Source organism: Coregonus clupeaformis, chromosome 35 (assembly GCF_020615455.1).
Source record: "Coregonus clupeaformis isolate EN_2021a chromosome 35, ASM2061545v1, whole genome shotgun sequence".
In the NCBI taxonomy this organism is placed as follows: Eukaryota; Metazoa; Chordata; class Actinopteri; order Salmoniformes; family Salmonidae; genus Coregonus; species Coregonus clupeaformis.
This window is the reverse complement of record NC_059226.1, coordinates 13,630,972-13,757,961: the sequence shown is the minus strand read 5'-3', so window position 1 is coordinate 13,757,961 and position 126,990 is coordinate 13,630,972. Positions and strand designations below refer to the sequence as shown.

The 126,990-nt window shown below is 43.8% G+C and overlaps 2 protein-coding genes across 2 annotated transcripts in view; both read right to left on the bottom strand.

Annotated features, from left to right (window-relative positions):
• The window catches only part of LOC121550452 (serine-aspartate repeat-containing protein F), a 6,877-nt gene extending 6,860 nt beyond the window's left edge, over positions 1 to 17 (bottom strand). The window contains 1 exon segment of the mRNA XM_045210852.1: positions 1 to 17. This exon segment is cut by the window's left edge and continues 116 nt beyond it. The gene's annotated coding sequence lies outside the window, so the exon portion shown is untranslated.
• A 10,853-nt stretch (positions 18 to 10,870) lies between these two features.
• Positions 10,871 to 105,661, bottom strand: LOC123481198 (transient receptor potential cation channel subfamily M member 4-like). The gene is made up of 27 exons (XM_045211144.1): positions 105,641 to 105,661; positions 99,992 to 100,053; positions 99,671 to 99,848; positions 87,086 to 87,269; positions 74,807 to 74,976; positions 74,199 to 74,376; positions 73,307 to 73,371; positions 72,926 to 73,165; positions 72,046 to 72,148; positions 71,807 to 71,925; positions 71,169 to 71,486; positions 68,748 to 68,849; positions 64,722 to 64,850; positions 60,015 to 60,144; positions 59,557 to 59,702; positions 59,088 to 59,206; positions 52,196 to 52,303; positions 51,843 to 52,122; positions 26,685 to 26,800; positions 25,756 to 25,888; positions 24,631 to 24,805; positions 21,239 to 21,407; positions 13,450 to 13,631; positions 12,470 to 12,602; positions 12,083 to 12,155; positions 11,688 to 11,781; positions 10,871 to 11,488 (listed from the first exon to the last, which is right to left on the bottom strand). Exons 1-27 carry the CDS (start codon positions 105,659 to 105,661, stop codon positions 11,460 to 11,462), a joined length of 3,756 nt encoding a protein of 1,251 aa, XP_045067079.1. The 3' UTR covers positions 10,871 to 11,459.
• Between the last annotated feature and the right edge of the window lie 21,329 nt (positions 105,662 to 126,990).

The following is a 126,990-nucleotide window of genomic DNA, read 5'->3' as shown; positions in this document are numbered from 1 at the left end:
TAGGGGCAGGAGAAGAGAGAGACCAACCTGGGGGGGGTAAGATGAGAAGGAGGGGGGGGCAATTAGGCTGAGTGACAGGGGCAAATGCTGCACCGTTGACCATGCTTGCGCCGTCCAAAATGGAATGAACAGGGAAGAGCGGCAGATAGCGAGAGGGGGAGAGAGAGAAAGGGAGGGAGAGAGAGGGGCAGATATTGCTTGCTTTTTTTGCCGTCATCAAATGTTCAAGTTTAACTTTAGAGAGGACGGTGGGAGAAGGAGGCTCAGGCCAGGATGACCATATATCGTGAAAGAAGGGAGGTGGAAGGAGGAAGAGTTGAAATAGCAAAGGAGAGAGAGTGAGAGGGGTGATATCAGAACTATATCAGTGGAAGGAGTGAGTGGGAGAGTGGAAAGAGACTGTTGGTGAGACAAGCAAACAGGCAGGTGTTGAGAGAAGACATATCAGCTATCAATTGGGAACTATTTGCCAATGTCAATGCCTATGCCAATTCGTTTTGTACCAAATGTTCCACTCAGTTTTTACCCACCTTTTTTAAATATTCCCACTAACCCGCCACTCTCACAATTCCAACACCGTAGGAACAAGCAATGAGCCAGCCCTTGGTTACACACACACATTACCAAGCATTGCAGGCACAACCCATATAGCCTTTTCATTACCTTCCCTCAGAGTACACCCCCTCCCCGGTATCACTCCGCCCCGCCTGAACATGTAGCCCCCAAAATAGCCACTCTATTTAAAACCCTGCAATCCCAGAGTCAGTGTAATGTGACCTTCCCTAGCACTCTGGAGCTATGTCTGTCTGTCTGTCTGTCTGTCTCTCTCTCAATTCAATTTCAATTTCAATTTAAGGGCTTTATTGGCATGGGAAATGTATGTTAACATTGCCAAAGCAAGTGAAGTAGATAGTAAAGAAAAGTGAAATAAGCAATAAATATTAACAGTAAACATTACACTCACAAAAGTTCCTAAAGCATAAAGATGTTTCAAATGTCATATTATGTTTATATACAGTCTCTCTCTCTCTCTCTCTCTCCCTCTCTCTCTCTCCCCTCCCCCTCTCTCTCCCTCTCTCCCTCCCTCCCGACACTCTATACTACCCTCTCTCCCTCTTTTTCACTCTCTCTCTTTCTCTATCTCCCTCCTTTCATAATACTCTCGTCCACATCTCCAGCTGCTCCCCATGAGAGAGGTCAGCGAGAGCGAGAGGAGCCTCTGCAAACTATATCTGCAAAGCCTCCAAAATGAAGCCAAACCTAACCAATCAGGGACAAATTTACCGAAAGCTTTTGCACTTGTTGCACCTCCCTTTATTAAATATTTTGTTCAACATTCTATGTTATATTCAGATTGGAAAATAAAAGGTGCAAACTTTCTGCAATGATTACTGAATCTGGCCTTATGGTCCCCACTCCATTTCTCACTACTACCAGCCCACCACTACCAGCTCTTCTTCTGAACTTATAACGTGAGTGGGGCAGGTGTGGCTTTTTGACAATGATTGCAAGAGCAGCTGCTCACCGATTTGACGGCTCGTATCAAGGCTGCATGCGATTATTACTACTGTGTCTCTGCACATCCAATGGTAATGTCCGTGATAGCTATAATGCCGGGAGGCGTTTGCTGATTTGACAGCTCCAACGCAGTTACACCTCCGACATCGCCTTAATAAAAACAATGTTGTCGGTTATCGCAGGTTAAGCCAGAACTGATTGAATCTAGCCCTTAGTGGAGCATTTTTTTGTTGTTGTGTAAAACCAAAAAGCAACATTCAAACAATCTATGTTTGTCAGGTTGAATGTGTTTGTACTTGGTCATGTCATTATAGGGTAAGAGAAATTTGAATTGCACCTTAAAAATGTTAGTACATATTACATTGAGAACAGATTGTCCATCCACTCTATAACCCACAGGAACAAGAGTTCTAGACCAACATAGGAACAACAAAGTGTAACATAGAAGAGCAACAATGGTCCACATACAAAATGGCAGCGGTTCAAATAATCAAAGTTGAAAAACAACATTGAAAGGATGGCTGAATGAGCATCGAGTCCGTCTTTGGCCTTTCTTGACATTATTTGGGCCTGAGTGACAGTGATTGTAGGTGTGTGTGTGTGAGTGTGTTTAAAGCGCTAGCACACCCCTACCCCCGATCCACAAGAGGAACATTCGTCATCATCGATATGGATATGTGCGTGTGTGTATAGATTTCACTATTCTCCATCAGACATTGGTCAGCTAATGGAGAGAGAAGGGTCAGATCTGAAAGAGAAAACACAACAGAAACTGAAATTAGTACATAAAACCAAGTAATACAATTGACTGGGGATGAATAAAGTACATTTCAATTTTGACTGGAAAGGTCTTTCGGAGGTAGGAGGTAGGAGGCAACCTTACATAGAAATAGATCATATATGTAACCTATATCATATATACTGTATGTATTACAAATATCTGCATGCAACCTTACCTCTGAGAGTGGGTGGAGGACGTGTGGTCTTTATCAAGTTACTCTGAGAGAGAGCCTCCGTCATCCAGGAGAGGGCACTAGAACAGTACTCCAACTGGGAATGTGAGAGAGACGGAGAGAGAAAGAGAGAGCGAGAGAGAGAACCATGACTGATGTGGTCTGTTCAGTGCTGAGCAGGCAGATGCAACAGCTGCAGTCCAAATTCAGACACACACATACAGAGCCTCCGTCATCCAGGAGAGGGCACTAGAACAGTACTCCAACTGGGAATGTGAGAGAGAGTGGAGGGGGGAGAGAAGGAGGGAGAAGGACAGAAAGAGAGCGAGAGAGAGAGGGGGGTTGAGAGGGGGTGACGATGACGGATGGGCTCTGTACAGTGCTGAGCAGGCAGATACAACAGCAGCAGTCCAAATGCAGAGGGAGAAACCAGGGGCCCCCATCATGTGTGTACACACACACACACACACACACACACACACACACACACACACACACACACACACACACACACATACACAGTCTTGTATTACTAACCTTGTGGGGACACACAATTCAGTCACATTCAAAATCCTATTTTCTCTAACCCCTAACCCTAAACCTTTACCTTACCTTAACCTTAACCCGAAAACTTAACCTTAACTGTAAACCTAACCCTAGCTCCTAACCCTAACACTAACCCTAGCTCCTAACCCTAACCCTAATTCTAACCCTAACATTAATTCTAACCGTAACCCGAAATCCTCTAAACATAGCATTTGACCTTGTGGGGACTAACAAAATGGTCCCCACAAGTATAGTTAAACATGCCCACACACACACAAACACACACACACACATACTTACGAATACACACGTGCGTGCACAGACACACACACATACACACATACACTAAACCTGCATGAGGTCTGATACCAACAGGCTCAGAGAGAGTTTCTATCTACAAACCATCAGACTACTGAACACTCGAAATGGACCTGCTCTGATTCTCCGCATCTTAGCACAAATCACAACTGCTGCTACCAGACTCTTATTTTATTTGTACTCGTTCTTACTGTTGTTGCATTGTCAAGAAGGAGCCTGCAAGTAAGCATTTCGTTGGATGATGTGTGCCATGCGTATACCGTACATACGACTAACAAAACTTGAAAGTTGAACCATACCGTCTATTAAAGACCACTGAAACTTCAGGCACGTTTGTCTCATTGCCACTGGGCAGATGAAGCAGGCGTTTGCAGCCTGTGTGTGCAGTGTGTGTGTGTGAGATGCGAGCAGCATTCTAAGCCTGTGGTCGTGGACCCAGATCTCTGCCGTCTGCTTTAAGACACTATCCATCCTTCATACACGACCACAACACAGGACCACAACACAGGTTAGAGGTCAATTCACTTCTCAGTCAATTCAGGAAGTGAATTGAAGTTCGAAGGTGAGAGATGGAGAGATGTCTCACTTGACGGAGGTACGTTTGAGTCTCTCTGAGTCTCTCTCTCTCTCTCGTTTGTTCTGGGCAAACAGTATATTCTCCTTCTGGATGGCCTCCCATGTGTTCAGTCTACTGGCCTGCCTACCATGGATCTCCAGAACTGAAGGAGGGACAGAAGAGGAGGGGAAGAGAGGGAAGAACAAAGAAATTGTGAAGAAGAGAAAATGTGAAAAATGGAAGTGGACTTCTAAAATACTTGGAAGTTCAATACTTTAAGTGAATTATCTGATCATTGGTCTTCCTCCAGGGCCGGTGTTATAGGTGGCCCTTAGGGGGGCGTGGCCCGTCCCTACCGCATATCCTTGCCTGTCCAAACAATATATTAAAATATTAATAATGTATTTGACAGAGACACGCAAAGACAGAAAGGTGCATCAATCTCAGATAAAGCATCTGAGTGAGCGAAACAGCGCCCCTCTGTCTCAGTAAGTGTAGTCCATGTATCTGATGCTGTCTGGCCAAAAAGAGTATGACATGTCATACTCTCATACTCTTTTTGGCCAGACAGCATCAGATATATGGGCTATATTCAGACAGAGGGGCGCTCGCTCTGATGCTTTCTCCGGTGAGATAGTTCCAGCCACTTGCGAATTGAAGGAAAGTTGGCGGGTGCACAGTGCACTGTTCAGATGCTGGACATTTTTGGGGATGAACCTGCGAAGTTAACCTACCTTTTTAATTGATTTGTTTGACAATCTGATGAAAACATTGTGACTGGTTGTGTTCATGCCACATTAAAATGTAATACATGTTTACAGTTAAATTACATGTCTTTACTATAAACCCCATACATTTTTTAAAATAAATACATAGGAGGTCCGGTGAAAAAACGTGCCACCCTATAGAAATCAAATGCCTGTCCAACTGATTCGTTCTGGCGCCGGCCCTGTTTTCCTCCCTCTGTCTCCCTTTCTCCCTCCCCTACTCACTCTCTCCCTCCCTCCCTTTCCACTCCCTCCCTCCATCTCCCTCCCTCTCTCACCAAAGTGTTTGATCTTCATGGAGGGGATCTTGCGGATGTGTCTCTTGATGAAGAGGTGGAGGTGGGAGATGAGGATGAAGGGTGGTGCCAGACAGGGTCTGGAATGGTACTCCACGATCAGGTTGTAGCGCTGGAACTTCCAGTAGTTATCGCTGTGCTCCTGCACTTCGGAGAACGTGTGACTGGAGGAATGACAGAGAGAGAGAGACAGTGAAAAGGCTGAATATCAGGGAATAGGTGACTCTCGCTCATATAAAACAATATTGGTTTTATTATACTTTTTAGTTCATGACGTTTTGGGCCCCCTAGTCTTGACGCATACAAATCCAATGTCCAGAGTTTGATTCAAGTTGAAAAATGTTATATATTGTTTTATTTGTGGGAATAGCTGGGAATTCATTTTTAGATTAATTCCTGGTGATTTTAGTCTTTTATTTAATTTATTTTTGTTAATAAAGTCACCTAATGAACTCTCAGACCATGAGATACAAGATTCTCTGGTCGGATGAAACCAAGATTGAACTCTTTGGCCTGAATGCCAAGCGTCAAGTCTGGAGTAAACCTGGCACCATCCCTACGGTGAAGCATGGTGGTGGCAGCATCATGCTGTGGGGATGCTTTTCAGCAGCAGGGACTGGGGGACTAGTCATGATCAAGGGAAAGATGAACAGAGCAAAGTACAGAGAGATCCTTGATGAAATTCTGCTCCAAAGCGCTCAGGACCTCAGACTGGGGCGAAGGTTCACCTTCCAACAGGACAACGATCCTAAGCACACAGCCCAGACAACGCAGGAGTGGCTTCGGGACAAGTCTCTGAATGTCCTTGAGTGGCCCAGCCAGAGCCCGGAATTGAACCCGATCGAACATCTCTGGTGAAAATAGCTGTGCAGCAATGCTCCCCATCCAACCTGACAGAGCTTGAGAGGATCTGCACAGAATAATGGGAGAAGCTCCCCAAATACAGGTGTGCCAAGCTTGTAGCGTCATACCCAAGAAGACTCAAGGCTGTAATCGCTGCCAAAGGTGCTTCAGCAAAGTACTGAGTAAAGGGTCTGAATACTTATGTAAATGTGATATTTCTATAAATTAGCAAAAAATTCAAAAAAACAACAACTGTTATTGCTTTGTCATTATGGGGTATTGTGTGTAGATTGATGAGGAAAAAAATGATTTCATCCATTTTAGAATAAGGCTGTAACGTAACAAAATGTGGAAAAAGTCAAGGGGTCTGAATACTTTCCGAAGTCACTGTAGTTTCTGCTCTGACATGCACTGTCAACCGTGGGACCTTATATGGACAAATCAAATATGTATTTTGCAGTTATAAGGAAGGTGAAATCTTATAGTTAGTCATTTTATAATTTGATTATACTATATTTAGAAAGCATATAAGTAATTTCAAGCCTTATTCATACAGTTTTGTTGAATAGGAAATACGTCATATAAGATATTTCATATTTCCATATTATTTGTACTGTGTACAATGAAGGTTCTGGACTCCGGCTGGGTTACGATAACACCAATGGGAGGAACAGACTCACTTCTTGCCCAGCAACAGAGACTGATTGTTTATACTAGACATACAAGGAGGTGACTCCGCCTAATCGGAAGGTATATATATGCTTGTGTGAATTGTATTGAATGAATTGTGTGCTAAGCAGCTGTAGCATCCAGTTTGGGTGTAATAAATCTAGTCGAGCTTCCTTTGGTGTCCAACTGGTCCTAGATGACAGCGTCATTTGTGAGGTAGACGTCGTGTTGTTAGCATTGTCATTTGTGAGGTCTCTCCTAGATGACTATGGCAAATTGCATCTAAAAGGGTTTAGCCCCCTTATACTGTAGGTTAGACTAGGCACTAGTGTGTAACTAGGAGGGTTTATCCCCCTTATAGGTTAGACTAGGCACTAGTGTGTGCCTAGGAGGGTTTATCCCCCTTATAGGTTAGACTAGGCACTAGTGTGTGCCTAGGAGGATTTATCCCCCTTATAGGTTAGACTAGGCACTAGTGTGTGCCTAGGAGGGTTTAGCCCCCTTATAGGTTAGACTAGGCACTAGTGTGTGCCTAGGAGGGTTTATCCCCCTTATACACTACCAGTCAAAAGTTTTAGAACACCTACTCATTCAAAGGGGGGGGGGGGGTCAGTCAATATGAAAAATGTCAACAACTTTGAAAGTTTCCTCAAGCGCTGTCGCAAAACCCATCAAGTGCTATGATGAAACTGGCTCTCATGAGGACCGCCACAGGAATGGAAGACCCAGAGTTACCTCTGCTGCAGAGGATAAGTTCATTAGAGTTACCAGCCTCAGAAATTGCAGCCCAAATAAATGCTTCACAGAGTTCAAGTAACAGACACATCTCAACATCAACTGTTCAGAGGAGACTGTGTGAATCAGGCCTTCATGGTCGAATTGCTGCAGAGAAACCACTACTAAAGGACACCAATAAGAAGAGACTTGCTTGGGCCAAGAAACACAAGTAATGGACATTAGACCGGGGGACATTTGTCCTTTGGTCTGGAGTCCAAATTTGAGATTTTTGATTCCAACCGCCATGTCTTTGTGAGACACGGTGTGGGTGAACGGATGATCTCCCATGTGTATTTCCCACCGTAAAGCATGGAGGAGGTGGTGTTATGGTGTGGGGGTGCTTTGCTGGTGACACTGTCTGTGATTTATTTAGAATTCAAGGTACACTTAACCAGCATGGCTACCACAGCATTCTGCAGCGATACACCATCACATCTGGTTTGGGCTTAGTGGGACTATCATTTGTTTTTCAACAGGACAATGACCCAACAAACCTCCAGGCTGTGTAAGGGCTATTTTACCAAGAAGGAGAGTGATGGAGTGCTGCATCAGATGACCTGGCCTCCACAATCCCCCGATCTCAACCAAATTGAGATGGTTTGGGATGAGTCGGACCGCAGAGTGAAGGAAAAGCAGCCAACAAGTGCTCAACATACAGTGGGGAGAACAAGTATTTGATACACTGCCGATTTTGCAGGTTTTCCTACTTACAAAGCATGTAGAGGTCTGTCATTTTTATCATAGGTACACTTCAACTGTGAGAGACAGAATCTAAAATCCAGAAAATCACATTGTATGATTTTTAAGTAATTAATTTGCATTTTATTGCATGACATAAGTATTTGATACATCAGAAAAGCAGAACTTAATATTTGGTACAGAAACCTTTGTTTGCAATTACAGAGATCATACGTTTCCTGTAGGTCTGGGCCAGGTTTGCACACACTGCAGTAGGGATTTTGGCCCACTCCTTCAGGTTTCGGGGCTGTCGCTGGGCAATACAGACTTTCAGCTCCCTCCAAAGATTTTCTATTGGGTTCAGGTCTGGAGACTGGCTAGGCCACTCCAGGACCTTGAGATGCTTCTTACAGAGCCACTCCTTAGTTGCCCTGGCTGTGTGTTTCGGGTCGTTGTCATGCTGGAAGACCCAGCCACGACCAATCTTCAATGCTCTAACTGAGGGAAGGAGGTTGTTGGCCAAGATCTCGCGATACATGGCCCCATCCATCTTCCCCTCAATACAGTGCAGTCGTCCTGTCCCCTTTGCAGAAAAGCATACCCAAAGAATGATGTTTCCACCTCCATGCTTCACGGTTGGGATGGTGTTCTTGGGGTTGTACTCATCCTTCTTCTTCCTCCAAACACGGCGAGTGGAGTTTAGACCAAAAAGCTCTATTTTTGTCTCATCAGACAACATTACCTTCTCCCATTCCTCCTCTGGATCATCCAGATGGTCATTGGCTAACTTCAGACGGGCCTGGACATGCGCTGGCTTGAGCAGGGGGACCTTGCGTGCGCTGCAGGATTTTAATCCATGACGGCGTAGTGTGTTACTAATGGTTTTCTTTGAGACTGTGGTCCCAGCTCTCTTCAGGTCATTGACCAGGTCCTGCCGTGTAGTTCTGGGCTGATCCCTCACCTTTCTCATGATCATTGATGCCCCACGAGGTGAGATCTTGCATGGAGCCCCAGACCGAGGGTGATTGACCGTCATCTTGAACTTCTTCCATTTTCCAATAATTGCGCCAACAGTTGTTGCCTTCTCACCAAGCTGCTTGCCTATTGTCCTGTAGCCCATCCCAGCCTTGTGCAGGTCTACAATTTTATCCCTGATGTCCTTACACAGCTCTCTGGTCTTGGCCATTGTGGAGAGGTTGGAGTCTGTTTGATTGAGTGTGTGGACATGTGTCTTTTATACAGGTAACGAGTTCAAACAGGTGCAGTTAATACAGGTAATGGGTGGAGAACAGGAGGGTTTCTTAAAGAAAAACTAACAGGTCTGTGAGAGCCGGAATTCTTACTGGTTGGTAGGTGATCAAATAATTATGTCATGCAATAAAATGCAAATTAATTACTTAAAAATCATACAATGTGATTTTCTGGATTTTTGTTTTAGATTCCGTCTCTCACAGTTGAAGTGTACATATGATAAAAATTACAGACCTCTACATGCTTTGTAAGTAGGAAAACCTGCAAAATCGGCAGTGTATCAAATACTTGTTCTCCCCACTGTATGTGGAACTCCTTCAAGACTGTTGGAAAAGCATTCCAGGTGATGCTTATTGAGAGAATGCCAAGAGTGTGCAAAGCTGTCATCAAGGCAAAGGGTGGCTATTTGAAGAATCTGAAATATAAAATATATTTTGATTTGTTGAACACTTTTTTGCTTACTACATGATTCCATATGTGTTATTTCATAGTTTTGATGTCTTCACTATTATTCTACAATGTAGAAAATAGTAAAAATGAAGAGTGAATGAGTAGGTGTTCTAAAACATTTGACTGGTAGTGTATATCATTTGCTAACTTTGCCATGAAATGAGCAGCAGCAGTAAGCCTACAGATCCATCGCAAGACCGGCCCATTATATGGCACATTCCTCACTTGCTAGATTCAGCAATTAAAGGGCCAGATGCACAATTAAAGGATTACAATCAAAAATCTATGTGTTAGTTTTCTTCCAGACCAAAACAAATGTGTCTTCTGAAGTGGTTTAATCATTGACACGGAGTCAGCATTTCAATTTCGTTGTTTCTCTATGAACAATTGTAATTTTGAGAGTGAAAAACAAAACAAATCTAAAACCAGGAAAAACGAAACTGAAGGCCCCCCTTCGAGTTGTTTCTTAACCATTATTTTACCAGGTATATTGACAGAAAACAGTTATCTTGTACACTAAGAACCCGGGGAAGAGTTGCAGGGGAGAGGAGAAGAGAAGAATGTGCTTATTTGAAAGCTCGAAAAAAATGAGTAGCTCGCAAAAAGGTTGGAGACCCCTAGTGTATGCTACATAGAAATAATGACACTTAAATCCTCAATATTTTGTTAGTCTTATATTTATTTACCAAGGTGTAGATTACAACACACATTCCAGTGTTCAAACTTGTAACAAGGCTGCATGCGATTATTACTAATGCGACTCTGCACATCCAATGGCAATGTCCGCGATAGGTATAATGCCGGGAGCCATTTGCTGATTTGACAGCTCCAACGCAGTTACACCTCCGACATCGCCTAAATAAAAACAATGAAACTACTATGCAGTTGCCGGTTATCGCGGGTTAAGGCAGAACTGATTGAATCTAGCCCATAACCTTTTACTGCAGTGGGCTAAATCAGGGTCACACAAGAGTGATTATTGGTAGTCTTAAACATATCTACTTTGAAACAAAAGTATACACCTCACACACATGGTTATGGGCTTAAAAAAAGGAGACACCTGTACCATGTCAGATATAGAGTAGAAATGTATTCAATTTTGAGTTTGCAGTCCAATATTGCAGTTTATATACATCACAGAAGACTGAAATATAACAAAATTGTTTGACATAGAAACACCGGATTTTTATTGTATTTTTTTTACCTTGATTAATTATGAAATTATGAAAAATATTAATAACATTCCACCCATGAGGCCAAAGAGGTCGCTTTTGGTCATTGACTGCAGAAAACAGCTACTGGAGCGTATTTTCGAGTGCAAAACCAAAAAGCAACATACAAACAATGTGGGTTTTTGTGATTGTGTCAGGTTGAATGCGTTTGTACTTGCTAATGTCATTATGGGGGTAGAGTAATTTTAATTGTACCTTTTAAAAAGGACTGTACATATTACATTAAGAACAGATTGTCCTTCCATTCTATAACCCACAGGAACAAGATTTCTAGACCAACATAGGAACAACAAAGTGTAACATAGAAGAGCAACAATGGTCCACATACAAAATGGCAGCAGTTCAAATGATCAACGCTTAAAAACGACATTGAAAGGATGGCTGAATGAGCATCGAGTCCATGTTTGGCCTTTCTTGACCTTCTTTGGCCCTGAGTAACAGTGTTTGTAGGTGTGTGTGTGTGTGTGTGTGTGTGTGTGTTTAAAGCGATAACATACACCTACCCCTGATCCACAAGAGGAACATTTGTCATCATCAACATTGATGGACAGCTAAGAGGCGTGTGTGTGCACGTCTAGATTTCACTATTCTCCATCAGACATTGGTCAGCTAGTTGGAGAGAGAGGGGTCAGATCTGAAAGAGAAAACACAACAGAAACTGGAATTGGTACATAAAACCAAGTAATAAAATGTGCTGGGGATCAATAAAGTTAATGTACATTTTATATTAATTGACTGGAGAGGTAGGAGGCCACCTTGCATAGAAATTGATCATATATGTAACCTATATCATATATACTGTATGTATTACAAATATCTGTATGCAACCTTACCTCTGAGAGAGGGCGGAGGACGTGTGGTCTTTATCAAGTTACTCTGAGAGAGAGCCTCCGTCATCCAGGAGAGGGCACTAGAACAGTACTCCAACTGGGAATGTGAGAGAGACGGAGAGAGAAAGAGAGAGCGAGAGCGAGAACCATGACGGATGTGGTGTGTTCAGTGCTGAGCAGGCAGATGCAACAGCTGCAGTCCAAATTCAGACACACATACTGATGATTACACACTAACGAACACAGACCCCCACACACACCCACTAAACCATCCTGCCCATTTAGGACCACTGAAACTTCTGGCACGTGTGTCTGGTTGCCACTGGGCAGATAAAGCAGGGTGTTTGCAGCCTGTGTGTGAGCTGCGACCAGTGGCAGCGGCCCAGGCTGACACTGACCTTGGTCTCCAGCATTCTCAGCCTGCGGTCGTGGTCCCGGATCTCTGCCATCTGCTTTAATACACTGTCCACCCTTCCAACACGACCACAACACAGGACCACAACACAGGTTAGGGGTCAATTCACCTCTCAGTCAATTCAGGAAGTGAATTGATGTACGATTCATGAATTTAAAATGTTATTGACCCGATCCCTAACACAAGAAGTGAATTGAAGTTCGATTCATGAATTTAAAATGTTATTGGTCCGATCCCTAACACAGGAGGTCCCATCAGCTACAGCATTTCAACCATTCTATTCATAGGCCAGATAGAAGCCGAGCTGTTAACTGAAGCTGTTAAATGAATCTGGCATTTAGTCTAGGTGAGAGATGGAGAGATGTCTCACTTGACGGAGGTACGTTTGAGTCTCTCTGAGTCTCTCTCTCTCTCTCGTTTGTTCTGGGCAAACAGTATATTCTCCTTCTGGATGGCCTCCCATGTGTTCAGTCTACTGGCCTGCCTACCATGGATCTCCAGAACTGAAGGATGGATAGAGGAGGAGGGGAAAAGAGGGAAGAACAAAGAAATTGTGAAGAAGAGAAAATGTGAAAAATGGAAGTGGACTTCTAAAATACTTGGACGTTCAATACCTTAAGTGAATTATCTGATCATTGGTCTTCCTCCAGGGCCGGTGTTATAGGTGGCCCTTAGGGGGCGTGGCCCGTCCCTACCGCATATCCTTGCCCGTCCAAACAAAATATTAAAATATGAATAATTTATTTGACAGAGACACGCAAAGACAGAAAGGTGCATCAATCTCAGATAAAGCATCCGGGTGAGCGAAACAGCGCCCCTCTGTCTCAGTAAGTGTAGTCCATGTATCTGATGCTGTCTGGCCAAAAAGAGTATGACATGTCATACTCTCATACTCTTTTTGGCCAGACAGCATCAGATATATGGGCTATATTCAGACAGAGGGGCGCTCGCTCTGATGCTTTCTCCGGTGAGATAGTTCCAGCCACTTGCGAATTGAAGGAAAGTTGGTGGGTGCACATTGTACTGTTCAGATGCTGGAATAATTTTGGGAAGATAACCTACTTTTTGAAGTGATTTGTTTGACAACCAGATGAAAACATAACTGGTTGTGTTCATGCCACATTAAAAGGTAATACATTTTTACAGTTAAATTACATGTCATTACTATAAAACCAATGATTTTTATTTTTTATACATAGGATGTCCGGTGAAAAAACGTGCCACCCTATTGAAATCAAATGCCTGTCCAACTGATTCGTTCTGGCGCCGGCCCTGTTTTCCTCCCTCTGTCTCCCTTTCTCCCTCCCCTACTCACTCCCTCCCTTTCCTCTCCCTCCCTCCATCTCTCACCAAAGTGTTTGATCTTCATGGAGGGGATCTTGCGGATGTGTCTCTTGATGAAGATTTGGAGGTGGGAGATGAGGATGAAGGGTGGTGCCAGACAGGGTCTGGAATGGTACTCCACGATCAGGTTGTAGCGCTGGAACTTCCAGTAGTTGTCGCTGTGCTCCTGCACTTCAGAGAACGTGTGACTGGAGGAAAGACAGAGAGAGAGAGACAGTGAAAAGGCTGAATATCAGGGAATAGGTGACTCTCGCTCATATAAAACAATATTGGTTTTATTATACTTTTTAGTTCATGACGTTTTGGGCCCTAATGACACACATGAAAGCAGAGCCAGAAAAACATATGCCATTAGGACAACACTCAAATAAAACAAGGTGATTAAATTAAATTAAATCCAACAACACTATTGTGTTGCATTTTTCCTATTTTGTTGCCTTACAACCTCGAATTAAAATAGATTTTTGGGGGGTTTGTATCATTTGATTTACACAACATGGCTACCACTTTGAAGATGCAAAATATTTTTTATTGTGAAACAAACATAAATAAGACAAAAAAACAGAACTTGAGCGTGCATAACTATTCACCCACCCCAAAATAAATACAGTGGGGGAAAAAAGTATTTAGTCAGCCACCAATTGTGCAAGTTCTCCCGCTTAAAAAGATGAGAGAGGCCTGTAATTTTTATCATAGGTACATGTCAACTATGTCAAGGATTTTTTATGAATTTATTTGCAAATTATGGTGGAAAATAAGTATTTGGTCAATAACAAAAGTTTCTCAATACTTTGTTATACAGTGAGGGAAAAAATTATTTGATCCCCTGCTGATTTTGTACATTTGCCCACTGACAAAGACATGATCAGTCTATAATTTTAATGGTATGTTTATTTGAACAGTGAGAGACAGAATAACAACAAGAATATCCAGAAAAATGCATGTCAAATATGTTATAAATTGATTAGCATTTTAATGAGGGAAATAAAATATTTGACCCCTCTGCAAAACATGACTTAGTACTTGGTGGCAAAACCCTTGTTGGCAATCACAGAGGTCAGACGTTTCTTGTAGTTGGCCACCAGGTTTGCACACATCTCAGGAGGGATTTTGTCCCACTCCTCTTTGCAGATCTTCTCCAAGTCGTTAATGTTTCGAGCCTGACGTTTGGCAACTCGAACCTTCAGCTCCCTCCACAGATTTTCTATGGGATTAAGGTCTGGAGACTGGCTAGGCCACTCCGGGACCTTAATGTGCTTCTTCTTGAGCCACTCCTTTGTTGCCTTGGCCGTGTGTTTTGGGTCATTGTCATGCTGGAATACCCATCCACGACCCATTTTCAATGCCCTGGCTGAGGGAAGGAGGTTCTCACCCAAGATTTGACGGTACATGGCCCTGTCCATCGTCCCTTTGATGCGGTGAAGTTGTCCTGTCCCCTTAGCAGAAAAACACCCCCAAAGCATAATGTTTCCACCTCCATGTTTGACGGTGGGGATGGTGTTCTTGGGGTCATAAGCAGCATCCCTCCTCCTCCAAACACGGCGAGTTGAGTTGATGCCAAAGAGCTCCATTTTGGTCTCATCTGACCACAACCCTTTCACCCAGTTCTCCTCTGAATCATTCAGATGTTCATTGGCAAACTTCAGACGGGCCTGTATATGTGCTTTCTTGAGCAGGGGGACCTTGCGGGCGCTGCAGGATTTCAGTCCTTCACGGCGTAGTGTGTTACCAATTGTTTTCTTGGTGACTATGGTCCCAGCTGCCTTGCGATCATTGACAAGATCCTCCTGTGTAGTTCTGGACTGGTTCCTCACCGTTCTCATGATCACTGCAACTCCACAAGGTGAGATCTTGCATGGAGCCCCAGGCCGAGGGAGATAGACAGTATTTTGTGTTTCTTCCATTTGCGAAAAATCGCACCATCTGTTGTCACCTTCTCACCAAGCTGCTTGGCGATGGTCTTGTAGCCCATTCCAGCCTTGTGTAGGTCTACAATCTTGTCCCTGACATCCTTGGAGAGCTCTTTGGTCTTGGCCATGGTGGAGAGTTTGGAATCTGATTGATTGATTGCTTCTGTGGACAGGTGTCTTTTATACAAGTAACAAACTGAGATTAGGAGCACTCCCTTTAAGAGTGTGCTCCTAATCTCAGCTCGTTACCTGTATAAAAGACACGTGGGAGCCAGAAAGCTTTCTGATTGAGAGGGGGTCAAATACTTATTTCCCTCATTAAGATGCAAATCAATTTATTACATTTTTGCATTGTGTTTTTCTGGATTTTTTTGTTGTTATTCTGTCTCTCACTGTTCAAATAAACCTACTATTAAAATTATAGACTGACTTCATTGTCAGTGGGCAAACGTACAAAATCAGCAGGGGATCAAATACTTTATTCCCTCACTGTATACGCTTTGTTGGCAATGACACAGGTCAAACGTTTTCTGTAAGTCTTCACAAGGTTTTCACACACTGTTGCTGGTATTTTGGCCCATTCCTCCATGCAGATCTCCTCTAGAGCAGTGATGTTTTGGGGCTGTCGCTGGGCAACACAGACTTTCAACTCCCTCCAAAGATTTTCTATGGGGTTGAGATCTGGAGACTGGCTAGGCCACTCCAGGACCTTGAAATGCTTCTTACGAAGCCACTCCTTCGTTGCCCGGGCGGTGTGTTTGGGATCATTGTCATGCTGAAAGACCCAGCCATGTTTCATCTTCAATGCCCTTGCTGATGGAAGGAGGTTTTCACTCAAAATCTCAAGATACATGGCCCCATTCATTCTTTCCTTTACACGGATCAGTCGTCCTGGTCCCTTTGCAGAAAAACAGCCCAAAAGCATAATGTTTCCACCCCCATGCTTCACAGTAACCTCCCGAGTGGTGCAGTGGTCTAAGGCACTGCATCGCAGTGCTAGCTGTGCCACTAGAGATCCTGGTTCGAATCCAGGCTCTGCTGTAGCCTGCCGCAACCGGGAGACCAATGGGGCGGCGCACAATTGGCCCAGCGTCGTCCAGGGTAGGGGAGGGAATGGCCGGCAGGGAGGTAGCTCAGTTGGTAGAGCATGGTGTTTGCAACGCCAGGGTTGTGGGTTCGATTCCCACGGGGGGCCAGTATGAAAATAAAAAAGAATAATGTATGCACTAACTGTAAGTCGCTCTGGATAAGAGCGTCTGCTAAATGATGTAAAATGTAAAATGTATGGTGTTCTTTGGCTGCAACTCAGCATTTTTTGTCCTCCAAACACGACGAGTTGAGTTTTTACCAAAAAGTTATATTTTGGTTTCATCTGACCATATGACATTCTCCCAATCCTCTTCTGGATCATCCAAATGCACTCTAGCAAACTTCAGACGGGCCTGGACATGTACTGGCTTAAGCAGGGGGACACGTCTGGCACTGCAGGATTTGAGTCCCTGGCGGCGTAGTGTGTTACTGATGGTAGGCTTTGTTACTTTGGTCCCAGCTCTCTGCAGGTCATTCACTAGGTCCCCCCGTGTGGTTCTGGGATTTTTGCTCACCGTTCTTGTGATCATTTTGACCCCACGGGGTGAGATCTTGCGTGGAGCCCCAGATCGAGGGAGATTATCAGTGGTCTTGTATGTCTTCCATTTCCTAATAATTTGCTCCCACAGTTGATTTCTTCAAACCAAGCTGCTTACCTATTGCAGATTCAGTCTTCCCAGCCTGGTGCAGGTCTACAATTTTGTTTCTGGTGTCCTTTGACAGCTCTTTGGTCTTGGTCATAGTGGAGTTTGGAGTGTGACTGTTTGAGGTTGTGGACAGGTGTCTTTTATACTGATAACAAGTTCAAACAGGTGCCATTAATACAGGTAACGAGTGGAGGACAGAGGAGCCTCTTAAAGAAGAAGTTACAGGTCTGTGAGAGCCAGAAATCTTGCTTGTTTGTAGGTGACCAAATACTTATTTTCCACCATAATTTGCAAATAAATTCATAACAAATCCTACAATGTGATTTTCTGGATTTTTTTCTTCTCAATCTGTCTGTCATAGTTGACATGTACCTATGATGAAAATTACAGGCCTCTCTCATCTTTTTAAGTGGGAGAACTTGCACAATTGGTGGCTGACTAAATACTTTTTTCCCCACTGTACTTTGTAGAGCCACCTTTTGCAGCAATTACAGCTGCACGTCTCTTGGGGTCTCTATAAGCTTGGCACATCTAGCCACTGGGATTTTTGGCCATTCTTAAAGGCAAAACTGCTCCAGCTCCTTCAAGTTGGATGGGTTCCGCTGGTGTACAGCAATCTTTAAGTCATATCACAGATTCTCAATTGGATTGAGGTCTGGGCTTTGACTAGGCCTTTCCAAGACATTTAAATGTTTCCACTTAAACCACTCGAGTGTTGCTTTAGCACTATGCTTAGGGTCATTGTCCTGCTGGAAGATGAACCTCCGTACCAGTCTCAAATATCTGGAAGACTGAAACAGGTTTCCCTCAAGAACTTCCCTGTATTTAGCGCCATTCATCATTCCTTCAATTCTGACAAGTTTCCCAGTCCCTGCCGATGAAAACATCCCCACAGAATGATTCTGCCCCCACCATGCTTCACTGTGGGGATGGTGTTCTCGGGGTGAAGAGAGGTGTTGGGTTTGCGCAAGACATAGCGTTTTCCTTGATGGCCAAAAAGCTCAATTTTCGTCTCATCTTACCAGAGTACCTTCTTCCATATGTTTGGGGAGTCTCCCACATGCCTTTTGGCGAACACCAAACGTGTTTGCTAATTTTTTTCTTTAAGCAATGGCTTTTTCTGGCCACTCTTCCGTAAAGCCCAGCTCTGTGGAGTGTACGGCTTAAAGTGGTCATATGGACAGATACTCCAATCTCCGCTGTGGAGCTTTGCAGCTCCTTCAGGGTTATCTTTGGTCTGTATGTTGCCTCTCTGATTAATGCCCTCCTTACCTGGTCCGTGAATTTTGGTGGGCAGCCTTCTCTTGGGAGGCTTGTTGTGGTGCCATATTCTTTCCAATTTTTTATAATGGATTTAATGGTGCTCCGTGGGATGTTCAAAGTTTCTGATTTTTTTTAATAAACCAACCCTGTACTTCTCTACAACTTTGTCTCTGACCAGTTTGGAGAGCTCCTTGGTTTTCATGGTGCTGCTTGCTTGGTGGTGCCCCTTGCTTAGTGGTGTTGCAGACTCTGGGGCCTTTCAGAACAGGTGTATATATACTGAGATCATGTGACAGATCATGTGACACTTAGATTGCACACAGGTGGACTTTATTTAACTAATTATGTGACTTTTGAAGGTACAGTGGGGGAAAAAAGTATTTAGTCAGCCACCAACTGTGCAAGTTCTCCCACTTAAAAAGATGAGAGAGGCCTGTCATTTTCATCATAGGTACACGTCAACTATGACAGACAAATTGAGAAAAAAAATTCCAGAAAATCACATTGTAGGATTTTTAATGAATTTATTTGCAAATTATGGTGGAAAATAAGTATTTGGTCACCTACAAACAAGCAATATTTCTGTCTCTCACAGACCTGTAACTTCTTATTTAAGAGGCTCCTGTCCTCCACTCGTTACCTGTATTAATGGCACCTGTTTGAACTTGTTATCAGTATAAAAGACACCTGTCCACAACCTCAAACAGTCACACTCCAAACTCCACTATGGCCAAGACCAAAGAGCTGTCAAAGGACACCAGAAACAAAATTGTAGACCTGCACCAGGCTGGGAAGACTGAATCTGCAATAGGTAAGCAGCTTGGTTTGAAGAAATCAACTGTGGGAGCAATTATTAGGAAATGGAAGACATACAAGACCACTGATAATCTCCCTTGATCTGGGGCTCCACGCAAGATCTCACCCTGTGGGGTCAAAATGATCACAAGAACGGTGAGCAAAAATCCCAGAACCACACGGGGGGACCTAGTGAATGACCTGCAGAGAGCTGGGACCAAAGTTACAAAGCCTACCATCAGTAACACACTACGCCGCCAGGGACTCAAATCCTGCAGTGCAAGACGAGTCCCCCTGCTTAAGCCAGTACATGTCCAGGCCCGTCTGAAGTTTGCTAGAGTGCATTTGGATGATCCAGAAGAGGATTGGGAGAATGTCAGATGAAACCAAAATAGAACTTTTTGGTAAAAACTCAACTCGTCGTGTTTGGAGGACAAAGAATGCTGAGTTGCATCCAAAGAACACCATACCTACTGTGAAGCATGGGGGTGGAAACATCATGCTTTGGGGCTGTTTTTCTGCAAAGGGACCAGGACAACTGATCCGTGTAAAGGAAAGAATGAATGGGGCCATGTATCGTGAGATTTTGAGTGAAAACCTCCTTCCATCAGCAAGGGCATTGAAGATGAAACGTGGCTGGGTCTTTCAGCATGACAATGATCCCAAACACACCGCCCGGGCAACGAAGGAGTGGCTTCGTAAGAAGCATTTCAAGGTCCTGGAGTGGCCTAGCCAGTCTCCAGATCTCAACCCCATAGAAAATCTTTGGAGGGAGTTGAAAGTCCGTGTTGCCCAGCGACAGCCCTAAAACATCACTGCTCTAGAGGAGATCTGCATGGAGGAATGGGCCAAAATACCAGCAACAGTGTGTGAAAACCTTGTGAAGACTTACAGAAAACGTTTGACCTGTGTCATTGACAACAAAGGGTATATAACAAAGTATTGAGAAACTTTTATTATTGACCAAATACTTATTTTCCACCATAATTTGCTAATAAATTCATTAAAAATCCTACAATGTGATTTTCTGGATTTTTTTTCCTCATTTTGTCTGTCATAGTTGACGTGTACCTATGATGAAAATTACAGGCCTCTCTCATCTTTTTAAGTGGGAGAACTTGCACAATTGCTGACTGACTAAATACTTTTTTTCCCCACTGTAATTGTTGCACCAGATCTTATTTAGGGGCTTCATAGCAAAGGGGTTGAATACATATGCAAGCACCACTTTTCCGTTATTTATTTTTTAGAATGTTTTGAAACAAGTAATTTTTTTTATTTCACTTCATCAATTTGGACTATTTTGTGTATGTCCATTACATGAAATCCAAATAAAAATATATTTAAATTACAGGTTGTAATGGAACAAATAGGAAAAACGCCAAGGGGGATGAATACTTTTGCAAGGCACTGTACATAATATGTAAATGATGTATTTTATGAAGGTTTTCGATTATGAAAACAATCTTTCATTAAAGGCATCAGGTAAGAAGTCAACTAATCCAGGAATACGAATATAAGGGAAGTAGGCAGGACTTTCATAGGGTATAACTGGATTGGTTTTCGGCCTACCTTAGAACAAACCATGCTTCATTTAATCAATATCATGAAAATCATTACATGAAGAAATGCTCTGCTATTACGATTTATACTGTAGGAGTGTTGGTCAGAACAAGACAATTCTGTTTACACTGCCCTGTCTGGAAGGGGGCAACTGTCGGGCTAGTGTTGTGTGTGACCTCAGGAGGTAGCGCTCTAGATGTAAGGAATTTGCAAAACAGTAGTCTCGTCTATAACCAGGCTTTACGAGGGTTCTTGAAATGTAACATCTAATAAAAATCAGCAGACGATTCAAACTGTTTTGGCTATACAAAATTCTGCAGGAAGCGTGACAGCAAATGTGATTTGGAGGTATGGCTACGTGAGAGTAATATTACAATAATGTCTCGAGAATTAATACATCTCTAAGGTATCTCTCGATAATCTCCTCAACACTCATCAAAGTGAAAAGAGACAGAGAGAGTGAAAGAGAGACAGAGAGTGAAATAGGGACAGAGAGAGAAATAGGGACAGAGAGAGAGGGTACATTACCTGAACATTGCAATGAGCAGGTTGACCAGGAGGATGTTGGTGACCAGCAGGAAGATGACCAATAAGATGACCACCAGCCAATTGTGGTCGGTACTCATGCAGGGCTCTGCTCCCGCCTCGACCAGGGTGGCATTATTGGTGCACTCTCTCCCCTCCTCCAGTTTATCAGCTAAGGACAGAGATAGGGAGAGGAGGGCGGGAGACGGTGAGAAGGGGAGAGTTTGAAAGGATGGGAAGAAGCAGGAGGAGGGGTGTGAAAATACATATTTAAAAGGGTAAAGAGGGTAGATTGGGTAGTGGTTGAAGTAAGGGATTGAGAGGGGATACAGGGAGAGAGAGGAGTGAAAGAACAGAGAAAGAGAAAGAGAGAGAGAAACCATTAATATACAGTGGGGGAAAAAAGTATTTAGTCAGCCACCAATTGTGCAAGTTCTCCCACTTAAAAAGATGAGAGAGGCCTGTAATTTTCATCATAGGTACACGTCAACTATGACAGACAAATTGAGGGAAAAAAATCCAGAAAATCACATTGTAGGATTTTTTATGAATTTATTTGCAAATTATGGTGGAAAATAAGTATTTGGTCACCTACAAACAAGCAAGATTTCTGGCTCTCACAGACCTGTAACTTCTTCTTTAAGAGGCTCCTCTGTCCTCCACTCGTTACCTATATTAATGGCACCTGTTTGAACTTGTTATCAGTATAAAAGACACCTGTCCACAACCTCAAACAGTCACACTCCAAACTCCACTATGGCCAAGACCAACGAGCTGTCAAAGGACACCAGAAACAAAATTGTAGACCTGCACCAGGCTGGGAAGACTGAATATGCAATAGGTAAGCAGCTTGGTTTGAAGAAATCAACTGTGGGAGCAATTATTAGGAAATGGAAGACATACAAGACCACTGATAATCTCCCTCGATCTGGGGCTCCACGCAAGATCTCACCCCGTGGGGTCAAAATGATCACAAGAACGGTGAGCAGAAATCCCAGAACCACACGGGGGGACCTAGTGAATGACCTGCAGAGAGCTGGGACCAAAGTAACAAAGCCTACCATCAGTAACACACTACGCCGCCAGGGACTCAAATCCTGTAGTGCCAGACGTGTCCCCCTGCTTAAGCCAGTACATGTCCAGGCCCGTCTGAAGTTTGCTAGAGTGCATTTGGATGATCCAGAAGAGGATTGGGAGAATGTCATATGGTCAGATGAAACCAAAATAGAACTTTTTGGTAAAAACTCAACTCGTCGTGTTTGGAGGACAAAGAATGCTGAGTTGCATCCAAAGAACACCATACCTACTGTGAAGCATGGGGGTGGAAACATCATGCTTTGGGGCTGTTTTTCTGCAAAGGGACCAGGACGATCCGTGTAAAGGAAAGAATGAATGGGGCCATGTATCGTGAGATTTTGAGTGAAAACCTCCTTCCATCAGCAAGGGCATTGAAGATGAAACATGGCTGGGTCTTTCAGCATGACAATGATCCCAAACACACCGCCCGGGCAACGAAGGAGTGGCTTCGTAAGAAGCATTTCAAGGTCCTGGAGTGGTCTAGCCAGTTTCCAGATCTCAACCCCATAGAAAATCTTTGGAGGGAGTTGAAAGTCTGTGTTGCCCAGCGACAGCCCCAAAACATCACTGCTCTAGAGGAGATCTGCATGGAGGAATGGGCCAAAATACCAGCAACAGTGTGTGAAAACCTTGTGAAGAATTACAGAAAACGTTTGACCTGTGTCATTGCCAACAAAGGGTATATAACAAAGTACTGAGAAACTTTTGTTATTGACCAAATACTTATTTTCCACCATAATTTGTAAATAAATTCATTAAAAATCCTACAATGTGATTTTCTGGATATTTTTTCTCATTTTGTCTGTCATAGTTGACGTGTACCTATGATGAAAATTACAGGCCTCTCTCATCTTTTTAAGTGGGAGAACTTGCACAATTGGTGGCTGACTAAATACTTATTTTCCCCACTGTATAATTTTTTTTATTAATTCTGCAGACTCTCTAATCCAGAGCAATTTACTGTTTTTCTATTTTTTTTTATTTTTATTTTTTTTTCCTTCTTGTTTATTTTTTTTTTTTGGGGGGGATGGATCAGCTTAATATTGCAGATAGATTGTATCTTCTATCAATGTAATTGTCTGCATCACTTCCAATCCCCCATGTTTTTTTTATTTTTTATATATATATTCCCCTTTATTACTTTTCAACCCCACCATCCTTTCCCTACTTGGAGTAAATTAGTGAACAACAACGCCCAGGCCTCTACTTCCGGTCTATACTTACTATCTACACCTTATGGACAGAGTTAATTTTACAATAATTCTATATCTATATCATATATATATATATATATATATATATATATATATATATATATATATATTTATTTTTTTGCTCCTGAACTTCTTCTACTCTCAACCTCTCCGATCATTTTCATGATGTCCATCCGGTTTGGTTCTAAATGCCATATCTTTCTAACTGTGCTCTTTCCCAAAAGCTCCCAACATACAACCTATATACTTATTATGGACACAGCATGCTTACATTATTAGCTATCTTTGTTATTATTTGTTGTTATTTGTTATTAGTCCCATCCTTCAACTCTATTCAATACCTCCCATCTATCTCTTAACACCATCCATATAGGATTTCTATTTGCCATATATATTTCAACCGTACTGTGATGTTTTACAAAAGTTCTGAACCTTTCTATTCTCATTGCTTCTACAGATTGTGAATTAAAAATAAACATTTTTGCTAAAAGTATTATTATATTATTGATTGATTGACTATGACTTTTCAGATCACCCAGTAATGCTATCTGCAAGGTTAGTTCCAGGTAAATATTGCAATCCTTTAGCCATTCCTGGACCTGTGTCCAAAAACAAGCTACAAATGGACAGAACCAAAACAAATGATCTAATGATTCTATCTCTTCACAGCAAAATCTGCAGAGCTGGGAAGATTGTATCCCCCATATAAATAACATTCTATTGGTAGCAAGAATTTTATATAATAATTTAAATTGAAAGATTCTAATTTTTGAATCCGGTGTCGTTTTGCGTGTCAGTTCATAAACACTATGCCATGGGATCGGTACGTCAAAGATCTCTTCCCAACTATTTTGCAATCTATATGGGACGGCTGTCAATCCTTTGGTCCTTAAGTGAAACTGATATACTTTTTTTATTTATCACAGTTTTCCTTAACCAATTATGTTATTTAATGCAAGGCCGACAGACAAGTTCCTTACTTTCTCCCCCTTCAACTTTCCTCTTCCATTTTACTGTTAGTGCATTCATTTTATGATATCTAGGTGAGAATATACTATGTTACATGCACATGCAAACCACATTCGTACACAAACATCAACGCACCATCCATTTCGTGTATGGGGATCTGTCCAAATATGTGGAGGTACGGCCTGTAGAACACTCTGCGAAATATCCAACCGGGACGGGGGTCGTAGGAGTAGAGCAGCGCCTGATTGGCTACGCCGTAGGCCAGGAGCCACACCGCCAGGAAGAACAGGAAGAAGAAGATGTCTTTCATCTGCCAATCAGGAGGGGAACAGAATATTCATCGGGGAAAATGGCATCACCTGTTTTTGCTTGTGTGCAGTTTTGACACTTTCTTTTGGATACTAGTTGTCACTACCAAAACCAGCACCTAAATCTAGACCATAGCGATAGATAGACTACTTTAGTGCCCAAAAGCCCATTTTAGCATGGCTAGCGCCATTAAGGACTTTCACAATTTTTAAGTAGTCAACTGGGTGGGACTTCCTATGGGTTTAGGAAGGATCACATGATTCCATGCAGGTCATCAGGAGTGCCTAGCCAATTATACTTATGAGCAAACATTCCATAACTGCAGGTGGCAATAAATCGCAAACATTGGCTTTATACCTGTTCTAACAACACACTCTAGGTGGCAGTATGCACCTTCAGAGACAGTAGATAAAGCGAGACATCCCACTCCCTTATTTTTTCTGAACGGGGCGGGGCAGCTTTGGTCTACTTAATGCCCCCGGCCCGCGGAGGTAGAGAAAAGAGACATCTCATATGTCGGGGCAGGGCGGGTGGGGCGAGCCGAGCGGGGAGGGGAGGGGACAATAAGTAGACCAAATCTAGCTGTTCCCTCTCTTGTGTGAGCATCCCAGAGATTATAGAGGAACCGTGAGCTCACGCAGGAAAGCATTCTCACGCGAGAGAGGGAACACCCACTTACACAGACAGGAACCTTGAAAAAAAAATTTTTTTAATGGTGGAGTCGTTCATCTTAATTTATCCACCATCTTTGGCACCCTTTCAGTTTATTTGCCAACTCATAGAAGTAGAAGAAGAAAATGGACTACTTTAAAATATAGATGGCCTCAATGGCGCTGTCCATGCTCTCACAGATGCCATAATGAGACAGATACAACGACGCAATGTCTAAGTCTATTATTTAGACGCACTGCAGTGCACAGGGTTTTCTATTTTATTTTAGAAAGCCCTCACCATTTTTTCAACAATGATGATCTTGGGTCCCAGCTGTTTGTGGATGGCGAAGATGTGGATGAGACGGAGGGTAAACACCATGTAGTCCACAGCCAACACAGCACGGCCAAACTCATAGGACCACGGGAACATTCTAGAACACACAACAAACAGCTGGTTATAGTCACAGGGACACACACACACACAATCCATATATTTATTTATTTATTAGGATACCCATTAGCTGTTGCTGATGCAGCTGCTACTCTTCCTGGGGTCCATATACAAAACATAAAACATAAAATATAACATAATACATAACATTAATAGACAAGAACAGCTCAAGGACAGAACTACATACATTTTAAATAATAATATAAATAAAAAGTATTGTTTACATCGACACACATAAACATAAACACATGTTACACCCCTCCCCCCTTTGCCCTCAGAACAGCCTCAATTCGTAGGGGCATGGACTCTATAACATGTCGAAAGCATTCCACAGGGATGCTGACCCATGTTGACTCCAATGCTTCCCACAGTTGTGTCAAGTTGGCTGGATGTCCTTTGGGTGGTGAATCATTCTTGATACACACAGGAAACTGTTGAGCGTGAAAAACCCAGTAGCGTTGCAGTTCTTGACACACTCAAACCGGTGTACCTGGCACCTACTACCATACCCCATTCAAAGGCACTTAAATATTTTGTCTTGCCCATTCACCCTCTGAATGGCACACATACACAATCATGTCTCAATTCTCTCATAATTTAAAAATCCTTCTTTAATCTGTCTCCTCCCCTTCATCTATACTGATTTAAGTGGATTTAACAAGTGACATCAATAAAGGATCATAGCTTTCACCTGGATTCACCTGATCAGTCTGTCATGGAAAGAGCTTAATGTTCTTAATGTTTTGTACACTCAGTGTATATCTAAATACACACACCTGCAGCACATTCCCAGTGCAAAGAGTGAGATTGCCGTGATGTCACACTTATTCCACATGTCCTCGATGTAGAGCTTCATTCTCTGATATAAAGTGGTGCTACCCCTGAAGAATGTCTGATGAAGAGAGAGAGAGAGAGAGGGGGGAAGTGTGTGTGAGAGAGAGAAGATGGTCATTAATTATCTACAGTCACCTACAAAATGATTGGTACCCTTGATAAAGATGAGCAAAAAAGACTGTATAAAATAAATAATACAAATACTGAGCTATATTGTATGCTCAAAAAATGGGGAAATTTTATTTTATTATACTAATCCCTAGTCAAAGGTATTAGTATAATAGGATTCTGATTGGGGTGACAAAATCCTATAGGATCCAATCGGATAACTTTTCTATTTACAATAGGAAAAAAATGTGCCCAATAGGATTCTGATAGAGGTGATACAAAATCCTATAGGACTGCGAGAATCTTATAGGATCCAATATGTTTAAAAAAGTAGTCCAATAGAATCACCTCTATCCTATTGGAATCCTATTGGACACTCGTTAGAGGACAACCTGCTGAAGACAACCAGCTTCATTTTGGAGTGATGGAAACGTTTGGGATGTATGCACTGTTTAAACGAACTGTTCAAAGGCAACACTGAATCTGAGAATAATTGTCATATCACTGGTTAGAAGAGAATTTGCTGAAGACAGTAATCTAAATTCTAGAATGTCGAATGGAAGTTTTGGGAGGCTGCCGAAACGGGGAAGGAAACATATCAGTTGCTTTGTTATTTATTTTCAACAAATCACGACCCGCCATAGGATATCAACAGTGACAACGGTTGGCTGTTATTTGAGTGATAGTTTGACTCTCAAATATACGTATAGGTGTAAGGACAGCAATTTTATACAGAGAGCGGCCCAAATTTTCCCTGCCATTTCAGTTTGAAAATGATAGTATAATTCTAAATCTTAAACATGCTGACCACAAATGTATTGCAAAATAAATGTACACATACATGTTATTCAATCATTGCACCCACACTGCTCGTGCGCGTCTGCGTAGCCAGGCGCTAAAATAGAACTTGGTTCTATTTGTGACGCTTGATGCGCTGCAAGTCCCGCCTCTCCCATCTCCTCATTGGTTTTTAGGAGCATATACCCACGTGGGTGATTGAAAGATTAACTGAGGTCCACACAGTTGGTGGTGGTAATGCACCTTAAAGTTGGTTGCCCACCGCCATATAAAGTCCAAAGAAGAAGAAGAAGCCTGAAGGAGGAGAAATTACTAGAAACAAACTCAGTTTACCCTTTAATCTGTGTATTAATTGTCAGAGTAGAGGACCTTGTGCATTTCAGGTAAAATAACAACCCAATGTTTATATCCCAGGACAAATTAGCTAACAACAGCAAGCTAGCTAGCTAAATTGTCATAAATGTTTAATGCTTTTCAACCTGTCCCCAAATTAATATAGTTCGTTCAGAGTTCGTTTTGATATTTCAACCTGCGTGTCCTGATCGCGTCTGGTGTGGGTGGACAAAATCAACACGCGTGCGATGGCGCTCATGCGCGACGGTCTAGTCAGCATGTAAGACCGCCAGCACGTATGACAAAATCAACGGTACAAAACCAATGATATTGATCTGTTTTTAAGCAATCGATGTTCTATATCGTGGAGCTCCGCCCCATAGGGGAGCTCTGCTCCTATTGGTTTACCCACTGCCCTAAGGCAGTATCAGCCTGAGACAAAATTATGCACACACCTGCAGCCAATAGGAGTACAGGTGTCCCTATAAGAGGGGATGCCTCCCCTCAATCAGCCTCCCTTTATCTTCAGCGACTGGACTAGACTGAAGAGCCAAGAAGAGACGAAGACGAAGACTCAGGACGAAGTACGCCGTCGATTTTCCAGCCATCGACGTCGTCCTAAATGACAAGGCCGAGGACAAAGTCTACTTTTGGAGAAACCCTGACAAAAGAAGTCCTGCTCCTCCTCTCCATGACAGACACAGGAGGGGGGCCGCTAACTTCTATCCACTCCCGTCTGACCAACGCTCTACAACCAGCGCCTCATCCGCTTCCAGTGCCAGTTTTTTATCCAACGTGAGACTGGGCCGACGGAAGCGCGGAGGTGGCCGCGGTCACGTGCACCGACGAGATGCCGTACACGACGGGGTAAGAAGAAACGACAACCAGAGGCAGAGGGAGCCGTTCACACGGTCCCAGAACCCACGGGACTGAGCGTCTTTAATTTATCAAGCAAGATATTGAGTCCTGCCCATGTCTCCTTACTTAATAAAGGGTTATCTTTTGTGCCTACAACTCAGTGCAACGATTTTGATGTTAATGTAGCAGAGCATATGAGCGGAGTGGAGCGGTGAGAATCTCAGCTCCTCGCTCACGGAGCTGTTCACCCCTCCGCTCCCCCCGCTCAAAGCCACATCAGGCCAGTCCGCTCATTATCGCTCAGCGCTCAACGCAGTTTGCATCGCGCTCCACTCAAATCGCCCCCCGCTCACTCCAAAAAAGGAACAAAATCTGCATGTATTTCACTTTTAGCTTAAACCACAGCCTTACTTTATCTCCCGGATTATCCATTCTGTCTTGAAACGGGGGGATCTAACACTGACGCTAAAATGAGATGTTAATCAGTATAGTATATTCCATAGCGAATTGACACGTTGTTTGCCAATGTTTCTGCAAAAGCAGCGATGCACATTGGAAGTGCAGCGTGAGTGTAATCGGTGAGCAGGGATTTGATTTCTGTGACAGCAGGGAGGATCATCCCCAGGTTCCCCAGCTCCTTCTGCATTTTGTCTGTGAGATCTGCTAGTGGTGTCAGCACACTGACAAGGTGCGTCAGCTGCCGTACTTGATTCAGGGTGATGTTAGCAACATTAGACTTGAGTTTGTTTTGCCATAACGGGTCTTTTTGGAACAACCGGATGAACGACTGAATCATCCGCAGCTGGCTGCTCCATCGAATGGCGCAGGCATTTGTGGGGCGGACACCTAATTGGTCGGTTTCCTCTGTGCTCTTGCGTACACTTTTCACCAGGTTCCCGACTTTCACTAACAGCCTATTAATGTTGTCGTGCTGCGTTAAAGGCGTTTTTGATCGCCAGCTGAAGCATGTGAATGGGGCATCTCAGATGTAAATTTGACAAAGTAAAGTACTGATTTATCATAGTTTCTTGGGGGGGTGTAGCCCGGTTGAGCTGCGCTGGCGAAGTGTTGCATCCCTTCGCGTTCTCCTTTACTCAGCGGTTCATAGTCCATGAAAATAATTTCAAAAAATGCTACATCCAGCTCTCTTTTTCTCTCCCTTGTTATGGTTGGGCCTTTGCGTGCAGTGAATAAACTTTTGAATTCCTCAACCCTTTTCTCTTGTTGCTGCTGCTGCTCCTCTCGCTCTATAAAATACAAATTCATGGACGACACAAATTAAATTAAACAGATGGATTCTGGGTCAGGCTTGAGCATGCTTCAGACTCGTGGTGTGAGCGAGCGAAATTGGAGCGGGACATAGGGCGACGCTCCGTCCTTTTAAAAATGCCGCTCTGCGCTCTGTTCAAAATCCGTCCGCTCACGCTCCACGCTCGCTCCGGCTCCACTCCGCTCATATGCTCTGTAATGTAGACATGTTTAAGTTTTTTAGAAACATCCGTTTAAAGGAATACTTCAGCTCCCCTAATCGTGATATTTCAACTGAACATGTAGGTGGCTCACCTGCACATACTCCGACTCCTTTCAGAAGTAAGAGTTATTTTGTACCTCCAGCCAATCGCAATCACTCTATTGAGACGTATTGCAGACTCGTTGAAAAATATGTTGGTAATCTCCTTAAGAACAAACAGGAGTACATATCTTTTCAAAATTTACCCAAGGATGAAAAACAAGCTTTGCTTGATTTACAATCCGATATGTCAGTTCTTACCCGCCCTGCTGATAAGGGTGGGTCAGTTGTACTCATGGATAGGACAGTTTATGTAAATGAGTGTCACAGACAACTGCTTGACAATACCTTTTACAAGAAACTCAGAAGTGACCCCACTTCCCAATTTCAGAACACTATCTGTTCTGTCCTAGATGGGTAATTAAGTTCTGGTCAAATCACCAAAAAAGAACACGATTTTTTGGCTATTCAACACCCTAAAATTGCTACTTTTTATACTTTGCCGAAATTACACAAGAATGTTACAAAACCTCCAGGGCGCCCTATTGTAGCAGGCATTGATGCAGTAACAGCCCCTTTATCGACCTATGTTGACTTTTTTATTAGACCTCTCGCAGAACAGCTCCCCTCCTTTGTAAAGGACACCAGCAGTATGATCTCTATTGTTGAATCTCTTGATCCTCTCCCTGATAATACCTTGTTAGTTACTTTTGATGTTGAGTCGTTATACACGAATATTCCACACGAGGGCGGTATTGAAGCCATGGAACATTTTCTTCTGCAACGTGACCCTAATGAACTACCTTCCAGTGCATGCATTATAACATTGGCTGAAATAGTACTCACACACAATTACTTTATGTTTCTAAATGATTTCTTCATTCAGACGAAGGGTACAGCTATGGGATCCCCTATGGCTCCTAACTATGCTAATTTGTATGTGGGTTACATTGAGAAACAGTCAATTTTCAATCCTCTAAAAAATGTTTTCTTGCCTAACATTATTATTTGGAAACGGTACATTGATGATATTTTTGTTCTATGGAGGGGTGATTCTAAACAGCTCCAGGCATTCCATGCTTTTCTTAACTCTTGTTCTGAGCACCTGAGATTTACTATGCAATCTGACACACGTCAAATCAGTTTCCTTGATCTTCTGATTTTGAGTGAGGATAATGTTCTATACACTGATCTTTACAGGAAACCTGCTGATCGTAATAGTTTGTTGAGGGCTGATAGCTGTCACCCACTTGTGGTCCTCTGTAGCTCAGCTGGTAGAGCACGGCGCTTGAAACGCCAAGGTAGTGGGTTCGATCGCCGGGACCACCCATACACAAAAATGTATGCACGCATGACTGTAAGTCGCTTTGGATAAAAGCGTCTGCTAAATGGCATATTATTATTATTATTATTACTTCCCTTGAAAAACAGTTTGCCTTACAGCCAATTCTGTCGAATCAAAAGAATTTGTAAAAAAACTAATCAGATTTCGACCGTAATATGGCTGAGACGCAAAGAAAATTCAAGGAGAGGGGGTACAAAAATGGTCAGATTAATACTGCCATTGAGAAAATTCAAAACAAATCGAGACCTGATCTCTTTCAAGGACAGTCTCCTAAAAAGAACCATTCTTGCGTTCTAACAACACGCTATTCAAAGTGCTCTGAACAAATTAAGGGAATCGTTCACAAACATTGGCACATTCTAAGATCCGATGACAGTATTGGTAATGTGTTTTCAGACCCTCCCTTGGTTGTATTCTCGCGGGGCAGAAATCTCAGAGACCAATTGGTAAACTCTGATTTACCACCCCTAAATATCCCTGCACAACGTCTATTTGCGCCGCTACCGGATGGAAACTACAAGTGTAACGGCTGCGCTCAATGCAATGGCACTTACAAATGTAGATCCTTCAAACACCCCCAAACAGGGAAACAGATCCCAATCAAAGGTGTTATTACGTGCTCCACTAAGGCAGTTATTTATCTTATAACTTGTCCTTGTGGTAAAAATTATGTGGGTAAAACAAAGCGTGAATTAAAAGTATGAATCTCGGAACATCGTAGCACCATTAGGTGCCAAAACTCGACATACCCAGTCGCTGCCCACTTTTTGGAATCGAACGACTCGATTTCTTCCCTACGTTATATCGGCATTGAACATGTCACCCTCCCTAGGAGAGGGGGTGACCTCGACAACTTATTGTTAAAGCGAGAGGCTGCCTGGATCTTTAATTTGAAGACCCTTGCTCCCTTCGGTCTCAACGTAGACTTTGATTTAAAGCCATTCTTGTGATTTTGCTATTCATTGTAAATGTTGTGGGCCTATGTAGCTAAGTATCTATGATCATATGCTATCCATGTTTTTTGTATGTTTTTATTTGTGAATTGGCCAATGTTATTAGGCCACACCCGGCCATGATTACAGACACCTGCGTGTGTCCTTTCACACTATATAAACCAGTGACCCGCAGTGTTTGTCATTATACCCTGATGAAGACAGCTTGTCTGTCGAAACGTTGGTTATTAAGATATTACATTATTGCATCTGAGCTCCTAGAGTGTGCGGCTTTCCTTTTCTTTTTGAAGTGTTTTACGCCGTCAGCCAGCACCTCGCCTAAATAGGTGTGCGTTTCTTTCGCCTTTGTCCTAAATGAGCGCACCTGGAGATTTTCCACCCCCAAAAGCTCTTTTCAGAGCTCAATGCCGATGCTCCGCCATGGCGCCTACGGACCCCCACGACTTGTGTTTCGTGTGTTTGGGTGCGCAGCATGCCAAGGACGGAACCGGCGTTCCCCCTAACTGCGCCTCCTGCGCCCTCCTTCCTATGAAGGAGAGGAAGCAGCATTGGGCATTTTTCAGGGAGGACATTCCCTTGGAAGACGTACTGTCCATACTAGCCTCTGCTTCAGAGGCGTCGTCGGACGGGGCAGAATCTGAGGAAGACAAGGAGGGAGAAGAGGAGACGGATATTCCTATGGAACAATCCGACCCTCACACTCAGACCTTTAAGACCCCCTTTCCATTGGGAAGCGAGAGGTCTTATGGCTCCTTGGGCGATGACGACCACGGGCTCTGACACGTCAGTAGCCCTGTCCTTCGCAGCGGCCTCTCTGCGCTCAGACTTTCCTGGGCTCATTGAGCGGGCCGCTAATCGACTAGAGATAGCGCTGCCCCCTATTCCCCCCCGCTGCGGAGGTGGATATGATGGAGGGCGGTCCCTACTCACGGCCGAGGAAGGCGGCTGAGCCATTGGCTCCTGCTATGCCTTCCCTCAGCAAATATGTCGAGGGCTCATGGGAGGCACCCCTGGCGGCGCGTTCGCCGGCCAGGATGTACTGCCCATTCACAAGAGTGGAAGGACGTGAGAAGGCTGCCAAGGGAATCCCTAGGCTCGAGAGCGCCATGGCGGCATATCTAGTGCCGGGTTCGAGTCCCTGGGCGGCCTCCAAGAAAGCCACTTTGCCAACTCAAAAAGACAGGCTCACAGCACAGCTGGCTGAGAAGTATTTTACGTTGGGAGCCCAAGCTGTGTCAGCAGCAAATAATATTGCTCTCCTCGCGGCCTCCCTATCCCGTTTAACAACGGGAAGGTCTGAGCTAACGAGTGAGGAGGTAGAAGAGGTGTCCAGGATTTCTGGCGCCATTCTACACCTGACACAGGCGTCCGCTATCTGCACGGGTAGGTCCATGGCCACTTCGGTGGTCATCGAACGTCACCTCTGGCTGTCACTGACCGCCATGAAGGAGACTGACCGAGCGTCGCTGCTCAACGCCCCCCTTTCTGACGACGGGCTCTTCGGGGTCGCCGTCAAAGAGGCGACGGAGCGTTTCGCGAAGCTGGACGAGGACAGGAAGCAGCTGGCTAGACACCTGCCATTGGCAGGGAGGTCCAGCCACACGCCAGCCAAACCGTCGACTTCTAACGCCCCCAGTAGATCATCTACGGTGAGGCGGCGTGCCAGGCGCCAGACGTCGGCCACCAGCAGCAGGAGAGCGGGCTCCGCCCCCCCAGCAGCACCAGTGGTCACGACGATTCCACCGGCGAGGGAGGTCGTAGTCAAGTCGCCCTGGCAGCACCCCAAGGGGAACCAGAAGAGGCGACGACAATGACGGGACGAGGGGGAGAGAACGGGAGATGGCTCGGCGCTGGACGCGACTGAGCCCACTGTTCCCCCCCACCCCTCTGTTCGGGGCATGGAGGGAAATGTTTGTTTTCATGTGTACAATAAAGAGTTGGCTCCCACTGACATTGTCACAAGAGAGCCCCTTTTCCATGACACGTTCGAGAACACGTTCGAGAACGTTCAGAGTACTTCACGCCCTATGGGTTTCTCCCATCATTCTGAGTGTAGCTCAACCCACCTAAGGTGCGTAGTTGAGCACACACAGGAGAAGAGGGAGAAAAAGGTAGCAAGGCGCAGCCTTAGCTCACCTTATAAAGACCTTACACTACAGACTCCTAGGAGCAATGTAGTAAAGGTCTCACATAGCAGGCAGCTGTCTCAGTCTAAGTATGACATGAAGACGCAGCCGCTAGTTGGGAATGACGCTTTGTCTCAGGCTAATGCCTCAGTCAGCGCAGTTCAGACCCGTGCTGCGTTCACGGAGGGCCGGAATACTAGAGTTACGGAAGTAACCAACGTATTGGCGCCCCACTCACCACAGAACGCGTTAAAATTCACCACTCCAAGTGTAGTTCAGCCCACCAGAGGTGCGAAGCTGAGAAAACACTAGAGGCGAGTGAAAAGAGGGTTACAAGGCGCTGCCTTGCATGACCTAATAGAGACCTCATGTCACAGACTCTTAGGGGTGCTGTAAAGAGAGTCTCTCACAACAGGTTGCAGTCCCAGTCAGAAGATGACAGGATGACGCGACCTATGCATGGAGAGGGCGCTCTGTCTCAGGCTAATGCCGTAGTCAGGGCGGCTCAGAACCGTGCTGCGTTCAAGGAGGGCCGGAATACTAGAGTTACGGGTGTAACCAACGTATCGGCGCCCCCTACTTTCACAGAACGTATTGATTCTCACCACTCTGTAGGTAGCCCGACTCACCAGAGGTGTGTAACGGAGCATACACAGGAGGCGAATGTGAGGAAGGTATCAGGGCACAGCCCTATGTTACCAAGGAGAGACCTTATGACACAGACTCCTAGGAGCTCTGTAGAGAAAGTCTCTCATGACAGATTGCAGTCTCGGTCGGAATATGACATGATGACGCGATCGGCATATGGAGATGTCGCTCTGTCTCAGGCTAATGCCTTAGTCAGTGTAGTACAGACTCATACTGCGTTCAAGGAGGGCCGGAATACTAGAGTTACAGGCGTAACCAACGTATCGGCGCCCTCGTTTAACACAGAACGCAATGATACCCACTACTCCGAGTACAGCTCACCACACCAAGAGTGCGCAGTTGAGCAGACTCATGTGACTAGTGAAAAAGAGGTATCATGGCGCCACCTTGTGGTACCAGTTAGAGACCGCACCTTGCAGACTCTTAGGAGTACTGTAGTGGATGGTTCTCATGGCAGGCAGCAGTCTCTGCCAGACAATGGCATGATGACGCAATTGCTATCCGGGGAAGGCGCTCTGTCTCAGGTTGATACCTTAGTCAGTGCAGTTCAAACCCGTGCTACGTTCACGGAGGGCCGGAATACTAGAGTTACAGACGTAACGAACGTATTAGGGACCCCGATTCTCTCAGAACGTGCTGATATTTCCTCTCCCTTTCGAGGGGGGCCCGCCTTGAGCTGTTCCACCACCTCAGTGTTGGGGAATGGCGGCGGCAAGGGCCATAGAGGAATTACAGGTCCTTCCTACTGAATGTACCACAGCTTCGCGCGCGCCCGCTTTCTCTGCATTGCTGGCAGTGGCAACGAAGCTGTACCCTCTCACGCTGGCTAGAACAGACGTTGCAGAAGGGTTATGCCCTCCAATTCCATCGAACCCCACCCCCGTTCAGGGGAGTGGTGGAGACGGTGATGAAAACGCCAGAAAAAGTGGCCGCTCTGATGTCAGAGATTACGGAACTTTTGGCGAAGGAGGCGGTCACAGTAGTTCCCCGGGAGCAAAGGAACAAGGGGCTATATTCGCCCTATTTCCTAGTGCCCAAAAAGACGGGGGGAGTGAGGCCGATATTGGATTTACGCACTCTCAACGAGAGCGTAACCAAACGGCCCTTCCGAATGCTGACGACAAAAAGTCTACTGGAATGTGTCCAGGAAGGAGACTTTTGTACAAGCATAGACCTAAAGGACGCGTACTTTCATGTGCCGATACAATCGCGCCACAGGAAGTTTCTGCGATTCGCCTTTCAAGGGGTGGCGTACGAGTTCACGAGGATGCCATTCGGGTACGCCCTGGCACCTCGAACGTTTTCCAAATGTGTGGAGGCGGCATTGGAACCGTTGCGACGTCAGGGGATACGGCTATTAGCCTACCTAGACGACCTACTGGTTCTCGCCCCGTCAGCAGAGCTGGCGTTCACTCACACGACACAGACAGTGATTCACCTCATGCGTCTGGGGTTCGCTGTGAATTGGAAAAAGAGCGCGTCCTGGCCCAGTCATCAGATTGTCTATCTGGGAATACAGTTAGACACTGTAATGATGAGGGCTCGAATTTTCGGACCCTCGAAGGGAAGCTCTATTGCTAGCCCTGAGGAAGTGTCGTCCGAATCACACTGTGACGGCGCTGTCAATCATGTCACTTTTGGGTCTCATGTCGTCAGCACATTCAGTGGTTCTGCTGGGGCTCCTGCACATGCGCAGGATGCAGCGATGGTTCGCCCAACTAAGACTAGACCCAGTGCGTCAACGTCATCGGTTGGTGGTGGTTCCTCTCTCGCTAAGGGCAGACTTTAACTATTGGAGGAATCCGAGCGTTCTCACGCACGGAGTCCCGATAGGCAAGGTGTCATCCTACATTCCAGTGTTTACAGATGCCTCTCTGACTGGATGGGGAGGGACATGCCAGACTCAAGCGATAGGAGGTGTGTGACCTCGTTCGAACCGTCACATCAACCTCTTGGAGTTGGAAACAGTTCGACTGGTTCTGACCCACTTTGCATCTACCCTTCGGGGTCGCGATGTGTTGGTCTGGTCAGACAACCGGACCACAGTAGCTCACATAAATCGCCAGGGAGGAGTCAGGTCTCCTGTTCTCCACCGGGCAGCAGAGGAATTGTGGCTGTGGGCTCACAAGCACCTTCGCTCGTTGAGAGCAGCACACATTCCGGGCTACTTGAACGTAGGAGCAGACCTCATGTCAAGAGGGGGTCCTCGAGACGACGAGTGGTGTCTGCATCCGGACATTGTTCTCCAAATTTGGGAACAGTTCGGGAGAGCCGAGGTGGATCTATTCGCGTCACGCGTGAACGCGCAATGTCCCCTATGGTTCTCTCTGAGGGAACAGGACGAACCACCACTGGGCAGAGACGCATTCGCGCACCACCCGTGGCCGAGAGTTCTTCTGTATGCATTCCCTCCGCTGTCTTGCATTCTCCCACTGCTAGCCAGGGTGAGATCAGGAGGGCTGTCAATAATATTGATAGCCCCCGATCGACCAGGGGCTCCATGGTTTGCGGAGATGAGTCAGATGTTGATTGCGCCACTTTGGCCAATTCCACATCGATGGGACGCGTTGACTCAGGCGGGAGGCTCGATAGGGCAGTTGCCCATAATCGGCCAACCACTGAAGGCTTGGTTCCTGAGAGGGACAGGCTGAGGCGCTGTGGGTTATCTGATGCAGTGATCAGAACCATACAGGGTGCACGGGCCAGTTCCACTTCTAGGATGTATGCCAGCAGATGGAACGTTTTTTCACGATGGTGTGTCACACAAGGTGTGGACCCCATGAGCTGTCAGGTTGAGAGTGTGCTCTCTTTCCTACAGTTTATGTTTGATAGGCAGAGATCGCCCGCCACCATAAAGGTGTTTGCAGCGGCGATTTCAGCTGGTCACGAGGGGTTTGGCAGAACGAATGTTTTCAGCCACCCTCTAGTGAAACGTTTCTTATTGGGAACGCGGCGGCTTAGGCCAACGCCTAGAGCCACGCTGCCCCAGTGGGATTTGGCTTTGGTACTCGAGGCGCTATGTAAGTCGCCGTTCGAGCCATTGAATCAAATACCCCTCAAGATGCTGTCTATGAAGACGACACTGTTGCTCGCTTTGACTACTGCTAAGCGTGTCAGTGATTTGTGTGCTCTGTCGACGAGACCCGACTGCCTTGCCATTAATGGCGATCTGAGCAGAGCGGTGTTACGTCCTAACCCGGCTTTTGTGCCGAAGGTTATTAAGAGCTCATACAGGTCACAGACCGTGGAGTTGTGGGCTTTTTCTCCCCCTCCTCATAGGGAGAGGAGTGAGGAAAGGCTTCATTGCTTGTGCCCAGTGTGCGCTTTGGCGTGTTACGTTGAGCGCACAGCAGCGATTAGGTCATCGCCTCAGCTGTTTGTGTGTCACGGTGCAGCTGCACTAGGTAGACCACTTTCAAAACAGCGCTTGTCTCATTGGCTTTGTGAAGGCATTGAGACAGCTTATGAGGCAGCGGGGCGACTAGGTGGGGCGGGTCTTTAACCGATGACGCGGTATATTGTGACGCCCGTATGGGTACAGTGGTTGCAGTACTGCGGGAATTGGTTGCAGCCATTGCTAGGCCTGACCTTTTCATTTTGATGGGAAGTGTTGGGCTCGGCAGGGAGTACATTTTGGAGCGCTACGCTCCACCTTAAACCAATAGGAGCAGAGCTCCCCTATGGGGCGGAGCTCCACGATATAGAACGATTAGTTACCGGAGTGTAACTCCAGTTCTATGAGTGGAGCGGAGCCCCATAGGACTTAAGGCCCTGCCGACCCTCTCTAGTCTCGCTGAAGATAAATATCTCCTATTGGCTGCAGGTGTGTGCATAATTTTGTCTCAGGCTGATACTGCCTTAGGGCAGTGGGTAAACCAATAGGAGCAGAGCTCCCCTATGGGGCTCCGCTCCACTCATAGAACTGGAGTTACACTCCGGTAACTAATCGTTGTCATTGTCATTACTATAAACGTTTATAATAACATCACTAATCTGAGGTAAAAAGGATGTGCAATTACCCTCAATTCGATGTGGTTAAAACGTGAGGTTGTGTAATGTAGTAACACACACTGTCCACATACAGGAAATTAGCGCAAAATAAAATAATCAAATATGTAAAAATAAATCAACATTTCAATTCAGGCTGATAGTATACACATCTCACTAGTTTAACCATTTACAGAGTAAAACAATTATCTTTTGCACAATTTAACCAGCCGCTCTAGAAAGACCTTCTATAGGGACTGTGCAGCAGACCGTTTGTTTGCCCTGCCTACTTATTATAACCTGTCAAATCATAGTATTGATATAATTCTATTCATTGTTATTTCACGCCACTTTATTGGACAATACAATTGGATAAACCCAGCTTTATTGGACATCTCAAAGCTAAATATGGGACAGAAACCTGAACACATATGTTAAACCGCAATCAAGATTAAAGACCATTAAACTGAGAAACAGCCTCTTTCCCATGTCTCCAGAGCACAATCTCCATATCTTTGCCTACACCACTGATAATTCCCTGAGGTTCTCAACCTCTTCAACACACCATCACAATATGGAGTGATTCAAGGCTGCATGTTCATTTGCAGAATGACCAACAGAAAAATCCAATCAGATTTTTTAACCATTCCTATTGGACTCTTATCGGATTCTATAGGATAAAATCCTATAGGAGTTGAATATCGTATAGGGTTTTATCCTATAGGATAGGTTTCAAAATCTGATAGGATTTTCTATTGGATTTCTTTGGTATCCTCAGAGAAAGAGATTTTGTTTAACAAGTAATACAACAAACTTTCAAAAAGTTAGGTGTGAAATGATTGGCACGGGTCCCTGTTTTCAATACTTTGTGCACCCTCCACTAGCAAGGATAACGGCTGTAGTGACTAAATTGTCCAATATAATTGTCCCAATACAATTTTCATCCTAATCCTTCAGCCACAATGGAGATTGGTAAAATATTTGTCTTGACGCATACAAATCCAATGTCCATAATATCTATATATATATATATTTTTTTTGTGGGAATACTTTTAATAATTTTTGGGTGAATTCCTGGTGATTTTACAGTCTTTTTGGACCCTGTCCTGTTGCAAACCTCTGCTGTAGGCAGAATACATCACAGAAGATTAGTGGCAATCACACACATACAGTGCCTTAACAACGTATTCATACCCCTTGACTTACTACACATTTTGTTGTTACAGCCTGAATTCAAAATATATTAAATATTTATTTTGTCCTCACCCATCTACACACAATAACCCATAATGACAAAGTCAAAACATGTTATTGAAAATAAAATACAGAAATATATAATTTACATAAGTATTCACACCCGAGTCCATTTCGTAGAAGCACCTTTGGCAGTGGATTCAAGTCTGGGCTTTGGCTGGCCACTCAAGGACTTTCACATTCTTGTTCTGAAGACATCCCAGCTTTGCTTTGGCTGTATGCTTGGGGTTATTGTCCTGTTGGAACGTAAATCTTGGCCCCAGTCGAAGTTTGTTTTCACTCTGAAGCAGGTTATCATCAAGGATTTGCCTGTATTTGGGTCCTGTTCCCTTCTATCCTTAGAAGTGTCCCTGCCGCTGAAAAGCATCCCATTACATAATGCTGCCACAACCATGCTTCACGGTAGGTATGATGTTAGATGGGTGATAAGCAGTGCCTGGTTTTCTCCAGACATAGCGCCATGCATTCAGGCCAAAGAGTGGATTTTTTGTCTCATCAGACCACAGAATCTTTTGCCTTATGATCTTAGAGTCTCACATGCCTTTTTGCAAACTCCAGGCGTGCTATCATGTGCCTTTTTCTCAGGAGTGGTTTCCGTCTGGCCACTCTCCCATAAAGCCCAGATTGCTGAAGTGCTGTGGAGACTGTTGTCCTTCTGGCAGGTTCTCCCATCTCAGCCAAGGAACTCTGTAGTTCTGTCAGAGTGTTCATTGTGTTCTTGGTCACCTCCCTGACCAAGGTACTTCTTGCCTGGTTGCTCAGTTTGGTCGGACGGCCAGCTCTAGGCCGGGTAGTTCCATGTTTTATTTTCCATTTCCCAATTATGGAAGTTTTAACACTCTACAAATTGTTTAATACCCTTCCCCAGATATATGCCTCATAACAATTACATCTCAGAGATCTACGGACAGTTCTTTAGACTTCATGGTATAGTTTCTGCTCTGACACGCACTGCCATCTGTTGGACCTTATATTCAGACCCCTTCCACATTTTGTTACGTTACAGCCTTATTCTAAAATTGATTAAATTGTTTTTTTCCCCCTCATCAATCTACACACAACACCCCATAATGTCAAAGCAAAAACAGCGAATACAGCCTCAAGTCTTCTTGGGTATGACGCTAAAAGCCTGACACACCTGTATTTGGGGAGTTTCTCCCATTCTTCTCTGCAGATCCTCTCAAGCTCTGTCAGGTTGGATGGGGAGCGTTGCTGCACAGCTATTTTCAGGTCTCTCCAGAGATGTTCGATCGGGTTCAAGTCCGGGCTCTGGCTGGGCCACTCAAGGACATTCAGAGAATTGTCCCGAAGCCACTACTGCATTGTCTTGGCTGTGTGCTTAGGGTTGTTGTCCTGTTGGAAGGTTAACCTTCGCCCCAGTCTGAGGTCCTGAGCGCTCTGGATCAGGTTTTCAATCAAGGATCTCTCTGTACTTTGCTCCGTTCATCTTTCCCTCGATCCTGACTAGTCTCCCAGTCCCTGCCGCTGAAAAACATCCACACAGCATGATGCTGCCACCACCATGCTTCACCATAGGGATGGTGCCATGTTTCCTCCAGACGTGACGCTTGGCATTCAGGCCAAGTAGTTCAATCTTGGTTTCATCAGACCAGATAATCTTGTTTCTCATGGTCTGAGAGTCCTTAAGTTGCCCAAGCGGGCTGTCATGTGCCTTTTACTGAGGAGTGGCTTCCGTCTGGCCACTCTACCATAAAGGTCTGATTGGTGGAGTGATGCAGAGATGGTTGTCCTTCTGGAAGGTTCTTCCATCTCCACAGAGGAACTCTGGAGCTCTGTCAGAGTGACCATCGGGTTCTTGGTCCCCTCCCTGACCAAGGCCCTTCTCCCTCGATTGCTCAGTTCGGCCGGGCGGCCAGCTCTAGGAAGAGTCTTGGTGGTTCCAAACTTCTTCCATTTAAGAATGATAGAGGCCACTGTGTTCATGGTGACCTTCAATGCTGCAGACATTTTTTGGTACCCTTCCCCAGATCTGTGCCTCGACACAATCCTGTCTCGGAGCTCTACGGACAATTCCTTCGACCTCATGGCTTTGTTTTTGCTCTGACATGCACTGTCAACTGTGGGACCTTATATAGACAGGTGTGTGCCTTTCCAAATCATGTCCAATCAATTGAATTTACCACAGGTGGACTCTAATCAAGTTGTAGAAACAGCTTAAGGATGATCAATGGAAACAGGATGCACCTTGAGCTCAATTTCGAGTCTCATAGCAAAGGGTCTGAATACTTACGCAAATAAGGTATTTCAGTTTTTTATATTTAAAATATTTTGGAAAGATTTCTGAAACCCCATAATGAAAAAGCGAAAACAGGTTATGTGTGTAGATTGATGAGTGAAAACAATTATTTAATCAATTTTAGAATAAGGCTGTAACACAACAAAATGGGGAATAAGTCAAGGGGTATGAATACTTTCTTAAGGCACTGTACATTAATGCTTTATTTTTTCCAAAACCGTACTGCAAGTGATTTGTCCCATGTGGCTCAGTTGGTAGAGCATAGCGTTTGCAACACCAGGGTTGTGGGTTCAATTCCCACGGGGGACCAGTACTAAAATGTATGAACTCACTACTGTAAGTCACTCTGGATAAGCGCATCTGCTAAATGACAAAAATCTAAATGTAAAATATGTGTTAACGTTTAGAGCAAGCGTCTGAGTTCTTAACAAAAGTCCCCCGGGAAGAAGATGTCTTCATCAATAGGCACTAAAGGTAGTTAGCGTCTATTCATGGGCTAGGTAAGCATGGTCTAGCATGCCTAAGCCTGGTCAAAAGATAAGCAGTGGCTACCATTCGCCATGGAGACTGTAGGCCTTTTAATGGGTTTCCTTTCAGTCTGTAGAAGGGGGTACACACACACTTCACAGAAGATGAGTGGAAATACATATACATGAATTCATTATGATTTTTTTTCATTATGATTTTGAAACATAAAAATATACATAATAATATGCTGCTACTGTTTACTATCTGTCACTTTATTCCAAGTTATACAGTGCATTCAGAAAATATTCATACCCCTTGACTTATTCCACATTTTGTTGTTACAGCCTGAATTCAATGTATTTTCTCACCCTTCTACACACAATACCACATAATGACGAAGTGAAAACATGTTTTTAGAAACATATTTACATTAGTATTCACACAACTGAGTCAATACTTTGTAGAAGCACCTTTGGCAGCGATTACAACTGTGAGTCTTTCTGGGTAAGTCTCTAAGAGCTTTCCACACCTGGTTTGTGCAACATTTGCCCATTATTCTTTTCAAAATTCTTCAAGCTCTGTCAAACTGGTTGTTGATCATTGCTAGATAACCATTTTCAAGTCTTGCCATACATTTTAGTCGAAACTGTAACTCAGGAACTTTCACTGTCTCCTTGGTAAGAAACTCCAGTGTAGATTTGACCTTGTGTTTTAGGTTATTGTCCTGCTGAAAGGTTGAATTCATCTACAAGTGTCTGGTGGAAAGCAGATTGAACCAGGTTTTCCTCTAGGATTTTTTGGCAGAAATACCTTCTGGAACATGTGAACTTTCATGTGCCTTAATGACAAACTTATATTCCATCCGTAAATAAAAATAAAATTGTTAAATTACGAGCCTAGTTGGTTTAGCCACTGAAAAATACAGGAACCTTCCCGCTAGCCAATATTGTTCTACAGTTGCACGATCGAGAACATCCTGACTGGTTGTATCACCGCCTGGTATGGCAACTGCTCCGCCTCCAACCGCAAGGCACTACAGAGGGTAGTGTGTACGGCCCAGTACATCACTGGGGCCAAGCTTCCTACCATCCAGGACCTCTATACCAGGCGGTGTCAGAGGAATGCCCTAAAAATTGCCAAAGACTCCAGCCACCCTAGTCATAGACTGTTCTCTCTGCTACCGCACGGGCATAAGTGGTACCGGAGCACCAAGTCTAGGTCCAAAAGGCTTCTTAACAGCTTCTACCCCCAAGCCATAAGACTCCTGAAGAGCTAATCAAATGGCTACCCAGACTATTTGCATTGTGTCCCTCCCTCCCTTCCCCCCAACCCACCCCCTCTTTTTACACTGCTGCTACTCTCTGTTTATTATCTATGCATAATTAGTTTACCTCTACCCACATGTACATACAGTGGGGAGAACAAGTATTTGATACACTGCCGATTTTGCAGGTTTTCCTACTTACAAAGCATGTAGAGGTCTGTAATTTTTATCATATGTACACTTCAACTGTGAGAGACGGAATCTAAAACAAAAATCCAGAAAATCACATTGTATGATTTTTAAGTAATTAATTTGCATTTTATTGCATGACATAAGTATTTGATCACCTACCAACCAGTAAGAATTCTGGCTCTTACAGACCTGTTAGTTTTTCTTTAAGAAGCCCTCCTGTTCTGCACTCATTACCTGTATTAACTGCACCTGTTTGAACTCGTTACCTGTATAAAAGACACTTGTCCACACACTCAATCAAACAGACTCCAACCTCTCCACAATGGCCAAGACCAGAGAGCTGCGTAAGGACATCAGGGATACAATTGTAGACCTGCACAAGGCTGGGATGGGCTACAGGACAATAGGCAAGCAGCTTGGTGAGAAGGCAACAACTGTTGGCGCAATTATTAGAAAATGGAAGAAGTTCAAGATGACGGTCAATCACCCTCGGTCTGGGGCTCCATGCAAGATCTCACCTCGTGGGGCATCAATGATCATGAGGAAGGTGAGGGATCAGCCCAGAACTACACGGCAGGACCTGGTCAATGACCTGAAGAGAGCTGGGACCACAGTCTCAAAGAAAACCATTAGTAACACACTACGCCGTCATGGATTAAAATCCTGCAGCACACGCAAGGTCCCCCTGCTCAAGCCAGCGCATGTCCAGGCCCGTCTGAAGTTTGCCAATGACCATCTGGATGATCCAGAGGAGGAATGGGAGAAGGTCATGTGGTCTGATGAGACAAAAATAGAGCTTTTTGGTCTAAACTCCACTCGCCGTGTTTGGAGGAAGAAGAAGGATGAGTACAAACCCAAGAACACCATCCCAACCATGAAGCATGGAGGTGGAAACATCATTCTTTGGGGATGCTTTTCTGCAAAGGGGACAGGATGACTGCACCGTATTGAGGGGAGGATGGATGGGGCCATGTATCGCGAGATCTTGGCCAACAACCTCCTTCCCTCAGTAAGAGCATTGAAGATGGGTCGTGGCTGGGTCTTCCAGCATGACAACGACCCGAAACACACAGTCAGGGCAACTAAGGAGTGGCTCCGTAAGAAGCATCTCAAGGTCCTGGAGTGGCCTAGCCAGTCTCCAGACCTGAACCCAGTAAAAAATCTTTGAAGGGAGCTGAAAGTCCGTATCGCCCAGCGACAGCCCCGAAACCTGAAGGATCTGGAGAAGGTCTGTATGGAGGAGTGGGCCAAAATCCCTGCTGCAGTGTGTGCAAACCTGGTCAAGACCTACAGGAAACGTATGATATCTGTAATTGCAAACAAAGGTTTCTGTCCCAAATTTTAAGTTCTGCTTTTCTGATATACTTATGTCATGCAATAAAATGCAAATGAATTACTTAAAAATCATACAATGTGATTTTCTGGATTTTTGTGTATCAAATACTTGTTCTCCCCACAATACAACATTGATGCCCTTAATTTAGCAGGCGCTATAGACTGATCAGTTGGAAAAAGTGATGAGCTACTTTCTGCACACGCCACGGTCAGTGTAAACCGGAGTGACTTGACACAACGCTGGCCAACCAAGATGTAGCTACAAACAAAACTAAGTTAAATGGTTCCAGTCTACCATGAAGCGTTCATCCGTGTATACGGGTAAGAGTCTAGCTTCATTTTCAGATATTATACGTTAAAAATGGTCAGAAATTCATTTTCACTGCAAGTTAAAGCATACTGTTAGTTAGCTAGCGAACGTTAGCTTGCTGGCTTGCTAGCTAACGTTACGTGTATGATCTATGTAGTAATATTATTACAATCAGAAATCCATTTGCATTGCTATTTATAGCCTAATGTTAGCTAGCTAACATTAAACCTAGTTGTTAGCTTTTGCTACATGCAGATTCATACTACAGCTATGACAACGTTTATATTGGTAGTAGTATGAGTTGGGATTATGCTGGTTCATTGTTTAGCTAGATAGCTAGCTACATGTCTAAACAAAAGACTCCACTTTGCCAGATGATTACATGACCCATCAAGTTATCCACGTGTGTCTGGGGGCGATTATGGACGTCTATTGTATTTCATGAATATGTGTACAAGTTTAGACAATAGTGACCCATCCACATAGCTAGATGTGGCTGGGGGGTGGTTATAGCATTTCCTTCACATGACCCATCAATTTAGATAAGTGTGACAGGTAAGTGTCATCTAATAATGATAAAAGATTTGTATTTGGTCACTTTGTTTTTGATATTGCTACTATGCAAGTAACCATTTCAATGTACCGTTCACACCTTCTGCATCTTGTGCATGTGACAAATAAACTTAGATTTTATTTGATATAGTGCGTTTACTAGAGACGGTAATGTGAAGAACAACACGACCTGCACCAAAGTCAGATCAGGATATAGGCCAAGGATTAGATGAAGTGTATTTTTACCTGGAGTTTCTCCTTATTGTAGGCAACTACTTTTACCACTTTAAGTCTTGAAATCTTTGGTTGTTTACTAAACTACACTCTCTGTTTAGCACATGGCCTAACGTGAATCCTTAAAGAGATGGGTGGGGCTAAGGCCCTACTCTGTCTCAGGTGTACTCCGCAACACAATATGGCCAGAATACACAACAGAAGTTTCAGTTTGCTCAGTACTATCAATACCGGGATGATGTGGGGCTTAAGAGTGATCATACCACACAAGTTGCGAACCAGGTTCTTGGAACAGCTCCATGTAGGACATTTCGGAGTCGTTAAGATGAAGTCAATCTGCAGAAGTTTTGTATGGTGGCCAGGAATAGATCAGCAGATTGAGCAGCTTGCCATGCGTTGCTCTGGATGTCAACATGTAAAGAAGATGCCAAAAGCAGCAACGCTTCACCCATAGGAATGGCCTGCATCGCCATGGCAAAGCATCCACATAGCCTTTGCGGGACCTTTCGTGGGCACAACATTCGTTGTGATTGTTGACGCGTGTTCAAAGTGGCCAGACGTACAAAGCCTGAAGAATGCACTACGAGCTATGATGGATGAACGCATCACACAAAACCAAAAGGGGGAGGGGGGGACACGACAGTTGGAAGTAGATGAAACTGTCATCCACCGCAGAAGCCTCGGTGCCAGAACGGCTGATAACCTAAAACACATTGAAATGGCGTTAGGTTAGTGGAGGAGTGACGGAGAGAGTTCTGGGCATATTCGGCCCATGGCAAGAACACCGACCACTCCCCCGGCCGGTCTTGGCAGTAGGACCACAGGAACCTACCCACATCCTGATTCACCCGTTCCACCTGCCCATTTGACTCGGGGTGAAAACCAGAGGTCAGGCTGGTCGTTGTGGACCGCTTTTCCAAAGCCTGCCGCCTCCTTCCTCTGTCTGGTCTCCCCACGGCCCTGCAGACTGCGGAGGCCCTGTTTACACACGTCTTCTGGCACTACGGGGTGCCAGAGGAAATAGTGTCTGACCGAGACCCCCAGAAGTTCCATGAACGCCTTCCAGACCCTGGATGCGAACTGGGGACTCCGGTCAGACACTATGTCCTCTTGCACCCCATAGTGCCGAAAGACGTGTAAACAGGGCCTCCGCAGTCTGCAGGGCTGTGGGGAGACCGGTGCAGAGGAAGGAGGCGGCAGGCTTTGGAAAAGCGGTCCACAACGACCAGGATGGTGGTGTTACCTTGAGAGAGGGGAAGATCAGTAAGGAAGTCAATACACAAGTGGGACCATGGCCATTGTGGAACTGGTAAGGGCTGTAACTTACCCGCTGGGAAGTGCCTAGGTGCCTTACTCTGGGCGCACACCGAGCAGGAGGAGACAATGCACAATGCAGGAGGGCTGGAGTATGGGGGTGTTGTCTATGGGCCTCTCCTCTGTGTCGTACAGCCGTGACAGTGTGTCTGCCGTCACGTTCTTCGTACCCGGGATGTAAGATAGTGTCAAATCAAATCGGGTGAAGAATAGGGCCCACCTGGCCTGGCGAGGGTTCAGCCTCCTTCGCTGCTCGGATGTACTCCAGGTTACGGTGGTCAGTCCAGACGAGGAAAAGGTGTTTCGCTCCTCGAGCCACAGTCAGGGCTCGGACAACAGCCAACAGCTCCCGATCACCAACATCGTAGTTCTGCTCCGCCGGGTTGAGCTTCTTGGAGAAGAAGGCACAGGGGCAGAGCTTGGGTGGCGTGCCCGAGCGTTGAGATAAGACAACGCCTATCCCTACCTCAGACGCATCCACCTCCACTACGAACGGTAGTGATGGATCGGGATGGGCCAGTGCCGGGGCCTCCATTTCAGCCTGCGACAGGGGATATACTTGACTCCTGGGAGGCACAGTGTCTACCCGGAGGTTTATCGCCCAATCCCCCGCCCCGATGAGGTGGTAATTTGGTGGCCTGCATTTTGGAAAACGCATGCGCCAAATCGAGGTATTCGGGGGGAATGCGCACGGTGGAGGTAGTGTCTGGACTTTCCACCATGGTTGCACCAATGGAAACACCTAGACACCTACCCTGACACTCTCGTGACCACCCCGTGAGAACCCTCTGCAGCCATGAAAAGGTGGGGTTGTGTAGTGCTAACCAGGAAAGAGTGCCTTGCAAAAGTATTCATCCCCCTTGACGTTTTTCCTATTTTGTTGCATTACAACCTGTAATTTAAATGGATTCTTATTTGGATTTCATGTGATGGACATAAACCAAATAGTCCAAATTGGTGAAGTGAAAAAAATAAGTTGTTTAAAAAAATTCTAAAAAATAAATAACGGAAAAGTGGTGCGTGCATATTTTTTCACCCCCTTTGCTATGAAGCCCCTAAATAAGATCTGGTGCAACCAATTACCTTCAGAAGTCACATAATTAGTTAGATTGCACACAGGTGGACTTTATTTAAGTGTCACATGATCTGTCACATGATATCAGTATATTTACACCTGTTCTGAAAGGCCCCAGAGTCTGCAACACCACTAAGCAAGGGGCACCACCAAGCTAGCGGCACCATGAACCCAAGGAGCTCTCCAAACAGGTCAGGGACAAAGTTGTGGAGAAGTACAGATCAGTACAGTAAAAAAAAATATCTGCCTGCCGCCTCCAGACCCAAAAGAACGCCGACAACAGCGGGGGGGTAGGACGAGCAGGCCCCTTCCAGGATGTCCTCTAGAAGCCAGCAGGTTGTCCAACCGGATGGCCATGTCCACCAGTTGATCGAACGACAACGTGGTGTCCCGGTAGGCTAGCTCCCTTCGGACGTCCTCTCGTAGATTGCACCGGAAGTGGTCGATGAGGGCCTGTTTGTTCCACCCAGACCCAGCCGCTAGAGTACAAAACTCCAGGGCGAAGTCCTGCGTGGTCCTCGTCCACTGCCTCAGGTGGACCAGTCGCTCGCCCGCCTCTCTACCTTAGGGGCGGGTGATCGAAGACGGCCCGAAAGAGGCGAGCAAACTCCCCGAAGTTGTCCAATGCAGCTCCTCCTTCACTCCAGAACACGTTGGCCCACTCCAGGGCTTTCCCTGAGAGGCAGGAGACGAGGGCGGACACCTTCTCCCGCTCCGATGGAGCCGGGCTGATGGTCGAGAAGTATAAATCCATTTGTAGGAGGAATCGCTGGCAGAGGGCAGCTGTCCCGTCAAAATCCTGCGGTCGAGATATATGAATCCCTCTGGGTGCTGGGGTGTGGTTGGCTGGATCCGGTCGCTCAGCTGGTCCCGAAAGGGTCCTCTCCTCTCCAGGCATTGGATGACCTGGAGAACCCGATCCAACGCTTCTCCCAAGCTGGTTAGCATAGTCGAATGTTCCTGGACCCGTGGCACGACTCCAGGCAGGTGCTCCTCTCCTGCTGACTCCAAGTTTGGGTGTGTGATTCTGTGATAAGGTGATTTTGAAGTAGTCAGGCGCAGAAGGGTAAATCACAAAATAACAGGATTTATTCTGAACCACAGAGTTATGCAGTAATGCGTAAAAACACTCCAGTGCGCAAAACAGGCGCACTGGAAAATACAAGGCACACGGGAAAATATTCCTGGCGATACAAAATACACGGTTCTCCACCGAGCTTCTCTCTTCTCCACAATAAACAATCACACACAAAGACAAGGGGGCAGAGGGAACACTTATACAGGTACTGATGAGGGGATATGAACCAGGTGTGTGTAATAAACAAAATAAACAAATGGAATGATGAGATGAAGAGCGGCGGTGGCTAGAAAGCCGGTGACGATGAACGCCGAAGCCTGCCCGAACAAGGAAAGGAGGTAGCCTCGGAGGAAGTCGTGAAAGACGGTAATGTGAAGAACAACATGACCTGCACCAAAGTCAAATTAGGATATAACGTTAGGCCACCAAGACGGTGTCCAAGTTCTACAATTCTCCGGTAGAATGCCCTGCTTTTATTTAATCACACTCACAATTGTAAGCTATTTTCTGTAATTAGCTCGTCTTTAACTTGTAAATAATGTTCTTGTTGTGAGTTTATTTTCCTGTAATAATGAATACAAATTAGCTAAAGTTAAGACGTTATCAGCTATATGGTCATTATTTGAACTGACTAGCCAGCGACCTTAACATTAGCTAACTAACAAGCTAGAAACAAAAGATCTGCCGAAGTGCCCTTGAGCAACCCTAATTGCTCCTGTAAGTCGCTCTGGATAAGAGCGTCTGCTAAATGACTAAAATATAATGTAAATGTAAATACATTTTGTTTAATTTTATTCATACGAATCTTTAGTGGTGCCAGTAATTTTGACACCTATCTTTTTTAGATTATTTTTTACTTGTTAGACAAAATCTAATGTTTCTGATAAATTGTATTAGTATAAAATTAGATATTTTTCAAATGTTTTGACCATCCAATATATCTTGGTATTTCTATTATTTATTTTGCTCATCTTTATCACTAATACATTTAGAGGTGACTGTATAGGTTCTTGCCTGTACTTGTTTTGTATTTTTTTGTATTTGTCTGTGTGTCTTTGAGTGTGTGTTCACGTGTGTTTGTTTACATGTGATGCGTCCTACCTGTCGAAACTCCTCACAGACCAGGGTGAAGACCCAGAAGTAGAGAACAAACTCTAAGGTGGATGGGCCGTGAGGGGGCGGGGGCTTGAAGTCCAACAATAGGATATAAGCAAACAGGCCAAGGAACAGGAAGTACATCAGCACGTTGCCTAGGAACGAGGTGACGGGCGCAAACCAGAACTCCCGCCAGCGCAGCAGTACGAAGGGCCTCTTGGGATTGGAGGAGGGGGCACTTTTCAGATTGGCCCTTAGAGCAGCATATTCCTCGACATCCTCTTCCCTGAGAGGACAATAATGGGAATAATTACTTAGTGTGTGTGCATGGATGAGTATGTGCGTGCGTGTGTGTTTACGTTTGCATGATGTCGGAGAGGGAGAACATAGTGGCATCTCCTCCGTCCAGACTCTCTGTGTCTCGACCATGAGGCACCTCCTCAGACTTCACCTCTTCCTCATGTTCCCTGAGAGAGAGAGAGAGAGAGAGAGAGAGAGAGAGAGAGAGAGAGAGAGAGAGAGAGAGAGAGAGATTGAGAAATAAATTAAAGACCGACAGACAGTTTCACCACCAGCTTCCAATTTCTCAAATTCACCCTGTATAAGGAAAATAAGGAACGCTCCACATATAAAAAATGTGATAGAGAGAAGATAGCCTGTGAAGGGGAAGCAAAGAGGAAAATAAGTCAGCATTTCGAATTGAAAATTTGAACGATATTGTAAGATGGTGGTGAAGGAAAAGTGTATTACTTTTTTTTACCTTAATTTTACCAGGGAAGAAATATTGAGACCTAGGTCTCTTTTTCAAATGTGCCCTGCACAATATAACACAAATATACACCAAATATACATATGTGACCTGTTTCAGGACGCTAGGCATATGTCGCACATCACTACTTCACAGGAGAGGCATTTGAACTTATTTTTGTTGTCGTTGTTGATCAAAATTCCTTCTGGAACATGTGCCTTTCATGTGCCTTAATAACAAACTTCTATGCCATCTGTAAATACGAATAAAATTGTTAAAATAACGAGCCTAATTGGTTTAGCCACAGAAAAAGACAGGAACTTTCCGGCTATCCATGATTGGCTGAGATAATGGCTGGGCTGGACATGCCGAGAGATGAGTTCGGTTTGGTCTGACATGTAGCATGCTTCAGACTATAACATGAGCTGCTCAGTATGTGTAGATAATCCCAGCTACAACTGCTTTTTAAAAGATACAGTGGGGAGAACAAGTATTTGATACACTGCCAATTTTGCAGGTTTTCCTACTTACAAAGCATGTAGTGGTCTGTAATTTTTATTATAGGTACACTTCAACTGTGAGAAACGGAATCTAAAACAAAAATCCAGAAAATCACATTGTATGATTTTTAAGTAATTCATTTCCATTTTATTGCATGACATAAGTATTTGATCACCTACCAACCAGTAAGAATTCCAGCTCTCACAGACCTGTTAGTTTTTCTTTAAGAAGCCCTCCTGTTCTCCACTCATTACCTGTATTAACTGCACCTGTTTGAACTCGTTACCTGTATAAAAGACACCTGTCCACACACTCAATCAAACAGACTCCAACCTCTCCACAATGGCCAAGACCAGAGAGCTGTGTAAGGACATCAGGGATAAAATTGTAGACCTGCACAAGGCTGGGATGGGCTACAGGACAATAGGCAAGCAGCTTGGTGAGAAGGCAAAAACTGTTGGCGCAATTATTAGAAAATGGAAGAAGTTCAAGATGACGGTCAATCACCCTCGGTCTGGGGCTCCATGCAAGATCTCACCTCATGGGGCATCAATGATCATGAGGAAGGTGAGGGATCAGCCCAGAACTACACGGCAGGACCTGGTCAATGACCTGAAGAGAGCTGGGACCACAGTCACAAAGAAAACCATTAGTAACACACTACGCCGTCATGGATTAAAATCCTGCAGCGCACGCTAGGTCCCCCTGCTCAAGCAAGCGCATGTCCAGGCCCATCTGAAGTTTGCCAATGACCATCTGGATGATCCAGAGGAGGAATGGGAGAAGGTCATGTGGTCTGATGAGACAAAAATAGAGCTTTTTGGTCTAAACTCCACTCGCCGTGTTTGGAGGAAGAAGAAGGATGAGTACAACCCCAAGAACACCATCCCAACCAAGAAGCATGGAGGTGGAAACATCATTCTTTGGGGATGCTTTTCTGCAAAGGGGACAGGACGATTGCACCATATTGAGGGGAGGATGGATGGGGCCATGTATCGCGAGATCTTGGCCAACAACCTCCTTCCCTCAGTAAGAGCATTGAAGATGGGTCGTGGCTGGGTCTTCCAGCATGACAACGACCCGAAACACACAGTCAGGGCAACTAAGGAGTGGCTCCGTAAGAAGCATCTCAAGGTCCTGGAGTGGCCTAGCCAGTCTACAGACCTGAACCCAATAGAAAATCTTTGGAGGGAGCTGAAAGTCCGTATTGCCCAGCGACAGCCCCGAAACCTGAAGGATCTGGAGAAGGTCTGTATGGAGGAGTGGGCCAAAATCCCTGCTGCAGTGTGTGCAGGCCTGGTCAAGACCTACAGGAAACGTATGATCTCTGTAATTGCAAACAAAGGTTTCTGTACCAAATATTAAGTTCTGCTTTTCTGATGTATCAAATACTTATGTCATGCAATAAAATGCAAATTAATTACTTAAAAATCATACAATGTGATTTTCTGGATTTTTGTTTTAGATTCCGTCTCTCACAATTGAAGTGTACCTATGATACAAATTACAGACCTCTACATGCTTTGTAAGTAGGAAAACCTGCAAAATCGGCAGTGTATCAAATACTTGTTCTCCCCACTGTATAACGTTAGCCATAGAGAACTGCAAGAGTGTTGCTACTGCTCTCAACAACATTGCTGCCCTGAATTTAGTAGGCGCTATCGACATAGATCAGTGGGAAAAAGTTGTGATGGATTACATTCTGCACACGGTCAGTGTAAACCGGAGTGACTTGACACAACACGGCCCAAACAAGCTGTCCAAACAAAATGGAAATTACACCAGGGGTTCCGACTTGCAGTGAAGCATTCATCCATGTACAGTGTACGGGTAAGAGTCTAGCTACATTTTAAGATATTATAAGTTTCTAATTTTGTCAAAGTCATTTTCATTGCAAGTTAAAGCATACTGTTAGCTAGCTAGAAAACGTTAGCTTGCTGTCTCGCTAGCTAATGGTACGTGCATGATCTGTGTAGTAATATTATTAGTATCTCAGAAAATACATTTCCATTGCTAGTTATAGCCTAACATTGAACCTAGTTGGTTAGCTTTAGCTACAGTGAGGGAAAAAAGTATTTGATCCCCTGCTGATTTTGTACGTTTGCCCACTGACAAAGACATGATCCGTCTATAATTTTAATGGTAGGTTTATTTGAACAGTGAGAGACAGAATAACAACAACAAAATCCAGAAAAACGCATGTCAAAAATGTTATAAATTGATTTGCTTTTTAATGAGGGAAATTAATATTTGACCGCTCTGCAAAACATGACTTAGTACTTGGTGGCAAAATCCTTGTTGGCAATCACAGAGGTCAGACGTTTCTTGTAGTTGGCCACCAGGTTTGCACACATCTCAGGAGGGATTTTGTTCCACTCCTCTTTGCAGATCTTCTCCAAGTCGTTAAGGTTTCGAGGCTGGCGTTTGGCAACTCGAACCTTCAGCTCCCTCCACAGATTTTCTATGGGATTAAGGTCTGGAGACTGGCTAGGCCACTCCAGGACCTTAATGTGCTTCTTCTTGAGCCACTGCTTTGTTGCGTTGGCCGTGTGTTTTGGGTCATTGTCATGCTGGAATACCCATCCACGACCCATTTTCAATGCCCTGGCTGAGGGAAGGAGGTTCTCACCCAAGATTTGACGGTACATGGCCCCGTCCATCGTCCCTTTGATGCCGTGAAGTTGTCCTGTCCCCTTAGCAGAAAAACCTTGCAGGCGCTGCAGGATTTCAGTCCTTCACGGCGTAGTGTGTTACCAATTGTTTTCTTGGTGACTATGGTCCCAGCTGCCTTGAGATCATTGACAAGATCCTCCCGTGTAGTTCTGGGCTGATTCCTCACCGTTCTCATGATCATTGCAACTCCACGAGGTGAGATCTTGCATGGAGCCCCAGGCCGAGGGAGATTGACAGGTCTTTTGTGTTTCTTCCATTTGCGAATAATCACACCAACTGTTGTCACCTTCTCACCAAGCTGCTTGGCGATGGTCTTGTAGCCCATTCCAGCCTTGTGTAGGTCTACAATCTTGTCCCTGAGCTCTTTGGTCTTGGCCATGGTGGAGAGTTTGAAATCTGATTGATTGATTGCTTCTGTGGACAGGTGTCTTTTATACAGGTAACAAGCTGAGATTAGGAGCACTCCCTTTAAGAGTGTGCTCCTAATCTCAGCTCGCTACCTGTATAAAAGACACCTGGGAGCCAGAAATCTTTCTGATTGAGAGGGGGTCAAATACTTATTTCCCTCATTAAAATGCAAATCAATTTATAACATTTTTGACATGCGTTTTTCTGGATTGTGTTGTTGTTATTCTGTCTCTCACTGTTCAAATAAACCTACCATTAAAATTATAGACTGATCATTTCTTTGTCAGTGGGCAAACATACAAAATCAGCAGGGGATCAAATACTTTATTCCTTCACTGCCCCTGCCGATTCATACTACAGCATTTCATGCATGGTGGCTAGCTATGACAATCTGTTTGTATTGCTAGTAGTATGGGTTGGGATGATGGTTCATTGTTTAGCTAGCTAGCTAGCTACATGTCTAAACAAAAGACTCCACTTCGCCAGATGATTACATGACCAATCAAGTTAGCCAGGTGTGTCTGGGGGTGACTACGGCCATCTATTGTATTTCATGAACATGTGTACATGTCTAGACAATAGTGACCCATCCACTTAGCTAGATGTGGTTATCATTTATCATTTAGACAAGTGTGTCTGGGTAAGCATCAACTAATAATTATAAAATATTTTTATCTGGACACTTTCTATTTTTGATATTGCTACTATGCATATATGCAAGTAACCATTTCACTTTACCATTTACACCTTCTGTATCCTGTGCATGTGACAAACTTTGATTTTATTTGATATAGTGTGTGTTTACCAGAGACAGTAATGTGAAGAACAACATGACATGCACCAAAGTCAGATTAGGATATAGGTATTTTTACCTGTTGTTTTTCCTTATTGTAGTGTACTTTCACCACTTTTAGTCTTGAAATCTTTGGTTGCTTACTACACTACCTTACTCACTCTGTTTAGCATATGGCCTCACATGTGAATCCTTAAAAAGAAGGGTGGGGCTAAGACTTAAGGTGTGAAAGATGCTGAATAGGTGTAGACAAAGAGCTCTCCAGTAGGTGTACCAAACATTCAAGGGCAATTTTCTCAAAAGTGGGGTTACAAGTTTATCAACTTTCAAAGCAGAATTACTATCCCATTGTTCCTCAACTGCAGTGTATGATATACCATTTTGTAGCTCTGAGTCTCTGCTTTTATCCAAATGTATGTGGACACCTGCTCGTCGAACATCTCATTCCAAAATCATGGGCATTAATATGGAGTTGGTCCCCCCTTTGCTGCTATAACAGCCTCCACTCTTCTGAGAAGGCTAGATGTTGGAACATTGCTGTGGGGACTTGCTTCCATTCAGCCACAAGAGCATTAGTGAGGTCGGGCACTGATGTTGGGCGATTAGGCCTGGCTCGCAGTCGGCGTTCCAATTCATCCCAAAGGTGTTCGATGAGGTTAAGGTCATGGCTCTGTGCAAGCCAGTCAAGTTCTTCCACACCGATCTTGACAAATCATTTCTGTATGGACCTCACTTTGTGCACGGGGGCATTGTCATGCTGAAACAGGAAAGGCCCTTCCCCAAACTGTTGCCGCAAAGTTGGAAGCACAGAATAGTCTAGAATGTCATTGTATGCTGTAGCATTAAGATTTCCCTTCACTGGAACTAAGGGGCCTAGCCCAAATCATGAAAAACAGCCCCAGACCATTATTCCTCCTCTGCTTCAGCACTCAGCGGTCCCATTCTGTGAGCTTGTGTGGCCTACCACTTCGCAGCTGAGCCTTTGTTGCTCCTAGACGTTTGCACTTCACAATAACAGCTCTTACAGTTGACTAGGGCAGCTGTAGCAGGGCAGAAATGTAATGCACTGACTTGTTGGAAAGGTGGCATCCTATGACGGTGCCACGTTGAAAGTCACTGAGCCCGTCAGGAACGGGTTCTACTGCCAAAGTTTGTCTATGGAGATTGCATGGCGGTGCTTTAATTTTATACACCTGTCAGGAACGGGTGTGGCTGAACGAGCCGAATCCACTAATTTGAAGGGGTGTCCACACAACTTTGTATATATTGTGTATGAACACAGAAATACTGGATGTTTTGAACTGTTATTATGGTGACATTTGACACAATTACAATCATGGTCTTGAATTAGACTCGCATTTTTCCGGTCTCTGCCTTGACTCTGACTCGATTTACTCTAGTGCTTTTGCAGATATGACTGTAGTATACTATAGTATTTACAGTTTCCTATAGTATAAATACTGTGGTAAAATGTTTTTTGTATATACTATAGTAATTACTGTAGTGTTTTTGTTTAATATCTTTTTTTTTGCAGACTGTGCTTTTGTTGTTGCGGACATTACTGTAGTATTTACTATAGTAGTCTACATTATACTACAAAATTCTATAGTAAGTACTACACATGATCAAGGGATACTACAGTGTGTAGTACTGTATATAGAATTCTATAGTAAACTGTATAATTTTTTCATGTGGGCAGCCAATCTTCTCTGTATCTTAATGCTTATTATGCATAATATGTAACTTTTTGGGCGACCTGCCCAAATTCACATAGAAATGTGAATTATAGATCTGTCATTCTCATTGAAAGCAAGTCTAAGAAGCGGTAGATCTGATTTTATGTGCACTATTTCTATGCTTCCCGTTCTTAAGTTTTGTTTTTTCTTATTTTACTTTTGGTTTTGTACACCAGTTTCAAACAGATGAAAATACAATATTTTTGGTTAATTAAAATAGATTTCACAGCAGTTTAGATGGTACAATGATTCTCTACACTATAAATTGCTTGTTTTGTCACATAAACTGAAATTAGGCTAAGTATTAGAATTTTTTCAACCAGGAAATGGAGGAGCGATTTCTGCATATTGCACCTTTAATGGATTGGAAATTCTCAGACAGACAGACAGACACTAACCTGAAGCTGATAAGGTTGGTGTAGATGAGGGGGGGTAAGAAGAAGGTGAGGACCAGTTTCCAGACCTTCGTGCTCCTCTTCATGTCTCCCCACCAGATCTGAGACAGCAGAGACTGCCAGAGGAAGAGGTAGGAGCAGAGTTGATCCTGAGAAACTTCAATTAACCACCCTCCATGTTCTAACACACACACTCTGGAAATCTAAGGGGCTGGTTAGTTTTATAAAGATTAATGTGAACACAGATCACACGCACACACAGATTATTAAATGTTGTATCTTTAACTCTGCATTGTTGGAAAAGGACCCGTAAGCATTTCACTGTTAGTCTACACCTGTTGTTTACGAAGCATGTGACACATTTGATTTGATTCAAGATTCACACACACGTTTGCACGCACACAAAGCACACACGCACACACAAACACACACACCTTGACCTCTGACCCCTGAGTTTAGTACAGACCTGCACGCCATCGTGGCTGAAGAAGTGGCGTGCGTCGGCTGAGGTGGCCATCTGCAGACAGGTAGCTCCGCCCCACACCGGAGACTTCCTTATAAGGAGGGTGAAAGAGCGGCTCTCACTGCTCTGGTAGCACTCACTGAACACGTCTAGAGAGAGAGGAAACAGGTCACAGGTTTTCACATAAGGTTTCCCATTAGGAGTGTGGATTGGTTTGCTTCAGTCCTAATCTTAAAGGCATTGAGTGTGAAAGCATTGCAAATGGTCCCAGACTGGGATGACGTCCAGCAGACTTTCAGAACAGGTGGTCCCTTACGGTCTGATGCGGACCCGCTACCAGGTATTGTGGTTAACTTCACTCTCAAAATATAAGCTGCACACATGTATGCATAACAGAGTTGATAACCACTACATTGACATCCTCACAGTACAAACACACAGCCAGAATAAGGCTAACCCACCATGGGCCAAGTTCTCAAACTTCTGGGCTAGCACATTCATAGAGAGCTTGGTCTCTGTCTCACTCTCCAGTTTAGACAGCTCTCTCAGAATCTTACAGCCTGTCAGAGCACTGTGGACAGACTCCCCTGCCTGGAGGAGAGAAGGAGAGGAGAGAGAGAGAGAGAGAAAGACAGAAGGGGATATAAAAGGGGAAGAGATCAATGCTAAAATGCATCTGTCCATTCGTTAATTAATGAATTTTTCTACAGATTAGTTTAACTTCAAGCATTTACAGTGAGGGAAAAAATACGTATTTCCCTCATTAAAATGCAAATCAATTTATAAAAATTTTGACAAGCGTTTTTCTGGATTTTGTTGTTATTCTGTCTCTCACTGTTCAAGTAAACCTACCATTAAAATTATAGACTGATACTCTTTTGTCAGTGGGCAAACGTACAAAATCAGCAGGGGATCAAATACTTTTGTCCCTCACTGTACATTTACAGTGAGCGACTTACAGTTAGTGCATTTATCTTAAGATAGATAGGTGGGACAAAGTGTATTTAAGATACACTTTGAAGAGGTAGGGTTTCATATGTTTTCGGAAGATGGACAGGGTTTCACCATTGGGGTGCCAGGACAGAGAAGAGCTTGGACTGGGCTGAGCGGGCGCTGCCCTCCCGTAGGGATGGGAGGGTCAAGTGACCAGAGGTGGCAGAACAGAGTGCTCGGGTTGGGGTGTTGGGTTTGAGCATAGCCTGAAGGTAGGGAAGGGCAGTTCCTTTTGCTGCTCCATAGGCAAGTACCATGGTTTGTAGTGGATGTGGGCTTCAACTGGAAGCCAGTGGAGTGTGTGGAGGAGTGGGGTGACATGGGAGAACTTGGGAAGGTTGAACACCAGGCGGGCTGCAGCATTCTGGATAAGTTGCAGGGGTCTGATGGCACAAGCTGGGAGCCCAGCCAACAGCGAGTTGCAGTAATCCAGATGGGAGATGACAAGCACCTGGATTAGGACCTGTGCCGCTTCCTGTGTGAGGTAGGTTCGTACTCTACGGATGTTGTAGAGCATTAACCTGCAGGAGCGAGTCACTGCTTTTATGTTTGTAGAGAACGACAGGGTGTTGTCCAGTGTCACGCCAAGGTTCTTTGCACTCTGGGAGGGGGACACCGTGGAGTTGTCAACTGTGATGGAGAGGTCTTGGAGCAGGCAGGCCTTCCCTGGGAGGAAAAGCAACTCTGTCTTGTCGAGGTTGAGCTTGAGGTGGTGGGCCAACATCCAAGCTGAGATATCTGCCAGGCACTCAGAGATTCGTGTCGCCATCTGGGTGTCAGAAGGGGGGAAGGAGAAAAGTAGATGAGTGACAGCCGCATAGCAATGATAGGAGAGACCATGTGAGGATATGACAGAACCGAGTAACTTGGTGTATAGAGAGAAGAGGAGCGGGCCAAGGACTGAGACCTGGGGGACACCAGTAGTGAGAGTACGTGGTGTAGACACAGATCCTCTCCACATCACATGCCAGGTAGGATGCAATCCAAGAGTGTGCAGAGACACCCAGCCCTGAGAGGGTGGAGAGGAGGATCTGATGGTTCAGTGTCGAAGGCAGTGGCTAGATCTAGGAGGATGAGAACAGAGTAGAGAGAGTCAGCTTTGGCAGTGCAGAGAGCCTCCGTGACACAGAGATGAGCAGTCTCGGTTGAGTGACCCGTCTTGAAGCCTGACTGGTTAGGATCGTTCTGAGAGAGATAGCTCAGAGACAGTACGCTCAAGTGTTTTGGAAAGAAAAGAAAGAACGGATACCGGTCTGTAGTTTTTGACGCCAGAGGAGTTGAGGTGTTGGTTTCTTGAGGAGGGTAGCGACTTGGGCCATTTGGAAGTCAGAGTGGACACAGCCAGCGTTCAAGGATGAGTTGATGAGGGAAGTGAGGAATGGGAGAAGGTCTCCAGAGATGGTCTGGAGAAGGGAGGAAGGGATGGGGTCTAGCGGGCAGGTTGTCGGGCGGCCTGACACCACTAGTCGCAGTATTTCATCTGGAGAGAGAGGGGAGAAAGAGCTCAAGGCATAGGGTAGTTCTGTGTGAGTGGGACCAGTGGATTCAATAGGCTGATTGAATGAAGAGTGGATGCCTTCAACCTTCTTTTAAAAGTGGTTGACAAAGTCGTCTGCAGAGAGGGAGGAGGGAGGGGGTGGAGGATTAAGGAGGGAGGAAAAGGTGGAGAATAGTTTCCTAGGGTTAGAGGCAGAAGCTTGACATTTAGAGTGATAGAAAGTGGCTTTAGCAGTGGATACCGAGGAAGAGAAGGAAGATAAGGAGGAGTGAAAGGATGATAGGTCCTCCAGAAGTTTAGTTTGGATCCATTTTTGCTCAGCTGCCCGCAGCCCTGTTCTGTAAGCTCTTAATGAGGCACTTAGCCACGGAGCAGGAGGGGAGGACCAAGCTGGCCGGGAGGAAAGAGGACAGTGCGAGTCATAGGATGCATAAAGGGTGGAGAGTAGGGTTGAAGAGGCAGAATCAGGAGACAGGAGGGAAAAGAGATTTAGCAGAAGGGAGAGATGACAGGATAAAGGAGGAGAGAGTATTGGGAGATAGAGTGTGAAGATTGCGATGGCACATGGCCATCTGGGTAGGGGCTGAGTGGCTAGGGTTGGAGGAAAGGGAGAAAGAAAAGGAAACAAAGTAGTGATCAGATACCTGGAGGGGGTTGCAGTGAGATTAGTAGGTGAACAGTCTCTAGTAAAGATGAGGTCAAGCATATTGCCTGCCTTGTGAGTGGGGGGGACTGGAAAAGGGTGAGGTTAAAAGAGGCAAGCAGGGGAAAGAGACAGCTGGAAATGAATGAATCGAAGGCAGACGTCGGGAGGTTGAAGTTCGAAGAGCCATCGTCAGGAAATGAGCTTATCAAGGTGTCAAGCTCATTTAGGGACTCTCTAAGGGCACCTGGTGGGCGATAGATGACAACAATGTTAAGCTTGAGTGGACAAGTGACAGTATGGAATTCAAATGAGGAGATGGACAGGTGAGAGAGGGAGAAAATAGAAAATCTCCATTTAGGAGAAATGAGCAGCCCTGTGCCACCACCACGACGACCAGATGCTCTCGGACTATGAGACAAAACGTAGTAAGATGAAGAGAGAGTAGCAGGGTTCTTGGGGTGATCCATGTCAGGGCCAAAAAGTCAAGGGACTGAAGGGCAGCATAGGCTGAGATTAACTCTGCGTTCTTGACCGCCATCGGCAGTTCCAAACACTGCCAGAGACAAGGAATTCCACATGGGTTGTGAGCACTAAATTAGAAGGGTTGCAGCCAAGGGGTGGGGAGTGTCTGTAAAGCCTACAGGGAGAGGAGTGAACTGGAATAGAAAACACACACACATAGTTGGCAAAGCTACAAAAGAGCAAAATGAGATCATCTGAAAATAACTAGGTAAGATATTCAAGTGAGAGAGTGGTGTGGAGCCTTCCTCTCTTTCCTTCCTCAAATAATTCCACAGAACAACTCTGCAGAACCGTCTTTGTTTCGGCGATGGTCTTAGTTTTGCGACGAGACAGCCGCTAACGCGGGCGCCGCTGAGAAGAACAAGGGAGACTGAAGTACTAATAATATTTTCTAATTGCATTGCAAAGGTGAAGAGCACATCTCCCGGTAATAATTGCTGATTGCCTAGGAGAGGAGAAACCAATACAGCCACTGACTACTACAGAAGATAGCCCTATTTGAAAAAACCAAGTCCATATTATGGGAAGAACAGCTCAAATAAGAAAAGAGAAATGACATTACTTTTGACTGGTACTGTATATACTGTATTCTATTCTACTGTATTTTAGTCATTGCCACTCCGACATTGCTCGTCCTAATATTTATATTCTTTTACTTTTAGATTTGTGTGTATTGTTGTGAATTGTTAGATACTACTGCACTGTTGGAGCTAGGAACACAAGCATTTCGCTACACCCGCAATAACATCTGCTAAATATGTGTATGTGACCAATTAAATTTGATTTGAACAATCATCAAATCAAATTTTATTTGTCACATGTGCCGAATGCCAGTGAAATGCTTACTTACAAGCCCTTAACCAACAATGCAGTTTTAAGAAAGAATACCCCAAAAATTACACACAAAAAAATACAATATAAAATAATAAGAAATAAAAGTAACAAATAATTAAAGAGCAGCAGTAAAAATAACAATAACGAGGCTATATACAGAGGGTACCGGTACCGAGTCGATGTGCGGGGGCACCGGTTAGTCGAGGTAATACATGTAGAGTTATTAAAGTGACTATGCATAGATAATAAACAGAGAGTAGCAGCAGCGTTCAGGAGTCTTATGGCTTGGGGGTAGAAGCTGTTAAGAAGACTTTTGGACCTAGACTTAGCGCTCCGGTACCGCTTGCTGTGCGGTTGCAGAGAGAACAGTCTATGACTAGGGTGGCTGGAGTCTTTGAAAATGTTAATAGCAGTCAGCAGTTCACACACCAAGTAGGCTATTGGGAAGACAGGCAGCACTTAAAGTAGATAGCCCTAGCTAGCAAAAAGACAGCACTAGCCAACAGATAGACAAAAATTATACTTTAAGATATCAGGAGTCTTCTACCTATAGAATGAAGCACCCATTAGAGAGTCATTGTTCTCATTGTCATTACAGCTGCCTGTTCCCATACATTATTAACTGACTCACCTGCTCATATTAAGTTTAAATAAAATAAAAAATAAACAAATTACCATCTCCCAGAAGTAGACAGCCATCTCGCTGCGGTTCTGCAGCACAGCCCAGATGAACAGAGAGGCCCACGGATAGAGACAGCTCTGCTCCCTGTACGAACAATCCCCCAGCAACAACTGATTCACTTGCTGAGAGGGGAGAGAGATATATAGAGCGAGAGATCGAGAGAGTGAATACAGCTTGGTTAGCACAGCAGTCACAGTTACATTCTATGGCAAGTAATGCAGTTGTATAACCTTAGCAGTGTTGATAATTCAACTATATTGGTGGAGTGGAGTCTACTCTATAACATGAATAAGTAGGCCTAGTTCACTGGACCTTGGCATTGAGAACAGATGCATTTGTAATTCATGGACCCTGGTCAAAAGCAGTGCACTACACACTTAGAAAAAAGGGTTCTAACATAGTTATTTGCGGAGGGATAGGGTTCTACCAAGAACTGTTTTCATTTTAAGAACCCTTTTTGGAAACGGAGGGTTCTTTGTAAGGCAAAGTTTTCTACCTAGAACCTTTTTTTGAAGAAGGGGTTCTTTGATGATTCCAGAAAAACATATGTCAAAAATGTTATAAATTGATTTGCATTTTAATGAGGGAAATAAGTATTTGACCCCCTCTCAATCAGAAGGATTTCTGGCTCCCAGGTGTCTTTTATACAGGTAACGAGCTGAGATTAGGAGCACACTCTTAAAGGGAGTGCTCCTAATCTCAGCTTGTTACCTGTATAAAAGACACTTGTCCACAGAAGCAATCAATCAATCAGATTTCAAACTCTCCACCATGGCCAAGACCAAAGAGCTCTCCAAGGATGTCAGGGACAAGATTGTAGACCTACACAAGGCTGGAATGGGCTACAAGACCATCGCCAAGCAGCTTGGTGAGAAGGTGACAACAGTTGGTGTGATTATTCGCAAATGGAAGAAACACAAAAGACCTGTCAATCTCCCTCGGCCTGGGGCTCCATGCAAGATCTCACCTCGTGGAGTTGCAATGATCATGAGAACGGTGAGGAATCAGCCCAGAACTACACGGGAGGATCTTGTCAATGATCTCAAGGCAGCTGGGACCATAGTCACCAAGAAAACAATTGGTAACACACTACGCCGTGAAGGACTGAAATCCTGCAGCGCCTGCAAGGTCCCCCTGCTCAAGAAAGCACATATACATGCCCGTCTGAAGTTTGCCAATGAACATCTGAATGATTCAGAGGAGAACTGGGTGAAAGTGTTGTGGTCATATGAGACCAAAATGGAGCTCTTTGGCATCAACTCAACTCGCCGTGTTAGGAGGAGGAGGAATGCTGCCTATGACCCCAAGAACACCATCCCCACCGTCAAACATGGAGGTGGAAACATTATGCTTTGGGCGTGTTTTTCTGCTAAGGGGACAGGACAACTTCACGGCATCAAAGGGACGATGGACGGGGCCATGTACTGTCAAATCTTGGGTGAGAACCTCCTTCCCTCAGCCAGGGCATTGAAAATGGGTCGTGGATGGGTATTCCAGCATGACAATGACCCAAAACACACGGCCAAGGCAACAAAGGAGTGGCTCAAGAAGAAGCACATTAAGGTCCTGGAGTGGCCTACCCAGTCTCCAGACCTTAATCCCATAGAAAATCTGTGGAGGCAGCTGAAGGTTCGAGTTGCCAAACGTCAGCCTCGAAACCTTAACGACTTGGAGAAGATCTGCAAAGAGGTGTGGGACAAAATCCCTCCTGAGATGTGTGCAAACCTGGTGGCCAACTACAAGAAACGTCTGACCTCTGTGATTGCCAACAAGGGTTTTGCCACCAAGTACTAAGTCATGTTTTGCAGAGGGGTCAAATACTTATTTCCCTCATAAAAATGCAAATCAATTTATAACATTTTTGACATGCGTTTTTTTCAGGATTTTTGTTGTTGTTATTCTGTCTCTCACTGTTCAAATAAACCTACCATTAAAATTATAGACTGATCATTTCTTTGTCAGTGGGCAAACGTACAAAATCAGCAGGGGATCAAATACTTTTTTCCCTCACATACATACATATAAATATATAAATACATATACATATCCTTTTTATATAGGATATATTTCCCTTTCCTACCCTTCAACCCCCACTACCCCTTCCCCAATTGGAGCAAACCAGTGAACAACAACGCCCAGGCCTCCACCTCCAGCCCACACACACTACACACATTTTATGGACACAGCCAATTCCACAACAATTCTACCTTGCCTGCCTGCCTCCACTCCTGAACCTCCTCCACCCTCAACCTCCCCGACCACCCCCATGACATCCACCCGGCCTGCCTCTACACGCCACATCCTCCCAACTTGGATTATTGTTAGTGTTATTTGTATTGTAATTTGTATTTGTTCTGATATTTATTTATTTTAAATTGTGACATTTCACTGCATTGTTGAGGAGCATTTCACTGCACCCGCTATAATATCTGCTAAACGTGTATGCGACCATTACACTTTGATGAAATTGTTTTATAAAAGGCGATAAATGCATGCTATGCTTTATTATAAAGGTGATTGTTTTGGTTTCCAGGTTCCCACCTAATTGCTATCACCAATCGAACCATGTCAGAATCAGATTAGTGATACAAATCTCATAATTAATGCTGCCTTCAAAGGTTGATCATTATTTAATGCCAGTGAGTTACCACTGAACGTTTCTAACAAAAATGTTTTCCCTATGTTCATTTTCAAATTGATTTATTTGAATAGATTAGGGACAAACTAACAGTTGAAACAGTTGCTCAATACAATGCATCGTACTTTAAGCCAATTTTGTGTGGTTCTTGGTCCCCCCTTGGCTCCCATTAAAACAAATCCTGGAAACTCCCCTGAACATTTCTTGTGTTGATTTAGGAGTTAAATTAGCTTAACACTTAGTGGTGTAAAAGAACCCCAGTATTGGTGTCAATAACCAGAGTTGAGTGTGATTGTGTCATTTTTACTCTGTGTAGAGTAAAACACTCAAAACCAGTTCCATCATTATCATATTTCCCAGCACGCTCTTTGGCAGGTTGATTTTCAGAATTGTTTGTTTCAGTATCTGTGTTTTTGCATGTCCATTGATTGCTTGGTTAATCTTATGCTACACAAATATAAATAACACACATTTTTCTAAACTAGTCCAATATGTTAGTAGTTAAGACTTATTGCACCGGTTACTGAGATGGCTGTTCCAGTTTAGATGATTTAGGTAGTCTCATTGATTATTCTTCCCTACCATGGCAGTCATCCTAAATGCGGGTTGCGGGTGATTCCAGTTGCTGGATATCCTCGCTCTGGCTGAATTCCAATAAGAATTACACATCACTTTGCAAGCCAGCATAATGTGACTTGTAAACCAGGAGCTTCAGACCACTTTATTAGGGTATAACTAGGCCATCAAAGAAAGGCCTTATGATATATGCAATATCTTGTCATAAAGAGTTTAATTTATTTTTTACATTTGTTTATCCAATTTTACCCCATTTTCTCCCCAATTTGGTGCTCTCCAATTGTGTCTTTACGACCTTGTTTCATTGCGGCAACTCCCCAATGGCTCGGTAGTATCAGGACATGCTCTGCCAAGCAGTGCTGCTTCTTATACGCAACGCTCGCTAACCCGGATGTCAGCCGCCCCAATGTCTCGAAGGCAAACACGGTGAAACTGACGACCGCTGTTCTCGGTAGAACCATTTATAAGTTCTAGGAATAACCCTTCATAGAGGGTTCTACCTTTGCACCAAAAAGTGTTCCCTTATGGAGACAAGCCGAAGAACCCTATATGGTTCTACTTAGCACCTTTTTTTCTAAGTGTATAGGGTTGGGGTATTCAACGCTTACCCTACGAGGTCCGGAGCCTGTTGGTTTTCTGTTCTACCAATAGAAAATGGTTCTACCTGATAATTAATTGCACCAGGTCTAAATCAGTCCCTGATTAGAGGGGAACCATTTATTTAAAAAGCAGTGGAACTAGCTTCAAGGTCCAGAGTTGAGTTTGAGGGATATAGTGGAAAGAGTGCATCTATGGTAGCCACTACCTTCATTGCTCTCCTGGTGCTGGTGCTCTGGTCCAAACCCAGAAGGCTGTAGTAGAAGGGCTCACACACATCTCCCAGGATGTCCCATAGAAGCCGTGACACCTTGAGCGAGAGGCGAGAGGAAGTCACATAGAACTGAGATGATTAAATAGTTAAAGCAGATTATCAAACAAAACACCTACATTCGATCAACTGAGTTACAACTCCACGCACAGCGAATTACGCCATACCTTCCCTTTGACCCCTCCTATTTTATCAATTGACCAATCAATTGATTTTATAATTTCTCAATAAATACCTAGTCATTTCTGTACCATAAAATAAAGTGCAATCCCTCCTAGGGCTGTGGCGGTCACAAAATTTAGTCAGCCGGTGATTGTCAAGCAAATAACTGTCGGTCTCACGGTAATTGACCGTTAATTAACAAACACATTTAGCATCTCCTGGCTTCCACACATAGCATACAAGCCACCGATGCTGACCTTTGGAACTTCTACATTTAAAAAAGTATAATAAATCCATTTAATATAGGCTACACCTCCACAATAAATCCATTATTTATTTTAGACAGGTCTAAAGAAACATGATATGAAGAAAATGTAGTCTATTTCAGAAGAACAGAATTGCTTACTCTGAGTTGTCCTTATGTTAGGTCCTGATCTGGCTATGCCATATGGCTGTGGGCTACACTAGTTCATTTAGCAGACAAGATTTGGTTAGAATTCCATGGCATTATTTTATAAAAAAAATTTGTATGAAGAATACAAGTGAACAAAGCTGAATGAAATATAAATAATATTTTCTCCAAAGGATTTGAGGGAGTGCACACCTGAGGCTATTCTGTGTTGAGCGGTTAACATTTACATTGACATTTTAGTCATTTAGCAGACGCTCTTATCCAGAGCGACTTACAGTTAGTGAGTGCATACATTAAGAAATACACTACGAGTCAATGCCAAGAGTGTGCAAAGCTGTCATCAAGGCAAAGGGTGGCTATTTGAAGAATCTCAAATATAAAATATATTTTGATTTGTTTAACACTTTTTTGGTTACTACATGATTCCATATGTGTTATTTCATAGTTTTGATGTCTTCACTATCATTCTACAATGTAGAAAATAGTAAAAATAAAGAAAAACCCTTGAATGAGTAGGTGTGTCCAAACTTTTGACTGGTACTGTAGGTACTCCTATATGCTTAATTTAGAGTTAGTAATGTAACTTTAGTTGTTCTACAAACGTTGTTTTGATTTGTAATACATTCTAAGGCTGCATGATGCGACTCTAATGATGATTTGAAAAAAGTCACTTGAAAAGGCATGAGCTCTGCTTTGTTTTTTGCGCAGGCTGTACACACTTTGACAAGCACTTGTATGGCAGTAATGCACCCTAAAACAATCCATGCCTTTTGCGGCCAGTGGTCGTTGTTCCCTTCTCCCTGAGTGCTGTGTGCTCCGAAGCACCTCTCACCCACATGGCTCTTCATCACGTGATCGGGTCTTTCTCACAGGCTACAAGTGAAGACAGACACTTCGGGGATGCAACTGCGCGTGTCCTTATCCAATTCCGAGGTGCATATTGAAGATATTAGAAAAACTGTCCACATTTACTTTTTGTCAGCCAACAAGGCCTAACGAACAGCATAAGCACTAGCCTATGTCAATCTACTATCCCCGATAGTACAAAAGTCGACCTATTCTATTCTGTGCGAGAAATAAATATTCCAAACATAGACTGGGACAGTTGTGGGATGTGATAGAACCAAATCAATACAACCTCTAGAATTTAAAAAACTTGATTAACGCAATGAGGCTGACGCAACAGATCAGAACGTTTAGCTTAAAATGTGATAAACTATCAGGCTATTTCTTCACATTATAAGCGCAGCAATGCGCACACTGCAGTAGGCTATAAGCGCGAATGTTCCATTAACGGGAAACCATTATCAAAAGTGATTGTGCATGTTTGCTTTTATTATAAAAGGTGCATTTGTATGGTGAAAATGATCTTCCCCAAACTTGAAACTCACGCGCTGCTTATGTATGCCAGTTAGGCTCTACACCCCTTGTAAAGTGGATTAATGTGCTTAATTTTAAGAAGTTATTTGGCCACATATAGGCCTATGGGCTAGGCTACATGAGGTGTGCGACTATGATTTGAAAAGTCGCAAAAAAAGGCATTGTTTCTTGCCTTTTTCGATCACATTTGCATTGACGTCAGAGTGATTAGAGGGACAATAGAGTGCTGAGTACCAGGTAGTTAGCCAGTTTGGTAGGCTGCTAATGACCATCAGCAGCATCAGAGCTTGGAGAAGCCTAATTACCGTGACTAAACGGTCACGTGGAATTTGACTGCCTTAATGACTCGTGACCGCCGGTGTGGCGGTAATACAGTCACCGCAACAGCCCTAAACCCTCCTCACCTCATACAAGCTGAGCTCTTTGGCAGAGGAGGGTCCTGATAGGGGGCTCATGGGGCTCTGGGGGCTCTTGAGGGCTAAGGCCTCTTTCGGAGAGCAGGCAGCAGTAGGCAGGTATCCGGCCAGGCCCTGCCTCTCTGTGAGAAGCCGCTGGAGCAGCGTGTAGGCCAGAGAACTGTCGGACAGCGAGCGGTACAGGACCTCCAGATGCCTGTAAGTTAGGTAGTCCAGGATGTTGAGGCCGTTCTCGTTGAAGAGACGTATGAACTGGGGCTTGTCGTTGATCAGCGCATCCGTCATGGAGTCCTCCAGGTCCTCGTACTATGGGAGGATAGGAGGGTGTTTTTATAAACATGTCTATCGATCAGTAAATCTATATGTCTGTCAAAGTTGAAACAATACTATTGAGAAAATTAAGGAACGCTTCACGAATTGAATCGATTTCCAACTTCCCTTCTCCACCGCCCTAGCCTCTCTATATTGTTCAATTTCCAATTTGTGAAGCGGAAAGATAGTCTGCCTGTCGGTCTGTTCTACCTGCCTGTTTTGAATATAATAAATACATTGTCAGCTAAATAACATCAAAGAAAATAAATGCTGTTTAACAGTGGTGATAGTGGTGATCGTGAGGAGCAGCTCACCTTCCATTTGATGTCTCCGTTGAAGAGTTCACTCTTAGCGATGTCCACCCTGTTCCAGGCTACTGCTAGCTTCAGCTCCTCTGTGTACTCACTGGCATCACTTGACACACGTTTACTAGCTGACAGAAAAATACATAGAGCGAATGAGTAGTTTGACCAGGATCAGGTTCAACATATCTGTCAATAGATAGCAAACACACACACACCACACACACTCACACATGCATACACGCACCTACCTCTGACGAGAGCCTTCAGTAGCACCGTGTCAAAATCATCAGGACTCTCCTGCTCCCCGTGGAACACTGTGATCAGATCTCTGTTTTTATAGATACTCAGAGCCTTTGGGTGGGGGGTGGGGCAGATGGGGGAGGGAGACAAAAATAAAGAGATGAGCAGTTTGATAGTCACTTACATTTATATTACATTTACCAGACGCTCTTATCCAGAGCGACTTAGAGTAGTGAGTGCATACATTTTCATTCGTACTGGTCCCCCGTGGGAATCGAACCCACAACCCTGGCGTTGCAAGTGCCATGCTCTACCAACTGAGCCACACGGGACACTTACTCGCTTACTCACTCGAACTCACTTTCACACACCAACACCCATATACAGACGCGTGGATGCTTGTACACGTACACACTTTTTATAAACTGGGCGGTTCGAGCCCTGAATGCTGATTGGCTGAAAGCCGTGGTATATCAGACCGTATACCATGGGTATGACAAAACATTTATTTGTACTGCTCTAATTATGTTGGTAACCAGTTTATAATAGCAATAAGGCACCTCGGGGTTTGTGGTATATGGCCAATATACCACGGCTAAGGGCTGTTTCCAGGCACTCTGCGTTGCGTCGTGCATAAGAACATCCCTTAGCTGTGGTTTATTGGCCATATACCACACCCCCTTGGGCTTTATTGCTTAAATATACACACACACAAACATTACTATGCATACTACCTCTTCTATTACTTTTTTTTTTTTTTACTTCTTATTATTGATTATTGTACTGCAATGTTGTGGGAGCTAGCGAACAAGCATTTCACTGTACCTTTTATACCTGCTGTAAACTGTGCACGTGACAAATAAAATAAAAACACCCACACTCACTCACCCTGTCCACAAGCTTCTCCAGGTCTGCCTTGGCAGGGAAGTATCTCCGGACCCTCTCACGGGCCCTGTCACGCAGCTCCACACTGGGCTTCTCGCTCCCCTCACCCTCCTGCAGGGGAGAGGTGGGGCTCATGGGCATGGCTGACAGGGCATCCAGCAGCTCACAGATAAGGTCCGCCGCTGGACCAGAACCATTCAACACCAGCCAGGGAGTAGCCTTCTTCAGTGAGAGATCCACCCTCTGAGGGAGAGAGGTATGAGAGAGAACCAGAAAAGAGAGAGAGAGAGCGAAAGAAAGAAAGAGAAGAGAGAGAGAGACAGTAGAGAGGTCATGAAAATTAAAGTAAGTCAAAGTGATGATAGTGATGTTGCCATAGCTTACCTCCAGCATGGCAGCTTCCCCTGAGATGAGCATACACAATACAGGGACATCTATACTGCCACTACCTGGAAAACAAAAGGTACAGGGAAGGGGTGTGGGTGTGGGGAGAATGGGAATGTATCAAATTATTGTTAAGTTTTTTGTCATGAATCATTGATCAGATGTCATAGTGAATGTCCATCATATTTATGTCAATGTGTGAATGTTTCATGATTTACTACTCATACAAATATTTATAAGAATATGTATTTTTCCACAAGCATCATGGGTTTGGAACGGTGAGTTAAATGTATTTCCTTATAAAATACAAATACAAAAATGGAACACTACACAAAAGAGAGGAGGAGATTGCCTTGTGTAGTCATGATGTCAATAGAAACTATAGAAACTCCAATAGAAACTCCAATGGGTTGTTTGCCAGATGAGTTCAACTTTGGATGAACTTGTTAGTCTTTCTTCCTGAAATATATAAATAACCCACCAAATATAAGCAATACAAGTTTTGTAAATACGTGGCAATAGGATATGGGCTTTATAGCATCTAGCTATCAACATTATTGTGGTTCTACTGATTGAATTACATCTAGTCGCATTTTCCAACCGCAAGCAAGGAGTTACCGTTCAGTGGTCCCCTGTAATACTCATTACGGCTTAACTTCACACTTTCATGCTGAAATGTGTGAACTGGAAACATGATTGCTGATAAGAAAAGTAATATTGTTGATCTGAACATAGTACACCTTAAATGGGTGGCTTAAACATACTGCACATCACCTGTACACCTGGGGGCTTGTCTTACAAGTGTGTGTGTGTGTGTGTGTGTGTGTGTGTGTGTCTATGCACATGTATGCGTGCATGCGCGTATGTAACCTATGTGTCTACTGAGTCTCACCCCAGATGCCTGTGCGTTGGTGGGAGATGTAGTCCTCCATCTTGGCCCTGAAGGCCATCTCCCCTCCCCGCCGGCCTACACTCCCATCATCCACCAGCAGGAAGGCCTGGTAGTTACCATCCAGGGAGCACGAATCATGGGACGTGTTCTGGACATAATACCGTGCTGGAAAACTACCCTGAGGGAGGAAGAGAGAGCGAGAGAGCGAGAGAGCAGGGGTAGAGAAGGGTAAAGGCAGAGGGGGAGAGTGAGATCGGGGAAGTGAAAGGAGGGTAGAGAGAGACCGAGAGAGAGAGACCGAGAGAGAGAGACCGAGAGAGAGAGAGAGAGAGAGAGCATTATGATTACCATCCCTTGTGTAATACAATTACCTTATTATTATTATTAATTTGAATTCCTGTGGTTTTGCTTTGCTGAGTGAGAGAGGGTGAGAAGCAGAGGGGAGCTACTATATGTGTGTATGTGTCTGTGCATGTTTAATTATATTGAACAGTGTGTGTGTGTGTGCGTGTGTGTGTATGTGTGTGTGGTCACACCTTGTGTGCGTGTATTCGTGCATTTGTGTGTGTGTTTGTGTGTCAGCGCGTGCACCCTATGTGGGTGTGTACCTCAGCGTTGACGAGACACTGTCTGTTGTGCACGAGGCCCCAGGGGGCCACACCCACAGCGATCACTTTCTTCTGGGACAGGGAGGAGGCCGCCGCCACATGATCCCTCACTGCCTCCCCAACACAACGGCCCACCCCCTCCCTCAGCCCCCCTGTCACAATCCACGCCCCTGGGAGAGAGGAGAAAGAGAAGAGGAGGGAGAGATGTGGGGAGGGAAGGGGGAGAGTGAGAGAAAGGGAGAGAAAGCAAGCGAGAAATGTTTGACACAATAATATGCCAGCAGACGCCTTTATTTCAAGCGAATTGCAGTACAGTGAGTGCATACATGTTTTTATGTGTATGTGACACCTGCGGGAATTGAACCCAAAACCTTGGAATAGCAAGCACCACTTTCTTACCAACAGCGCAACACATGATCATAGACAATGGCCAGTAAACAATAGACAGATAAGGAGCTTGTTGGTTATGAGTCAAAGGAACTGTGAAAATACATACTCTACGCATCCTTCCTTTCCTAATATATAAATATAATATGCCATTTAGCTAACACTTTTACCCAAAGCGACTTACAGGTGCTCCACATTACTTTCCTCCCTCCCTCTTTCCTTCAAAAGTAATTTTGTCCATTTAATGGCAGTGAAAGATGCCATTATGTATTGGAATCAGGCCAAGAAAGGGTTTTCTTTCAAATGCTCAATTTGATTGCTCACTCACTCTATTCCTTCTCTGAATCAGCGCTCATCTGACCTACTGGTTTGGCTCTTATGACTGCTGTGTCTGCAAACTTTATTATGCTTTATGGCTGAAATTTCTTATTTCCTTGCTTTAATTAACAACTGTTTTGTGCACTTCGAACCAGTACTGCCAGAGGAGGAGAAGGAGGAGACTCAGAGACAGAGATGGAAGAGGAAACAAGATGTCCCACTCGCTGGATTTATCTTTTTTTTCTAGTTCAATGAAAATTAATTAACTAAGTAGACCAGACTCAGCTGCTATTACACTGGTACATATGGGTGACACACCCAGTTAAGTAGACCAGAATTGATCATTTTTTCAATGGTAATCAGCCTGAGTGAACTATCTTCATTTATCCACCATCTTTGTCAGAGCTTCAAAATGGTATATACACTGTGGTTGTAGGAAACATGGGAAAGTTATGCTGCTTTGAAAGTTGATAAAATTGTAAACCCACTAGGAGACAAGTAGCAGAAAAGCCTTTGAAAGCCTCTTCTTTGTTTACGCCTATTCAGCATTGTTCACTTTAGCCCCACCCCACCCACGCACCTTAGCCCCACCCAGAGTCAGCATGTAAGTCATCATGTCCTCCAGAAACGAACCTCTCCAGTTCCTACTCCAGTCTCATTTTCAGCTCATTTATCACCTGATTTACTTAACAAAAGGCACATCTCAAAAGCAAGATGGATATCGATCTCATTCCGTCAGTAGAGGATGCCTGGTTGTTCTTTAAAAGTAATTTCCTCTCAATCTTAAATAAACATGCCCCATTCAAAAAATACAGAACTAAGAACAGATATAGCCCCTGGTTCTCCTCAGACTTCACTGCCCTTGACCAGCACAAAAACATCCTGTGGCGTACTGCATTAGCATCAAATAGCCCCCGCGATATGCAACTTTTCAGGGAAGTTAAGGAACCAATATACACAAGCAGTTAGGAAAGCAAAGGGTAGCTTTTTCAAACAGAAAAGTGCATTCTGTAGCACTAACTCCAAAACGTTTTGGGACACTGTAAAGTCCATGGAGAATAAGAGCACCTCCTCCCAGCTGCCCACTGCACTGAGGCTAGGAAACACTATCACCACCGATAAATCTACAATAATCGAGAATTTCAACAAGCATTTTGCTACGGCTGGCCATGCTTTCCACCTGGCTACCACTACCCCGGCCACCAGCTCTGCACCCTCCGCTGCAATTTGCCCATGCCCCCCCCCCCGCTTCTCCTTCACACAAATTCAGATCTGAAAGAGCTGCAAAATCTGGACCCCTACAAATCATCTGGGCTAGACAATCTGGACCATTTCTTTCTAAAACTAGCTGCCGAAATTGTCGCAACCCCTATTACTAGCCTGTTTAACCTCTCTTTCGTAACATCTGAGTTCCCCAGAGATTGGAAAGCTGCCGCGGTCATCCCCCTCTTCAAAGGTGGTGACACTCTAGATCCAAACTGTTACAGACCTATATCCATCCTGCCCTGCCTTTCAAAAGTTTTTGAAAGCCAAGTTAACAAACAGATCACCGACCATTTCGAATCCCACCGTACCTTCTCCGCAATGCAATCCGGTTTCCGAGCTGGTCATGGGTGCACCTCAACCACGCTCAAGGTCCTAAACGATATTATAACCGCGATCAATAATAGACAGTACTGTGCAGCCGTCTTCATCGACCTGGCCAAGGCTTTCGACTCTGTCAACCACCGCATTCTTATTGCCAGACTAAATAGCCTTAGTTTCTCAAATGACTAGCTCGCCTGGTTCACCAACTACTTCTCAGATAGAGTTCAATGTGTCAAATCGGAGGGCCTGTTGTCTGGACCTATGACAGTCTCTATGGGGGTGCCACAGGGTTCAATTCTTGGGCCGACTCTTTTCTCCGTGTATATCAATGATGTCGCTCTTGCTGCTGGTGACTCTCAGATCTACCTCTACGCAGACAACACCATTTTGTATACATCTGGCCCTTCATTGGACACTGTGTTAACAAACCTCCAAATGAGCTTCAATGCCATACAACACTCCTTCCGTTGCCTCCAACTGCTCTTAAAACACTTGTAAAACTAAATGCATGCTCTTCAATCGAACGCTGCTGGCACCCGCCCACCCGACTAGAATCACTACTCTCGACGGGTCTGACCTAGAGTATGTGGACAACTACAAATACCTAGGTGTCTGGTTAGACTGTAAACTCTCCTTCCAGACTCACATTAAGCATCTCCAATCCAAAGTTAAATCTAGAATCGGCTTCCTATTTCGCAACAAAGCCTCCTTCACTCATGCTGCCAAACATGCCCTCGTAAAACTGACTATCCTACCAATCCTTGACTTCGGCGATGTCATTTACAAAATATCCTCCAACACTCTACTCAGCAAATTGGATGTAGTCTATCACAGTGCCATCCGTTTTGTCACCAAAGCCCCATATACAGTGGGGAAAAAAAGTATTTAGTCAGCCACAAATTGTGCAAGTTCTCCCACTTAAAAAGATGAGAGAGAAAAATTGAGAAAAAAAATTCCTGAAAATCACATTGTAGGATTTTTAATGAATTTATTTGCAAATTATGGTGGAAAATAAGTATTTGGTCACCTACAAACAAGCAAGATCTCTGGCTCTCACAGACCTGTAACTTCTTCTTTAAGAGGCTCCTCTGTCCTCCACTCGTTACCTGTATTAATGGCACCTGTTTGAACTTATCAGTATAAAAGACACCTGTCCACAACCTCAAACAGTCACACTCCAAACTCCACTATGGCCAAGACCAAAGAGCTGTCAAAGGACACCAGAAACAAAATTGTAGACCTGCACCAGGCTGGGAAGACTGAATCTGCAATAGGTAAGCAGCTTGGTTTGAAGAAATCAACTGTGGGAGCAATTATTAGGAAATGGAAGACATACAAGACCACTGATAATCTCCCTCGATCTGGGGCTCCACGCAAGATCTCACCCCGTGGGGTCAAAATGATCACAAGAACGGTGAGCAAAAATCCCAGAACCACACGGGGGGGACCTAGTGAATGACCTGCAGAGAGCTGGGACCAAAGTAACAAAGCCTACCATCAGTAACACACTACGCCAGGGACTCAAATCCTGCAGTGCCAGACGTGTCCCCCTGCTTAAGCCAGTACATGTCCAGGCCCGTCTGAAGTTTACTAGAGTGCATTTGGATGATCCAGAAGAGGATTGGGAGAATGTCATATGGTCAGATGAAACCAAAATATAACTTTTTGGTAAAAACTCAACTCGTCGTGTTTGGAGGACAAAGAATGCTGAGTTGCATCCAAAGAACACCATACCTACTGTGAAGCATGGAGGTGGAAACATCATGCTTTGGGGCTGTAAAGGGACCAGGACGACTGATCCGTGTAAAGGAAAGAATGAATGGGGCCATGTATCGTGAGATTTTGAGTGAAAACCTCCTTCCATCAGCAAGGGCATTGAAGATGAAACGTGGCTGGGTCTTTCAGCATGACAATGATCCCAAACACACCGCCCGGGCAACAAAGGAGTGGCTTCGTAAGAATCATTTCAAGGTCCTGGAGTGGCCTAGCCAGTTTCCAGATCTCAACCCCATAGAAAATCTTTGGAGGGAGTTGAAAGTCCGTGTTGCCCAGCGACAGCCCCAAAACATCACTGCTCTAGAGGAGATCTGCATGGAGGAATGGGCCAAAATACCAGCAACAGTGTGTGAAAACCTTGTGAAGACTTACAGAAAACGTTTGACCTGTGTCATTGCCAACAAAGGGTATATAACAAAGTATTGAGAAACTTTTGTTATTGACCAAATTCTTATTTTCCACTATAATTTGCAAATAAATTCATAAAAAATCCTACAATGTGATTTTCTGGATTTTTTTTTCTCAATTTGTCTGTCATAGTTGACGTGTACCTATGATGAAAATTACAGGCCTCTCTCATCTTTTTAAGTGGGAGAACTTGCACAATTGGTGGCTGACTAAATACTTTTTTCTCCCACTGTATATGTGCTTTCTTGAGCAGGGGGACCTTGTGGGCGCTGCAGGATTTCAGTCCTTCACGGTGTAGTGTGTTACCAATTGTTTTCTTGGTGACTATGGTCCCAGCTGCCTTGAGATCATTGACAAGATCCTCGCATGTAGTTCTGGGCTGATTCTTCACCGTTCTCATGATCATTGCAACTCCATGAGGTGAGATCTTGCATGGAGCCCCAGGCCGAGGGAGATTGACAGTTCTGTTGTGTTTCTTCCATTTGCGAATAATCGCACCAACTGTTGTCACCTTCTCACCAAGCTGCTTGGTGATGGTCTTGTAGCCCATTCCAGCCTTGTGTAGGTCTACAATCTTGTCCCTGACATCCTTGGAGAGGTCTTTGGTCTTGGCCATGTTGGAGAGTTTGGAATCTGATTTGATTGATTGCTTCTGTGGACAGGTGTCTTTTAAACAGGTAACAAACTGAGATTAGGAGCACTCCCTTTAAGAGTGTGCTCCTAATCTCAGCTCGTTACCTGTATAAAAGACACCTGGGAACCAGAAATCTTTCTGATTGAGAGGGGGTCAAATACTTATTTCCCTCATTAAAATGCAAATCAATTCATAACATTTTTGACATGCGTATTTCTGGAGTTTTTTGTTGTTATTCTGTCTCTCACTGTTAAAATAAACCTACTGTCACGCCCTGGCTCTGGGGACTCTTATATGTTGAGCCAGGGTGTGGATTTTCTATGTTTTGTTTTCTATGCTTTTGGTTCTAGTTCGTTTTGATCTATGTTGGCCAGGGTGGTTCCCAATCAGAGGCAGCTGTAGCTCGTTGTCTCTGATTGGGGACCATACTTAGGCAGCCTGTTTGGCACTAGTATTTTGTGGGATCTTGTTCCGTAAGGTTTTGTGTATAACCTAGGACTTCACGTATCGTTTGGTTTATTGTTTTGGTTCGTGTGTGTACACAAATAAAGAATGTACGCTTATCACGCTGCGCCTTAGTCCGCTTCAGTCAGCGAACGTGACACCTACCATAAAAATTATAGACTGATCATTTCTTTGTCAGTGGGCAAACGTACAAAATCAGCAGGGGATCAAATACTTTTTTCCCTCACTGTACGTATTCCTCTTGTCCAGATGGGATAGGGCAGTGTGCAGTGTGATGGCGATTGCAGCGTCTGTGGATCTATTGGGGCTGTAAGCAAATTGAAGTGGGTCTAGGATGACAGGTAAGGTAGAGGTGATATGATCCTTGACTAGTCTCTCAAAGCACTTCATGATGACAGAGGTGAGTGCTACGGGGCGATAGTCATTTGGTTCAGTTACCTTTGCTTTCATGGGTACAGGAACAATGGTGGCCATCTTGAAGCATGTGGGAACATCAGACTGGGAAAATGCACAAAAAGCGTATTTCTCTCAAATTTTGTGCACAAATTTATTTACATCCCTTTTAGTGAGCATTTCTCCTTTGCCAAGATAATCCATCCACTTGACAGGTGTGGCTGTCACGATCGCTGACAGATGAAGCGGACCAAGGCGCAGCGTGATAAGGCCGGACAGGAACAGGCCGGGCTGGACTGTGGAGACGGACTGGAGGTCTGGAGCGGAGAGCTGACACAACCCATCCTGGCTAAATGCCTATTTCCACACAATCTGTGTGAGGCATCAGCACAGGACGTACAGGGCAGTGCACTCGTACTGGCACTACATCACGTGGCACTGGCGCAGGATATCCGGGACCGAGGAGGGGTACTGGAGGCCACGAGCGTTGAGCCGGCACACTCCGTCCTGGCTGCATGCCCACCTTAGCACGACACGTGCGTGGTGCTAGCACAGGACGTGCAGGACTGTGCCGGAACACTCGCGGCACAGTACGTGGCTCCGCATAACACGGAACCTGCCCAGTCTCACGCTGCCTAGCCTGAGTATGGAGAGTTGGCTCTGCTCTACCTCTAGGCTCCGCCAACCACCCTTCCAGCCCCCCAAACCTGGTGGCCTCCTCTCCTAGTCCGCCGATTCGCCCTGTAGCTGCCTCCAGCAGCCCCGTCGTCCACGCCGTGTGTCCCCCCCCAAACAATTACTTGGGGTTGCCTCTCGCGTGTCCGTCGTCGGCACGGTTGGCGCCGTTTCTCCTCTCCTGCCTGGGCATTTACTTTTGCCCATGGCCCTCTGCCCGCGAATATGTCCTCCCATGACCACCATTCGACCACCTTGGACATCGCCAACTTCTCCTCCTGGGCACGCTGCTTGGTCCTCTGGTGGTGGGATCTTCTGTCACGATCGCTGACAGATGAAGCGGACTAAGGCGCAGCGTGATAAGCGTACATTCTTTATTGCGTACACAACACGAATCAAAACAATAAACCAAACGATACGTGAAGTCCTAGGTTATACACAAAACCCTACGGAACAAGATCCCACAATCAACTAGTGAAAACAGGCTGCCTAAGTATGGTCCCCAATCAGAGACAACGAGCTACAGCTGTCTCTGATTGGGAACCACCCTGGCCAACATAGATATAAACGATCTAGAACGAAAAACATAGAAAACTAAACAATGAAAATCCACACCCTGGCTCAACATTTAAGAGTCCCCAGAGCCAGGGTGTGACAGTGGCATATCAAGACGCTGGTTAAACAGCATGATCATTACACAGGTGCACCTTGTGTTGGGGACAAAAAATGGCCACTCTAAAATGTGCAGTTTTGTCACACAACACAATGCCACAGATGTCTAAAGTTTTGAGGGAGAATGTAATTGTCATGCTGACTGCAGGAATGTCCACCAGAGCAGTTGCAAAATAATGTAATGTTAATTTCCCTACCATTAAGCCACCTCCAACGTAGTTTTAGAGAATTTGGCAGTACGTCCAACCGGCCTCACAACCGCAAACCACATGTATGGTGTCATGTTGGCGAGCGGTTTGCTGATGTCAATGTTGTGAACAGAGTACCCAATGGTGGTGGTGGGGTTATGCTATGGGCAGGCATAAGCTACGGACAACGAACAATTGCATTTTCTCGATGGCAATTTGAATGCACAGAGCTACAGTGACGAGATCCTGAGGCTCATTGTCGTGCCATTCATCCGCCGCCATCACCTCATGTTTCAGCATGACAATGCACGGCCCCATGTCACAAGGATCTGTACACAATTCCTGGAAGCTAAACATGTCCCAGTTCTTCCATGGCCTGTACACTCACCAGACATGTCACCCATTGAGCATATTTGGGATGTTCTGGATCGACATGTATGACAGCGTGTTCCAGTTCCCGCCGATATCCAGCAACTTCATACAGCCATTGAAGAGGAGTGGGACAACATTCTACAGGCTACAATCAACAGCCTGATCAACTCTATGCAAAGGAGATGTGTCGCGATGCATGAGGCAAATTGTGGTCACACCAGATACTGACTGGTTTTCTGATCCACGCCCCTACTGTGATCAACAGATTAATATCTGTATTCCCAGTCATGTGAACTCCATAGATTAGTGCCTACCTGGATGAACCAAAATTGTCTACAATTAAACCAAGATAAAACTGAGATTATTGTGTTTGGCAACAAAAATAAAAGAACAAGTATTAGTAAAGAGCTGGATTCTCGGGTCCTTAAAACCAGCGATCAAGTGCATAATCTTGGTGTTCTGATAGACTCAGACCTCACATTTAACAGTCATATCAAAGCGGTCACTAAAACAGCATTCTATCATCTAAAAAATATAGCCAGAATCAAAGGCTTGGTGTCCCAAAAAGATCAAGAGAAGCTCATCCATGCTTGTATCTCTAGTAGGGTTGACTACTGTAATGGCCTCTTAACAGGACTCCCGAAAAAGACTCTGAATGAGCTGCAGCTGTTTTACAATGCAGCTGCTAGAATGTTAACCAGGACCAAGAGAACGGAGCACATCACTCCGGTTCTTAAATCTTTACATTGGCTTCCAGTCAGTTACAGAATTGATTTCAAAGTGGTGCTTTTAGTTTATAAATCTTTGAATGGTTTAGGACCCGAGTACATGTCTGATATGTTTGAAGAATATAAACCGAGCAGGGCTCTTAGATCCATGAACACATGTCAGCTAGTAGAGCACAGAGCCCAAACTAAACATGGAGAAGCTGCGTTTAGCACTTATGCTGTACACAACTGCAATAAACTACCAGAAGAACTTAGATGTGCCACAAACGTATCCATTTTTAAATTCAGGTTAAAAACACTTCTCTTTTCACGTGCCTACGACTGAGCACTTAAACTTAACCACACCGTTTAGCCTTATTGTCACGCCCTGGCTCTGGGGACTCTTAAATGTTGAGCCAGGGTGTGGATTTTCATTGTTTAGTTTTCTATGTTTTTGTTCTAGATCGTGTTGATCTATGTTGGCCAGGGTGGTTCCCAATCAGAGACAGCTGTAGCTCGTTGTCTCTGATTGGTGACCATACTTAGGCAGCCTGTTGGCACCAGTTAGTTTGTGGGATCTTGATCCGTAAAGGTTTGGTGTGTGTAACCTCAGGACTTCACGTATCGTTTTGTTTTGTTTTGTTCGTGTGTTGTGTACTAAATAAAGATGTACGCTTATCACGCTGCGCCTTGGTTCCACGAGTCATCAGTCAACGTGCGTGACACTTATAGCTTCCTATGTTTTTATCCCATTTTTTATTTTTAATATTTTAATATTTTTTTATTGTATTTGTATTATTATGATGTTTTCATTACTTTTGATAAACATCTTTGTAAAGCACATTGAATTGCTTCGATGTATGAATTGTGCTATATAAATAAGCTTGCTTGCTAATGAATTTATTTCCATTGACGGTAAAACTTTACTTGACACCCAGCGTCATAACAAGTTATGACACGTTCATAACCATGTCATAATATGTCATAACAGCTGACATAACTTGTCATAACCTGTCATAATATGGTCATAATACTGTCATGTCTCATATATTTACACCTGTTGTAACATATATTTCGCTATTTTATCTACATAAGAGTGTCAAAACCCACATTTATTCAAATGTGTTTTTTCCCTGCCAAGAAGTTTCCTTTCGTTTTAAAGTTTGTATCTTAAATCCTTTGTTGTTGTTGTTGTAATGAATTCTTTAAAGTCATGTTTTTTTTTTCCTTCATCATATTTTAAATAACTTGTAGAACATGCACTTTATGACACTGTCATGAAGCTTCATGACCATCCTGTGTCACTTTACTTGGACTAAGAAAATACATAACACTGTCAAGAGGCATTATGATATATATATTTATATCATAATCATAAGCCAGATAGGCCTACCACGTACAGTTGAAGTCGGAAGTTTACATACACCTTAGCCAAATACATTTAAACTCAGTTTTTCACAATTCCTGACATTTAATCCTAGTAACAATTCGCTGTCTGAGGTCAGTTAGGATCACCACTTTATTTTAAGAATGTGAAATGTCAGAATAATAGTAGAGAGAATGATTTATTTAAGCTTTTATTTATTTCATAACATTCCCAGTGGGTCAGAAGTTTACATACACTCAATTAGTATTTGGTAGCATTGCCTTTAAATTGTTGAACTTGGGTCAAACGTTTCGGGTAGCCTTCTACAAGCTTCCCACAATAAGTTGGGTGAATTCTGGCCCATTCCTCCTGACAGAGCTGGTGTAACTGAGTCAGGTTTGTAGGCCTCCTTGCTCGCACACACTTTTTCAGTTCTATAGGATTGAGGTCAGGGCTTTGTGATGGCCACTCCAATACCTTGACTTTGTTGTCCTTAAGCCATTTTGCCACAACTTTGGAAGTATGCTTGGGATCATTGTCCATTTGGAAGACCAATTTGCGACCAAGCTTTTGACTGACTGACAAACTTCCTGACTGATGTCTTGAGATGTTGCTTCAATATATCCACATAATTTTCCTTCCTCATGATGCCATCTATTTTGTGAAGTGCACCAGTCCCTCCTGCAGCAAAGCACCCCCACAGCATGACGCTGCCACCCCCGTGCTTAACGGTTGGGATGGTGTTCTTCGGCTTGCAAGCTACCCCCTTTTTCCTCCAAACATAACGATGGTCATTATGGCCAAACAGTTCTATTTTTGTTTCATCAGACCAGAGGACATTTCTCCAAAAAGTACCATCTTTGTCCCCATGTGCAGTTGCAAACCGTAGCCTGGCTTTTTTGTGGCGGTTTTGGAGCAGTGGCTTCTTCCTTGCTCAGGTTATGTCGAAATAGGACACGTTTTACTGTGGATATAGATACTTTGTACCTGTTTCCCCCAGCATCTTCACAAGGTCCTTTGCTGTTGTTCTGGGATTGATTTGCACTTTTCGCACCAAAGTACGTTCATCTCTAGGAGACAGAACGCGTCTCCTTCCTGAGCGGTATGACGGCTGCGTGGTCCCATGGTGTTTATACTTGCATACTATTGTTTGTACAGATGAACTTGTTACCTTCAGGCATTTGCAAATTGCTCCCAAGGATGAACCAGACTTGTGGAGGTCTACCATTTTTTTCTGAGGTCTTGGCTGATTTCTTTTGATATTCCCATGATGTCAAGCAAAGAGGCACTGAGTTTGAAGGTAGGCCTTGAAATACATCCACAGGTACACCTCCAATTGACTCATATGATGTCAATTAGCCTATCAGAAGCTTCTAAAGCCATTACATCATTTTCTGGAATTTTCCAAGCTGTGTAAAGGCACAGTCAACTTAGTGTATGTAAACTTCTGACCCACTGGAATTGTGATAGAGTGAATTATAAGTGATATAATCTGTCTGTAAACAATTGTTGGAAAAATTACTTATGTCATGCACAAAGTAGATGTCCTAACCGACTTTCCAAAACTATAGTTTGTTAAAAAGAAATGTGTGGAGTGGTTGAAAAACGAGTTTTAATGACTCCAACCTAAGTGTCTGTAAACTTCCGACTTCAACTGTACATGCCCTTATGATAGTCATCAGTGAAAAAGAGGGTGTCTTCTTCTGAAACCTGCTCCTACATTCATTCCAGTCATCAGCAATTACAATTAAAATGTATTATAGTTAATTTTAGAATACTGTTGATAAGTAGGCTATGGTGTAATGGAATGTTTTGCCTTGTGTGGTAGGTTTTGACACTTACGTAGGTGTCATAACCAGCCATAAATTAACGCAATATATGTCACGACAGGTCTAATTATGACAGTGTTATGACCATATTATGACAGGTTATGTCAGCTGTTATGACATATTATGACATGGTTATGATCGTGTCATAACGTGTTATGACGCTGGGTGTCAAGTAAAGTGTTATATATATATAATAAAAATAAACGGCCCTACTGTGAAGTAGGAACTAGCGCCAAAGGCCCAGCTTCCTTAATCCCATCACAAATAGATACTAAACAACTCAAGACATCAAAAGGGGTTCTTAGATACTTATGACAATGCGTATAATGCATTATAAATCGCATCATGATGCATTATTCCTGTATGTTGAAAGAGACTGGACCCATTCATCTCAATATGAATTATTGATATTTTAAACAAATAGATGAAACAGTGGGCGCTGTCCTCACCAGCCTCTTACCCAGGACACCAGTGTGTGTGTGTGTGTGTGTGTGTGTCTCACCTGTGCTCTGTGCCGCCCTGACCAGCCCCTGTCTCAGCACCTCCCTGACCCAGGTCTTGACCTTCTCGTGACCCCTCCCCCCCCCCACCACAGAAACCACCAGGTTGGGGGAGGGCACCCCCCAATGGGCCGTCATCAGGCTGTACATGATATGAGGTGGGGTGTCGCATGACAGACGCAGGAACTGACCAATAGGAAGAGAAGAGGGGAAGAAAGGGACAATTAGTATCGCCACACAAAGTTATGATGATCAAGAGGCTGTGGTGGTTCGTGAATACTGGTGCTATATTAAGTGCTCCTTGCTAGTTGCTTGTATTGCCTATGGTGTAGCTTTTCAAAGGCGAAGAGATATCGCTACAGGTGAGAACATTCCATCTGACAATGTTGTGAGGCCTGGCAGCACTGCTAGAACACGGACTTCTCTGCTATGGTTCCATAGAATGCCAGACAGACGTTCTGCTGTGACAGCCTCATACAGTATCTCACCACTGCTAAATGAAAGGGATGACACAGGAAAAAAAATTCTTAACATTTATACTGCTTTTTTTTAACCGTTAAAACTATAAGAAAAATTCATGAATTTCCCATGCAGAATATCAACTACGAGCTCCCCCCCCGATATCCGACATCAGGACAGATTTTTCTCCACAACCCGATCCACCCGCATTGTTCGGAGAGCCGATCCGTGACCATTTATTTAATTCCACGTGAAGCTGTATTATGTCCGTTGTTGGGGGCCTGCGCTGCTGCCAGCAACAGTTTGGGTCTCATGGTGAATCTATTTCAGATGGTTAAGCATTGCACCTGTACAACCATTACTGTATTTCAATTCCACCTCGAAAAGTTTGCATTTCACCACCTTCTCATTTAACATCTCAAAGTACTGCCATACAGGACTTCGCCACTGTCGCCTGCCTTTCCCTGCCATTTTTACAACTGTTAACAACAATGACGTGATAAGCGATTTACAGTACCAGTCAAAAGTTTGGACACACCTACTCATTCAAGGGTTTTTCTTTATTTTTACTATTTTCTACATTGTAGAATAATAGTGAAGATATCAAAACTATTAAATATCACAAATGGAATCATGTAGTAACCAAAAAAGTGTTAAACAAATCTAAATATATTTTGTATTTGAGATTCTTCAAAGTAGCCACCCTTTGCCTTGATGACAGCTTTACACACTCTTGGCATTCTCTCAACCAGTTTCACCTGGAATGCTTTTCCAACAGTCTTGAAGGTGTTCCCACATATGCTGAGCACTTGTTGGCTTTTTTTCCTTCACTCTGTGGTCCGACTCATCCCAAACCCTCTCAATTGGGTTGAGGTCGGGGGATTGTGGAGGCCAGGTCATCTGATGCAGCACTCCATCTCCTTCTTGGTCAAATAGCCATATAGTCCCACTATGCCCAAACCAGATGGGATGGCGTATCACTGCAGAATGTTGTGGTAGCCATGCTGGTTAAGTGTGCCTTGAATTCTAAATAAATCCCAGAGTGTCACCAGCAAAGCACCCCCACACCATAACACGTCCTCCTCCATGCTTTACGGTGGGAAATACACATGGGGAGATCATCCGTTCACCCACACCGCGTCTCACAAAGACACGGCGGTTGGAAGAAAAATCTCAAATTTGGACTCCAGACCAAAGGACAAATTTCCACTGGTCTAATGTCCATTGCTCGTGTTTCTTGGCCCAAGCAAGTCTCTTCTTCTTATTGGTGTCCTTTAGTAGTGGTTTCTTTGCAGCAATTCAATCATGAAGGCCTGATTCACATAGGCTCCTCTGAACAGTTGATGTTGAGATGTGTCTGTTACTTGAACTCTGTGAAGCATTTCTTTGGGCTGCAATTTATGAGGCTGGTAACACTAATGAACTTATCCTCTGCAGCAGAGGTAACACTGGGTCTTCCATTCCTGTGGCGGTCCTCATGAGAGCCAGTTTCATCATAGCGCTTGATGGTTTTTGCGACTGCACTTGAAGAAACTTTAAAAGTTCTTGAAATGTTCCATATTGACTGACCTTCATGTCTTAAAGTAATGATGGACTGTCGTTTCTCTTTGCTTATTTGAGCTGTTCTTGCCATAATATGGACTTGGTCTTTTACCCCCCCTTTTTGGTTACTACATGATCCATATGTGTTATTTCATAGTTTTGTAAAAAAAAATAAAAAAAAAAAAAAATCCTTCAATGAGTAGGTGTGTCCAAACTTTTGACTGCTAGTGTATATCCGTGGCAATGTCACGCCCTGATCGAGAGAACTCTCGTTGGTTGGGTCAGGGTGTGAGTTTTCTGTTGAGATCTATGTTAGTGTATTTCTATGTGGTAGATCTAGGTTTGTCTCCTGAGTGGCGCAGTGGCCGGCTGTCGGTTACTGTGCCACTAGAGATCCTGGTTCGAATCCAGGCTCTGTCGCAGCCGGCCGCGACCGGGAGACTCATGGGCGGCGCACAATTTAAAATGTAATGTAAATGTTGTATTTCTATGTTTGGCCGGGTGTGATTCCCAATCAGAGACAGCTGTCGCTCGTTGTCTCTGATTGGGGCTCATACTTCTGTAGCCTGGTTGCCTACCTTAGTTGTGGGATCTTGTTCCGTTTAGGCTTGTATGTGTATAGCCGGAGGACTTCACGTTACGTTGTTTCTTGTATGTTTATTGAGTTAACAAACATGTACGCTTTTCATGCTGCTCCTTGGTCTCTCAACGTTCGTGACAGGCAAATATTTAGAAAGATGCATATCTCCTACTGACGTCACAGCATTGTTGCGTTAGGTATTTGTTTAATTTGTATTTTTTCCTTTATGATGATAATTGGGACCTGTTAGTGTCAGTTTTGTGACAAATACGTAGTGTTTTTTATTTTGTGATGAAAAAAACTAAACATATACTGAACCAAAATATAAATGCAACATATAAAGTGTTGGTCACATGTTCCATGAACTGAAAAAATATATATCCCAGAAATGTTACATAAAGCTTATTTCTCTAAAAAGTTGGGCACAAATTTGGATACTTCCCTGTTAGTGAGCATTTCTCGTTTGCCAAGATAATCCATCCACCTGACAGGTGTGGCATATCAAGAAGCTGATTAAACAGCATGACCATTACACAGGTGCACCTTGTGCTGGGGACAATAAAAGGCCACTCTAAAATGTGCCGTTTTGTCACACAACATAATGCCACAGATATCTCAAGTTTTGAGGGAGCGTGCAATTGGCATGCTGACTGCAGAAATATCCACCAGAGCTGTTATCAGAGAATTTAATGTTAATTTCTCTACCATAAGCCGTTTTAGAGAATTTGGCAGTACGTCCAACAGGCCTCACAACTGCAGACCACATGTAACCAAGCCAGCCCAGGACCTCCACTTCCAGCTTCGTCACCTGCAAATTCACCCGAGACCAGCCACCCAGACAGCTGATGAAACTGAGGAGTATTTCTGTCTGTAAAAATGCCCTTTTATGGGGAAAAACTCATTCTGATTGGCTGGGCCCCCCAGTGGGTGGGCCTGGCTCCCAAGTGGGTGGGCCTATGCCCTCCGAGGCCCACCCATGGCTGTGGCCCTGCCCAGTCATGTGAAATCCATAGATTATGGACTAACTTATTTATTTAAATTGACTGATTTCCTAACATTGTTGAAATTGTTGCATGTTGCGTTTATATTTTTGTTCAGTGTAGTTTTTCCGTTAGGGATTTGTTCTTAACGTTAACGTCCCAGTTTCGTTTAAACGTTCACACCCCTACTAGTAATGTACGGAGCAACCAGGCCTGATGTAGACACGCAAAGGACTGAAATGACATCCACATTTTTGTCATTTAGAGTCAATGAATGGTTGTGTGACGTATTCATTACATAACGTATATCATCATGTGATTAGCATTAACTCAATCTCTCAGTTGGGTCATGTGGTAACATAGCTGATGGTTAGTTGATGGTTATGATTATGACGTGACGGGTGTCATGTAAAAAAGCTCACAGCGTGAAATATCTCTACACTATATCTCCAAACTACACCATGAAACAAAGATAAATGATAAATGACAAAAAGAATGATAGTAAAAAGCTTTGGAGTACAGTGGGGGAAAAAAGTATTTAGTCAGCCACCAATTGTGCAAGTTCTCCCACTTAAAAACATGAGAGAGGCCTGTAATTTTCATCATAGGTACACGTCAACTATGACAGACAAAATGAGAAAAATTCCTGAAAATCACATTGTAGCATTTTTTATGAATTTATTTGCAAATTATGGTGGAAAATAAGTATTTGGTCAATAACAAAAGTTTCTCAATACTTTGTTATATACCCTTTGTTGGTAATGACACAGGTCAAACGTTTTCTGTAAGTCTTCACAAGGTTTTCACACACTGTTGCTGGTATTTTGGCCCATTCCTCTATGCAGATCTCCTCTAGAGCAGTGATGTTTTGGGGCTGTCGCTGGGCAACACAGACTTTCAACTCCCTCCAAAGATTTTCTATGGGGTTGAGATCTGGAGACTGGCTAGGCCACTCCAGGACCTTGAAATGCTTCTTACGAAGCCACTCCTTCATTGCCCGGGCGGTGTGTTTGGGATCATTGTCATGCTGAAAGACCCAGCCACGTTTCATCTTCAATGCCCTTGCTGATGGAAGGAGATTTTCACTCAAAATCTCACGATACATGGCCCCATTCATTCTTTCCTTTACACGGATCAGTCGTCCTGGTCCCTTTGCAGAAAAACAGCCCCAAAGCATGATGTTTCCACCCCCATGCTTCACAGTTGGTATGGTGTTCTTTGGATGCAACTCAGCATACATTGTCCTCCAAACACGACGAGTTGAGTTTTTACCAAAAATTTCTATTTTGGTTTCATCTGACCATATGACATTCTCCCAATCCTCTTCTGGATCATCCAAATGCACTCTAGCAAACTTCAGACGGGCCTGGACATGTACTGGCTTAAGCAGGGGGATACGTCTGGCACTGCAGGATTTGAGTCCCTGGCGGCGTAGTGTGTTACTGATGGTAGGCTTTGTAACTTTGGTCCCAGCTCTCTGCAGGTCATTCACTAGGTCCCCCCGTGTGGTTCTGGGCTCACCGTTCTTGTGATCATTTTGACCCCACGGGGTGAGATCTTGCGTGGAGCCCCAGATCGAGGGAGATTATCAGTGGTCTTGTATGTCTTCCATTTCCTAATAATTGCTCCCACAGTTGATTTCTACAAACCAAGCTGCTTACCTATTGCAGATTCAGTCTTCCCAGCCTGGTGCAGGTCTACAATTTTGTTTCTGGTGTCCTTTGACAGCTCTTTGGTCTTGGCCATTGTGGAGTTTGGAGTGTGACTGTTTGAGGTTGTGGACAGCTGTCTTTTATACTGATAACAAGTTCAAACAGGTGCCATTAATACAGGTAACGAGTGGAGGACAGAGGAGCCTCTTAAAGAAGAAGTTACAGGTATGTGAGAGCCAGAAATCTTGCTTGTTTGTAATCTACAATGTGATTTTCTGGATTTTATTTTCTCAATTTGTCTGTCATAGTTGACGTGTACCTATGATGAAAATTACAGGCCTCTCTCATCTTTTTAAGTGGGAGAACTTGCACAATCGGTGGCTGACTAAATACTTTTTTTCCCCACTCTACCTTCAATTACATTTTGGGAAAAAAGGCAAACTCAGCTAAATCATTCATTGAATCAGATGGCTCATTCATCTCAAAACCCATTGATATTGCCAACTACTTTAAGGATTTTTTCATTGGCAAGATTAGCAAACTTAGTCATGACATGCCAGCAACAAACGCTGACACTACAAATCTAATTTTGAATTCCATAAAGTGGGAAGAGGTGAAAATATTATTGTTTTCTATCAACAATGACAAGCCACCGGGGTCTGACAACATGGATGGAAAATTACTGAGGATAATAGCGGACGATATTGCCACTCCTATTTGCCATATCTTCAATTTAAGCCCACTAGAAAGTGTGTGCCCTCAGACTTGGAGGGAAGCAAAAGTCATTCCGCTACCTAAGAATAGTAAGGCCCCCTTTACTGGCTCAAATAGCCGACAAATCAGCCTGTTACCAACACTTTGTAAGGTTTGGGAAAAAATTGTATTTGACCAGATACAATTTTATGTTTACCCCTATTTTGTGGGAGCTGTTTTGCTAGACTTCAGTGCGGCTTTTGACACTATCGATCATAGTCTGCTAATGGAAAAACGTATGTGTTATGGTTTTACACCCCCTGCTATATTGTGGATAAATACAGTTGAAGTTGGAAGTTTACATACACTTAGGTTGGAGTCATTAAAACTTGTTTTTCAACCACTCCACACATTTCTTGTTAACAAACTATAGTTTTGGCAAGTCGGTTAAGACATCTACTTTGTGAATGACACAAGTAATTTTTCCAACAATTGTTTACAGACAGATTATTTCACTTATAATTCACTGTATCACAATTCCAGTGGGTCAGAAGTTTACATACACTAAGTTGACTGTGCATTTACACAGCTTGGAAAATTCCAGAAAATGATGTAATGGCTTTAGAAGCTTCTGATAGGCTAATTGACATCATATGAGTCAATTGGAGGTGTACCTGTGGATGTATTTCAAGGCCTACCTTCAAACTCAGTGCCTCTTTGCTTGACATCATGGGAATATCAAAAGAAATCAGCCAAGACCTCAGAAAAAAATGGTAGACCTCCACAAGTCTGGTTCATCCTTGGGAGCAATTTGCAAATGCCTGAAGGTAACAAGTTCATCTGTACAAACAATAGTACGCAAGTATAAACACCATGGGACCACGCAGCCATCATACCGCTCAGGAAGGAGACGCGTTCTGTCTCGTAGAGATGAACGTACTGTGGTGCGAAAAGTGCAAATCAATCCCAGAACAACAGCAAAGGACCTTGTGAAGATGCTGGGGTAAACAGGTACAAAAGTATCTACAGTAAAACGAGTCCTATTTCGACATAACCTGAAAGGCCGCTCAGTAAGGAAGAAGCCACTGCTCCAAAACCGCCACTACGGTTTGCAACTGCACATGGGGACAAAGATCGTACTTTTTGGAGAAATGTCCTCTGGTCTGATGAAACAAAAATAGAACTGTTTGGCCATAATGACCATTGTTATGTTTGGAAGAAAAGGGGGGTGGCTTGCAAGCCGAAGAACACCATCCCAACCGTTAAGCACGGGGGTGGCAGCATCATGCTGTGGGGGTGCTTTGCTGCAGGAGGGACTGGTGCACTTCACAAAATAGATGGCATCCTGAGGAAGGAAAATTATGTGGATATATTGAAGCAACATCTCAAGACATCAGTCAGGAAGTTAAAGCTTGGTCGCAAATGGGTCTTCCAAATGGACAATGACCCCAAGCATACTTCCAAAGTTGTGGCAAAATGGCTTAAGGACAACAAAGTCAAGGTATTGGAGTGACCATCACAAAGCCCTGACCTCAATCCTATAGAAAATGTGTGGGCAGAACTGAAAAAGCGTGTGCGAGCAAGGAGGCCTATAAACCTGACTCAGTTATACCAGCTCTGTCAGGAGGAATGGGCCAAAATTCACCCAATTTATTGTGGGAAGCTTGTGGAAGGCTACCCGAAATGTTTGACCCAAGTTAAACAATTTAAAGGCAATGCTACCAAATACTAATTGAGTGTATGTAAACTTCTGACCCACTGGGAATGTGATGAAAGAAATAACATCTGAAATAAATTATTCTCTCTACTATTATTCTGACATTTCACATTCTTAAAATAAAGTGGTGATCCTAACTGACCTAAGACAGGGACTTTTTACTAGGATTAATGTCAGGAATTGTGAAAAAAATGAGTTTAAATGTATTTGGCTAAGGTGTATGTAAACTTCCGACTTCAACTGTAGTTACCTGTCTAAAAGAACACAGAGGGTGTTCTTTAATGGAAGCCTCTCCAACATAATCTAGGTAGAATCAGGAATTCCCCAGGGCAGCTGTCTAGGCCCCTTACTTTTCTCAATCTTTACTAACAACATGCCACTGGCTTTGAGTAAAGCCAGTGTGTCTATGTATGCGGATGACTCAACACAAGACACGTCAGCTACTTCAGTGACTGAAATGACAGCTACACTTAAAGAGCTGCAGTTAGTTTCAGAATGGGTGGCAAGGAATAAGTTAGTCCTAAATATTTCAAAAACTAAAAGCATTGTATTTTGGAAAAATCATTCACTAAACCCTAAACCTAAACTAAATATTGTAATAAATGTGGAAATTGAACAAGTTGAGGAGACTAAACTGCTTGGAGTAACCCTGGATTGTAAACTGTCATGGTCAAAACATTTTGATACAACAGTAGCTAAGATGGGGAGAAGTCTGTCCATAATAAAGCGCTGCTCTACCTTCTTAACAGCACTATCAACAAGGCAGGTCCTACAGGCTCTAGTTTTGTTGCACCTGGATTACTGTTCAGTCATGTTGTCAGGTGCCACAAAGAGGGACAGGAAAATTGCAATTTGCTCAGAACAGGGCAGCACGGCTTGCCCTTGGATGTACACAGAGAGCAAACATTAATAATATGCATGTCAATCTCTCCTGGCTCAAAGTGGAGGAGAGATTGACTTCATCACTATGTCTATGTGAGGGGTATTGACATGTTGAAAGCACTGAGCTGTCTGTTTAAACAACTAGCACACAGCTCAGAAACCCATGTATACCCCACAAGACATTCCACCAGCGGTCTCTTCACAGTCCCCAAGTCCAGAACAGACTATGGGAGGCACACAGTACTACATAGAGCCATGACTACATGGAACTCTATTCCACATCAGGTAACTGATGCAAGCAGTTGAATCAGATTTTTTTAAAACTGATAAAAATATACCTTATGGAACAGCGGGGACTGTGAAGCAACACAAACATAGGCGCAGACACATGCATACACACACATGATAACATACGCACACCTGGATTCTGTGTTATAGATATGTGGTAGTGGAGTAGGGGCCTGAGGGCACACACTTAGTGTGCTGTGAAATCTGTTATTAATGTATTGTAATGTTTTTAAAATTGTATAACTACCTTAATTGTGCCGGACCCCAAGAAGAGTAGCTGCTGCCTTGGCAGCAGCTAATGGGGATCCATAATAAATACAAATACAAATCTCACAATCGATTATTATGATTTACTTTTGCGTTGGTATTATTAGCGGCTTGGGTCTTTTTTAATATCAAGGAATATTTCACTTTCTCTGTTCATAGGAGTAACAACATAAATTTGTGCATGAGGCAGAAATAATGCGGTGCGATTGGAGTTTAGCCATCAGCTGGAAGACGGTGTCCCTTTTTGGTCAGTGTCAGTGGAGGAAAGGGAGAGTGGAGGGATGTTGAGAGGCGGACCCTCAGTCTTCTGCTCTCTCACTCCGCTGAGACTGACCATCAGATGCAGGCACCATCATTAAATAAAAAAATAAAGCGAATTATTGAAATGTATGCTCACTCAGCCGTGCTTCACAAGTAATACAACAACGGATCTATTACCGGTGTGATCATATAGCCTACCTCAAATTGTGAAATATAATTTTTAAAAATTGCCCGAACAACAATGCATTGGCAGGGCAATTCAAGCAAAGCAAATATGCGGTGATAATGTATTGGGCCTATAGCTTACTGCACAAACCTCATTGCTACAGTACTGTTTTTAATTGGTTAATGTTGCGTAGGCTTACATTTTTTAAGTAATGTAAAAAAATCTGAGTGGTAGATCTCGGCTTGCATTTTGACTCAAAGTGATCTTGACTCAGAAAAGGTTGGTGACCACTGTTCTAGAGTTTTCCCTGTTAACACTATCAACTGTGGCAATTGTGATCGAATCAACGCAATATTAGCCACTTTCAATGCAACATACCGAAACAAAACTAACTATGCAAGAGATTTTGTTGTAGCCATAACGCATCGGAGTAGGATTCTATTGCATTGACATGCACTAATCAGCCTGTACTCTACACAGACCAGTGTGGCATAAACAATCAGACCTGCAGTAGGCCTATATGCAAATAGACCATTTCCATATTTGGATCTGTGCCATTTACTTTGAACTGGACTGTGTTTACAGCATGAGTGGTTGTGAGTAGATGCGCACATAGGGTGTATTTCAATATGTATTGGATATGCATGGGTGCGCTTCACAATGGTAAAATATAAAACACACCTGGAGACACCTCATCATTTTTGTAGAGGGGTTGTTGCCCAGGCAGTGCTACTGTAGCTAGCAAAATAGTGTAGAAGCCAGGGCCACCGGCAAACGTGTGGCGAGCTGGCATTTGCTCCGCTCTTTTCAATCAGGTGTGGCAGACCAGTTAAGGACTTTCAATACAGCTGACATCCACTGACATAGGCTTTAATAGTTCATGATAATAGCCCTTTTCGTTCCAGTTGTATCTTTAGATAAAGTGGTAGCCCATCATGGGCAGGGGCCAGTGGAGGCTGGTGGGAGGAGCTATAGGAGGATGGGCTCATTGTAATGACTGGATTGGAATGAATGGAACAGAGTCAAACGTGGTTTGATACTGTTCCATTTATTCGATTCCAGCCATTACAATGACCCCGTCCTCCTATAGCTCCTCCCACCAGCCTCCACAGGCAGTTGCCCATGGTAGGGTAACTATGTTGCTGAAATGGACTTTTCCCCAAAATGGGATCTTCTTTTCCATCATTTCCAACGTTGCCCTGATGTCATCCCTGCAATTTACTTGTATTTGTTGTGTTTAAACGTGATTGTGATAGAATCCCACTCACAGTTTGTAGCGTTGTTTCCCCTAGCGAGCACAACATTTACATTTACATTTTAGTCATTTAGCAGACGCTCTTATCCAGAGCGACTTACAGGAGCAATTAGGGTTAAGTGCCTTGCTCAAGGGCACATTTACGTCATTTAGCAGACGCTCTCACCAATTGGTGCGTTCACCCTATAGCCAGTGGGATAACCACTTTACAATTTTTTTTTGGGGGGGGTAGAAGGATTACTTTATCCTATCCCAGGTATTCCTTAAAGAGGTGGGGTTTCAAATGTCTCCGGAAGGTGGTGAGTGACTCTGCTGTCCTGGCGTCGTGAGGGAGCTTGTTCCACCATTGGGGTGCCAGAGCAGCGAACAGTTTTGACTGGGCTGAGCGGGAACTATGCTTCCGCAGAGGAAGGGGAGCCAGCAGGCCAGAGGTGGATGAACGCAATGCCCTCGTTTGGGTGTAGGGACTGATCAGAGCCCGAAGGTACACAGGTGCCGTTCCCCTCACTGCTCCATAGGCAAGCACCATGGTCTTGTAGCGGATGCGAGCTTCAACTGGAAGCCAGTGGAGTGTGCGGAGGAGGGGGGTGACGTGAGAGAACTTGGGAAGGTTGAACACCAGACGGGCTGCGGCATTCTGGATGAGTTGTAGGGGTTTAATGGCACAGGCAGGGGAGGCCAGCCAACAGCGAGTTGCAGTAGTCCAGACGGGAGATGACAAGTGCCTGGATTAGGACCTGTGCCGCTTCCTGTGTAAGGCAGGGTCGTACTCTCCGAATGTTGTAGAGCATGAACCTGCAGGAGCGGGTCACCGCCTTGATGTTGGCGGAGAACGACAGGGTGTTGTCCAGGGTCACGCCTAGGCTCTTCGCACTCTGGGAGGAGGACACAGCGGAGTTGTCAACCGTGATGGCGAGATCATGGAACGGGCAGTCCTTCCCCGGGAGGAAGAGCAGCTCCGTCTTGCCAGGCACTGGCAGCGTCAGGTCCTGTATTCTTCTCGGACTCGGACCCCACAGTCCATTCTGAGGAGCAGCCTAATCCTGTGCCCAACCCCTCTGCCTCCCATGGGCATCTCCTTCTTCTGCAAACATGTTCTTACACTTCATTCATCCTCACTGCCATTACTTTCATCATACTTTTGCCCCCTTTTTCAGTTGTATATACTTTTTTCAGCATATGTCTCTAACCACATTCTACCTCTTGCTTGTATTAGTAATATATGGGTTGAAGGACTGATTCTGTTTGTATTGCTTGTGAAGAATATATCAGGCAAAACTAAGTTGGAGTTGAATACATTTGTTTGAAATCATGGCTTGTACGGCTTTAAGTCTGATTAATATGTCTTAGTATGAGCAAAGGGATTGAATCATTTGTCTGAAGACATAAAAGGAAAGCAGATGTCAATGAAAAACTTGTGAACTGTATTATTATTATTAATGTCTTTTGTCGTTATTGTTTTTGTCTGAAATTGGGGAAGGGCAAGCCCCTTATCAGGTTATTATTTTCTGAGAATGTATCTCTCTGACTCTCTCTAGTGTCATCCATAACTGCTATGAGACATGGGAATTGTTTATGCACATTTTTGCTTTTGGTCTAATACCTGCCAGGGGGGAGCTTTTTCACACTTTGACGTAACAATCAGAGCCAATCATAACCGTAAACATGCTCACAATAATAGTTGATCATAATAATTTCCCACTGTGAGCTTTTTAACATGACACCAGGCACTAAGCCAGCTACCAAATTAATTCATCACCCAGCCATCATATTGACAGAGATGTGTGTGTGTGTGTAAGCGCCTGTGTTTGTTTGCGCATACGTGTGTGAGTGTGTGTTACCCACATGGCTGTGCCTACTCCCGGCCCCTGCGAACTCCAACTCTCCGAAGGCGTTGGTGGGGTACTCTGAGGAGTGCTGAGAGCTGTCCCACTGGCTGACGATGGCCACCCCGAAATAGTCTCCTGTAGCTATGGAGCAGTGTGTCTCCCGCACACCCCCACACTGACACAACACACCATTGCTGACAGGGAGAGCGAGAGAAAGACATACACATGAATACACACAGACACACACACAACCAGCCGTAACAGTCAACAGACAACACAGACACACTGACAACATTTGCTTTGCATGGACATTTTGCATTGGTTAACTGTATTGTACCTAAAGGAGTCCTCTATGAACGTTGTGCAAACTCTCTTTTTGATGACCTTGGGGATCCAGCTCTGTGAGGGAAAGAGATTGAGTCACTATTAGATTATCTTACTCTATATAACAGGCAACAGCCTACAGATGTTGAATTGTAAATGAAACAGGGTGTATGGTAGCAATTAGTAAATAGCCAAGTCAACATTCACTGTGTGTGTGTGTGTGTGTGTGTGTGTGTGTGTGTGTGTCAGTATGCACAAGCACTGTTGTTCTAGCTTGCTACAACTAGGACTTGCATGAAGATTGTTGTTATGGGCAATGTACTGTGGACTCAGAAAAAAGGGTGTCATATACACTACCAGTCAAAAGTTTTAGAACACCTACTCATTCAAGGGTTTTTCTTTCTTTCTTTTTTACTATTTTCTACATTGTACAATAATAGAGAAGACATCAAAACTATGAAATAACACATATGGAATCATGTAGTAAGCAAAAAAGTGTTAAACAAATCAAAATATACTGGCCACAATCCCCCAACCTCAACCAAATTGAGTTGGTTTGGGATGAGTCGGACGGCAGAGTGAAGGAAAAGCAGCCAACAAGTGCTCAGCATTTGTGGGAACTCCTTCAAGACTGTTGGAAAAGCATTCCTCATTAAGCTGATTGAGAGAATGCCAAGAATGTGCAAAGTTGACACCAAGGCAAAGGGTGGCAATGTAGAAAATAGTAAAAAATAAAGAAAAACCCTTGAATGAGTAGGTGTGTCCAAACTTTGACTGGTACTTTTGACTGTCTCCCGAGTGGCGCAGTGGTCTAAGGCACTGTATCGCAGTGCTAGCTGTGCCACTAGAGATCCTGGTTCGAATCCAGGCTCTGTCGTAGCCGGCCGTGACCGGGAGACCCATGGGGCGGCGTACAATTGGCCCAGCGTCGTCCAGGGTAGGGGAGGGAATGGCCGGCAGGGATGTTGGTAGAGCATGGTGTTTGCAACGCCAGGGTTGTGGGTTCGATTCCCACGGGGGGGCAGTATGAAAAACAAATATGTATGTACTCACTAACTGTAAGTCGCTCTGGATAAGAGCGTCTGCTAAATGACTAAAATGTAAAATGTACTTTATTATTTTTTTTTGTCAACAAAAATACTCTGTAATGTCAAAGTGTAAGAAAGATTCTAACATTTGTACATAAAAATAACAATAAATACAACACAAATATATCTTCATTAGATAAGTATTCAACCCCCTGAGCGTTCCACACCTGAATTGTGCAACATTTAACCATTATTATTTTCAAAGTGCAGATTTAAGTCAAAACTGTAACTCAGCCACTCAGGAACATTTACCGTCTTCTTGGTAAGCAACTCCAGTGTAGATTTGGCCTTGTGTTTTAGGTTATTGTCCTGCTGAAAGGTGAATTCATCTCCCAGTGTCAGGTGGAAAGCACACTGAACCAGGTTTTCCTCTAGGATTTTGCCTGTACTTAGCTTCATTCCATTTATTTTTAATCCTGAAAAACTCCTGTCCTTAACGATTACAAGCAGCCCTATAAAACATGATGCAGCCACCAGTGTGCTCGAAAATATGGAGGGAGAGTGGTACTCAGTAATGTGTTGTATTGGGTTGGCCCCAAACATAACACTTTGTATTCAGGACAAAAATGAATTGCTTTGCAATATTATTTTAGTGCCTTGTTGCAAACAGGATGTTTTGGAATATTTGGTACAGGATTCCTTCTTTTCACACTGTCAATTAGGTTGGTATTGTGGAGTAACTACAATGCTGTTGGCCTTCCTCGGTTTTCTCCTATCACAGCTAGGGCTGTTATGGTGACCGTATTACCACCGGTCACGAGTCATGAAGGCAGTCAAATTCCATGTGACCGTTTAGTCACGGTAATTAGGCTTCTCCAAGCTCTGATGCTGCTGATGGTCATTAGTAGCCTACCAAACTTGCTAAATGCCTGGTACTCAGCACACTACTCTATTGACCCTCTAATCACTCTGTAACCAATGCAAATATGATAAAAAAATCAAATCAAACACTTCACGAGAGCTCATGTTGTGCAACATTTCTATAGGCTATGCAACTGTGTCAGAAAAAAGAGTGATGGCCTCTATTAAAAAGAGGAGAATCCCATACGTTTTCTATACACTAGGCCTATTATATTTATTTTTCAACTTTCATCATATTAAGCACATGGTCTCCCTTTACAACAGGAGTATAGCCTACCTGGCTGGTATGAAAATTAACCACGGGAAAAGCATCCTCCATTCGCTATTTACAGTGCATTTGGAAGGAATCAGACCCCTTGACTTTTTCCCCAATTGTTTTTTTCCCTCATCAATCTACATACAATACCCCATAATGACAAAGCAAAAACAGTTATTTTTTTACATTTTGGTAAATGTATCAAAAATAACAAACTGATATCACATTTACATAAGTATTCAGACCCTTTACTCAGTACCATCGGCAACGATTACAGCCTTGAGCGTTCTTGGGTATGACGCTACAAGCTTGGCACACCTGTATTTGGGGAGTTTCTCCCATTCTTCTCTGCAGATCCTCTCAAGCTCTCGCAGGTTGGATGGGGAGCGTGGCTGCAAAGCTATTTTCAGGTCTCTCCAGAGATGTTCGATCGGGTTCGAGTCCAGGCTCTGGCTGGGCCACTCAAGGACATTCAGAGACTTGTCCCGAAGCCACTCCTGTGTTGTCTTAGCTTTGTGCTTAGAGGTCGTTGTCCTGTTGGAAGGTGAACCTTCGCCCCAGTCTGAGGTCCTGAACGCTCTGGAGCAGGTTTTCATCAAGGATCTCTCTGTTCTTTGCGCCGTTCATCTTTCCTTTGATCCTGACTAGTCTCCCAGTCCCTGCCGCTGAAAAACATCCCCACAGCATGATGCTGCAGGTTTCCTCTAGACGTGACGCTTGGCATTCAGGCCAAAGAGTTCAATCTTGGTTTCATCAGATTAGAGAATCTAGTTTCCCATGGTCTGACAGTCCTTTAGGTGCCGTTTAGCAAACTCCATGTGGGCCTTTTACTGAGGAGTGGCTTCCGTCTGGCCACTCTACCATAAAGGCCTGATTGGTGGAATGCTGCAGAGATGGTTGTCCTTCTGGAAGGTTCTCCCATCTCAACAGAGGAACTCTGGAGCTCTGTCAGAGTAACCATCGGGTTCTTGGTCAGCTCCCTGACCAAGGCCCTTCTCCCCCGATTGCTCAGTTTGGCCGGGCGGCCAGCTTAAGGAAGAGTCTTGGTGGTTCCAAACTTCTTCCATTTAAGAATTATGGAGGCCCCCAGGTCGGGGGGCCCCCAGATAGCATATGATAGCAACATTTGTAGAATTGCAGGAAATTAGCTGTAAAACTGCAACATTTTCTCTCAGCCTCAATTCAAAATGTGAACAAAAGCATGATATGGTCCACTGGGCACACATTGGTTGAATCAACATTGTTTCCCCGTCATTTTAATGAAATTACGTTGAACCAACATGGAATAGACGTTGAACTAAAGTCTGTGCCCAGTGGGGCGCTATAAAACAGCAAAAGTGTAGAATTGCAGGAAATTTGCTTTAAAACTGCAACATTTTCTCTTCTTCAACAGACAAGCTCAGTCCGATGATGCTGTGACACACCGCCCCAGACCATGACAGACCCTTCACCTCCAAATCGATCCCGCTCCGGAGTACAGGCCTCGGAGTAATGCTCATTCCTTCGGCGATAAACGCGAATCCGACCATCACCCCTGGTGAGACAAAACCGTGACTCGTCAGTGAAGAGCACTTTTTGCCAGTCCTGTCTGGTCCAGCGACGGTGGGTTTGTGCCCATAGGCGACGTTGTTGCCAGTGATGTCTGGTGAGGACCTGCCTTACAACAGGCCTACAAGCCCTCAGTCCAGCCTCGCTCAGCCTATTGTGGACAGTCTGAGCACTGATGGATGGATTGTGCATTCCTGGTGTAACTCAGGCAGTTGTTGTTGCATTCTGTACCTGTCCCGCAGGTGTGATGTTCGGATGTACCGATCCTGTGCAGGTGTTGTTACACGTGGTCTGCCACTGCGAGGACGATCAGCTGTCCGTCCTGTCTCTCTGTAGCGCTGTCTTAGGCGTCTCACAGTACAGACATTGCAATTTATTTCCCTGGCCACATCTGCAGTCCTCATGCCTCCTTGCAGCATGCCTAAGGCACGTTCACGCAGATGAGCAGGGACCCTGGACATCTTTCTTTTGGTGTTTTTCAGAGTCAGTAGAAAGGCCTCTTTAGTGTCCTAAGTTTTCATAACTGTGACCGTAATTGCCTACCGTCTGTAAGCTGTTAGTGTCTTAGTGACCATTCCACAGGTGCATGTTCATGAATTGTTTACGGTTCATTGAACAAGCATGGGAAACAGTGTTTAAACCCGTTACAATGAAGGTATGTGAAGTTATTTGCATTTTTACTAATTATCTTTGAAAGTCAGGGTTCTGAAAAAGGGACGCTTCTTTTTTTGCTGAGTTTAGTTGAACATTGATAAGAAAATACAATAAAGTCATACAGAACGTTGTTTAAATTAACAAAACCGTATGCCTAGGGCTAGCACTTATCAGCAGAAGACTAACCTACATTTATGGTCTGTAAGTGAATGAATTAATTAATGAATGAATGGACTTTTTCTTTTCGTGTCAAATCGCCAGTTAGCAACCCATCACTTCCGGGATTAATTGACACAAACAAACATTTCAATGATTCACAGTGATAATTCAGTGATAATTCTTCCGGTGTTCTGTGCAGTGTGCACCGCATAAAGAGTGAAAAAGAAATCAATACATAATAGTAAATAAGGTTATCCGAGCAATAATTATAACCCTAGGGCAGTAAAAAAATTACAAAGATAAATACAGATAAATAAATACAGCAAAAATGGCATTTAAAAGGCATTTAAACCCAGTCTAGCACAAAGGGAAGCTTTAAGTGTGAGACAGGCCTACACACAATCTATATACGTACCTGCCATTTGCTATATAGGAGCTAATTATTTTTATAATTTAATTATAGGTTGCCCTTTTTTTATTTATTCCAGGCTTTATCAAAAAATTCCGCAAACGGAAATAGACAAAGGACAAAGAAACGTTTCTGTTTCTACTCATCACTCAGCCACATAATGCCAGAGTATATCTGGTGGGCTTTCTGGAATAAGGATATCGTGGTAGAAAGGGCAATAGATTATAAAATAAATGTCAATTCTCTATTTCTTCGAGGTCACAAAAGTTACAGTCTTTCCTATTCCATTTCACCATTATACCGACCTGTTTCAATACGTAGGGGCAATATCCCTGATCTTACCTGTGCACATAGCAATCTCTTGCTTTTAGGTGGTTGTACATAATATCTCTCACACACAAATTCACACTTAATCAAACAAAAGGTTCTCAATTTGGGTTTATGATTAATCCACCCATTTATTTTCATATTGCATCATCAGTTGTTTTTTTAAATAGCATCTGTGTCTCTCTTAATTTGGTTTTCATACAACTGTTCATAGTCCGACTGTTGGAAAAGGTCTGACATTTCAGTTGCCCAGGCTCCCCCTACGGAGAGATCCCATTGAAAAACTTTGCTGGCTATTCTGGCAATTGGCATATCCAACAGTCTATTTCAAAGTCTCACCATACACGCCTTCCATCTCACCTCACAGGGTTCCCAGCCCATGTCCCCAGTTATTGCCAGTATAGGTGCAAACTTGTGGATACTTTCACTGAACAAAAATGTGCAACATGCAACAATTTCTAAGATTTTACTGAGGAAATCAGTCAATTGAAATAAATTCATTAGGCCCTAATTTTACATTTAAATTTTTTGTCATTTAGCAGACGCTCTTATCCAGAGCGACTTACAGTTAGTGCATACATTTTTCATACTGGCCCCTCGTGGGAATCGAACCCACAACCCTGCCGTTGCAAGCGCCATGCTCTACCAACTGAGCTACAGGAGGGCATCTATGGATTTTACATGACTGGGAATACAGATACAGTGGGGGAAAAAAAGTATTTAGTCAGCCACCAATTGTGCAAGTTCTCCCACTTAAAAAGATGAGAGAGGCCTGTAATTTTCATCATAGGTACACGTCAACTATGACAGACAATTTGAGAAAAAAAATCCAGAAAATCACATTGTAGGATTTTTTATGAATTTATTTGCAAATTATGGTGGAAAATAAGTATTTGGTCACCTACAAACAAGCAAGATTTCTGGCTCTCACAGACCTGTAACTTCTTCTTGAAGAGGCTCCTCTGTCCTCCACTCGTTACCTGTATTAATGGCACCTGTTTGAACTTGTTATCAGTATAAAAGACACCTGTCCACAACCTCAAACAGTCACACTCCAAACTCCACTATGGCCAAGACCAAAGAGCTGTCAAAGGACACCAGAAACAAAATTGTAGACCTGCACCAGGCTGGGAAGACTGAATCTGCAATAGGTAAGCAGCTTGGTTTGAAGAAATCAACTGTGGGAGCAATTATTTGGAAATGGAAGACATACAAGACCACTGATAAACTCCCTCGATCTGGGGCTCCACGCAAGATCTCACCCCGTGGGGTCAAAATGATCACAAGAACGGTGAGCAAAAATCCCAGACCACACGGGGAGACCTAGTGAATGACCTGCAGAGAGCTGGGACCAAAGTAACAAAGCCTACCATCAGTAACACACTACGCCGCCAGGGACTCAAATCCTGCAGTGCCAGACGTGTCCCCCTGCTTAAGCCAGTACATGTCCAGGCCCGTCTGAAGTTTGCTTGAGTGCATTTGGATGATCCAGAAGAGGATTGGGAGAATGTCATATGGTCAGATGAAACCAAAATAGAACTTTTTTGGTAAAAACTCAACTCGTCGTGTTTGGAGGACAAAGAATGCTGAGTTGCATCCAAAGAACACCATACCTACTGTGAAGCATGGGGTGGAAACATCATGCTTTGGGGCTGTTTTTCTGCAAAGGGACCAGGACGACTGATCCGTGTAAAGGAAAGAATGAATGGGGCCATGTATCGTGAGATTTTGAGTGAAAACCTCCTTCCATCAGCAAGGGCATTGAAGATGAAACGTGGCTGGGTCTTTCAGCATGACAATGATCCCAAACACACCGCCCGGGCAACGAAGGAGTGGCTTCGTAAGAAGCATTTCAAGGTCCTGGAGTGGCCTAGCCAGTCTCCAGATCTCAACCCCATAGAAAATCTTTGGAGGGAGTTGAAAGTCTGTGTTGCCCAGCGACAACCCCAAAACATCACTGCTCTAGAGGAGATCTGCATGGAGGAATGGGCCAAAATACCAGCAACAGTGTGTGAAAACCTTGTGAAGACTTACAGAAAATGTTTGACCTGTGTCATTGCCAACAAAGGGTATATAACAAAGTATTGAGAAACTTTTGTTATTGACCAAATACATATTTTCCACCATAATTTGCGCTGCAGTGGTCTAAGGCACTGCAGCGCAGTGCTAGCTGTGCCACTAGAGATCCTGGTTCGAATCCAGGCTCTGTCGTAACCGGCCGCGACCGGGAGACCCATGGGGCGGCGCACAATTGGCCCAGTGTCGTCCAGGGTAGGGGAGGGAATGGCCGTCAGGGGTGTAGCTCAGTTGGTAGAGCATGGCGTTTGCAACACCAGGGTTGTGGGTTTGATTCCCACGGGGGGGCAGTATTAAAAAATAATGTATGCACTCACTAACTGTAAGTCACTCTGGATAAGAGTGTCTGCTAACTGACTAAAATGTAAATGTAAAAAAATTAAAAAATCCTACAATGTGATTTTCAGGAAAAAAAATTCTCATTTTGTCTGTCATAGTTGACGTGTACCTATGATGAAAATTACAGGCCTCTCTCATCTTTTTAAGTGGGAGAACTTGCACAATTGGTGACTGACTAAATACTTTTTTCCCCCACTGTATCTGTATTCCCAGTCATGTGAAATCCATAGATGCCCTCCTGTAGCTCAGTTGGTAGAGCATGGCGCTTGCAACGCTTTCCCCACTGTATGCTGTTGGTTGCTGATACCTTTAAAATAAAAAGTAGAGGCGTGGATCAGAAAACCAGTCAGTATCTGGTTTGACCACCATTTGCTTCATGCAACGCAACACTTCTCCTTCACATCAGGCTGTTAATTGTGGCCTGTGGAATGTTGTTCCACTCCTCTTCAATGACTGTGCGAAGTTGCTGGATATTGGCGGAAACTGGAACATGCTGTTGTACACGTCAAGCATCCCAAACATGCTCAATGGGTGACATGTCTGGTGAGTATGCAGGCCATGGAAGAATATAAATAAATATATAAAATATATAAAATAAATAATATATATATAAACTGGGACATTTTCAGCATCCAGGAATTGTGTACAGATCCTTGCGACATGGGGCCTGCATTATCATGCTGAAACATGAAGTGATGGCGGCGGATGAATGGCACGACAACGGGCCTCAAGATCTCTGTGCATTCAAATTGCCATCGAGATAATGCAACTATGTTTGTTGTCCATAGCTTATGCCTGCCCATACCATAACCCCACCGCCACAACGTTGACATCAGCAAACCGCTCACCCATACGGCGCCATACACGCTGTCTGCCATCTGCCCGGTACAGTTGAAACCGGGATTAATCAGTGTAGAGCACACTTCTCCAGCATGCCAGTGGCCCTCAAAGGTGAGCATTTGCCCGTCAGTTACCACGCCAAACTGCAGTCAAGTCAACAAGCACGCAGATGAGCATCCCTGAGACAGTTTCTGACAGTTTGTGCAGAAATTCATCAGCTGTCTGGGTGGCTGGTCTCAGACGATCCTGCAGGTGAGGAAGCCGGATGTGGAGGTCCTGGGCTGGCGTGGTTACACGTGGTCTGCGGTTGTGAGGCTGGTTGGACGTACTGCCAAATGCTCTAAAACGACGTTGGAGGCGGCTTATGGTAGAGACATAAACAATAAATTCTCTGGCAACAGCTCTGGTGGACATTCCTGCAGTCAGCATGCCAATTGCACACTCAAAACTTGAGAAATCTGTGGAATTGTGTTGTGTGACAAAAATGCACATTTCAGTGGCCTTTTATTGTCCCTAGCACAAGATGCACCTGTGTAATGATCATGCTGTTTAATCAGCTTCTTGATATGCCACACCTGTCAGGTGGATGGATTGTCTTGGCAAAGGGAAATACTCACTGACAGGGATGTAAACATTTGTGCACAAAATTTGAGAAAAATCAGCTTTTTGTGCGTATGGAACATTTCTGGGAGCTTTTATTTAAGCTCATGAAACATGGGAACAACACTTTACATGTTGCATTTATATTTTTGTTCAGTGTAAAAAATAACGTACTTCTCTGTTATAGACATGTTCATTTTTGAGATACCTCTTGGCACCCCACAGTCCTGCTGAACAGTCATTGTCAATAAGTAATTGTCACAAGGATTGATAATTCAGTTATTCTTGTCTCTATGTCACCACAGGAATTCTGTGCCATTTATGATCAATTTACAGTTGTGCAGATTTACAAAAAGAAATTGCCAAACGCAATGGCCTTATGCTATAACACTGAGTCGGTAGATTTTTGACAATGAATACTGGCATAGTTGAATGTAGCCTAAATCAAGATTAGGTTACAACAGGTTTAGTGGTGATGTAAGCACTTCTAGCCTACTGAATTTCAGCTCTTAAAAAACAGAGTAATTGGTTAAAGGGGTCGAGGGAATTATATTTAAATGACAACCACAAGTTTAAACTCGCATTAAGGTGACGTGGTCACAGACTATTTACCGCAATTTACCTCTGGTTGGAGAGTTAAGGCACACTATACTACCCTACCAAGCAAAAGAGCAGTACCTGCTCATAGAGTGAAACTGTCCAGCCAAATGAATTGTAGGCCTATCACTGGAGATGTGGTTATCTGTTGTCTTACTATGAGGTTATTTTTTATTCATATTGACCCTGACATGACCTTTGACCCTAGACTGCAGTTACTGCCTTCTTGCTTCGTACACCCACTGGAAAACGTTTCCATTACGAATTCTTTTTTTTTGCAAACTTATTTTCATATATTTATTTGTATGTGGCTGTCAGTGTCATATAGTTTGATACTTGTATCCGCAAAGAACAATAAATAATACCAAGGAAAACAGTAGACACTGTAGCCCAAAGCTCAGTGAAACCAAGGTAAAAGGCAGTAACTTACGTGATTTTCTTGGGTTCACTAACTTTTTGAAGTTACTGCAAACATGACCCCCATTTTCTCCATAACACAACACAATGGAGGCAGGCTATTTGTCCACATGATAAAGCATGTATTTAATGTATAACAAAATGTAAATAACTCAATTTTGATCAAATGTGCATCTACTTCTCTTTTGCTTGGTAGGGCAGTACAGGATATGATATCACTCTCCCAGTTAGTCTATGATGTTTTGCATGTCTGTTTTGACATTTGACGGGCGTCAACTTTTTACATAAAGCTGCTTGGGTCAAACTCCTGGAATAGGCTACTACAATTCTACCCCTAAATTCCATCCAAGTAAAATGTTTCGTTTGGCATAAACTTTTTATTTATTCTATGATAAATCTGTTAACGCTAAACTTGTTGCATTCAGCATACTATAGCGTAATTTGCGCACGATTTTGCCATGCGTATACCCAAAAAGACACGATTTTGCCATGCGTATACCCAAAAAGACACGGGCTATTTAATGTGCGAAATTGCTCAGTTTATAATAGTAAACCAAACCTGATCTTTCTCGGATTTTCCTGTTCCCGTTTTCCTTCCGCCTCCTTTATGCTCTTTATCTGTATCCTTCATTACGCACTCTATACCCCTCCCTATCGCCTCTTCTCCGGCAAGGGGTTACAAAAAAAATCGAATAGGTCCAAAAACAAATAGTTTGAAGTTCACCGCTGGAAGTGCACGCAGGCAGACACCGCGACGTAAAATTATTCGGAATGGCCACCTCGACCTGCGCTGCGCTGCGCTGTGCTCCGCCAACACACAGTCACTCCGCCCACAACAAAAATGTATTAAATATAAAAACTGAAATCTACATTTACATAAGTATTCAGACCCTTTACTTAGTACTTTGTTTAAGTACCTTTGGCAGCGATTACTACTAAAAAACATCCCCACAGCATGATGCTGCCACCACCACCATGCTTCACCTTAGGGATGGTGCCAGGTTTCCTCCGGACTTGACGCTTGGCATTCAAGTCAAAGAGTTCAATCTTGGTTTCATCAGACCAGAGAATCTTGTTTCTCATGGTCTGAGAGTCTTTAGGTGCCTTTTGGCAAACTCCAAGCGGGCTGTCATGTTCCTTTTACTGAGGAGTGGCTTCCGTCTGGCCACTACCATAAAGGCCTAATTGGTGGAGTGCTACAAAGATGGTTGTCCTTCTGGAAGGTTCTCCCATCTCCACAGAAGATCTCTAGAGCTCTGTCAGAGTGACCATCAGGTTCTTGGTCACCTCCCTGACCAAGGCCCTTCTCCCCTGATTGCTCAGTTTGGCCGGGCGGACAGCTGTAGGAAGAGACTTGGTGGTTCCAAACATCTTCCATTTAAGAATGATTGAGGCCACTGTGTTCTTGGGGGACCTTCAACGCTGCAGAAATGTTTTGGTACCCTTCCCCAGATCTGTGCAATCTGACAATTCCTTCGACCTCATGGCTTGGTTTTTGCTCTGACATGCACTGTCAACTGTGGGACCTTATATAGACAGGTGTGTGCCTTTCCATATCATGTCCAATCAATTGAATTTACCACAGGTGGACTCCAATCAAGTTGTAGAAACATCTTAAGGATGATCAATGGAAACAGGATGCACCTGAGCTCAATTTCGAAGTCTCATAGCAGAGGCTGAATACTTATGTAAATAAGGTATTTCCGTTTTTTATAGCTAACTGTGCAAATAGCACTGCTGGGTGATTTGAAAAGTCATAGTCAATTGAACAATAATATAATAATACTCTTAGCAAACAAAAACGTTTATCTTTAATTTACAATTTATGAGAATAGAAAGGTTCAGAACTTTTGTGAAACATCACAGCACAGTTTAAAAAATGCAATGTGTATGGCAATTACAAATCAAAACTGGATGGTTTTCAGAGATAGATAGGAGGGGTTGAGGGTAGCTGGAAAAAAAAGAATATATAACTAATGTAAAACATACTGTGGCCGTAAAATGTATATAGTGTGTATAAGCTGGAAGTAGAATTCAAAGTATTGTTGTCCATTAGTTTACTACAATTAGGGGAGGGGTGGTAGGGTTAGGGGAAAATAATAAAGAAAGAAAATATATTTATTAAAAAACATATATATTTACCAAAAATATATAATTGGGGGGATTGGAAATTATGCAGACAACTACATTGATAGAAGCCACAATCTATCTGCAATATTAAAGCTGCTCACATTTAATCCTAGTAAAACTTCCCTGTCTTAGGTCAGTTAGGATCACCACTTTATTTTAAGAATGTGAAATGTCAGAATAATAGTAGAGAGAATGATTTATTTCAGCTTTTATTTATTTCATCACATTCCCAGTGGGTCAGAAGTTTACATACACTCAATTGGTATTTGGTAGCATTGCCTTTAAATTGTTTAACTTGGGTCAAACGTTTTAGGTAGCCTTCCACAAGCTTCCCACAATAAGTTGGGTGAATTTGGGCTCATTCCTCCTGACAGAGCTGGTGTAACTGAGTCAGGTTTGTAGGCCCCCTTGATCGCACACGCTTTTTCAATTCTGCCCACACATTTTCTATAGGATTGAGGTCAGGGCTTTGTGATGGCCACTCAAATACCTTGACTTTGTTGTCCTTAAGCCATTTTACCACAACTTTGGAATTATGCTTGGGGTCATTGTCCATTTGGAAGACCCATTTGCGACCAAGCTTTAACTTCCTGACTGATGTCTTGAGATGTTGCTTCAATATATCCACATAATTTTCCTTCCTCATGATGCCATCTATTTTGTGAAGTGCACCAGTCCCTCCTGCAGCAACGCACCCCCACAGCATGATGCTGCCACCCCCGTGCTTCACGGTTGGGATGGTGTTCTTTGGCTTGCAAGCATCCACCAATTTTCCTCCAAACATAACAATGGTCATTATGCCCAAACAGTTCTATTTTTGTTTCATCAGACCAGAGGACATTTTTCCAAAAAGTACGATATTTGTCCCCATGTGCAAACCGTAGTCTGGCTTTTTTATGGCGGTTTTGGAGCAATGGCTTCTTCCTTGCTGAGCGGCCTTTTAGGTTATGTCGATATAGGACTAGTTTTACTGTGGATATAGATACTTTTGTACCTGTTTCCTCCAGCATCTTCACAAGGTCCTTTGCTGTTGTTCTGGGATTGATTTGCACTTTTCGCACCAAAGTACATTCATCTCTAGTAGACAGAACGAGTCTCCTCCCTGAGCGGTATGACGGCTGCGTGATCCCATGGTGTTTATACTTGCATACTATTGTTTGTACAGATGAACGTGGTACCTTCAGGCGTTTGGAAATTGCTCCCAAGGATGAACCAGACTTGTGGAGGTCTACAATATTTTTTCTGAGGTCTTGGCTGATTCCTTTTGATTTTCCCATTATGTCAAGCAAAGAGGCACTGAGTTTGAAGGTAGGCCTTGAAATACATCCACAGGTACACCTCCAATTGACTCAAATGATGTCAATTAGCCTATCAGAAGCTTCTAAAGCCATGATATCATTTTCTGGAATTTTCCAAGCTGTTTAAAGGCACAGTCAACTTCTGACCCACAGGAATTGTGATACAGTGAATTATAAGTGAAATAATCTGTCTGTAAACAATTGTTGGATAAATTACTTGTGTCATGCACAAAGTAGATGTCCTAACCGACTTGCCAAAACTATAGTTTGTTAACAGGAAATTTGTGGAGTGGTTGAAAAACAAGTTTTAATGACTCCAACCTAAGTGTATGTAAACTTCCGACTTCAACTGTACCCAATACACACAAATCTAGTAAGGAATGGAATTGAAGAATATATACATATATGGACAAGCAATGACAGAACGGCATGGACTAAGATACAGTGGAATATTATAGAAGAGAATACAGTATATACATATGAGATGAGTTATGCAATATATTTAATTTAGATATTTAACAGTCTGATGGCCTTGAGATAGAAGCTGATTTTCATTCTCTCAGTCCCAGCTTTGATGCACCTGTACTGACCTCGCCTTCTGGATGATAGCGGGGTGAACAGGCAGTGGCTCGGGTGGTTGATGTCCTTGATGATCTTTTTGGCCTTCCTGTGACATCGGGTGCTGTAGTAATGTGTTCGGCAGACCGCACCACCCTCTGGAGAGCCCTGCGGTTTCGGGCGGTGCAGTTGCCGTACCAGGCGGAGATACAGCCCAACAGGATGCTATCAATTGTGCATCTGTAAAAGTTTGTGAGGGTTTTAGGTGCCAAGACAAATTTCTTCAGCCTCCTGAGGTTTAAGAGGCTCTGTTGCGTCTTCTTCACCACACTGTCTGTGTGGGTGGACCATTTCAGTTTGTCAGTGATGTGTACACCAAGGAACTTGAAGCTTTCCACCTTCTCCACTGTGGTCCTGTCGATGTGGATAGGGGGGTGCACCCTCTGCTGTTTCTTGAAGTCCACGATCATCTCCTTTGTTTTGTTGACGTTGAGTGAGAGGTTATTTTCCTGGCACCACACTCCCAGAGCCCTCACCTCCTCCCTGTAGGCGGTCTCGTCATTGTTGGTAATCAAGCCTACTACTGTTGTGTCGTCTGCAAACTTGATGATTGAGATGGAGGCGTGCTTGGCCACGCAGTCATGTGTGAACAGGGAGTACAGGAAGGGGCTGAGCATGCACCCTTATGGGGCCCCAGTGTTAAGGATCAGCGAAGTGGAGATGTTGTTTCCTAACTTCACCACCTGGGGGCGGCCCGTCAGGAAGTCCAGGACCCAGTTGCACAGGGCGGGGTTCAGACCCAGGGCCTTGAGCTTAATGATGAGCTTGGATGGTACTACGGTGTTGAATGCTGAGCTATAGTCAATGAACAGCATTCTTACATAGGTATTCCTCATGTCCAGATGGGACAGGGCAGTGTGCAGTGTGATGGTGATTGCATCGTCTGTGGATCTATTGGGGCGGTAAGCAAATTGAAGTGGGTCTAGGGTGACAGGTCTCAAAGCACTTCATGATGACAGAGGTGAGGGCGATAGTCATTTAGCTTTCACTTTCAATTATCTGGCAACAGCTCTGGTGGACGTTCCTGCAGTCAGCATGCCAACTGCATGCTCCCTCAAAACCTGAGACATCTGTGGCATTGTGTTGTGACTAAACTGCAAATTTTAGTGGCCTTTTATTGTCCCCAGCACAAGGTGCACCTGTGTAATGATCATGCTGTTTAATCAGCTTCTTGATATGCCACACCTGTCAGGTGGATGGATTATCTTGGCAAAGGAGAAATGCTCACTAACAGGGATGGAAACACATTTGTGCACAAAATTTGAGAGAAGCTTTTAGTGTGAATGGAAAATGTCTGGGATCTTTTAGTTCAGCTCATGAAACATGGGACCAACTTTACATGTTGCTTTTATATTTTTATTCAGTGTATACAATTTCACCTTTAGAACTGTAAAATACATATTTGTATGTTTAGTGTTAGAAAATGTACATATTTTCTAAAGGTCTCTTGATCAAAACATCTGCCTCCACCGCTGTGAACTTCACTTTGTGAGCTTGACTCCCTGAACTCGGTAGGAACTCTCCTTTCATCTCATACTAATCTTGTCCGTCTGAGTGTTTTCTGTTTAAAATCTATGAATTATTTTTAGATTACTGGCTATGAATTGATCTCTGAATAGATGGACGAAATTACTTCCTCCTGCTGCTCTAAAATGTAAGGATTGCAGGCGTAGGGTTTGTCTGTGGCTGTGACGTAGGGTTCAGCCAGGAGTTGATGGATAGTCGGAAGAGCGAATGAAATGGTAGGAGGGACATTCCAGCTTCAAATGGTAACAGACGGAAAAGATCTACTGCTGTGTCCCTGAGAACCAGGTCTATCGCTCAGTGCAAGCCATTTCGATCTACTGTACGGTGTCCACAGATCACTTTATAAGCGAAAATGTTGGGCGGAACATGTACCAGAAACACGCAGGTCCTCTAAACAGTGGACTTTACATCTTACAAGATTTACTCTTTTTCTATCCCGAAAATGTTTAGGATTTTTTACACTGTTTGGACTTAGGCGACCTGAAAAAACTCTTAGAGGGCCCACCCAAGGATTACAATGACGATCTAATTCTGCTCTAGACAGGATTCGAAACACCATAATAGTGTATAGGAGCTTTAGAGAGGGGAAACAATACCAAAAGCGAAGTGATCAAATTCTGCATTAAACAGGACTCCAAACACCATAAGTGTTTTTGGGCTTAGTGCTCCCAGTCTCTTGCAAGGTGTTGCACAACTCTTGATTAAAGCAGCAATATGTCACTTTTTGGGCATCCTGACCAAATTCACATAGAAATGTTAGTTATAGAGCTGTCATTCTCATTGAAAGCAAGTCTAAGAAGCGGTAGATCTGTTCTATGTGTGCTATTTCTATGCTTCCCATGCTTAAGTTTAGTTTTTCGTCTTTTACTTTTTGTTTTTGTACACCAGGTTCAAACAGCTGAAAATACAATATTTTGGATTATGGAAAATATATTTCACTGCGGTTTAGATGGTTCAATGATTCCTTACACTATACTTGCTTGTTTTGTCACATAAACTGAAATTAGGCGAACTGTTAGAATTTTAGCAACCAGGAAATGGCAGAGCGATTTCTGTATAGTGCATCTTTAACTGGTGTTATAACACAACCTGTCATGTTTCAGTACACCTGAAATCTGTCTCATAACCAATACATGTGTTTCAAAACTCCAGCAAAGTTAAGGTTTTGTCTCCTTAATGTTGGTGGACTCTGTTGCCACTAGTTTTTGTTACAAAACACTTCATTTTAACAGTGTAAGGAAGGCTCTGAGAAACACCTTGGCTACTAAAGATACATTGTAAGAAGGTTCTAATGGTGATCTTAACTCTTGGAAATGAGGCCCAGGACATTTTTTGAAGTTTGATTGCATTTTCTCATAGTTCTGCTGGACAAGTAGTTTTGAATGAAATTAGGTTACCCATCATAGAAACCTATTCAAGTGCGCACACTTGGCTTCTGTAGCCATGTGGAAATGACGGTATAGTGCTGAACTTACCGAGTTCATTTATACGCTATAGAATGTTTTCATTATATGCCTGGACGTGATTTATTTGTAGAAAAACAATTTTGTGTATCGGTAGCCACCGTCATTAATTAATACCCACATACATTGAGAACTGTCACTTTAGAGTGTTTCCTTACATTTTGCATAATTCCATTACATTGTTAATTTACCTTTCTTTCCTGTCACTTTCGTGTGGTTGTTCCCGAGGGTTGCTAGCAATAGTGGATCATATTATGCTAATGTATTAAAAGTTGTGTAATAATGTGAGACGTAGCCTATTTGAATCATTATGGAACACAGACCATATGTAACAGTTTAACCTGGAGCACTGTGCACAGTTCACGATGACTAACCGTTGTCATCACAGTTCCATGATTAGTAAGGGTAGAGTTATGACTACTGTTCAACACTTATTGTACACTATTCTCACCTTCCAATATTTAATGGATTGAGTAATTGAATATGAAAACTTTCAGGATGAATCAAACCACTATATTTTTGATTCACCAATATTCTGTATTTCGTGCGTAAAGGCTCTTTTTTTCCATAAATACTTTACTCCCTAACCCTAAGTAATCTATAAGGTAATTGGTGTCGAAAGTGTCACAGAGTGTGTCACCAATGTCACCCAGCATAAAAGCAACCATTTAGGACATTTTCTACGTTTGAATGCATTTTCTTATAGTTCTACTGGCCAAGTAGTTTTGAATGAAATTAGGCTACCCATTGTGTCAAGAAACCCGCACACAGTGCATACATTTTATTCCAGGAGGCTGGATTAATACACTACAGATGTACAGTACGTTCTTCAGCAGAAGGATAATTCTTGAATTGCGGTAGTAAATGCTCTCCCTTGACTTTGGCACCAAAGAAAAACACTTTAAAATGACATACATTTTATTTTTGTTATTTAATAGGTAAACATACAATACAAAACCAAAAGTATGTGGACACCTGCTCCTCATGGGCATTAATATGGAGTTGGTCCCCCTTTTGCTGCTATAACAGCCTCCACTCTTCTGGGAAGGCTTTCCACTAGATGTTGGAACATTGCTGCGAGGACTTACTTCCATTCAGCCACAAGCACTTGTGAGGTTGGGCACTGATGTTGGGCGATTAGGCCTGGCTCACAGTCGGTGTGCCAATTCATCCCAAAGGTGTTCAATGGAGTTGAGGTCAAGGCTCTGTGTAGGTCAGTCATGTTCTACCACACTGATCTCAACAAACCATTTCTGTATGGATCTCGCTTTGTGCACGGCAGCATTGTCATGCTGAAACAGGAAAGGGGCTTCCCCAAACTGTTGCCACAAAGTTGGAAGCACAGAATCGTCTAGAATGTAATTGTATGCTGAGCGTTAAGATTTCCCTTCACTGGAACTAATGGGCCTAGCACGAACCATGAAAAACAGCCCCAGACCATTATTCCTCCTCCACCAATCTTTACAGTTGGCACTATGCATTGGGGCAGGTAGCGTTCTCCTGGCATCCGCCAAACCCAGAGCATGATTCATCACTCCAGAGAATGCGTTTCCAGAGTCCAATGGTGGCAAGCTTTACACCACTCCAGCCGACGCTTGGCATTGCGCATGGTGATCTTAGGCTTGTGTGCGGCTGCTCGGCCATGGAAACCTATTTCATGAAGCTCCCAACAAACCGTTCTTGTGCTGACGTTCCTTCCAGAGGTGGTGAGTGTTGCAACCGAGGACAGACAATTTTTTATGCTCTTCAGCACTCGGTGGTCCCGTTCTGTGAGCTTGTGTGGCCTACCACTTCGTGGCTGAGTTGTTGTTGCTCCAAGACGTTTCAGAATAACAGCACTTACAGTTGACTGGGGGTGCTCTAGCAGGGCAGAAATTTGACGAACTGACTTGTTGGAAAGGTGGCACCCTATGACGGTGCCACGTTGAAAGTCACTGAGCTCTTCAGTAAGGCCATTCCACTGCCAATATTTGGTTATGGAGATTGCATGGTTGTGTGCTCGATTTTATACACCTGTCCGCAACGGGTGTGGTTGAAATAGCCAAATCCACTCATCTGAAGGGGTGTCCACATACCTTTGTGTGTATACGGTGGGGAAAAAAAGTATTTAGTCAGCCACCAATTGTGCAAGTTCTCCCACTTAAAAAGATGAGAGAGGCCTGTAATTTTCATCATATGTACACGTCAACTATGACAGACAAATTGAGGGGAAAAAAATCCAGAAAATCACATTGTAGGATTTTTTATGAATTTATTTGCAAATTATGGTGGAAAATAACTATTTGGTCACCTACAAACAAGCAAGATTTCTGGCTCTCACAGACCTGTAACTTCTTCTTTAAGAGGCTCCTCTGTCCTCCACTCGTTACCTGTATTAATGGCACCTGTTTGAACTTGTTATCAGTTTAAAAGACACCTGTCCACAACCTCAAACAGTCACACTCCAAACTCCACTTTGGCCAAGACCAAAGAGCTGTCAAAGGACACCAAAAACAAAATTGTAGACCTGCACCAGGCTGGGAAGACTGAATCTGCAATAGGTAAGCAACTTGGTTTGAAGAAATCAACTGTGGGAGCAATTATTAGGAAATGGAAGACATACAAGACCACTGATAATCTCCCTCGATCTGGGGCTCCACGCAAGATCTCACCCCGTGGGGTCAAAATGATCACAAGAACGGTGAGCAAAAATCCCAGAACCACACGGGGGGACCTAGTGAATGACCTGCAGAGAGCTGGGACCAAAGTAACAAAGCCTACCATCAGTAACACACTACGCCGCCAGGGACTCAAATCCTGCAGTGCGAGACGTGTCCCCCTGCTTAAGCCAGTACATGTCCAGGCCTGTCTGCAGTTTGCTAGAGTGCATTTGGATGATCCAGAAGAGGATTGGGAGAATGTCATATGGTCAGATGAAACCAAAATATAACTTTTTGGTGAAAACTCAACTCGTCGTGTTTGGAGGACAAATAATGCTGAGTTGCATCCAAAGAACACCATACCTACTGTGAAGCTTGGGGGTGGAAACATCATGCTTTGGGGCTGTTTTTCTGCAAAGGGACCAGGACGACTGATCCGTGTAAAGGAAAGAATGAATGGGGCCATGTTTTGTGAGATTTTGAGTGAAAACCTCCTTCCATCAGCAAGGGCATTGAATATGAAACGTGGCTGGGTCTTTCAACATGACAATGATCCCAAACACACTGCCCGGGCAATGAAGGAGTGGCTTCGTAAGAAGCATTTCAAGGTCCTGGAGTGGCCTAGCCAGTCTCCAGATCTCAACCCCATAGAAAATCTTTGGAGGGAGTTGAAAGTCTGTGTTGCCCAGCGACAGCCCCAAAAGATCACTGCTCTAGAGGAGATCTGCATGCAGGAATGGTCCAATACACCAGCAACAGTGTGTGAAAACCTTGTGAAGACTTACAGAAAACGTTTGACCTGTGTCATTGCCAACAAAGGGTATATAACAAAGTATTGAGAAACTTTTGTTATTGACCAAATACTTATTTTCCACCATAATTTGCAAATAAATTCATTACAAATCCTACAATGTGATTTTCTGGATTTTTTTTCTCATTTTGTCTGTCATAGTTGACGTGTACCTGTGATAAAAATTACAGGCCTCTCTCATCTTTTTAAGTGGGAGAACTTGCACAATTGGTGGCTGACTAAATACTTTTTTTCCCCACTGTATATGGTGTATGTATGTCCTTTATACTGCAAAACATCTATTTGTATACATTGCAGAAACTACTGGGGAAATTGGCTTGTCCCACTGGTGATGTGTAGCGCTCTAGTGACATGTTTTAGGTATTTAGAGATGTCTATCTATTATTTTGAATGCTAGACAGTGAACAAAATTATTTAATATATTGTATAGATCAATAAAAACAAAGGTTATTAAAATAATTTTTTAATAGTTCTATGTGTGTCCCTCAGTTTTATGTCATTGGTGTTACTGCCTTGAAAATAATTTATTACAAAGATATACAAGGACCTTGAGCATTTTCTCATGGCAAACTGAAATCGGGGGAGGGGACTATATTAAAGAACATTCTTAGCTAATCACACCATTTTAGTAGGCCTATGTCATAAATGTGAGGATTCCATTGATTCCATTGTTTCTAAATCCAAAGTATCACTTGGTGTTAGTCTATTTAAATGAAGGGAAAAAACATTGTGAGCAAAATGATTAATCATATCACTTTAGTAAACTATTTTTAAAGGCTTGATTACCTTAGATTTGAGCATTTGTGACCTTTGTGGATATTTAAAGTTAGCCAATTTATTGCACAAATTTATTTTTTTATAGGCTAACCAAAATGTATGCCTCTGACCAAAAAGGGGAGATCAGCTATACCCCTGAACAGTTAGGATATTTCATGACAGATATGCAAACGTAGTGTTCAGTAGTGCGTAGGCCTACAGCGGAGAGCATAGAACTGTTTTCTCACACCACTGCTATCAATGTTAATTGATTTTAGAAGGGATTTGGCAAGCATGGAATCATGAATCAGCACTGAAACTTGAGTAGGCCTAGGCCTATAGTTGTCGGGTAGTCTGTTGGCATTCAGGCAGGTCTCTATTTCAGTTTATGCTTATTGTAACAAATAGTCTGACTTACCAGACACCTGATAGGGAGTGTCTGCTCTATTGTCTGCTCTATTGTTAATCCCCGACTCCGTTTTCTGTTCAGTTGGCCCCTCATTTTATTTAATTACTTTTTCTCCCCAAGTTCGTTATATCCAATTGGTAGTTACAGTCTTGCCCCATCTCTGCAACTCCCGTACGGCCCGGGATCGAACCCTGATCTGTAGTGACGCCTCAAGCACTGCGCCACTCGGGAGGCCCCCTCCTCCTCATTCTATGCACTGATCATGCTATGACAGGTGCTGGGGTGTGGTTCAATGGGATATGAATTCTGAATTGATGCCAATCCCCTGCCAACAGCTGTTGCTAATCAGGCTCGACCTGTTACATTAGACTACAGTTTGTTTAGTTGAAATGACAGGATGTTTGTGTGCTATGGGTCAGAGGAGACTGGATGGCAATCGATGAAAAACCCACAACTTTTCTTTGGAAATGTGACAGGGAGGTTCTTCTATACACACACACACGTGTGTATTGAAGTCCCTCCCTGTCACATATACAAAGAAAAGGTTTTGGTTTTTCATTGGTTGCCATCCAGTCTCCCCTGACTATGGCATGGCACACAAACATCCTGTCATTTCAACTAGTGTTCCCAACCGGGGTGTGTGTGTGACAACCCTCCCACTCTGTCTGCCGTATTCTCTTTCTTTGCTCTTGTTGCCTTATTAGGATGCCGGTGGGCGGATTTGGGAGGGTCGTCAGCTACATGGGAAACACCTGGGCTTAGGTGTGTCCCAGGATAAATGGACCTCTTCCACATTCATTGAGGAGACTCTCTCCATGCAGATACCTTGATTGATTTTTGTTGTGGTATTTTTGTGGCTTTTTGGTTGTTTGCTTTGGCACCTTTCAGCACCTTGCATTATTACATTTATGCCTGCAAAACACCCACTTACACTACTGATTACACACACCATTGTTAATTGTACTTAGTTTACTTTAGTTAATAAATATATATTTAGGGTATTCCTTGTCTCCACGTTGTCTCCCTTTTGTTACGAACTTTGAGCCGGTTCGTGACAGTGTGAGAGCGAAAGAGTTTGCATGCGTGTGTGTTATAGACTGTAAAAGATATGGATGAAGCCATCAATGACATCATCCCATTGTTTCCTATGTGACATCACAGTAGCGCATTTGAAGATCAGGACATGTTGTTTTTAGTATGGCTCCATCTTGCTACATGAAGGAGTCAGTGACGTGAGGTCAGTGGTTTGGTAGGCACTGGCCAGATTTACTCACAAATAAACATTGATACGCCCAAGTTCACCATACAACAGTTAGCTACAACAATCCAGAGTGACAAAGACCTATTCAGCAAAATTTAAGAAAATAAATTACCCACATGTAAACACTGATGTAGCCAAGATACACTAGTGATAGTCTTCGATGACTGCATTTCATATTATCCTACAAAATCACACACAGCTCAACTAACAGCCGTGGCCATCCACAACCGATAGGTGTCACTAAATACCAATATATGGACAATAAGTAGCACACTCAGGGCATTTTCACACAGTTTTGAGCTATAGTTCGAATCAGAGTTGGACTATTTGTTACATTGTATATTTTTCATTTGGTCCGGTTGGTTTCACTTTGTCAAATGTCAAACAAACTAAAATTCCTAAACAACCATGTGTCCATCCACATCATTTTTTATTGGACAAACATACTCAAGTTAAATCATGGGCAGATTGGCCGTCTAGCAATTCTGGCAAATGGCAGAAGAGCCAGACCATCTTTTATAATTGTGGGCTGGTCAAAAAAATTTAAAAAATTTTTTTAAATAATGGACATGGCCGGTGGCCCATGAGCAGTTTTTTTGAATGACTTTTGCGCTATTTCTCTTCTATATTGAGCGTTTGGCTGTCCGGAGGGCTACGGCTGGCTCCCCTACCAATCAGTTTTTTGATTGGCTGAGCTAAGGTGGCGCAAATTCTGATTCAAAGTCAAACACGCATCATCAAAGAGAGTGAGACGCGCTCTGACTGTCAGTCATTCTGTAAAAACAGAAAAATGTAAGGGTGGTGCCAAAAAAAGTTATGCCCCCTCTCTGATTGTCCGAGTGTGACCCCCTCCCCATGGGTAACTGCAGCCAGTGTTGCCAGCACTGCCACTACCTGGGTGAGGGTACCCCATCGGAATCCCCACCGGCTAGGTACAAGGTCGTCAAGGTTCTCATTAGCAGCTTTGAGAATTTCCTTGTATATTTTGCTCTCCCATCAGGGGGCTCTGGCTTTGTAGGACCAACCCTGCCAGGCAGGCTCAGAATCTTGAGGAGGCGGTGCTGCTCTAGTTGGTCTCTGACCGCATGGTCACCATTTATGAATCATTACGCCCACATCAATAAACCATTTACTAATCATTAGTAGTCTTCTTGCAGCTATTTATACTTTATAAATACTAAATCAATGTTTTGAGTGACCAGTGTAATTTCTCACAAAAAAGATGGGCATGGCATTGGTAGACTTTCCTGCTGGTAAAAGAACAAGCACACAACATAAAATGTTGAAGGAAATATACAGTGCATGCGGAAAGTATTCAGAAACCTTGACTTTTTCCACATTTTGTTACTAAAATCTTATACTGAGATGGATTTAAATGTGGGTTTTTTCTCATCAAAGCAAAAACAGGGAAAGATAAACGGAGCAAAGTACAGAGAGATCCTTGATGAAAACCTGCTCCAGAGCGCTCAGGACCTCAGACAGGGGCGAAGATTCACCTTCCAACAGGACAACGACCCTAAGCTCACAGCCAAGCCAACGCAGGAGTGGCTTCTGGACAAGTCTCTGAATGTCCTTGAGTGGCCCAGCCAGAGGCCGGACTTGAACCCAATCGGACATCTCTGGAGAGACCTGAAAATAGCTGTGCAGCGACGCTCCCCATCCAACCTGCGAGAGCTTGAGAGGATCTGCGAAGAGGAATGGGAGAAAATCCCCAAATACAGCTGTGCCGAGTTTGTAGCTTCATACCCAAGAAGACTCGAGGCTGTAATGTGCTTCAACAAAGTACAGAGTAAAGGGTCTGAATACTTTTTTTTATTTTTAATACATTTGCAAACAAATCTAAACCCTGTTTTTGCTTTGTCATTATGGGGTATTGTTTGTAGTTTGAGGGGGGAAATACGATTTAATCCATTTTAGAATAAGGCTGTAACGTAACAAAATGTGGAAAAAGTCAAGCGGTCTGAATACTTTCCGAATGCACTGTAGCAAGCCACGGCTGTAAATAAAATGTCTACTCAATGTAAATGTGTTATTCTAGCGTCCCCATCTTTATTGAAAAAAGAAATACAAATAGACACAACTTTAAGGTACATATTCATTTGACAGAGGTAATAAACTGCCCATTGATCAGCACAGCAATTGATAAAACAGGACCATGTTTGGAAAACAAATGTTTATGAGCTTATGTCAATATTACACAGGTAAGCTAACGGTTACAGAAATCAGGAATGCAGACAGGCTCTATAGACCTCTATATATGAATGATTGTGTCCAACACACCACCTGGTGTTATGTTGGACACCTACTGACCCAAACAATATTTTATGAAATGTTTTTTTTTCTCAATTACATTTATTGCTAGGTAAAAAGGTTTAAGGAAATACAGGCAGGCACCACATTACTACAGCTCACGCAATCAAGCATGATGGTCTTGTATGTATAAAGCAAAGCTTTGTTTTCATATAATTGTTTTTTTTTTCTCATATAATTGGTTTTTCATAACTGCCTACCATGACTCCACGTCACTGGAAGGAGTTTTTTGGAAACATTGCATGCACAGTTTGAGCTACTCAAGGCGGACGTTGCAGGCTATGTCAGTGCTGCCCCGCTCATTGAGTATCTCAAGTTGAAGGCCGACCATGGTACTGCAGGCTGCCATTATTAACTAAATTGTCAGCCACTCCGTAAATTGTCAGCCACTCCGGCCACCTGCGGCGGCTCCACTTTTGCACCAGGGGCCTCATCCAAGCAGAGGAAGCTATACTGAGCCCCTCACCAGAGCAGTATGTCCAGTTCCCACCCCGGCCCCTGCGTCCAGCGACTTGGGGGAAGTCTAACGGATTCCGTCTGCTCTGCTCTCACCTGTTTGGCCAGGGACCTTGGCAAAAAGTCAGCAAATATTGATCACAAACAACGTACCAATAACTGCAGATAACCCTATGCCTGCCTTAATACAGAGTAGCCCCTCTGCTAATATAGCTGAAGAAGACACAAGAAAGCCTGATTGAACTCCTCAGAAACCCACCTAAACAAGCCTTAATCCTTGGAAATGCTCTGTGGAACAATTAAACAAAATTAGAGCTCTTTGGCAATACAGGTCAGTGCAGTGTTTACTGATGACCAAATGTAAGCATTCAATGAAAAGAACCAAAAAGCAACATACAAAAAAAGTGTTTTTGTGATTCCCTCCATGGCTGTGGATGACACTCTAGCTACCTCTCCCTGTCCTAGTCAATCAACTGCCTGGGCACAGCCTGGACCACCGCGGCCCCCCTCCGCTGGGCCCCACTCTCTGGATCAGAGCTCTGTCCCTTTGGCGGTTGAGGCCTGCACGCAGGCGGCGTCTCAGCAGTCCTCTTCTCAGGTGCGTTCTGAGGCTCTGGCCTTGCAATCTGCTTCGAGAGACGGCAGAGGCCAGATCATTCTGGCGATTGTGATAGGGAGTTCGATAGTGAGGCATATATCTGTACTTGAGGCAGAGACTTTGTGTTTTCCTGGGGCAAAAGTTCAGGATATCACCAGATTGCTTCCCAAGGCTGTGAGTCAGTCACTGGGGGCTGATACTGTCATGGTTTATGTGGGGTCAAATGATATTATGAAGGGCCGCTCCGAACAGCTGAAGATGGATTTTAAAGAACTGATTGGGTCTCTACTTGACACCAACAAACACCCCATAATATCTAGCCCTCTGCCCTCCCTAAATCGTGGAATTGAATGGTTCAGCAGACTTTTAGCTGTCCATAACTGGCTACGAGACTATTGCAGCTCTGTGGCTGTAACATTTATTGACAATTCTGATACCTTCTGGAAACAAAGCTCGTATTATAAAGAGGATGGGATCCACCCAAATCAGTTGGGTTCCTGGATCCTTTCACAGCATTATAAGGCTGCGTTGAGACAATGACTTATCAATGACCCAAGTCCAGCTC

Coding starts and splice junctions, on each gene's coding strand:
- LOC123481198 (XM_045211144.1), bottom strand. CDS start 105,661: ATGGGCTGGGAACCCTGTGAG. Junction 73,166..73,306: donor GGGAAGCTGCCATGCTGGAG/GTAAGCTATGGC, acceptor TCTCTCCCTCAG/AGGGTGGATCTCTCACTGAA. Junction 64,851..68,747: donor GCACCAGGAGAGCAATGAAG/GTAGTGGCTACC, acceptor CTCCCCTCTCAG/CAAGTGAATCAGTTGTTGCT.